Source organism: Oculina patagonica, chromosome 12, assembly GCF_052425735.1.
Source record: "Oculina patagonica isolate OP01 chromosome 12, crgOcupat, whole genome shotgun sequence".
Lineage (NCBI taxonomy): Eukaryota > Metazoa > Cnidaria > Anthozoa > Scleractinia > Oculinidae > Oculina > Oculina patagonica.
Window position 1 is genome coordinate 18,973,968 of NC_135769.1, and position 143,030 is coordinate 19,116,997.

General features: G+C 38.7%; 9 protein-coding genes and 3 pseudogenes across 14 annotated transcripts in view; 6 read left to right on the plus strand and 6 right to left on the minus strand.

The window, feature by feature from the left end:
• Positions 1–7,381, plus strand: part of LOC144631270 (uncharacterized) — a 10,551-nt gene extending 3,170 nt beyond the window's left edge. The window contains exons 4-13 of the mRNA XM_078489661.1: positions 1–559; positions 950–1,809; positions 2,319–2,435; positions 3,282–3,368; positions 3,578–3,703; positions 4,477–4,544; positions 4,831–4,914; positions 5,566–5,619; positions 6,047–6,097; positions 6,547–7,381. The exon at positions 1–559 is cut by the window's left edge and continues 33 nt beyond it. Coding sequence (XP_078345787.1) covers positions 1–559; positions 950–1,809; positions 2,319–2,435; positions 3,282–3,368; positions 3,578–3,703; positions 4,477–4,544; positions 4,831–4,914; positions 5,566–5,619; positions 6,047–6,097; positions 6,547–6,871 — 2,331 coding nt within the window. The 3' untranslated portion in view covers positions 6,872–7,381. The remainder of the gene's footprint in view (positions 560–949; positions 1,810–2,318; positions 2,436–3,281; positions 3,369–3,577; positions 3,704–4,476; positions 4,545–4,830; positions 4,915–5,565; positions 5,620–6,046; positions 6,098–6,546) is intronic.
• A 2,347-nt stretch (positions 7,382–9,728) lies between these two features.
• LOC144633814 (myosin-IIIb-like) lies at positions 9,729–31,608 on the plus strand. 2 transcript variants are annotated; one of them, XM_078492688.1, is made up of 30 exons: positions 9,729–10,306; positions 11,769–11,894; positions 14,198–14,343; positions 15,810–15,973; positions 16,479–16,575; positions 17,078–17,155; positions 17,302–17,376; positions 17,971–18,055; positions 18,160–18,272; positions 19,767–19,893; positions 20,385–20,503; positions 21,133–21,361; positions 21,905–22,011; positions 22,436–22,533; positions 22,782–22,857; positions 22,977–23,023; positions 23,485–23,541; positions 24,030–24,087; positions 24,335–24,415; positions 24,692–24,816; positions 25,437–25,488; positions 25,794–25,865; positions 25,970–26,063; positions 26,488–26,686; positions 27,118–27,288; positions 27,665–27,755; positions 27,972–28,071; positions 30,473–30,606; positions 30,774–30,837; positions 30,932–31,608. In XM_078492688.1, exons 1-29 carry the CDS (start codon positions 9,865–9,867, stop codon positions 30,798–30,800), a joined length of 3,390 nt encoding a protein of 1,129 aa, XP_078348814.1. In that variant the 5' UTR covers positions 9,729–9,864; the 3' UTR covers positions 30,801–30,837; positions 30,932–31,608. The 2 variants fall into 2 exon arrangements, with proteins under 2 accessions (XP_078348814.1, XP_078348813.1); XM_078492687.1 differs by having other exon boundaries at positions 9,730–10,306; positions 25,794–25,859; positions 25,964–26,063.
• A 2,925-nt stretch (positions 31,609–34,533) lies between these two features.
• Positions 34,534–37,506, plus strand: LOC144632018 (uncharacterized). The gene has a single exon (XM_078490602.1). It carries the CDS (start codon positions 34,723–34,725, stop codon positions 35,542–35,544), a length of 822 nt encoding a protein of 273 aa, XP_078346728.1. The 5' UTR covers positions 34,534–34,722; the 3' UTR covers positions 35,545–37,506.
• A 10,118-nt stretch (positions 37,507–47,624) lies between these two features.
• LOC144632635 (uncharacterized) lies at positions 47,625–49,586 on the minus strand (annotated as a pseudogene).
• Positions 49,587–52,564: 2,978 nt separating this feature from the next.
• Positions 52,565–56,308, plus strand: LOC144632526 (uncharacterized). Its single transcript, XM_078491193.1, has 2 exons — positions 52,565–52,945; positions 55,763–56,308. The coding sequence occupies exons 1-2, from the start codon at positions 52,860–52,862 to the stop codon at positions 56,061–56,063; spliced, it is 387 nt and encodes a 128-aa protein (XP_078347319.1). The 5' UTR covers positions 52,565–52,859; the 3' UTR covers positions 56,064–56,308.
• Positions 56,309–58,012: 1,704 nt separating this feature from the next.
• On the plus strand, positions 58,013–93,873 carry LOC144632519 (small G protein signaling modulator 3 homolog). 3 transcript variants are annotated; one of them, XM_078491182.1, is made up of 31 exons: positions 58,013–58,192; positions 64,241–64,431; positions 64,987–65,050; positions 65,185–65,318; positions 65,620–65,697; positions 66,012–66,071; positions 66,661–66,717; positions 66,971–67,105; positions 67,778–67,894; positions 68,306–68,446; positions 68,865–68,948; positions 69,324–69,419; positions 70,054–70,185; positions 70,700–70,754; positions 71,236–71,283; positions 72,683–72,753; positions 73,233–73,300; positions 73,441–73,528; positions 74,094–74,148; positions 74,924–74,973; positions 75,885–75,943; positions 76,225–76,318; positions 77,185–77,255; positions 83,735–83,783; positions 84,646–84,702; positions 85,199–85,227; positions 85,425–85,487; positions 85,944–86,003; positions 86,775–86,838; positions 87,937–87,973; positions 91,098–93,873. In XM_078491182.1, exons 1-31 carry the CDS (start codon positions 58,117–58,119, stop codon positions 91,169–91,171), a joined length of 2,457 nt encoding a protein of 818 aa, XP_078347308.1. In that variant the 5' UTR covers positions 58,013–58,116; the 3' UTR covers positions 91,172–93,873. The 3 variants fall into 3 exon arrangements, with proteins under 3 accessions (XP_078347308.1, XP_078347307.1, XP_078347309.1); XM_078491181.1 differs by lacking the exon at positions 58,013–58,192 and adding an exon at positions 63,151–63,291; XM_078491183.1 differs by lacking the exons at positions 58,013–58,192; positions 87,937–87,973 and adding an exon at positions 63,151–63,291 and having other exon boundaries at positions 86,775–86,839.
• On the minus strand, positions 77,612–79,276 carry LOC144632521 (uncharacterized). Its single transcript, XM_078491187.1, has one exon. The coding sequence runs from the start codon at positions 79,220–79,222 to the stop codon at positions 77,612–77,614; it is 1,611 nt and encodes a 536-aa protein (XP_078347313.1). The 5' UTR covers positions 79,223–79,276.
• A 6,513-nt stretch (positions 93,874–100,386) lies between the features above and the next one.
• LOC144632516 (ATP-binding cassette sub-family C member 4-like) lies at positions 100,387–111,580 on the minus strand. The gene is made up of 7 exons (XM_078491180.1): positions 111,484–111,580; positions 107,512–108,052; positions 106,610–106,992; positions 104,762–106,086; positions 102,931–103,501; positions 102,085–102,221; positions 100,387–101,832 (listed from the first exon to the last, which is right to left on the minus strand). Exons 2-7 carry the CDS (start codon positions 108,040–108,042, stop codon positions 100,925–100,927), a joined length of 3,855 nt encoding a protein of 1,284 aa, XP_078347306.1. The 5' UTR covers positions 108,043–108,052; positions 111,484–111,580; the 3' UTR covers positions 100,387–100,924.
• A 4,812-nt stretch (positions 111,581–116,392) lies between these two features.
• Positions 116,393–118,668, minus strand: LOC144632137 (uncharacterized; annotated as a pseudogene).
• A 4,346-nt stretch (positions 118,669–123,014) lies between these two features.
• Positions 123,015–131,685, minus strand: LOC144632529 (ATP-binding cassette sub-family C member 4-like). Its single transcript, XM_078491196.1, has 8 exons — positions 131,574–131,685; positions 130,155–130,699; positions 129,495–129,877; positions 127,969–128,935; positions 127,374–127,722; positions 125,802–126,372; positions 125,244–125,380; positions 123,015–124,619 (listed from the first exon to the last, which is right to left on the minus strand). The coding sequence occupies exons 2-8, from the start codon at positions 130,683–130,685 to the stop codon at positions 123,712–123,714; spliced, it is 3,846 nt and encodes a 1,281-aa protein (XP_078347322.1). The 5' UTR covers positions 130,686–130,699; positions 131,574–131,685; the 3' UTR covers positions 123,015–123,711.
• LOC144632518 (ATP-binding cassette sub-family C member 4-like) overlaps positions 129,338–143,030 on the plus strand; it is a 55,697-nt pseudogene continuing 42,004 nt past the window's right edge. Inside the window, exon 1 of the transcript XR_013566911.1 lies at positions 129,338–129,371. The product of XR_013566911.1 is annotated as an ATP-binding cassette sub-family C member 4-like (transcript). The remainder of the gene's footprint in view (positions 129,372–143,030) is intronic.
• LOC144632515 (ATP-binding cassette sub-family C member 4-like) overlaps positions 137,065–143,030 on the minus strand; it is a 21,830-nt gene continuing 15,864 nt past the window's right edge. For both annotated transcript variants that reach the window (XM_078491179.1, XM_078491178.1), the window contains exons 4-7: positions 142,434–143,030; positions 141,076–141,646; positions 139,756–139,892; positions 137,065–139,143 (exon numbers count right to left, since the gene is read on the minus strand). The exon at positions 142,434–143,030 is cut by the window's right edge and continues 731 nt beyond it. In XM_078491179.1, the coding sequence (XP_078347305.1) occupies positions 138,236–139,143; positions 139,756–139,892; positions 141,076–141,646; positions 142,434–143,030 (2,213 nt within the window). In that variant the 3' untranslated portion in view covers positions 137,065–138,235. The remainder of the gene's footprint in view (positions 139,144–139,755; positions 139,893–141,075; positions 141,647–142,433) is intronic.

The window sequence follows — 143,030 nt, forward strand, 5'->3', positions numbered from 1 at the left end:
GATACTGAAGGTGTAACAGAAAGAACACTTGCCAACGGATATGATGAAACAACTACGCCAACATTCCACAGAAATAATGTACAACCTGCATCATATGAACCTGAGTTAGACGGAAGAATTGCTTGGGATTCTACTAGTAATGGAAGAAATTCAAAACAGGAACAGTTTACAAAATCCTATGTTGATTGGACTGAAAATAATCATCATGAGCACTCTAGCAGAGTTAACAGCCAATTAAGTTATTTACCGGACTCTGTGGAATCATCCTTTGCCACTTCTGTTGACCAAAGGGGAATGGCACCAAGAAATGTTAATTCTAGGCAGCAAGTCAGAAGCGCACCAGTGGGATCTGAGGGTACAGATTTCCCTCTTAGCTCCACCATGGTAAAGGGTGCCTCAGAGTTGAACAGACCATTTTCACAACTTTCTGTTGCTTCTAATGGAATGTTTGATCCTGCAGATACTACCATGCAGAACTCTTCAGTGTCATTGCCTCTTGAAAGGAAAGTTCTGGGGTCTGATTCACTTGCATCTACTTCATTGTCCATGGCCTTTTCAGGTAAAACAATTAGTTCCTGTGTATCTTTGTCATGAAGCTGGGATGTTGAGTAGAAGACTAAGTATGTCTTAATTTTGCCCCCTTTTTTTACAAAGTAAATTTATGTAAAGGTGAATCTAATGATAATGCAGTTACTACTCAGAGATGATGCCAGAGGAATAAAATTAATAGCTGTGGCTTATCAGGCTAGCAATTAACTTTGATTTCTGTAGCATGAAACCACAACTAATTGTCTCCAATGGGGCGTGGAGCTGAAATTGTATATAGCTTCAGAATGAAAAGTTCTGGCATCCCAAATAGTTTGTGAGCAAGGTTCCTTGTAGTTGAAGTTATTTTTACATTTTTCTTTGACAATTAATGTTTATTTGAATACTGTTGTATTCCTTTTAGATTCTAGTACCTCTACTGTGCGATCAACAATAGAAGTACAGCCTAGACCTTCAACACAACAACAACAACATCACATGGATTCAGCCACTAATGACACTCATTACAGAGACTATGAAGAGAAACAAGCATTGAAATTAGCAGTTCAACCACAAAGTTCCAAGACTAGCGTAAGGCCTGCTACCACAAAGCAAAAAACTGAAAAGCCAAAAGTTCAGTCATCTACCAAGGTGTCAAAGGGTCCTTCCATTTCAGAGCAAGATAAAACACTGGCGAATTTAGAAAAACTGCGTCAAAAGTTACTTGAAGAGAAGCAGAAGCATTTGGATGCTCTCAAGCAACAAGAGTTAAAGAGGCTTCGCAAACAAAAGCAGGAACAGGCAGTGGATTCAGACCATACTTATGCATCTTTTCCTAGCAAGAACTTTAAGCATGTAAATGTAACTGAGAGACCTCGGTCTAGTTCTTTACCTTCAACAAGACAATCAGACTTTAAACAGTCACATTCTGACGAATCAGAGAGTAGCCATGTGTCCGACAGGTCATCGCCTGGTCATCGCATACCAAGGACGTCTCCACTTCGTAGACCTCTATCAATGCCTCCAGGTGAAATGTACTCTATTCTTGAGCTCAGTGGAGAGAATCTTGACCTTGATACGCACGAGGATCATAACACTGAACCTGAATCATCCTCTGATAAGGAGAACCATGTAGTTGAGGAGCTTTCAAGAGGTAACAGAAATGATGCTGTTGTAGAGGGTGCTTCCAGTAATGCTATGGGCAGAATAAACAGTGGACAGAACATTCATCCCTTCCCTCAAAGGAAGGAACCAAAACACTTTGTACCACAAGAGGATAATAAGGTTAGTTACTCACTCCCAGAAAGATTTTCTGCTTCAGTTGACAACTTAGAGACCTTTAGATAGCAGTGAGAGTACAAGATTCAATAAAAGTACAACAATGGAATTTCAATCCAGTTATGTTTCGAGGACCCTTGCTCACTCCTTTCAGTTGCTGACCAGTTGAATTTTATTGGAGACTAATGGTACAGGGTTAACAAGTCATACTCAAACTCAATCTCATACTTCTACTCCAATCTAAGGGTCTTGTTATTTTTAAACTTCTTAGATCAACATTGAAATTCTCCCGACTATTTTCATACATTTTCTGCAACTCTCCTAGGCTTGGGGTAATAATTGAGTCAAATTTAGTAATAGTTTGTTAAATTACAGGAGTGGGGTGGTGTAGGGTAATGCAAATGGCAGATCAGTATTACCTGTAAGTAAAGCATAATTCTCCTTCTGGAAATGCTCAGTCTCAACATAGTTAGTAACTATGGTCTCAAACAATTTGCATTCTCAATTTTTTTTAGTTGTTTGAAAGTAATGGATGGGACAAATTTGCCAAACTTTCTGCACACGCTAAGGGATTTCTCACAAGATGTTTGATGAAAACTGTCAAGGTACAAGGTTTGGTGAAGACAATCAAGGTAAGAGTATGACGGCAACGATGATGATGATGATGATCTGATGATGACAAGAGACAAGTTGCACAGATCAGAATGCTACATTTTATAGACCTTCTGTTGAACATCTTTCATTAGTTATCACACACATATGTACTAAACATACTTCCCTGTGGCTAGACATGTCCCTTTGAAATATTATGATGATCATAATAGTGATTTTGACAAAATCAGACAAGATTACGGTAATAATTATATATGGTAAGAATGTTTTATTTTTTATAGACTATGACAGGTACACAAATTGGCACTTTAACAACACATGCTCAATCTATGATTGGAAGAAATAATGTCAAAGAAGAATTTGATTAATGAAAGTTTTTTTACTGTCTGCTTTCAGAATATCCAACAACTCTTTAAAAAGATAAAGATGTAATTTACTGCCTATGTTATGCACATGTATTGGGAGGCGCAGTGGCCTAATGGTTAGTGTGCCAGACTCTGGATCAAGCAGTCCGAGTTTGAGCCCTGGCTGGAGTCACTGTGTTGTGTTCTTGGGCAAGACACTTTACTCTAACAATGCCTCTTTCCACCCAGGTGTATAAATGGGTTGGCTGCCGCAATAAAATGCTTGGGGGGGGGGGGGGATGCCATGCGATGGACTAGCCTCCCATTCAGGTGGGAGTATAAATATTCCTAGCCGTTAAATGCTACTGAAACTGGGATAAGCTCTAGCAGTATGGGCTGCATGGCTCAAGGTTTTCCCTTTTTATGCACATGACTGTAGTTCCTTTTATAACCTCTTACCCTTCTGCTCAAATGTATTATGCTCAAATACTCAAATGCTATTAATGTTCTTTAATTTGACAGGATACCAGACATGTCTTGGTAGATATATCTAGAGAGGAAGTACAATCTGTCCAGGAAAAAAAGCTCAAAGAAAATGTGGAGAGTCATGTATGTACACTTCACTGAACTTAAACTCATGCTAAAACATTGACATACATATTTATTAACACATGCTTTTCGGCCTTGGTACTTTCTGTCAGCTGACTGCAACTACCAGAGCTGGAAAATTAAATAGTAATACAGACATTGCAATCCAATATTTTTAAACATTTAATGTCAAAGAAACTCTGAAATAACACTTTGATTTGCCGTTTTAGCTGAGGGTAGCACAAAGTGGTCTTCATGATGTCTTCTTTAAGGTGCCTGTAAAGGAGAGAATGTCCTACATAGCTCATTCCAGAGCTTTAGCAAGAGCAAAAGAAACTAAACGGAGAGTCACCAGGGTTAGTGAATGATGCTTTGTTTGCTCTTTTCAGGAAGAGGTAACAAATCCTGTAGCTTGAATGAGCAAGTTGCAGTGCACTGGCACTGTGTGTGTGAAATGCAGTGGCTTAATGGGAAGTGTATTGGATTTTGGGTCAAGTGATCTTCGCCTGAGCTTAAGTGCTGTCCAGGGTCTCTGTTAAGTTCTTTGGCAAGACATCTCACCCTATTACCACAAGGGCAACCTTCCAAAATTCTGGGCGGTAAGCCGCAATATGGCCCAGCATCCTATCAAGTGGAAGTAGCAATACTCCTAGCTTAGTTTGTGCTATGAAAAGTAAGATTTAAACACTGGCTTGTTGAGCAGCTCTAGGCTCAAAGGGGGATTTTCTTTCAAATAGCGACAAAACAACATTACGGCAAGGTCACGCAAATGGAAAAAACACCTCACGTTGATGTTTTATGTCACCTGTGTGAACATCATAACACACAGCATAGTTGGAACATAATGACATAAGCATAACGACATAAGGAAACAACTGAACTTTTCTTTATGTCATTATGTCCATGTTGTTATGTCGTTATGTCGCTAGTGTCAACCAGGTGGAACAGGATTTCAGTATTAATTTTGTTTGTAAGCGAGTTGATCAAAAGTGTAATTAATATCGGTAAGTTTGTTTGGTGTGAAAATTTAATTTTCCAACTTCTCTTTACTTCTCTATTCTGTAAATTCACATGTGAAGCTTAATATACTAACTAGACACTTTCTTCTGATTTATTTTCTTCTCATCAGAGTTCTGCAGCTCAGTCAAAGCTATCTGCTGTTACTTTAAAAGCAATCCAGAGGCGACAGGAAGACAAGTATCCTTGAAAACTTTATTCCCACTGTTAAAATTTGATTTAAATATAGAAAAGAATAAGTAACTGGTATAGTAGACTAAAGGAACTTGTTTAGAAGCATCAGCCTTGTCACCTACTGAGTAGGTGTAAAATAGTAAATTTCTGCTTATATCAGTTAAAAAATCTGAAACTTTTTCAGGTGTCTCTAGATTTTGTAAACATTTACATTTTTTTTCATTTTTTTTTTCAAGAAAATAAAATAATCATTAATCAGGATACTTTTGCTCCTTAATTTCTGTATTCAAAGTTCTGTAACACAAACTGCCAATTCCGAGAGAAAGCCTAAACCTGAACCTCGGGAAGAGAAGAAAAAGAAAACTTGGAACATCAGGTATGTTGATTAATATTGACAAGATATCTAACACAAGGTAAGGTTTTCATGGCACTGTCTGTTTATATCAAACCATTTAGTAATAAAACAAAAGTATATTTTATTACTTATTACTGAATGGATTGATACAGTGGCACCCTGATATAATGAACCACAATGAAGCCCTGTTATAGGACATTTCCCAAGTTCCTTCAGTTTGCACTGTTTAGGGGTTCACTGTATATCAGTGTGATTTGATGCATTCATACAGTGAACCCTTTTGTGGTTTTGTATTCAATTGTTTCAACCATACAATTCTGGTAATAAAATGGATTTAGAAATGAGGCCCTGCAGGGTAAATTCCGACAAGCGATACGGCCCAGAAAGTAGCGACAGCACATAATATAAAATCGCAACAAACGACAACCCTTTTGGAAAAACTTAAATCCCCACAAGGACAAGCAATTTTTCTTCAATTTTACTACCGACAGTGATGTGAAGTTTGATAAAACAGCAACACAGCGCATTTTAAAATTTAGACAAGCGACACGGGAACTCCACCTGGCAGGGCCTCAGAATTGGGAATATATGGATGTTTTTATATCATACTTGAATGATGTTTCATTCCATTGTCATATTAGTGCTAACTGTGTTAACTTTGTCTGACTGCAGGGTACTAAAGCCACAGCAGGGACATACATCTCCACCTCTGCCAGAAAGAACAAGGTGTACATTTATTATTAATGCAATTTTTTTTACAAATAAATAGCATTTATGCATGTCAGTGTAGAATAGTGTGCTCGAGACGAAAGAGATATGTTTTCTCAGGCTGTAGTTCACTGGCAGGCTATGAGTCAAGGTTTATCTTTGTGTTTTCCCGTACCTTTTGTATGATGTTTTTGCAAGCAGAAGCAAATAAATAATATTAAAGCAAAACATTATTTTGGGTTTTATTGAAGATTATTGCCATTTTTCATAAGTATTTGTCCTAGATTCACGTAGCTCACACACACAAAAAATTGTTACTGCATGTCAAGGCAACTTCATTGATCAGGGTCACACACTTAAACTCACCAAAATAAAAAAGGCAAATTTTGGAATTCACCAGCATTGGCTTATTTAAAATTTTCTTGCTTGTTTTGTTTTTAAAAAGGTCGAAGTCTAAGCAAAACACCAGACCAACTACAGCTCCAGAGAAACCATTGTAAGTCACATATTATTGGATCAACTAACAGTGATCAACATTTAATTTCTGCTTACAAAATAATAATAATAATAATAATAATAATAATAATAATAATAATAATAATAATAATAATAGTTGAGTTGAGTTGACAGATGGCAAAAAATTTTTGACTAAATTTTTGTATAATTTCTAATCATTTAATTTTGGTCTGGAACAGAATTGGGGAGCAAAAATCAGCATTGAATGTAAACCTGGCATTATGGGCAAGCAATGCGTGCACAGGGATATTTAGCTGTTGTCCTTTGCATGCTTTGCGGACCTATGATATGAGTTAATAGGTAATGTTTATGAAACCAGGATATACTGTCTTGATGTTGTCTCAGAACTATAGTGTACGATTAAAAGAATTGTCGAATTAAACCCTGGTCGGAATGGGTCAAATATAAATTGCTTTGCCCTTCATTTAGGAATTCCAGGTTACAAAAGGAGGATGCACTCAAACGGCCTAAAACAACAGACACTGCACGTGGAAACCCTGACAGACCATCAAGGTTGAGCTTAGGGGGTGGTATTAAACAACCAGCCAAGAGACCAGGAAGGCAAAGTCTTGGAGAAGCTCAACAGCCCATGGTGACAGCTAAACCCAGAGCACAGAAACGGTTGAGTCTGCCAGCTAATGCTCAGCCTAGGATAAGAGGTCATACTGCAACAAGGGAGGTGGCACAAAGGCCAAAAACAGCTTCTGAAGTGAAAAGGAGTTCAAGGACATTGGCTGCTAACTTTTCTAACTAACTTGTGTAGTTTGAGTGTGTACATACAAGGTGCGTTTTCACGACAGAGAAATTTGGGTATGGACTCGTCACAAAATCAGTCCGGAGCTGACCACTTTTGTAGTGTAACAGTCAACTTAAAGCAGGGCCATTGGCGTCTATGGCCCCGTTTTAAGTTGACTGTTTCTCTATAAAAGTGTTCAGGTTGTGACTAATTTTTGGATGTTTCCTTATCCAATTTTCTCCGTCCTGTAAACGCTTACAGTGTGACCTACACCTTGAGAATTGAGTGATGTACATTATAGCTGTAACATACTGACTGACATTAACAGACAATATATTATAATATAATAATATTTAACTTAAGATAAGTATTTAAAGAAAATAACTTGATGCAACTATTTTCTAAGCTGCAACAATTAAAATTATTGCAGCTTAAATCTGCTATAAAGCTAACTTCCTTGGCTTGCTTAAACACTGTCCTGTCATGCTTCTGCAATTTGAGATTTATTAAAATAATGCAGGAGTCCTTAAATTTATAATTCTGTAGATGGAACCTTTGTATGTGACAATTCAAATGAAAGTTATAACAAAGTATTTATATATATGTATAGTGCTATTTGTAGTGGGATTTGTAAGGCACTCTTGTGAACGTTAACTGAAGGGGTAAGATTTATAACTTACATACCTTTTAGGTAGTAATTCTGTTTCTACAAATTAATTGGGCTCACACTTTTAATGGGAGGTTTTTGAAGTGATAAAGTTTTAGTACACTTTTGGAAATGAAAGCCTGCCGGTGCTTGTTCACTGAATTCTCTGGCCATGCAACCGGTTAACATTAATGAAAATAATATATTTTTCTGTGACTGAACAAATTATAAATGTCCAATTACTGTAAAAGCTCTATTAGCTCCCCCCTCCTCCTCCCCCTTACCTAGATGGTAAATCATAACAAACATCCACCACTTGCCTCCCTCTCTTTTAAGTCCTGCTCCCCCCCCCCCCCCATCAGGCATAGGCTCACCCTAGAGGGAGGTTTATGGAGCATTTATGGTAAATATAAATAGCCTACAATGGCTTTATTCATGCACTTGGTTACACTTAAAAAGACTGTACAGTATGAACTTAAACTTATTGGTAACTGAAAAAAAAGACTGTATTTGTTACTGCCCGGCTGTACTGACTGATTACAAGCTGCCTGTGCTCGACTTAGCTACCAAATAAAGCATTCTAAGAGGCTTTTGCTGTGTTTAGAAAGGGCTATACAAAGTGTAACTTTAAAACTGTACTTAGTCTTTGCCTAGACATTTTGGGAAATCTAGGAAATGTTCTGTTTTATATAAGACGTTTTCTCAGTTGACCTGTTGTTTGTGGCATTTTGATCCTACTTAACAGAACTTCCCGCCATTTAAGAAAAAAACAAAAAGGTCACAAGATTGAAGTTTGAGTTGATTGGGTTTTGTTGGCAAATTGAGCAAACGTTCCTAGCCCCCAAGGGTCTGAAAGGTAGCTACCTAGCTACTCAGATGCTCGGTGGGCTTGCCATGCAATTTTTCCACATGAGATATTCAAATTGGGTGCTATTTTTGATTGTGTCTGTTGTATTGTTATAATATTGAACAATATTTAATAATTTTGATGTTATGACTGGTTAATTCACTTGCTACCTGTCAAAACCATTTGCAGTTCGAAGAAATATTCATACCCAACTTAAGGAAGGTCACTGGGAATTCCAAAGGGGGGGGGGGGGGTGTTCAAACTGGAATTTTTTTGGAGGGTTGGGGTGGGGTGGTCTGAGCCCTCACTCTCTCCCCACCCCCCCCCCCCCAAAAAAAAAAAAAAAAAAAAAAAAAAAACTTTCTGTGGGTATGGATACTCACTGGAGCAACACCCCGGCCCCTGCTGAGCACTTTTCAGAAATATGTGTTTACCATTTTTCAGAAATAAGCAGTTTATTCTTGTGACATACTTTGTCTTATTTGGTCTGTAATTATGTGGAGCAGATGATGTTTTGTTCAGTTTGTGTATTGCACACACATAATTAAAACTTTTTAATTAATCTCTTTTTTATCCCATGTCTTGACAAATAGATCCAATCAGATCGCTGGAAAGCCAAAGCATATCCTGCAATACCCCATGAGTCATATTTCACATTTGATTTCCACAGATTGGTTTGGCCAATTACTTGAAACTTCTTTAGATCTTTTCTTGAAATCTTCAGAAAATGATTGGAAATATTGATGTCAGTGAAACTACCTTTTAACAATTTTAAACGGAGTCTTTAGAAAATAGATAAAAATCTTTGGAAAATAATTGGAAATCTGTTTCTAATCTTTGTGTGTCTTGTTCTGGTGTGAGTTATGTGCCAACCAAGTAATATCGAAGCAGGCATACTTTAGTGGGGGGGGGGGGGGGGGGGGGGGTATGGTTTGTGATTTCCAGTCACAGTGACCAAAAGCCTATTTTCCCAGTGAAAAAAGGCCTTTTTATTGGGAAAATGGGCTTTGGGTCACTGAGACTGGGAATCAAAAACAAAAAAATGGGACTTGGATTTGGGCAAAACATAGATGGAGAAATGGGATTTGAACAAAATTTAGGATGGAAAATGGGATCCCCTATCCTTTTCAGGGCCCTTGATAAATTAGCAGTTATTCTTTGTGGGGTCACATATTATTGTCTTCCACTTTTTTCCGACCCCTGACCAGCTTGAGCTATACCCCAGCATGCTACATCCTCCGGTACTAAATATAGATTTTATGTTTAGCATAGTTAATACTGACTTGAAAGAAGGATGAAAGTGATGAAAAGTACACAGTAAAATGTCGGTTTCATTGATCCCGGGAACAAATCCCGCGCTCTGATTGGTCAGCGTGATATCGTTTTTGTAGTGAACAAATCTTTCAAACTGTGATCAGTGTGTGCGGTTTGGTTTCGGCGGGATGGCGGCTAAAATCCCCTGTTTTTTCCTATTTATGGATTAATTTTTCACGCTGAAGGCTTAACAGAGCATATTAAATGGCTACAAAGCACACAAACTCTCTGGAATTAAGTGATTTTGATCGCCTGCGGAAGGAAAACTCGGTACTCCGCGAGGAGCTCGTCAACTTGCGGGAAGAAATATCCGGTGAGAGACACACTCACGAACAGTTGTTGAAAAGTTTTCAAGTTTGTCACAATGAAGACTCGAGGAAGCTGCGAGAGGAGAAGAAACTTACGTCGAAATTAGCGGAGGAAAACGGCGAACTTCGCTTAGAGCTGAAATCTCTGAGAGAACGTGCTTCGGCGAGCTCGAGCCCTTCAGCGAAAAATCGCGATCTACCCATGCACGAGGCAGACGTGAGCGTTCGATTACTCAAGGAACTCACTGGTTTGGGAAAAAGGCTTGAAGTGCTGCATAACGATTTACTTTCAAGTCCTGCGGTGAAAAGCTTCGATGGAAGGCATCCTGCGAAGCGCGGTGAGATTGGAATTTCCTTGCCTACAATGGAAGTTTAGATTTGGTCGCACTTATGAGCTCTTATATACTTTCACTGTTAATATCCCATATCGATGTTTTGAATTACCAAATTTAAAGGTTATCCTGGACAATTACGTTGAGATTAGAGTAGATAAAGATAATGTAAGCAGTAGTTCAATGAAACATGTTGATGATGTCTTGGGATAGCATTTATACACGGGGCTTTTAATTCGCTCAGAATCCTGACCTAGCCCGGCAAGTTTGTTGACACCTTCGAATGGAATGGTTCGAATCGCATGTTATTACGTCCTCCCCAAAACAATCAATTAAAATTTATAGACTCCGTAGAATTTGAGTTCTTTGCTCCCCGGGTCTTTGCTCGTACATAAAGTAAATGACCGATAGGTCGTTGCCACGAAGAGTAAGAGGTGCGAATTTATATTCATCAAAGGCTTTTAATTTGTTTCAAGTATTTTCCTTGTGCTTGTTTGTTGACTTTCTGTATTGCCTGCAATTTTGAATTCTGATGTGGTCTATTTAAAAGTTCCAGACAGTTTAAAGAATTTTAATCCAACATTTCTTGTGTTCGATGTTTGAACCTGCCAGTTTCATATTTGGTAGTGTTTTAAATTTAGATTAAAGTTTAGTGTTTCAACAAACGATATGTACTTAGCCCAGATGCGATAAATTAAAATTAAGTCTGGAATGCGATGTATTTCTTTAATTGTTTGTTTTCATTTAGGGAAGAATTTTATTACCAAAACTTGAACCAAACACAATATTTTGAGTTTTTATAGCAGGAAATTGCGATAATTTTTAATATAATTTTATTTTATTATTAACTGGCGGGTGTTAATAGCCTTGAGATTTTAAGCTGTGAAATAATTGTAACCTAATTAATTGCCAAATTGAAAAGGAGCATTTTTCCAAAGATTAGAATTGTCTTTTATATTTGAAGATGATTCTATGCACAACTGCAAAGGTTTTACAAATTTCAAAATATACTCGACATAAAGATCATTAATGCTGCTGAAAGAAATGAAATCTATTATAGAATTTCTAAATGTGACATTGCATATACCAAAGGAAAGGCCTCATAATTTGTTAACTTTTACAGAAATTGTATTGGGGCAATGAAATTTTTTTCGTATATCAGTGGTTTGTAGGAAGTTTCTTGGTGTAAGAAACTAAAGTTTCACTGAAACTGAAAACTATAATTTTATTTCACTTATAATTAGTACAAGATGAATCTGTCCAATCCTGGAATTCTACTTATTTTAATGGTTTTAAGTGGCTTTTCGATGCAAGTCAAAAATCAATATTTGAAAAGAGCTCTGAGGAGGTATATGCCAGACATATCTGTGGATATGTAGGCCTGGTTAGGATCTAGAACAAATTTTATTTTTTTTCAGGGTAATTGTCAATTGATTAATATTTTTTTTTATTGTTATTGAAAATTCAGAAGATGGTTCTGCTGCCAGGGACCCCTTTAAGAAACTCAGTGCTGAGTTGGTAAACTTAAGATCCCTGCTGACTGCAAAATCAAGCATTGGGTTAAATGGAGTTATACTTACAGATCACAGGCAAGGTAATTGGTTGTAGTTGTAATGTAACAGACAAGTGTAGTTGTAATGTAAGAAACAGGGGTAATACTTCCACAACTGTACTATTTTCCAGTGCCCAGGGTAATTGTTTATTATTTGTTCCCAGAGAGGGGAGAGAAAGATGAATGTTCCTGAGAAAATGCTTGAAAGGTTCTTATTAGGATCTTTATTATCCCAAGATCTTCGTGATCATGTAAAAAAAATTAGGGTTCCTCCAAAGGTATTACTGGGTGCGTTTCTTTGGGAAAAATCCAAATCCGGATTCTTGATCCAAAAACGGATTTTGCGTTTCTTTACCTATATCCGAAAATGGATTAATCTTGGATCAATGATCTGAAGAATCCACACTCCGAGTGGATACATCAGATCAGATCTGAATCCGGATTTTTAGGATTCATGATCCGTGCGTTTCTTTGGGAAAGGATTCGAAAATAGTATCATGGCCAAGCGGTCTTTGCTGTGAAAATACAGGTTCGCTCTTTGTAAACACTGTCATACGGTAAGTTTTCAGGCGTTATTTCGATCAAAATACAAAAATATTTCACGATAAAAGGAATCGGTAGCTTGATAGGTATGAAGTGTCATTTTAAACTGGATACAGGTTTTCTAGAACAGCCACTGTGTGCCTACGGAAGTTGTATCCTTTTGAAATTGTCACGAGTGAAGTTTGCATTGATCATTTCGCAAACATTCTTCGCTCTGAGATGCTTTCTCGCCACATTGTGCTTGAGGCTAAAGAAGAACTATTTCGACATGTGATTTTTGTAAAAGATTTTGTATGCTGAAATTATTTTAGCTAGGATACATTCGATGAAAAATAAATTTGTGCTGATATTTTATGTTCTGTGCGAAATTTGTTTACGGGGTTGTCATGGCAAAAAATCCATTTTCGGATTCTTCGTTTCTTTGGGAGCAAAGTATCCGTGTGATCTGAGATCAATGATCCAATTTTGGATTTTTCCAAAGAAACACACCCACTAACAATGATCTTACAAGATCCTTTAACCTGTGAAGTCATTCTCATTCCCAGAGCCTTCCGTTTCTTTTGGTCACGTGGTCGGCGAAACGAAGGGCTCTGGTAACACTGACTACCGGATGTCGTAAAATCCACGACATCCGGTAGCGCATGCCCACTGCATAAATGTTCGTCTGCGCCTGCTCAGTAAAAGAAAGGGGAAGGCTGGGGCTGACTGAGACGAGAAGAAAGCAAATTTGAAAGAAGATACGACATTTGAGTTTGGCGTTCGAAAGAGCTGTACAGCAATCCTTGCTACAATTGTCGGAGGACATCAAGAAACAAGGAATGGAACAGGAAGACGGCAGATAGAAAAGTTAGAATCCAGAGGAATTGGAGTCATAGTGTTTAAACACGGAGTCGAGGATGTCATCAGCTGATAACATTCCGACGGTTGATGATACTGTGAAATTTATTTATGGCCATGCGGAGGTACTGTAGAAAATTCAGAGCTAAAAAAGCGACTGAGCGATGAGGTATCATTCTATTGAGCGGCGGTAAGAAATATCACATTGAATTTCAAAGTCTTCATGTATTCATGAACTCCATTTAGTGTGTATATCTTGTAAAGCTAAGTTGATAGTGCAAATGTTTGCAATATTTTTAATGCAATAAAAAGTACAACCGAGTTACACCTTACAAAAGATGTACTTGTCATTTGTTCATAATCAAAGGTCTGCTTCGTGAATACGTTATTCCAACAAACTCCCAGTGTTATTCGGTCTTTTTCCGGTAACATTTTCAAACTTGCCCGCTACATCTTCAATTGTTTCGATGACCGGAAGTATAACGAAAATTGCGTAGAAGCGTTTCATTTTTTTACCCAATTACGCATGCAGTTTTTATCAGCCAATCAAAAAAATCGTATTTTTTACCGTTACCAGGGCCACTACGTCATGTCATTTAAAAAAAATACGCGTGGCCCTGGGGAAGAGGATGCCTGTGAAGTATGTTTTTAAAATCGCAGTAAAATCCTCCAAAAATCTTAAAGGATCTCAAAGGATGTCATATTAAGGATCTTAAAATATCCTACAAAGATCCTTCAAAAATCGCTATCTTAAGGGATCTTTGGCAGGTAAAGATGTCTAAAGATCTTGTAAGGGTTTTCACCAGGGTAAATAATAGGGAAATAACACTGGAATTGTCTCAACCGTAGTTGAAAAGTTCTTAATACCAATAATTATCATTAATCATCTAGTAACCTTTTTCACACTATACCGGTAGTTGTCTGTTTACCAGAATGTGTTCAATAATTTCGTTGTTTTCTTTCAGTGAAAACAAGAGGCCTGGCATCAAATTCACTGAATGGTAATACAACAAGTCTGCCACCAGATGACTTGGTTCATCTTAATGGACCAATCACAGAGGACGCAGTTGTAGGAATATTACAACAGAGAAGTGCAGCAGGGGAAAACTATGTATGTGTGATGATTTCTTCTTACAGTTGTATGTAGGATGTTTGTTGTATTTTAACATAGTAATAAAGTGTTGCAATCTAGTGAAAATCAAGCTGATGGAGTCATAAGCAGAGTTTCCAATTATGCTTATGACTCAGTCGCTTATGATCCAGTGAATACTTAAGATTGATGGGTGGTGAGTAGAAGTGGAAGAATGAACCAATCACAATGCTAGTTCTCAGGTCCTCTGAGTAATTTCTTTCTGCTTGCAACTTAATTTACAATTTGTAACATTCTGCACTTCTGATTACAACTCTGCTGCTACTAAGTTAAAACTGGCCTCAAATCATGTCAAATAAACAACTTCTCAGAGCGTAATCAAGAAAATTTGTATCTTCTATCCTTTACCCTTATAAATTCTTACCCTTAGGCCAGACAACAAACTATCTTCTCATTACACTTGCATCCTCCTTAAAGGAACATGGCGTCACGATATTTTAAGTCATTTTTCTGATTACTTTCAAATTGAAGGAAACCTCAAAATTATAGTTGTGTAATGTAGGAAAACAACAAAGGAGTAAACGAAACACGAAAATAACCAAGGATGGTTTCGACTGACGAAGATTAAGACAGATTACGAACGACAAACTTGAAAAAACTTGCCAGTTTTTTCAAGATGAGTTGACTGATCTCCTTTTATCTGATATCAAAGTCAAATCATTTGACAGAACAATTAAGGGACACTTCACTGTCCAGTCTCTGCACTCCCCTAACCTCTTTCTCTACATCTACATTGTGTGTGTCTTGCAAAGAGAGGTATGCTCCCATCTCTGCAAGACATTACATAAAAATAAAAAAGCAGGGGGTGGGGTGGGGGTAAAAGACCTTAAAAATATATAATAAAATATGTAACTATATAATTTAAAGAGATTACTAAGAAAAGAAAATTAAAAAATAGGACTAACATAAAGGACTAAATTAAAAAATAGGACTAAATTAAAAAATAGGACTCCTAAGCTCTTCGTGTATACATAAATTATGTCTATGTCTATGTCTAACATATATACATAATTCTCTCTTTGGGAGTGGGGGGTGGAGGGGCAGGGCAGCAAATAACAGTCGGACATCAGACATTGGCCGACCAAAATTTGTTCATGCCTGACAAATCCCAAGTGTGGTGGGACATGATGTCTGGACAATTTTTTGACGGTAAATCATTTTACGGCAACAATGAAAAAAATTAAACCTTTTGTTTTTAGTGATGTCCGACCAAAATGTTGTTTTGTCCGACCAAGATGGTGTCTTAGTAGGACATTTGTCCTTTCAAGTGAAAAAAATTATTTGCAGCCCTGGCCGGGTCAGGTGGTTGGGACTTGAGAGTGAGTACACAAGAAAATGGGGAGAGAATTAACAGTTTAAAGGATGAGGGTCTTAACTAAAGGAAAGAGGGATGAGAGCTTTATTGTATTGTGATTTTTTTTTTTCAGACAAGTTTGGGTTCAGTATTGATTGCTGTGAATTCATTTGACCAAGTTCAGTCTAAAACAGGCCTACTGCAGAGCATCTCTGATAATCAAAAGCTACAGACAATCATCCAAACTGTGACAAGCAAGTTGGCAAATTCCAGTGCTCCACAGGTTATTGTACTGAGGTAAATATCTTTTTCTTTTTTTTTTCAATTTTTTTTTCTTAGTCTTTGCATAATTTTTTTTCTTTGAGAACTGACTGAGCTTGCATTTTTACAGAGATTGACATTGTTATTTAACATTGTTATTATTGTTACAATAATCTGTCAAACTATTGTTATGAAGCAACATGTAGAGTCCTAAATGGGGGTGGGGGCTGGAACATGGGTGCCCCTGGGATTCTGAACATGGTATAGAGTATCCTCGTGACATTATTTTAGCTATAATTTATAATTGTATGCTCAATACTCATTGTCGATTGTAATATACTTTTAAAACAACTTCTTGCAAAGTGCCAACAAGTGTTTGTGCAATTTTTAAAACTCTTTGAATAGGTGCACCTAGGCATACAAATTTGACAAAACAACACCAGCTCCCCAGGCATACAATTTTGAGGATAATAGCTCTGATATGAATTTTATTATTTGTTGCAAAATGTGATTTTTATTTATTTAATTTTCCCATTTTCAGTGGCAGTGGAGGCAGTGGTAAAACATTCACAGCACATGCCCTTGTACAACATCTGTTGGAACAGGCAGGGGGAGGGCAAGATTCTGATATCTGTAAGGTTAGTCCACAATGTTTACACAGGAAAATTTGCAGTTGTGTTAATAATTATTTGTACCTATGCACGAACACACAGATGTTCTATGGGCCAAGAGAAGCGACTCATTATTTCAAAAATTTCCTTATTAACATATATATAATAAATAAAGATTAGCTAAAGTTTTCTGTTTCGATCCTGGTCGATCAAAGTGCAAGAAGTTAGGAAGGCGGAGTTAAAAATAGTTGGAGTGGAGAGGGAATGTGAAACTTGGTAACTCCAGTGACCATTTACAGTTATTTTGATTGCCAAGTTTAAATGAAAGCAAATCAGAAAGGCATCATAGTGATGTCAAAAATCAATCAAAAACTTTGTCAAGTGGTCCAGACAGTATGACATACACCACTGTAATATATGACATGAACAGTTGAGACTTCCCCCCACCCCCTCCCCAATCCCCTTTCCCTGAAAGTCTGATTCTTGCCCTGTTGACAGTATTTAGTAACAGTTTGTTTATTCTTCACAGCATTTTCTAGCCTCCCTGGCTGTGATCCAGTCCCTGGGGAATGCCAACACAACAACAAACTCTAACTCCTCCAGAATGGTATGATTTAATTTACTTGGTGTTCCTTTTAGTCATCTACTATTACCATGTTATGAAAGATAGCATTTAATATATTAATGAAATTCTGAATGCCCTTTGAGTGTAAATGAATATTAATTTGTCATATTTGTGTTTTCTTTCTCCAGGGGAACCTTTTTGAATTCCATCTGTCTGATGGTTTGATATCAAGAACAAAGATCCAGTGCTACCTTCTTGATTCTGTAAGTTCTGTAGACTTTTGGTAAAAGCCATGTGACAGCTATGCCATTAAACCATTTAGTCCTATTTAACAGGTTTAAGTCAAAGTTCATTCCAATCCTATGGATAGAGGAGCTAGAAAGCTAATAAGTACCATCCCATTTTCAGTAGCATGAAGTGATTTTAAGGGGTATTGCTTCTGTGCTGTGAATGGCACTTACATATTTTACTAGTCCAGGCTGGTCACCACTTACATGTACCGTAATGATTTGATTTAGTGCCCTCCTCCCAATAAGCGACCCCCTCCGAATAAACACTCCCCTTTGAATGTGTTTTTGTAAATAAGCGCCCCTATTCCAATAAGCGCCCCCATTCTTATAAGCAGCCACTATTCTTACAAGCGTCCATGTTCTAATAAGCGTCCCTATTGCCGGAATAACTGCCCCTACTGAAGTCATCCACCGCCAATAGATAAACTCGTGAACATATCTTTATTCTTTTAAAAGTAACTGAACTTTCAACAGTTTGCTACTTAATATATAGTTTCTGTTATTTAACGGTATTCCATTTTAATTTTTTATTTCTTTTTTTTAATTTTTAATTTGTTTAATTTACAGACAAGAGTAGTATCTCCACCTGTCAAGGAGAGAAATTATCACATATTTTATCAGCTGTTATATGGCATCACCCAGGAGGAAAGAGGTGATTGGACAACGTGGAGTGATTCTAATGTCAATAAATTTGTCATTTTAGTCTGTTTTTGTTGTGTTTTAATCAGTATGGCTTCTCATATAAATTATTTCTAGTCAAGCTTCATCTGCAAGGATACAGTGCACACTCATTGTCATACCTAAGTGGAAGTCCCATTCCTTATAATGAAGATGAGGAAGACTTCAGAGCTAAATTTGAGCGATTTAGGGTAAGTTCACTCTGTTATTAAATTAACGAATTTTGTTGTCTGCCTTTTATTAGCATGCCACACCATGCTTACCTTGGTCCATACGTCCTAGTGTGTCTATGTCTACTTTTTAACCAAGTAGTTTGTTCTTTGCAGTATTTTTTAATGTTTGTTCATTTGTCTCCATGTCTGCTCACTTACTCACTCACTCCCTTGTTCATCAGTTTCCTTCTTTCCTCCTTTCCTTCTCCCTCCCTCCCCAGGGATGTAGCTAAGAAAACACTAAGCACGCTCATCAACAAGCACAGCTGGCTTTTCTGGTCTTGGCAACTCTAAAAGTTTACGAAGTCTTTGTTTTCAAATGAAATTTCAGCCGGATTTAAGTTCTCTTTCAGCCGGTGAAATTAGCCAGCAGCCGGCCCTAAGCGACAACCCTACCTTCCATCCATCCACCCAGAAAAGGGGGGGGGGGGAGATGGTGTTGGGAGGAGTATGGGGGTACTCAACAACGTCTTATACAGGAGTCTCCATTCTGAGGAGTGAGGAACAAACCCTTACCCTCTTAATATACCATTAATATTCTGTGACAGAAAAAAGGATCCAGCAGTTAGGACTGGAGAACCTTTCATGGAAAATGGTACCCCTTTTCACATACGTGTACCTACATTAGAAAGGCTGCATCCCTTTACTAAAGGTTTCAGTTGAATACCGTATTTATTCGATTAAGCACCCAGCCTCGAATAAGCGCCCACCTCGAATAAGCGCTCACCCTGTAGGTAGGAAAAGTTAATAAGCGCCCAGCCTCGAATAAGCGCCCACCCCCACCCCCACCCCTTAAAAATAGGAAACAAGAGGAATTTTGATTATTATTGAAGTTGAGATTGAAATTGACTAAGCACTACTAAGAGACTACACCAAAGACCGAGTTTTTTACTGAAACTCTCTGAAATGAACAGTTAAAGTTTAGCTTTGGTACATCTTCACGTTTAGTTATTATACATCGTTTTCTTGCAAAATAATTGTACTACTTGCTAAAAATAATGAAAATTTAATAAGCGCCCAACCTCGAATAAGCGCCCACTTCGAATAAGCGCCCACTCTCAAGTTCCAAAAGTTTAATAAGCGCCCAGGGTGCTTAATCGAATAAATACAGTAACCCCTTGAAGTACCTTGATGAATCAGCTATTAGGTGCATCTGTTCAAGATACATCAGTTTAGAAGGCCATTTTAAATTCCTCAATGACAGTTTTCCCATCCCTTTTCTATGCTTCAACTAATAGAATCGCTACCCTTTTACATACTCGGCACCAGCAAAAACGTTACCCCTTATGGGGAGAGCTTCCTTGTAAAGTCCACTATAGGAAGTCCCCTTTCCCCAGGGGTCCGTCCGTTCAAACATCTACCTACTAATTCCCTACATAATATCCAATCAGAAAACCTAAGTTCAAGGATCTCCCAATTCACTGCGTATACGGTATACATTTACCTATTCATGTGTTTATCTTTCCTTCTCAGGGTGCCCTGGCCACATTGGGTATCCCATTTGTTGATGTTCTGAGAATTTTGGTAGCAATCCTTTTGCTTGGTAATGTAGAATTTTGTGATGGAGAAGGCTTAGAACTTGAAGTCAAAGGAAATAATGGTAGGTAGCATTGTGACTCCATGACGGTTAAAGGTAAATACCAATAACAACATGATTTATTGAATAGTGACATTACCCAGTAAACTAGTATGGTTTGCTCTGTTGGTACTGAACTGTGCTATCCAGGCCCATTGTTGCCTGTAAGGGGGGAGGGGGAATAAGCCCAGCCCTTCAATTCCACCTTTATTCTCATTGCTTGGATTGACATTTTACTCACTAAAAGTGGATGTCAATACCTGTCAGCGCTCATACCCAGACTGCTTGGACTGGAGTCCTACCCGACATGATCAATGTTACACCACTGTGCCTCGGGACCATGCATAGACGAAGAGTTAAGCCTAAAACTTCAGTCTGGACATATTGAACACTTTCCAGTTTATTTGTTGTTGTATTATTAATTTTAGAAATCTAGTACTATGCATCCAAAAAATCATGTTGTATGATCACCTATTGATTGTTTCCGTTGTCTTAATATTTCTCTTTTGTTACAGAAATCAAAGCTGTCGCTGCACTGCTTGGTGTATCTGGTGTTTCATTGTACAGAGGCTTGACAACAAAGACCAAGAACGTCAGAGGACAGATTCTTAGATCACTGTGTGACTCAGCCACTGTAAGTGCAACGTAGAGAATGTATAAATACAAGCTGCCTATTGAGAGTTTAATGCACGCAAATTTAAAATGAAATAAAATTTTAATTGTAGTCGAATAAGTTTAGGCATGCTGACCTAATTGTTAGACATGCTGGACCCTGCATCTAGCATTCTGGGTTTTGAGCCCTAGCCACGGCCACTGCATTGTGTTCTTGGGCAAGACACTTAATTCTCACACTCTGTGCTAGTTACTCCCTGCCTCTCTACCATTACTGGTGAATTTACTGGTGGGGTAACCCTGCGATGGGCTAGCATCCCATCCAGGGGGAAAAATACTCCTAGTTGCTTCATGCTACTGAAACTGGGATAAGCTCTGGCCTGATGGGCCACTAGTCTCGAATGCATATCGTACCAACCTAGTAAATGGCCCAGCTCACAACGAGTCTCTCGTAGCTCAGTTGGTTAGAGCGCCCAACCGGTATCTGGGAGGCCATGGGTTTGATTCCCGTCGAAGACTCAGAATTTTTCTTTGTCCCATGCTCGTGTCATGTTGAAAATTTCATCTTCATAACTTTGTGTTTGTCTGGATAGTAAAGTCTTGTACACAATATATTTCAGGTTAAAATTGAAATGCATCTTTTATTTTAAGGCAAATACAAACAGAGATGCTCTTGCTAAGGCACTATACTGCAGGACAGTGGCTGCTATTGTGCGCCGAGTCAACAGCTACAAGAGACCTGCCAGCATGCTGTCGATGTCACCACAAGGGTCGTATGAGTCGTTAAGAGCAGCATCTGCTTCGCCTCACGGATCTACGTCATCTTTAGGGAAAAGCCCACTCAATTCAAGCAATGGTTTGCTTATGGCATCATTACCAGGTATCCTTAGTCACTATATAATATTATCAAAACTTCAATCATGTTGTAAGGACTTTTATTTTGTAAAGTTGAACTTCCGCTAATGGACACCTATAGATCGGCACTTAGTTATGGATCCAGCCACATGCAAGATTTAGTGTTTCCAAGCTAATTTGGCATTGGCGGGTTCTCGCTGAAGTATTTCGCCTGGCGAAAACGCTTACGGGAAAAATGCGACCCCAATAAGCAGACAGCTCTACAAAGCAGACACTTTGTCAGGTCCCAAGGGTGTCTACTTGCCAGAGGTTAGATTAAGGCAATTCACGTGAAATAGAACTGGTCATAGATTTCCAACCAAACTTTGCCAGTTGGTTGTTTACCTTAAGGGAACTTAAATTTTGAAATAAAAAAGGAGGGTCACTCTCTCGCGCGAGCCAAGCGACCATTTTGTTTGTGTGCGCTACTTAGTACACGTAAAATTCTGTGCAGTAAGGATGCGCAATGCAATACTAGGGAATCACCTTAATGTTATCATGATGATTAATTTCTTGGGTTTTCTGTCAGTGAATACTCCTCCATCCACTCCTGGGGTGAATGGAAGTTTCCAGTTGACTGGAAGAGCTTCTGGACTTATCGGCATTGTGGATATGTTTGGTTTTGAAAACAGCCAGGTATGTCATTTGAGGCAGATGCTGGGTAATGTTACCATTAGATAGTCATAGTTCAAGGTGTTTTGGGACATCAAAATTAAAACATTATTCAGCAGCTTGAAATTCAATGCTAGGAGCCTGGTAGCTTTTGGACTTTCTGCATCTGGGCCTGCAAAACCCTTGCCCTTTTTGGAGAATCATCTAGCCCTCTACATGCTTTGCAGGCCTATGACAGTATATATGTATCTCGTACTCTGCACATATGCACAAGGCTAGACGATATTCAGTGCTAGTTTTGTTAGTTAACCCTGTTCCAGACCAAATCAATAAAAGACTGATACCCTACTCAGTAAGTTTATGTATATATCTTTTTGTCCCATTGCTTTTTGGTGATTTTGAATTGCCGGTATCAATGCTTTATCTGATTTGTCATCTCTTGGTGTAGGTAAATCAACTGGAGCAGCTCTGTGTGAACCTGTGCTCTGAAACACTGCAACATTTCTACAACACACACATATTTAAAAGCAGAGAGGAGTACAGTAGGTAAAAAAAAATCAGCTGATTGAGTAAATACAGTATCCTGGAAGGCAGAACTTTTTTCTTAGAGGTGTACTCAGCCTTTCTGCACTTTCAACTTCAACTTCAACTTTATATGTTTTCTAAATTTAAAATTTACAAAAGTTAACAGACCTACTTTCGTCTCATCATGCGATCTGAGCCAAAGAGCGTCTATGTAGAAGGCTTAACTGCACTTGGATCTTAAGGATGTTTTTTATTTTTTCATTCTGCAGGGAAGAGGGTGTGCTCTCTGATTTTGAGGTGGATTATTTTGATAACGCTCCGTGTATCGAGCTACTTACTTGCCAGGTGTGTTGCAATTTATCCTTTCTGTCAGTTGAACTAGTTAATTCCCAACCATTCCATTTGGAATTAGCACTCAAACTAATTGTCCTTCCTCTGTTCATTTCTCTCTTTTTCATTTTCAGCGTGCTGGAGTTCTAACAATGTTGGACAAAGAGAGCATGTTTGCAAGGTATGTGATTATCTTTCACAATGCACCTTGTTTGAAATTTGTTTAAAAATGAACATTCGATCGCAGTTTTTTTGGTTATCTCCTGATTGACTGAAAAAAGAGGAATTTTGCTATAAGTGGATACACCAATTTTTGATTGAGTGTTGTGACACCAAAACCAAAGAAATCACTCTGGCCAATGACAAAGGACACAGACAGTACATACATGTACAATGTAGCTGGTGTGAAGCGCGGAAAATGTGTGTAAGTGAGTCACGATTGTGTTTTTTTTTTACCTTAATTGCATTTGGTCGACAAAGTTGCACAAGTCACTAAGCGTAGTAATGCAAAACCAAAGCAAATGCAAATTTCTTTCGAAACTCAAGTGAAAAGCGCATCGTACCACATTTTTTGGAACTAATTACAGATAAACTGATTTCAACGAATGCAGACCGATTGAAGGTAATATATCTTATCTCTAGGGGAAGTTATCAAAACTTCTTACAAAAAGTTAAAGGACAACACAAAGACAGTGAGTGGTAAGTCAGTTAAATTTATCATCTTTTTGAGTATTGTGTCTTGTGAAGTGAAACATATTACAAAACCTCTTTGTTACATCATCATATCATTCTTTCTATCGTAATTTGTTTAAGTGTCAAAGGTGGCTGGTGCGCTGTAAATCCTCTTTTTTGTTTTCAAGAAGTCAGTTTGAATTTTGAACATTGTTCTTTCCAATTGAAGAGCCAACATTCTTGTCCTGATATTTACACCTTGATATGAAGGTGATGGTCCCTGCCGTTTTTCAGTCATTTTATTCTAACAAAACTCCCTATAAGACGAACACCTCTCTAAGACAGACAGTTGAAAACCGGTCCCTGGCGGTGTCCAATTTAGAGAGTCTTTACTGTACTACTGAACTGGGGTATGCAGTGGTACGAGGCAAACTATTAAATTTGTAAATTTATACTGGAGAAGTTACTTAGAAAACAAAAGGGGAAATTTTCTGACATCTAATTCTTTATTACAGTTTCTTTGATCCAGATCCTGAGAGTTCTTGCTTTGGAGTGTCACACTACAGTGGAAATGTGAGTCAAACTATGAACCTTTTTCTCTCTCATCACATTACCTTTTCCTGACAGTCGGGGCAATGAGAACCAATTTTGATGTTGCTAAGTAACTTGACGTTTCCTGATGACGTCATGCTGTCCTGACAACTTTTGTAGTTTTCATTCTCTTTTCTGATTGGTCAGTAACAATCGGAAACTCTTCGGCTACTTCATCGATTTGTCAAACACAACTGAAATTTGTCTCTCGTCTTATCCCTGTTTGCAGGTTGTTTATGATGCGAGCTCTCTACTGAACATCAACCGTGATTCCATTACTGACGACATCCTCTGTGTGTTTTCAAGACAGGTACATTACCCTTGTTCTAAGAGAAAGGCGATTTTGCGGGAAAACTCAGTACGGTAAAGCATGTTACTACGATTCTTTGCAAAGGTGTAGGGTTTTCTTTTAAAAAGAAAAACGTAAACAACCAACAATAAGTGTGCTTTTCTAGAGTGATTTTCACTTGAGTGTGAAAAACTTGGCACCACATCGCAACTTGGTTTGGGGTTTACGACACTCACTGAAGACCTTTTCGACGTAATGATTATTAAATTTAACTGGTATGGTTTTCCTTTTTTTCAGAACTGCAACTTCGGTTTTGCTACACATCTTTTCACCAATGATTTAAAACCACAACAAGGACAGACAACTGCTCCTAAGGGGGTGCTACACAGGATATCACCCACCCCCACTCAGGAGGTACAAAGGTGAGAGATGTATTCAGGTTTCTAGTGAGACTGTCCACCTTTCTCTATTTTGGCGTCCAGTCTTCTCACGGTTCTTTTCTCGCTTAACGATTGAAAAAATACGAAATAGTCTAGTTTCTTTTACTTTTCCGTCCTCGCCATCTTTAGTCATTCTCACTTCCTAATGGTTCCTGTCATTTGTCGAATACTGTTCTTCAAAATCAAACCATTGTTGTTGGGTTTTCTATGATCGACCGAGAGCATTACGCCTTTCAGTACTAAAGCCAAAATCCCATCATGATCAACAAACATTCTTGCTCAGTTACTAGATGTGTTAGAGCAGTTTTCAATTGAGTGTCGTAAAACCAAAACCAAAGTAATTACTCTGGCCAATCACAAAGGACACAGACAATCCAGTGAACCAATCAAAACTCGAAGCAAATACATGTAGCTGGCACGAAGCGCGGGAAAACGTGCGCGAGCGAGTCACGATTGGTTTTGGTTTTACTCCTGATTGGCTGAGAAAGTGGCGCGAGATTTTTAAGCCAATCATTAAGCGTAGTAATGCAAAACCAAAGCAAACGCAATTTACTTTCGACACAAGTGAAAACCGCTCTAATTGTAAATTCTTATTTTCTTAGCCCTGCAGGCTCTGCCGATGTTCCTCTTCGTACATTTTCACAAGGATTTCAGGTTAGTGTTCCAAGTTAGTAAAGGTTTTGCTCGAAATCTAATTACAATGTTTTTGGACCAATAGAAATCGTTCGGTCATAAGCCCTCCCAATAAAGCAGTCATAAGGGTTATTAGCCTCAAATTAACCTAGCTGTCTGTGGAACATTATTATTTTTTTGCCGTTTCCGAGTTCCTTCTTAAGATCTTTTTTCCTTCTTTCCACTACCAACTTTGTTTTCCTCCCCGTCACTCAAGTATTTTTAAAGACAAATTCATCTGAGATCCAGAGAGACTTTAATTACCACATTTACTTTTTCTTCTTCAGGAAAAACTTGACGGTCTACTCAAGACCCTGGTACAGGCGCAGCCGACATTTGTGAGATGTATCAAGGCAAGTCTGCAAGGCAATTTTCCACGCCTCGTTTTTACAGTATCACCGTTTGACTACGTCTTAATTTCAGTTAGCGTCAACTTTGTGTTTTGGTTTGTTTACAGATCAACGCCCGTGAAGAGCCGTACGTGTTTGACCGGGGAATTGTCAGTCAGCAGATTCGAGTGTTGCAGATTTTTGAAACTCTTCAACTTCTTCAGTCGGGTAGATGACAGTTTTTCAATACATTACAGAACGGTTTAGTTTGTCTACCGTAAAACAAATTTGCCGAAATAACCTGCTAAGCCAATTAGAACGCAAAGAAAAACATGTAACCGGTGAAAAGCGCGGGAAAACACGCGTAAGCCAAGTCACGTGTGGTTTTAGCTTTGCTCCCGATTAGTTGAAATGACAGCATGCTTTCTCTGATTGGCTAGAGCAGTCTTCTTCGTCACGTAACGCTTCTTGTTGCGCGACGACCCAAATATCTGCTGCAAAGAAGACTCCCGCAAACACGTAAAACAAAAAAAGCAAACAAAGCAAAGCAACCACAAAATAAATTTCAAACCGATCTTACCCACTGTTCTTATTAAGAAGTTTTGTCGCAAACTATCCACACGGAGATAAAGTTTGTTACTGTTTCTTTCAGGCCTTGCTCATCGCACTCGACTCCAAGCATTCGCCAGAAAGTACAGCTTTGTGTCGCCGCGCAAGGTGCGGGCTCAGGAAGAGACTGGGTACGAAGATTGCAAAGCCATCTTAGAGACTCTGATGAGGAAAATTGACAGATCAAAGAGTGACGTCATGTTTGGCTCTTGGGTACTGGGCAAGAGATGTGTCTTTTACAGGTAACTGGTTTTTTTTCCGAGCTCTGCAATTCTTTATTCCTTTGTCACTATCAGAGAGCTTGAATTCAGTTTTGTTGATTTATACTTGTCTTTAATCATGAGCTGTGCACTTAAAAATGACAATGAAATATTTATATACTGAATTCCGGCTAAAATCTGCCCTGTTTGACCATCCTTGCTCCTCTGTGGTTTCCTTGTATTGCGTTTGCTGTTTGTCTGTTTCTTTTCGGTTTACACCATTATTTAGAGGTTTGATTCGATTGTAGAACATTTCAACTTTATGTAATAAGGTTTGACTTGTAGCCTGCGATCAAGAGAGCTTGCTCGCAGGCTGTAACATAGAACAGGTAGGATGCCGAGTGTTTACGCCCCACAAAAGCTTAGAATAGCCAGACCTCATAATAATGTGATTCCAACTCCGTGTTTTGCAGTGAAGCGGTAAAACAGGAGTTAGAAAACCTTTATGAAGTGCGGAAAGTGAAGGCTGTTATCACAATCCAGTGCTGGGTCAGAAGATGGATTTGTCGCAAGAGATGGCCAAACCTTAGGCGTTCACTTGAACTGCAGAAAAAAGCCCGACACGGCAACAAAGTGAATCATAGGTGAGTAGTAGAATAGTCCCATTAAAATGCTCACCGTCATTTACTCTGAGATTGGATCATAACGGTACCTGTCATCATTACGGAGTTGGCCAAAAATAAATACCCACATAATATTTTTGATCTTTCATATGGCTCACTACCTTGTACAAAATTTGCTAAAGTGAAATTTTGGACATGTTGATCGCATACTCACATTTTCTAAGTTCCTTCTGGCTCCGCTCTCCTTACTTCAACTTTGAATTTAAATTCATTCAGTTACTGAGAAGAATTTGGTAATTAACGAAAATTTTCCAGTGTCTCCTCCGAATTGTGGCTTTTTGTGTTTGGTTAATTAATTTCAGCTTCAAAATAAACAGAACTATTTTTCTATCCATAGTCATGTTCGCAGATCGGTGTCACCGTCGGATGAGCTTCGGGTGGACACGAAGGCAGCCGATCAGACGTGCTGTCTCTACGGACTGGACATGGTTAGTTGAACACTAGTACTTCGGAATAAGTCGGAAAAACAATTACCTGGTTGGAATCATTCTGAATTTCGTCTTCGAGAATTGATTTAGCCCTTGGTTTTCTCGTTTGTCGTCATGCTGAATTAATTATGGACGAATTATGATTTTAGTTTGGTTTGGTTCGAGTGCTTTTCAATAATGTCGGAAACTGTAGATTTGTGAATCCCATTTTTGCAGGAATCTCCGCCCCCTTTGCCCAGAAGCCGTCCATACACTGTGATGGGTAACATGAAGATGGGATTCCCACAGACTCGCATCATGAAAGTTGATTACCCAGGTAAGTCAGCGGTCTCTTTCGGTAGGAAAGTCCCCACACAGTGATCATGCGTCGCGCGCGTGCGCAGTTCCCGCCAAAACTGTTCCAAACTTCTCTATACAATTATCTAAAATTTCAGTAACCTTTCGCTTTAAAGCCAAAAGTTAACGTCTTCACTGCCGTTTGCACACTTTCGAGTCAAATTCTTAGAAAAGTTCGAGGCGGCGAAAACCGGAAGTGACGTCAATTTTTGCGTTTGACCGCTATGTTAGATAAACACATGGTTGTTGTTTTATCTCGTGGTAAGAAAGCTTGTAGCCTCGGACTTTCTCTCTCCAAAGTGTGAATATACGAGCATGCCATCCAAGGGGGTGTCATCATCATCATCATCTGCTTCCTTATGTCTCCTCTGGGAGAATAGGGTCTTTGATCCGTTCCCTCCACTCTACTCTGTCTTCCGCAACATTAACCGCCTCTGCCCAGGTGGCAAACCCCATCTTCCGCCTCTCCCCCTCTACCGTTCTCCTCCACGTTTCCTTCGGACGCCCCCTTCTTCTCCTTTCTTCGGGTGCCCTTGTTAGCGCAATGCGCGGATGTTGCTGATGGCCCATGCGCAATACATGGCCTATCCATCTCCACCTTCGCCTCCTTATCTGCTCACTGATGGTGCAAGTCCTTGCCTGTCTTCTAACCTCCTCATTTGACACTCTCATTGGCCAGTATATTCTTAGTATCCTCCGTAGACATTTGTGTAGAAATGTGTCTAGTTTAGCCTCGTCCCCCTTGGTCATTCTCCAGGTTTCACACCCGTAATGAAGCACTGCTATGACATTGGACTTGAAGATTCTTATCTTGGTGTTTTTGCTCAACTGCCCACTCCTCCAGATCTTAACCAGCTTGTTGAGAGCTCCTCTAGCTTTCCCTAGGCGGCTCTTGATGTCCTCCTCAGCCCCTCCTTGCCTGGTTACTCTTGCTCCTAGGTAGTCAAAGCTGTTCACATCCTCCACTTGCTGTCCATCGACTACGATTGCATTGTTGTTGTTTGCATTTATCCTCATGAGTTTGGTTTTTGTGGTGCTGATTTTCAAGCCCGTTCCTTTCCCATTCCTATTCAGGTGATCGATCTTCTTCTGAATCTGTGCGAATGTGCTTGAGATGAGAGCCAGGTCGTCTGCGAAGACTAAGTCCTCTAGCATTGTTGACAACTTCCACCTAATTCCTGTCCCTGCATGGACAACCGATCTCCTCATCACCCAGTCTATCACCAAGAGAAACAAAAACCCAGTCATGTTACATCCCTGCTTGACACCCGACTTCACCTCAAACCAATCTGTCCTTCCACCACTATCAACCACTGCACTTGTGGAGTTAGTGTACATCACTTGCACCATTCTCACGATCCTAGATGGTATTCCGTAGCACTTCATGATCTTCCAGAGAGTGCTTCTATGTATGCTATCAAAAGCCTTCTCGTAGTCGACAAAGAACAGGTAAACTGCCATTCAACTGCCTGCTCGACAATGTTCCTGAGCACAAAGATCTGTTCTATTGTGCTCCTTCCCTTTCTAAATCCAGCTTGTTCCTTCCTCAATTTTTCATCCGTCCCGGCAGCAATCCTCTTGATCAGAATTCTACCCATTACCTTGGCTATAGTGGACATGAGGGTGATACCTCTCCAGTTTCCGCAGCTCGTTAGATCCCCTTTCTTGGGGAGTTTGACGATGAGCCCTCTGCACCAGTCCTCTGGAACACTTTCCTCTTCCCATATGGTGTTAAATAAATCATGCAGGACACTTATTGTAGTATCAGTGTCAGCCCTCAGAAGGTCAGCCGTAATGTTATCTATACCTAGGGGGGTGTACACATACCTTATTTTTGTGCCTCTCAAGTGGAGAGAATCCTCTGCCCTTTTAGTTTAAACTATCTGGGTTTGCATGTTAATGGTCTCCATACATTTCTTATAGCGCTAGTTGGAAGAATGTACGTTGATTTAAATAGGCTTGTATTTCTGCCCTTTCTCTTGAAGTTCAACGTGCTGTCCTTCCTTGAATATCCGATGCATAAGGTAACAAGAAGCAAGAAATTCATCAACTACGGAAAATCGACTTGATGTACTACAATGTATGACAGCCAGTTACGAGATTATTTCTTTCTTGAGTTTGAGACTTACTTTTTCTTTTCTTCTTGCTTCAACGACGTGCTAACGCTCAAAACGTCAGCTTTCTATATTCGCTACGGCGGTTGATTTACTTCAAGTTGATAATTAGCTAGGTGTTTCACTTGCTCGCCGCAGCGCATACAGTTTCTTTAGAAACTAATCGCTTTGTTCACTGAAATAGTTGAAAGACCGGGTAGAAATATGGCATAACTTCTCATCATGATGTCATTCAACAACTATGAACCTTGATCTTGCATTTTCCAGATGATGGCAGCGAGGTACTCCTGAAGAAAGGAGAAGCGGTGAAAGTTATTCGAGCATCCGAGAAGCGAGGATATCTTGTTGTGGAACACAAAAACTCAACTGTTCACTTGCCATTTCAAGTCATGGAGCTCAAGGTACCATCTTTAACTCTCTAATCTTTACTTTGAATGTGTTGTTTAGCCTGAGTTGTAGGCGCAAAAACTTCTCTTCTCGCGCGTGCGTCTTCTTTGCGTGCTCTCGCGGTTCCCAACACCTCCTTTAAAAGGAAAGTCTTTTGACTCAAGAATTGAATTTCCTGTAGAATTCTCCAAACCCTTCGCCAAGATGACTAGAAGAAAACGACGAGCCAGACAAGCATAAGTATGGTAAGATATTTCATTTCCACCGTGCTACTTTACCACTATAACTGTGGAACTGCACTGACTTAGTTACTAATCTCAGTTTTTTTTTTCTGTACAGGAAACTTGATAACTCCTCGTAGAAGTAGTTTTGCTTCATGCTGTGGTCTCAATCAGACTCTGACTTAGTACTTTTAGTAGCTGTCAGCAGATGAAAAGTAGCCTGGGACAGAGGCAGTCACGTGCATGAAGCGCGCAGGGTTTGTGCCTTGAGTCCACGTGACTTCTGTTTCGTAGCGCGAGGCTCATGGAGAACATGCAGGGCACATGCTTACTTCATTTTCATTCGTGTCTTGTGAGACACCGCACACGTAAGACGCGAGACGAGCCACGAGTCGTGCACGTGACAGAAAGTGTTAACACCACGAACGTCGCCGCAAAGTACGTCACTTTTATTAAGTGTCACGTGACGCGCATTCAAACCATGAATGGTTGCATTGATAGTTTTGGAGTTTACATTGCCCAAAGATAAATTAATTAATAACCCATCGTTAAACATACATTGAAAATATTATAAGTCTTTATGGACATCGTGCTGTACGTTTTGTAAGATTAGTTTGAGCTAGCAACATAAGCTGTAATTATATAACGGGTGCAAATATATTTTAAAGTCTGCGAGCTTTCAATGTTGTGAAGAATTTGTAGAATGATTATGTGGAAGTGCTTTCCTTCCGAAATGGAAATAATATTGAAAATAGAAATATTTTTGTAGCAAATAAATGTAACGATTTACTTGTCTGTTTTTGCGTGTATCGATCGTTGACGCTGATTAACAGCCACAAGTTTCAAATACTGATTTTTTGCCTTTTATAGCCTGCGAGCAGGCTCACCTTGGGGCACGCGCGAATATACCTTGGGGCACACGCGACTGGCGAGCGAAGCGATACGGCGGGAAAGAGATCTAGACTGATGGAGAGGCGCCAATAAAGTGACGCCGCTCGCTGTCGCGGTTTCGCTGCTTACGTGTCTCTCTGTTGCGCTCACATGCGTGCCGCTCTCGCGCGTGCCCCAAGGTGAGCCTGCTCGCAGGCTATGCCTTTTACTGACTGTCAGACTTCTCGTGCGTGCACGAGTGCCTGCCCGCGTGCGTGCATTTCTACGTGCGTACGTGTTTTGTGTCAAGCCCCTTGCAGAGCATCTCGTTCCACCAAGAAGTAAACCGGTCGACCTATCCTCAGTGTGGATCAAACGTCTTTGCGCGCATATTCACGTAGACAACGAACATTTCCTCTTTTCCTTTAGTCGAGCCTGAGCAAAAAGTGCACTATAAAACTGAGAAGAAAAAATGGCCTGGCCTCGCAAAGGCTAAAGGGGCGAGACGTGTGTCTTTGCCGAAAAGGAAAAGAGGGACTGCTCATTGTCAAAGATGCAATGTTACTTGTATTCTAGCTGACATTAAGACATTACAAAACTTCCGTTTGATGAACAGCACAAGTAGCTGCGAGACTTGCAGAAACCCTTCGTAGAAGAACCAAAGCAACCATAATGCTAACCACCAGGTCGCAGAGAATGGATCAGCCCATTAGAAGATGGAAGAAAAACTCGTCAATTTGTGATGGCTTCCGAAAAGTCGCGCGATTGGTTTAGTGTGCTTAGTCCGATTACCGCGCTCCTGATCTACCACCCAAGCCCGTATCTTATTGCCCCACCCAACTCACGTCCCCTTCTCAAAACCCTTGTAAATGGGAACTGATTTTGCACAACATTTGTTGACTCCACGTTTAATTCCTATGCCAAATGCTATATCTACAAAGCATTCGCTTTCAAAGAATAATTGTTTCAGAATAGGTCTAAAAAGAACTTACTATTCGCCTGCTCCGTGACTTTATAGATGGGTGAATAGTAAAGTACTAGCAGTATTTACAAGGGTTATGGGTTCGAATGCGCACAGAGGCCTTTCAATGTTGTTTTTGAGCCAAGTACACAGTTTGTTTCCAAACAGTTGCGATTTGGAAAGAATGTGATTAAAAGGAGGGGGGTTTAGTGATTAAGTGATTTATAGGGGTTGGAAAGAAAAAACCGGACGCATGAAATGGCTAAAACGAGTCTGTCCCAGGCTCACAGATTGTGAGAAACGGGCGAAAAAAGCGCGGCCAAACTGGGAGAAAAAAGAGAGAACTCTGGCGTCCCCTTTTAAAATTTTGTTTCACAAACAGAGGCGCCACAGCAGATTAACAATTTCCTTCTCGCTAATGAAGTGTCAAGTATCTTGGCTGTGAAAAAGCGTCATACCCATTGCCAAGTGTGTCATCTTTCATACGGTCAAACACGTCTTGAAGGAAATTGAGAAAGCCTCAGCGCTATAAAAACAAACTCAACAATCATTGGGCGCTCTCTTAAAATAATCGTTCTTTCCCACATCCAATCAATCCTATTTATGGCGCAAAAAGGTCGTTTGAAGTTCTCCGATCTGTTAAGCCCCATAAAAGCTGTCCTCACCGAAGACAAACCAAAGTTGCCGACAGTTTATTTATTGTTTAATTAAAACACTTGACTTCGAAAAGGTCGTGTTTTTGTTGACCCCGAAAAGGTAAATCGAGTTTATGAAAATAGCTTTCTAAATTATCGGCACGAAAAAGCTGTTCACCTCGACAGAAAAGTGAAGAAATATGGCTTTTGCAAGTCGGTGTTTTTCGAGATCTGAGGCCAGATTCCATAACGTGATGACTGAAAGCGCGCACGAACGCAATGTATCAGCGTGGGCGATTTTAAGTTCAAGTGTAAAGAGTAAATATCCTGGTAAAATATCCATGTTCTCACGCTTGATCTTTTCTCGGTTTTCCCACAAACAACAGTTGAAAAAACAAGCTCTATGTTTTCATTGTGCAATTGACTAGTATTACAGGAAAAATTGTAAGGCGAGAACTATAGCAATCTGCTCTAGGGCCGCCATGTGAAGTCTTATTGACTTCCGACTTATCTGGATAATAATCAAAACCTCAATAAGATCCTAAACTCATACAAATAGCAATATTCTAATCTAATCTAACATTGTTTTGCGGCCCGGCACAAATGTTTCTCTATTCAAACCAACTTTGTGGCGCCATACGCTATCGAACAGATCACAAATATCAAATTGGTCTAATTTAATTGTCGAGTTCATTTCCTAACCTCTCATTTCTGCCAAAAGAATCGAGCGAGAGCGAAGATTAACAATCACAGGAAAAAAAGATTGTGGTATTTTCTTGCGCAATAAAAACGACTTAAACGTTCATGCACTAAGACAGAGATTTGGTGATTGCTATAAGAAGATTTACTGTAGTTTACATTTTTCGCGGCGCCAAACTAAACAAAGCAAAAGAAACGAGCCTTAAATGCTTACAAATTACTTAAAACAAACTTCCCGTGTAAATATTTATCCATGTGCAGGCGAGAGATAATGAAGCAATGCACATAAAATGGCTTTTCGATCGAACAGATGATCTTTTCGACAGTACAAGTCAACGGGGAACATTTTCTGCTCGGCGCATAGCGTTTATCGCCGAACAAAATTTGTTTGAATTGAAAGCGTCGTTTTAGAATGCAAATTTTCGTATTATCAGTAATAGAAATTTGGACAAAATAATCAAAAAATTGCTAATCCGAGCTCAAACTGTCGTGCATGCATAAAACAATAGTCATACTTACATCAACTGTTTGCTGTGTGGTCTTAAAAACACTTAAACGTGTACTGTAAACAAACAGTGAGACACTAGTCTGAAGACACTGCGAGCTTGGGTGGTCTAAGGGCGTTCCCGAGCCCATATCCGCTTTGAAGTTTGCTGAAATACCACCGAGAAAATTTGCGTTACGCCGAGTGAGTGCGCGGAACCCAGACTGACAAGAAGTGAGGCTCATTGCGCCGATATCGACATGTACAGTACGTTCGCTCCGATGAGATTTTCTCCGTACACTCCACTGTCTCTGCCTGCCCAAAGATTTCAACAGCAAGCCTCCGAGCCGCTTTGCTCGTGTTGTTATTACAATTCAAGTTGCTGTTATTCAAGTTATAGCCCGGGATTCGGGTTCTATGGCTGCGCCGAGATGCTTCCAAAACCACCTTATTCCTACGTGGCTCTCATATCCATGGCTATCAAGAGCTCCCCAGAGAAAAAGGTCACACTGAGCGGAATTTACCAATTTATTATGATGAACTTTCCGTACTACCAACAGAGCAGAAGAGGCTGGCAAAACAGCATTAGACACAATCTCTCGCTAAACAAGTGCTTCGTGAAAATTCCCCGCGACAAATCAGACCCCGGAAAAGGCTGTTACTGGGCCCTAGATTCATCCTTCGAGGAAATGTTTGAAGAAGGAAGATTTTGGAGGCGAAAGCGACGGCCAAAACACGCCGGGCAAGCGAGAGACCCAGAGGACGAAATATCCACTAACTCCGCGGGGGAAGACGATCAAATTGGAGAGAAAGATGTACAGAAAGCTGACAACACAAAATCGTGTACTGAGAGAGAAGACAGGAAGCTAAAGACTTCCGACACTGAAATTTATCGTGTACATTCTTCGGAGTTGTCAACCGTAATGACCGAACAAGGACGATGTTTTTCACAACAAAGCCAAAGACACTCTACCTACCCCGGAGAGCAGAAGACGAGTACGAGTCAGACTGGTATGGGTGCAAAACGCAATTCCCCAACTTCTGATTTAAAATTTAGCATTGTTAGTCTTCTAAAACGATGATTGTTAGCGTTAATAGCTCGTGAACTAGAACAGTTGAGTTTAAATTGAGAGACAATGACGGAAAAGAACTAAGGTAGCGAACGAACATGCAGAACGCATGTAATATACAATGTCAGGGAATAGTGATGTTTGCGAACAATAGGGTGCAATTATGTGTTCTAATTTCTTTGAAATACGATCGACACAGACAGAATCCAGAAAAAGAGTAGCCCAAAAAATCCCGCATTTTTTTAATTGAAAAAAAAGCTCTACATCGCCACGACTGTGCCCACAGTCAGACTTAAACTTCTTGTTTAGACAGCTTAATGTTATCACCGCTCCTCACTCTCCCGTTTGTGAACACTTTTGTTACGGCAACTTTTTGTGTGCGATTAAGCCTTTTGTTGACGTATTAACAGTTTCTGGTTAATATACAGCTGTAAATGTGTGGAAATTGCGGTGACCAAGGACGATTTTGGTTTTGGTTCGGGGAGTACGTTTGTCATCAAAGCACTAGTAATTTCGAGAGCCTTTATGCAATGGGATCCTATTTACTTAGAATAGCAGTTACGACAGCCTCGTATCTCAACTAGTTGACTCGAGTTAAACAAAATATTTTACAATCAAATGGTTGTTCAGGAGTTATCTATAATGTGTGGCAGATTGTAAAAGTAAACAAAATAACTTAAAACGAGAAAACCGAAATATTTGAAAGCGCGACAAAACAATAGCAGAAAACACAAAGATTCGCCGCAAAAATTTTCAAAACACACTCGTTATTTACTCTTAAATGATAAACAAGTGGAATAAATGTAAAAACACTCTGTTTTATGGTAATTTAATTACACTGCGTAGTACTTTCGGCAAGTAAAGAAAACCGAAGTAAAGCACCTTTTGCGCCAATTTTTGCTGAGTTATACAGTCCGCTTTATTTTCTAGCCTCTATTTTGTTTTGCACGTCAAGGTGTTGAATTTGCAGAGTTGCAAACTATTGAGTCAATTTTTTTTTGCCGTGCTGAACAATATATCAAGAAATATTGCTGGAACTACAAAAATCTGCAACGATGGAGTAATCCCACTATAAAAACAATTCTTAGAAGTCGAGAGGAATATACAAATATGATCTTTTCACTTTTAGACATTTGACAGAGATTTCTTTGTTTACCCTGAATACCTACGAGCAAAAATCAAACCTAAGCAATTTGCAAAGTGTCAGCAGAATTCGTAGCGGACGTAACATGTTTTTGCACCATTTTTTGATAATTTTCAGTGTCTCTCAGCGTAGATGTTTTAACATCAATTTAACAGAATGCCTGACCGAAAATGAGTACTGTTTTCATTCTTGCGCAGCTCACACGAGCCCTTGCTTATCACATACCGGCTGCGAAGAAAAATCACAACTCAGAATTTCTTAGGTTTGTTCTCAATTTATACTTGTTTTCCAACATTTTTTTATTCGAGCAAACCGAATCTGTACTGTTTTTGCGGTTTTGCGCAATATCTGATATTCAACCGTTTTAAGATGGTTAAAAGAAATTGGGCTGATAGGTTTTGAAGAAAAAATAATAAAAGCACGTAGACCTTTGTTTCTCTGTGATAGATGATCGAAAATGTAGATTGCAGGTTTTTAAGACCCTAGATAGTAACAGTTCTTTCTTTTTACCGCAAATCCTAACAAATTAACAGTAAAAGGTTAGAAAATTCGCCCTGTTATCTTGTTTTGACTGTGTGTTCCATTAAGCTTCGTTTCAAAAAGGAAGCCCGCCACAACATTAAAAGTTCGTCACATTGAAGCGTCCTTTATTAACCACTCACATTTCAAGATCAACATGAAGTTCTTTTTACTGTTTTCCATACTTTTTTTTTCAATTTTCATCGGGAGAATTCTGTTTATAGTTATTAGTGTTTTCTACTGAAATGACCGGGTACTTGAGTGTGGTCTACAAAGTTACAAGAGAGTTTAAAATAAATCACTTGCACAAATCAGTGTCGTGTCATTGGGTTATACAATTTGTTTTCCAACGAAGGAAATTGCTGTTTATGTAGTAAAACGATCAGTGACGCGCGGCTGACTGGTAAAACAGTTATCTCCACAGATGCGTCGCAAAAATTGAGCAATTTCCTTGATTCCGCGCGTTATCTCGAATCATCTGATCGCTGAAACAGTTTGGGGCGAAATCAAAACAGTCGCAATGCTATCAGTGAGAGATATAATATGTGCTTCAAATTCTTTCCGCGTTCAGACTTGCTGTCGACAGTTCGCTTGTGTTTTCACTCATTATCGGCGAACTGAATTTACTTAAAAATCGATTTTGTCTTTTTCAAACAAAAACGAATAATACAGTGCACCACTACTAAAGCGTTACTAAGCTCATTTTGTCTCTTCCAAAGCCAGCCTGCTAGACCTGCTAGGATCAAGTGACTGGGCCAAAGTAGAACGCAGGAAACGCCGACATTTCAAAGGGACAGATCCGTCACACTTGTAAATATTTTGAGAGGCTCGTGTCTCAGTTTTGGTTAAAAGATATGAAAGAGTTGTTTAATTTAGCTAATTACTTGGCAGGGCTTTCCGTAATGAATAGACTGTTAAATGAGTACAAAAAATAGCGATCAATTATCAGAGGCACGTTCGCGCCTCAAACTATTTTAAGCTCTGAGAGCAAAAGAACTTTGACACGTCTCGACACTTGGAATCTAGCCTTTGCAAAGGGGTGGTAATTTACAGCGTTGAAATGCACTTACAGGGAATTTCAATTTTCTTAACTAGAAATGATTCGATCAAATCTTGATTCCTCCTTTTTCTTAGCTTTTGTTGCTATTTGGCAATTAAATTCAACTTTTCAAGAGGATATTTTTGTGATGTGTTTATTTTATGTTATAAGAACAACTATACAATTGAAAACTGTTTATGACTACATTCTCGCGTGCCTTTATTTTATCTCTACCGAGATCTCTGAGGCGGCTGAGTTGAATCAGGCGACGTGCGACAAGAAGATATCATGTTATGAGTTAAGCATCTAAACGACTGATTTCCTTTTCCCATGTAGCACTTTGACTTTTCCAATTAGGAAGAGTCTTCCATCAGAATTATTCTTTCATTCCCAACAGCAAAGATACACGAGTAGTTTTTTCTCTTTAAAAATAACCGACGATATAAAAGCAAACACGCAGAAGTCAACTGCCAGATTCTCCCAACGGATACCATTTAGAAGAATTTGTATTTGTTGATATCAGTGTTTTTTAAACAGCCAATGAGACAAAGCAAAATTAACATATTGCCCTGTACATAAAAAGAGGCGATAGTTACATTCGCGTTTTGACATTTGGTTACTGCAGAATTTTGTTTTCTGGCAATTTTAATAAAAGTTGTTTTAGCAGTGACATTGTATTAAACGAAAAAGGTGTCTCGGAAGATTCGAAATATTTTCTGTTTGCTTTGGTTTTGTATTTTTAGCGTTTAAAAACTTGTGCCACATTCTCGACCAATCAAAAGTAAAACTAAAGTATGAATTATTTATTTTACGCGCTTTACGCCAGCTACATGCATTTTTTTAGTTTTGATGATTCGCTGGATTGTCTGTGTCCATTGTGACTGGCCAGAATGATTACTTTGGTTTTGGTTTTTCGACAAATCACCCTCTTACGCTTGTTGCTTTAAACTTCAGCCCAAGCCTCGTTTCCAAGCAATTCCTGGCAGCCTTTTGGTGCCTATTTTCTTGTTGTCAGTTTTTAAACATTCTGCAGTGTCAACAACAAAAAAAAAAAGAAAAAGAAATAAATGAGAACTTTATTGAGCACTATCGATAGATGGAATGAATGCAGCTATCATCAGGTTCAAGATTCCTTCAAAATTTTTAAGGCTTTTATAGCCTAGCCGGTTTTTTTTTTTTTTCTTTTTATAAATTTGTCTACATTGCAATTATACATTGTGGCTAGCTGTTTCTTTGTACAAAAGCCAACTTCATCCCAGGGTCTCCCGTTATGGTCTCGTCACGGAGACGAGGTTCAACACAATACGGGAATCCGGCTAAGCAGTACGGTCAACGAAAACCCAATGAAGCTATATATTAAATATATAGACCGTTTTGTTGAAACCCTGAAATAAATACTTTTTTTTAAATCGCTAGAAATGTGTTGTCACATAAATATATACCAGTAATTAGACTCCAAGCGGAGAACCAACCAGTTTTCCTTAGCATCATTTAATTTGCTATTCTTTTTTTCGTCCAAAAAAATGTCTCGATATAGACTTCTTTTGATCGACGTTTCTTTCAATAATAATTGTTTAAATCGTCAAAAAGCAATGAGAAAGCCGGAAAAGATGACGAAAGTTCAGAAACTTATTCACTGAAGTTGGAGATTCTACTACGTGCTTTATTGATTAGGCTCATCGAATTGAATACATTTACAATTTTCTTGGCTTGATGCTTTTCTCATTTTGATTTTTGTGACAGTAGCCGGTTTCACAACTAACGGTTACGTAAATAACATATGTAGCATAAAAATCCATTTCACATTACCTGTGTAATGATCTGAAATGCGTCACAAATTTTTCTCTCTTTTTTTTTTTTGAGGCTTGCAGAGAGTTCGCACTCGTCGCTCGAAATCACTACCGATCTGTTACTTTACGGTTTAGTAAGCGAACGGCTTTGTTGATTTTCTACCTTTGTAAAATATTTTTACGTTCCTTTTGGATACAAAGGTTATTTTTTTACATCGCACAAAAATCGTGAAATAACATCTAAACTCAAGTTAATTTACTGTTTACTTTATTAACTGGGCAAGAACAGGATACGAAAGTCTGTAATTTAATATCGTTTGAGTGACCAAGAGACTCTGTCAAAGGCTTATTTCACTGATCTTCATTCCTCGCCATTTTATTTGGTATAAGCTAGGTCACCTCGTCCCTAGCGGAAAACACGACAACCGCAGTGTACACAATACACCTAATACCATTCAAGGGTTCCTTTTTTTCAAGGATTTTCCAAGGGTACAAACTGTTGTTAAACACTGATTAACTACAGTAATCGTTTCCTGTACGAGAAAAGCATTCTCACGGTGTTTTATGACCATTACGGGAGATTGACACGGATTAAAAAGTGCGTGCTTTTAAACATAATTTGCGACTATGCCTTTGGGATTCACTAAGCGAAGCTGCCAGCTTTTTCACCCAAAGATCAAAGCAGTTACTTTACTCTTTCCTTCACCATGATACCAGTGATACCATATCCTTGCTTTAAGGTAGAAAACCGACATTTTTTCGGTGTAATTATTTGATTGGTTTGCCTTCAAATTTTAATAGTCTACGAAAACTATAAAGCCGACTGCAAGCTGACGATTCAGAGCGTGACTAAGGGAGTATGCCTTTCCTGAAAAGACGAAGGATGCCATGACATACGGTATAATTTCACGGATTGTCTCGCGCGAATGTCTAAGGGCTTAAGGGGTACTTGTGTTATTCTAGTACCTTCCTAAATCAATGGGGGTGAGCCAAAATGCAAATTTATTTCACTATCTGAACAACAGCTAGTTGGTAAAATTTCTGATCGTCTTGCGATGCAACACAACAAAAAATGCAGCACAGAAGCAAGGGCAGGCTGTAAACAAAAGCGAGATCTAAGTTGCCTGATGTGTGTACGTGCCGTAACGTACCGGAGTTTATACCGTCTTAAAACGATAAACGCTACATAAGTAGTAAGAACCTAACAAAAGTCAACACGACAGAACCCAATTTAAGTCGTAGAACCCAACATAAGTCAACACGACGGAACCCAACATAAGTCGTTCTCAGACGAAGGGTTAAAGGCGTGTGATGGTAGCTGCTTTTCATGTAAATTACACAACAGGAAACGAAGGCTGATTCGGTAAAACATGAGCGACATGTAAACTGTGTAACTGAAGAATGCGGATTTATTCCGCTTGCTGACGGTGTTGGCGGAATTAGGAAACGCACCAGGGATAAAAAGGGGGAAAACATTGTAAACAAACCTTTAGAGGGTTTAATTGATTAGGAAACCTTCCAACAAGGTAGAATGAGGATAACACAGTAAGTGTTGAATGGAAAAGGATTAACCCACTGAATGATCGATGCCGTTTGTTTGAAGTATCCCCTTGCCTCTTCTTCCTTCCTTCCTTCTTAACTCTTCATTTTAATGAAAAACAAAGATTCTTAATCTTTCAATAAGAGATAATCTTTCTTTTTTGATCCTATTATTTAGCACATGAAGGGCAATTTAACGGGCTTTTGATGGCAGCCAGGTTTGTTTGCCTTACGGTTTATCTGTATGTCCTTGAAAGTCCTGAAAGACCTTTAGTATTTCTACGTAAACAACATGCTTAATGCTTAAAGCTTGAAATGAAATTGGCTTTATTATCTTGGCATTGATTCAAGACCTTATTAGACTTGAGTTTGACCAAAAAAAACAGCTTTTGCGGCTTCGAAGGTGGTGAGACATTTTTATTAATCAAAGAAATTACTCTGTCTTTTTGCCAAAGAAAATACAAGCCTATTTTCTTGCTTTCTCAAATAGGTTAATTTGTTTCTGTTTTTAAAATTTGTATTGATACAACTAAACATTTTGCGCTTCAATTTAAAAAAAAATCTCTGATCATGTTTCAGATAGAAAGTTTCCTCATTCTATTACGGAGATTGAGATAACATTTGACAAGATATCTGAAAGGAAAGCATTTCCTTTTAATTAAAATTGAACAAGAGAGGCAGTTCCTAACAATTACATCACCTTGGGATGAATAATGGAATAAAAGAAAACATAAGATTTGTTAAGAAAAAGATTTTCAGCTGAATAGCCACACATGTTAAATCAGCATGAAAAAATTAAAGGAAAGGAAAATTTAACAAAATTTATTAACTCCAAATGTTTGATTAAATACTGGAGAACGCGTTTTACTGACGTTTTTTTTTATTTTTTTAACGTCTAAATGGATGGATGGTGAAAAAGTTAGCACCGATCTTTCTGTTAAAAGAGGCAACTAAAGTTAATTTAAAATTCAAGCTGCGAGAACATGAGAATTAAGTGCCGGTAGCGATGGATCTCAATCTTACTCCTGGCACCAATGTGGCAGCGATATAAAGAAGAGGAGAAATTCAGAGCGTCAAGATGGTGTCGGACTATAAAGAGCTTTTGTTCTTGAACAACAATGCGATCACATCTTCCTACTGTTTTATTACCATAATACAGACTGGCAATTGTCCATGAGCTTTATCAGAGAATAGTGGCATCATGCGGCGCGATCATTTCAGCAAGATACTCGAGATAATAGCGAGGAAGAGTTCTTGCAAAGAAGGAAGAATGACTGCGTTAATGCCCTTTCTTGTTTTTTGACTAAAAAAAGGCTTGAGACAGAATGGAGCCGTGCAGGAAGAACTCATAATAGCAACTTAGCTGTGCTGTCTTTTATTATGCTGATGAAATATAAATTATCAAAAAGATCTAGAATGTTTTTTCCCTATCACAATGATATTTTCTCCGCAAAGAAAAGATCGCGTGCAGCTCTAATACTTTGTTGGGTTCTGCCACGCGTTTTTGTCACAAAATGGCTTCAACGCATGCAAATTTATTCAATCTCTTTAATACTAACTAAGGTATTTCGGAATGATAGATCTTCCTTTATTTCAACACTACAATGTTTTTGTAGCCTTTTCATGTAATTTTGGCTTCCTTGATCTTCGATGTTACGAACACGCGAGATCTCGCGAGGCTCTCCCGCCCGTCACGCGTGGCTTGTCATTCGCAGTCGTTCAGTCCACGCTTGCCTCGCACTGCAGCTGAAGACTCCAAAATATATTATCGTGGATTTAACAAAGCCATTAGGTTCCGACATAATTGATTGCTTAATGATTCGATTAAAATCTACTTTATGCATGGGGGTAAACTAATTTCTCCGATATTCCTTTTTGAGCTCAAAAGAGACATACACAACTGCAAGAGATAATTTCGGTTTTGAACAGGGTAAAAACATGCTTAATTCTCCGTAACGTTCTTGAGGAAGATTCGTGCAACAGCCTTCACAAATATGTCATCTTAGGAGTTCTCTCTCAAATTTCATGTTTAAGTGCATATTTTGACGGATATTCCTTGCTTTTAGCTCAGTCACGACCACGCCCGTTTCTCTGTAAACATTGGGTAGTCAGGGCTTGAAGACATTCCGTCAAAACACGCAATCACTCAAGCATTTTTGAGCTTGTGTTTACTCAATTAAATAGAATAAACTTCTTTAACACATTGCTTGTCAAGCAGAACCTACTCCAGCACAAAAACGCAATGAATTCACACATTGAAAAGGCGCTTGTGAACAAGAAAACGTATTTCAATACTAAATGAAAATATATACAGACTCTTTTAAATGCAGAGGCAAACGTTAGAGAGATAAAACTTTGGAATCGAACGGAGAGGCTTCTTGATAAATTACGAGGCTATCAGTACAAAGCTCAAATCATTTTTCATTCGATCTATAAACAAAATGGTTAATGAGGGAAGGTTTCACTCAATATGGTCGCTTTAGCACGGGTGGTCTCGCTACCAACCACAAAAGGATATGAGTTAAACCCAAAAAGGAAACGAACCCAACAACATCAAACTCAAGACTGGAAGCGAGTCGATAAGCTGAAATATACGCCACAAAACCACCAGAAATTAAATACAATGAGTAAAAACTAAACATACACAAAGCGGAACAAACAGCATACAGGGCTGGTCAGCTGTATTTGAACACGATATTTGTAGAAAAAATACTGTTGCCTACACTGAATAACCATGATAAGATCACAAGTTTGTTGAACAAACTCGTTTAGTCAGTCAGCGTGAACCTCGGGTTGCAATGATTTCAAGTAAACATACACATTTGATCGACCAACTTCGCGAATTATTTTTCCATGCAGCCACGGTTTTGCTCTCAAACTGAAACTATGGCTTTAGGAGGTTTTGATACACTGATTTTCAGGCGAACAGGAATTTATATGTAGTCGAAAATACATGAGCGAAGTAAATGATTTACAAGTTGTGTGGAACGGACTGAATTGTGTCAAACCAGAAAACCAGCGAAGAATTTAAGGTAGGAAAGACAACATCGACTCGCCTTGAAATTTTTCATCTGAATGGTTAACGATGTTGGTTAATAAGGTTGTTATCACGTTACTAGTGCTCGCATTATTTTGCGATACAAATCGTTTTGTAGTGTCAACAAATCGATCGCCCTTCAGCTGAAGAAACCATTTTCAACGCACGATTTTGTTCGCGGGGAATTCACTATTTTTCTAATGGCTTTTCTATAAGAGCTTCTCATGTAAAATAATAGTTACAAGTTTTGTAGGTAGATTACGACACCTTTATGCTTTAATCGTGTTTTTGTCTGGGTGATACACGCGAGCACTGTTAAGGTTTGTTAGTTTCAGTCATGACGGCTATTTCTTTCAACTACAAATTCCTAGATGTGAATCTGAAGGGCGAGAAAGCATGAAATTACAAAACGCTTTATCGGCTGTTTTTAAATAGAACGAAGTAAATTTAAACAGTCATGTTTCTTACTGTGGTCCAACAAGCTTAGGTTCTGAGCAACTATGATTCTGCTAGACTTTGACTATCTTTATCTACCGATAATCTTGTTAAATGGAACAGCACTGAGGCAGAAATGCTTCGGCTAACATTGAACAAAATAAACATATGAAATAAACACATTGATACACATATAGCATACGAAACAGTTTCTTAATTTTGAAACATTAATTTTCAGTTTCTGGCTGTCAGTTTTGACATTCTTTGAGGGAATGTCCATGTATTGTGCTTTTAGTTTCGATTTAGTTTCAGGAAATCACTTAGAGAATTCCTGATGTAATATTTCAACAATAAGATATTTTTCCACCAAGACGGGTAAATAGATGTTTTAGAAACTCTTTTATACAGAATTTTACCTTTCGCAAGTAAAAGTCATTCATCAGTAGTGAAACAATTGAAGACTGAGGTATTCAGAACGTGCCCAAAATAACAATTCAGTTAAACATTTGTGACTTAAACATTTCAATCTCGATTCAATCCTTTAGTTGATTGTTTCAACCCATTTTCGAGCAAATCGCTAATAGCCTTCAGCAAGCATGTTAAAAAAATTCATTGGCTATAAAGTGTGTACTATTTGCAGTAGACTGCCCGAGAATATCTTGAAGGACCCTGAAGGGTAATCGTCTGTTGCAAGAAAAAAATTACTAGAAAAACGGCTAACATTACCGCAGATGAAAATTCTAAGAAAGAACTTACTCGTTCGCTAACCACCTTCCCCTAGGTCTCTGACCGAAAAAAAAAGAGCTACACAGCGTTGGTAACGTGTAAAAATTCCCAAGAATACGAAAATTTAATGGTATTATCTAAAACTAAAAGTCTTAGAGGCAAGAGAGTTGTCCTTATTTTTCCTAAATGAAGCACCTCTGCCACGGGTAGAAAACGAAAAATTAGTTGAAATAAAATGTGAAAAATGGAGAAGTAAATTTATCGCGCGACTTCAGACGATATTTTATAATCTGTAAGAAGCTTACTTGCTAAATGACTCCTCCACAAACACATTAAAAACAATACAGTATACACACAAAGGCACAGAATTATATTTGACCTCGCGGTATAGCAAAACAAATTTTGACAGCAATCTAAGCGAGCGAAATTAAACCTGACCTAAAACCATGGGCTGTACTTTCTTCTTCAGATGGCGTGCATTTTCAATAGCCGCAGAGAATCAGCAGCTTTTTTAGGAAACTGTTGCTGTTCGCTGTCACTCAGAGAAGTCAGAGAAGCTGTTTTACTGTTTTCACAAACCCCTAGATAATACACAACATATTCCTTGTTTTTACAAGGATTTTACGCCGATAAGCGGATTGTTCGAGATTTCGGCGTTTTTTCCATTAGTTGGTCGATTGTTTGAAAGACTTAATGAGGTCAAAATGACATACTTTGGCGTTTAAACGTTTTCTTTTGTCTGCAGTCGATTCTTGGTTTACATTTTTGATAAAATAGCTCTAAACAGGTGTCGTGGGCGAACAAAGACTCCAAAGGTCCAGCCGACAATCTAATTTAAACCTTTTCATTCAAGGTTTCTAGCCCTGCTGTGAATCTTTTATTTAGCACGGGAGTTCCAAAGTTTCACATAGAGTGAGTCCGAAGCCGGTAAAAGCAACCGACAGCTAAAATAACAACAAATGGAACGTTTGCAGTCTTTGCTAACCGTGCTTAAACCGCTTTGCTAAATGCTGTCTTTTTGGACAATTGTTGACTGAATCAAAATGTTTACGAAACGACGTGATAAGTCAGGACGCGTCCATCCAGGGAATGCGGGAGTCGATTGATTAAACCTGAAAAAGTTTCTTTGCGAAATCACCGAGTTATTTACTCGTGTTTAGGAAAAGCGACAGACAAACATTAGAACAGCAATTTCGTTCCTTAATTTAGTTCCTGAAATAACAATTCTGGGCACCGGAAATGGTCGAAGTAAACATCAAACTATCCCTGCATGTATAATGATTAAAATGCCTTCCCTTGGTTCACGTCTTTGTAAAACAGGAATTGTTGAAGTTTTTGCGCGTCGTGTCAAAATAAAGTCGCAAAACTCGTTGGCGTGTTTACTTAAATTGACTTTCCTTCAACAATATTTCTCGAGCTATTTGTTTATTCGTCACCATATCAATATTTACAGCACACACGAAAGGTTCACAAATAGCAAAGAAAAATGTTTATTCTGTAGCTAAATCGCGCAATACAGACGAATAGAGTTGATAGGATTTCAAGATATTATTGTAAGGAAAGCCGTAACCTACTGCGGTCGCTCGGGCTAAAGGTCTCCTGGCACGCCTCAAATAGTTTTTGAGAAAATAAAAAATAGTTTTCGTCCTCCGAAAACTTCTCGTTTTAATGAACAACTCGGCCCAAATGCAAGCCATTTTTCAACAGCCCGCCTGAAACAAATATTGGAACGAGTTAAACTACGTGCCGTTCGAATCGATGAATTAAATATTCGTGACATTTTTCATTTCCCTTGCGGTATTTTCTGTCTTAACACTCAACCCTTCTCAAGAGCGAAGTATACCTATTAAAGACCAAGATAAATCGGTTTCTTAGAGATTTTATCATTTTATTATTCTATCCACAATACATTGAACTAAAGTGATTTATTTTTTATAAACACATTTTTTCCATGCCAAACAAATCTCTCTACTCTTAGTCATACAAGATCGCTTTTTGGAACATTTTCCTTTAGAACTAAACGACAACTTTTTATATTACAACTCTTTGATCTATCCGTGTCTTAAATATCTTAACATACGGACTTGTGCAATTAGCAATAGAATAACACAAACTGTAACATTTGGTTTAGATGCAATTAGTGACATTTAGTAACCGAAGTATGATCCAGTTATTTAGTCTTCCGGCCGGTATATGTGCTATTCCTTTGTAAGAACTTCTTATAACCACAGGCCACGAAGTAAACCGTAGCTAAAACTCTTAATCTCTCTCGTTCAAAACTAGCCTGTTATCACGTACTTAAAATGCCTTGGTGTTTTAAACTGTATAACCAAGCGGACGGCAGTTTATGCAGTTACACTGAGCGCACAGCCCGGCTGAATGCGGCGAACTAGGCACAGTCCAATACGAGCCGTAAGCCGTTAGCGAAGAGTTTATTCCTGTGTTGTTACGGTTTAAAGTTGTGCAGGCATTACAGAATCCCTGCGCTGAACTGCTGAAAGCTGGCTCTGTAACACTGAATCTTGTTGCAGGAAAATTCACGGCTTCGCATGAGGCTGTTATCTTTCCCATATCTGAACCCGGCGTCTGAACGCTAGTTATGCTTACAGGTATTTTACCTATTGCATTGTTCTCGATTATAGAAGAAGCCTCCTTTACAAGTTGTGCGGTTCTGTCTCTCGCCAGCTTTTTTCCTAAAATATTGTCAATGCTAAAGGGATGAGCAACATCTAAAAGGCTTGTATCTTGAGGCACCACCTCAGCTCTCTCTGTTTTATTGTCGCTTTCACCGTCCACTAAAGATTCTTTAGGGTTGCGCTATCTACAGAGCGAGATTCCGGCAAGTCTTGAGCTACTGCATAGCTCTTCTGTTCACCGTCTTCCTCAAGTGAGCTTTTAGGGACAAGTTCAGCTTCGTTTGTCTTCGTTTTTGCGCTTATTTCCGCAGCGCTCATGTTCTCTTCATCTTCCTCGTCCTCCTCTTCATCCTTTCCGCGGTAATTTCTCTGTCTTCTTCGCCTTCTACGGAAGTTTCCCTCTTCGAACATTTCCTCGTAGGACGGATCCAGGCTCCAGTAACATCCCTTCCCAGGATCGGAGCGCTCGCGAGGGATCTTCACGAAACATTTGTTCAAAGACAAATTGTGGCGAATGCTATTCTGCCATCCGCGCTTGTTGAGGCGATAGTACGGAAAGTTTTCTGTGATAAACTGATAAATCCCACTCAAGGTTATTTTCTCGTTGGGTGCTTGCTTGATTGCCATCGAGATGAGAGCCACATAAGAGTATGGCGGTTTTGGGAGGGGCTCTTGTTCACGGAAAAATATGCCAGCGCCATGACAGTTAAGAGTGAAGCCGGTCCGACCCCATTGTGGATAAAACGCTGATGCATAGCTCGGCAGAGCGGGGTGATAGGACGGCGGACACAAATACGGCGAGGCGTAACAGCTTCGGTGTGATGGAAACATCTTGTTTGAGCTCGGAATTCGTTTGCTTACTGGAATGACAAGCTAAGAGTTTTCACCGCAGTGTGCAACTGTGCAAGACTGAAGCAACTGCGAGAAAGTCGCACGGAGCTGGGACTTTTATTTATGGACCACCAGCACTGTTTGTTTATAAGATAAGTACAGCTTTTGTGTCAAATTATTTATTTACAAACAATCTATAACCGCGTTCAGACCACACATTGGCTGATAAAAGCGGAAACGGGTTGCTTGGCACAAAAACGTATCTCACGCACTAATGACTCATCAGACAACATTTCACAATGTCACGGGACGTATGCATCGCTTCTGTAAATATTTACACAGAAAATCGAGACCAAGGCTTTCATAGCGTGCCCACACGATAATGTGATTGTTTACGCGACGTTTGAGTCGAGGAAAAATCACAAACGCACACCTCTCGATAACTGTCTGTTAGTGTATTTTAAAATATTTAGTTGCGCGCAAACTGAACCACAATTTCCGGACCATTTGCGCAATTGCTGTAGTTTGGAAAAGCAGTTTGGTTTTGTTTGTAGAATGTCAGTGAAAGGAAACTGTCATGGGTTCAAAAGGACAGTCCCACGTCAAGCTGATTGTTTTTATGCCAGTCCACGAGACTTTAGGACGCCTGGTTTTCTTTTTCGTTTATTTTGAATGTCCATGGTATAGAGTGACAAGAAAATGGCTTTCCTTTAGGACCTTGTTGAATCAAAACAACCCGCTTTGGAGTGAATTTTAAATATTTCTAAAAACAGCATTTTATGAATTGCAGCGGAAAAAATTACTGAGAAAGCCAGAAGAGCTCCAGAAGAGCTTTGAAGAGCGTTTTTAAAAGGACGATACAAACACATACAAAACGTTACGCCACCCTTGAAGGGAAACGATCATAAAAAAAATCATCTCTATTTTCTAGCAAGTGACGGCTACTTAGTTAGCCTTCGCGTTGCTGGGCAAAAAATGTAAGATGAAGGTTGAACGTTAATGCGTTTTCTCGGCAGGAATCAGCACTGATAATTTACAATAAAAGAAGTAAAAAGTTTAGAAAGGAGCCGCATCGAATGTTATAGTTTGTTGACACGGCATGAGGCTAAAGAGATGAGATGAGCAATAGATACGAGCGATAAGGCTGCGGAAAGGCTCAAGATTTATGACCAAAATCAACATTCCAATCCCGAAAAAAAAGGTGTCCCCGCACAGAGTTCAAACCAAGATAAAATCTTGGCGGCTATTTTCGGACGAATTATTTTGAATTATGAGCAAAAACGAAAACATCACTCGACGCTACATAAAGATGACAGTGTTACCTCCTGGTACGTTTGACTGCTCGGCCATTCTTTTCTTTTTAAAAACACAATTAGCGAGCGTGTCGTGAGCTGGCATGAAAATTATCGCGATTAGATGATGATTTCTTTGTTGTGGCTTAATTTACGGCCAAACAAAGACATTTTTGCGTCGAATAACTTGTGATATCAGCTGCGGCGTGTTCAAGGCCACGCTCTTCAAGAATTAATGGAAAAACTTATGAAAACTGTGTCCATTACGGCAATTTCTCTAGTTCTTTTCTTAAAGTTTTTCCCTCCCGTTGAGTGAGTGCGAAAAACGCACTTGAAAACACCAAGAATAAAGAAATTAAAAAACACCAAAAGAGAAAAAGAGATAAACTTTTCGACAGAATTCTCTTGAAAAAGAAATGTACAGTCAGCTGAAAACGAGTTCTTGTTTCATTCAATTTGTAAATGACGAAACTGAAAATTTCATTTTGGAGCCTAAAAATTCACAAAGAATTATTATTGAAAATGAAACAATGCGGCGAGCCGTTATCTTACATTAAAGGCAATTAGTTTTCAAAGAGTGAAAGATATATGACATTGAGGTTAATATTCAACACCCACTGGGAAGAAATCTGAAGACAAGAACAATCGGCAAAGAATTAACGTGGAGAGGTAGCTGTTAGGCTTTATGATAGTGAATAAACCATTTATTTAATGCTTTGGAGTGTTATACCATAACATATTCTACTTCGAGTGTTTTTTCTTCAATTTTTGTATTCATACAAACAAGCCTTTAATTTGGCGCCGAAGTTAGTGTAATACAAAATATAATCACGTCACAAGGGGGATATTCACCTATCCCACGAAGCTGCATTCAACGGGGTTCTTCATTTTTTTCCCGCCGAAACTCGGCATGAAAAAAAATTTTTATTTAATGTTTGGACGGTATCAACTCGAAAGCATTACATAACAGTTTTATTTCATGCCGAGTGTCGGCGGGAGACAAGAGACCCGTTGAATGCAGCTTCGTGGGATACCGCCGAATATTCAACGCTTTTCTAGTCCCGCCATTGGTTGATGTCATACTTGAGTGATCTTGTAGCGAGAAAGTGAGAAACTCACATAAATTACTCAACCACGAGCCACAAGTCAAAGATGAATCAAATACAACAACAGGTATTTAGAAAGATCATAAGCACCGCGGCTTTTGATTCTCAAAAAATGCCACAGGCGATCACGTGACCGCAGATTTCTCGCCTCCGTCACTAGCGTGAGTATTCTTTAATATTCGAGGAAACTGCTAAGTGATACTTTTGCTTTTGTAGATTTGCTTTCTTGCTCTATTTATTGGCACGAAAATCGATTTCGACACCGTTAGGTGATAAATCAAGATCATCATGATCCGGTCAGCCCTTTTTTATACCGTTCATTAGTGAAAATCGGATGTGAGTTATGTGAATGTTTCCATTTGCAGCGCAAGGAGTTGCATTATCGGTGAAAATATGGCCAGTAACAAAGAAACTACAGAAACACTCGAAAAGTACCCTAAGACCCCGCCCGATAAGGACTCCAAAGGCGGGGAGCGTTTTGGATCATGGAACGAGGGGGCTAAGACTCCCAAAAATCTCGGCGCGCAGGTTTCGTATTTGGAGCAACTTTATTCCGGTTCTGAGCAGAGACCGAATTCCGAAGAGATCCGATTGTTGTTTAAGGCCAACGAAGCTCATTTTCACGAAGAAGAAGAAGTTCCAGACCAAGGAAGAAGACTGGAACTCACTCACGAGACGGAATTTTTGACAAACCAAGGGTGGATAACACTGTCCACCGGATAAATCGCTATCCAGTGGATACTGTTATCAAAACATACTTTGCTACCCACTGGATAGTGATTTATCCTGTGGATGCGTTATCCACCCTGACCTTGGCCCCGTGAAATAATACGCCAATTGTCGTTGTTAGGAAAACATAACCCAACCGGATGGTAATCTTCAATTTATGATCCAGGACCAGCGTCTCATCCGGGGGGGGGGGGGGGTGAAGGGGAAGGGGATGGAGAGTAATAAAGACCTGCCAATAAATCCTACTCCTATTCTGGTTACCAGAAGTAGATACCTGGTGAAAAATTTTGGATAACAAATTTAAAAATGGTAGTTGCGCACTTGCGCTAGAAATGTTTTCAAAGTTAATCTGGAAATGTTTTCGAGATCATTTCTACCGCGTACCGGATGACTAACTAACCGCGTAGTACTGGATCTCTCCCAGAATCCTTCCCGAGCTTGTGGTAACAGTGTATGTCATATTTCATTACCCGTTACATGAAGTCCTAAACTGCTTTCCGGAACATGGCCGCTCTCAGAATATCGAAGAGCTTGCAATTGCGGACAAAATGTTGCTTGATATCAGGTTTACGAGGTTCACAGCTACCAAGGTATGTTCATGTGGTAAAACCTATCTTACAACTTCGATAGTACGTTCTTTGTTTTGCTTTAGTTTCGTCGAGGTTGTTGTTATTATCGATGTATGGCGGTTATGTAATAGATCGAAGGACTGTCAGATCGTTGTCTAGCCTTTCATAGGCAATGGATTGTCTAACAATGTACTTCTCGAAAATAGCATTTGCTGTATTCTGAGGCTTTTTAAAAGCAAATTCGGTCCGCATGGGAACTCTAGTAAATGTACAATCCCAACTACTAAATCAACCCCATGAGGATCCGACGTAAGCTTATATTTTTATAAACATCATGCGTACATGGAAGCTATTTTTTACCTTGTCAGTCCTTTATGTATAGTATACAGTGGCGGATCCAGACCTTCAGATAAGGTGGGGGGGGGGGGGGGGGGGGGGGACGATCATCCAAACCCTAGAATCCCAGGGGGTACTCTGGGATCAAAGTGACGGGGATGATCGAATGGAGGCAAAACTCAGGACCCAAAAAAATCCCTAAGTCTCCCGACATTACCCCAAAAAAATCCCTGGACCAAAAAAAAAACGCCCAAAAAAATCCCTAGTCAAATTATCCCTAAATTGCCAAGGCCGCGCCAAGGCACTTTAGTTTGATTTTAATACCCCCAAAAAATCCCCTATTTAAATCAAGTCACCCAAAAAAATACCTGCCAAATTCTCTTGACCAAAAAAATCCTGGAATCGCAAATTTCGACCCCAAAAAAATCCTTCGCACATCCCCGTCACTTGGATCCCGGAGTACCCCCCCTGGGCCTAGAATAAGGGTGGGGGGGGGGGGGGCACTCTCGAAAAAATTTTCCTGGCCCCAGGTGCCTCCCCTACATCCACCACTGGTATATATGCTCAAAGGGTAACATTTAGCCCGTGGCAAAGTTTCAGCAGTCTGGAGGTGAATACAGGTCAACAAGGAACTTAGTATATTTGTTTTGGTACTTGGCTTCAGATACAAATGCTAAGTGCATGACCACCATAAAAATATATAAACAACATTTACACTTTTTTCATGTGTACCTCCCTATTAGTTTATTTGTAGATGTTTCCTCCCCTTGACCTTTCCTAGCATTTTTTAGTGGTGGTCAGATACAGTTGAACCCCTCCTTATGGACACCTCTATAATGCAGACACGCCTATTACAGACAGTTCACCTGATCCTAAAGATTTCAAAATTCATTTCTATTTTATAATTAATTCTACCTCTGTAATACAGATACCTTCACAGGGCTCAAAATAACGGCCGGTCAACGGACAATGTCCGGCCAAAATGACGATTTGTCCGGACAAAATTTTGGTTTGGCGGTCATTTTGACCGGTCACGTACACGACTTTCAAAAAAAAAATGGTCTCCGCGTCCGTGAAATGGGATATTGGTATCGCATGATACAGGAAAGATATCTAAAAGTCGAGGACGTGAATCCTTTTTACTGGACACAGTTGACATGAAGCCGTTGACGTTTCCTTTCTTCTTACATGCCGAGCAAAGGCAAAGTTATCTCACTTTTAGCATGGGCATATGTCCTATTACTATTTAGTGTTCGATAGTAAAGACCAGTAAAGTGCTTACAACCGAGATCGCCTCGAGCCGTAAGTCTTTAACTAATGTAAAACTATGCAGAGTAACATAACATTATGGCTACTGAGCATTCGTTTGTTTTATGTAGAGTAGAACGCAGAAGAAATGGAAATTCAAAAAGCGAACATAATAAAATGACACTTTTAGCGATCAAAATTTTAAGCTTAAGCCTTATACTCTTTAACAACGAGTGTTTTAGCTTATGAGGCGAAATTTTTGGCAGAATAGGCTATTGCTTCAAAGTAAATACTCAATATTTTGACCGGTCAAAAACGAGACATGACCGAGCAAAAATTGATTTGGCCGGTCAACATGACCGGTCAGTATCCAAAAATTATTTTGAGCCCTGCTTCAAAATACAGACACTTTTCTCTGTCCATTTAGCCTGCAATTCAGGCTATTTTAGCAAGCAAACGCATTTTGATCAGACAAACGCCATCTTGGATTCTTACTCTGGATAGGATGAGGGAGAGGAAAAAACACGTCCTAGGGAGTAGGAGGGAGGCCTCCTCTTCTTGTGCTTTTCCTTTCTTCCAAACCTCTCTCCACCTTCATCCAACATGGCAGCGAATCTACTCAATCACGAGCTAATACTCTAGCATGCCCACAGAAAATGCCTGCACTGCAAGTTACTGTCGGCCCTTTGGTGTCCATATTTAAAAGGTTGAACTGTACAGAATTATAAAGCCAAAAATTAAATGGTGGATGCCCCCACCCCCCATCCCTTAAAAAAAATTCAGTCAAAACCTTGAGGTGCAGGGGGGGTACTTCGGCTTGTTAATGACAGGGATGATCGAAGGATTTTTTTGGGTTACTTGATTTAGATAGAGGATTTTTTTGGGTATTAAAAATGAACTAAAGTGCCTTGGCATGGCCTTGGCTTATTAATGGTATCATGAATAAACAAAATAAGTGTTCTTTGTGTTATGTTATTGCCCCTCCTGGCAATTTAGGGGTAATTTGATAAGGGATTTTTTGGGGGGTTATTTTTGGTCCAGCGGTTTTTTTGGGTAATGTTGGAAGACTTAGGGATCAAAGTGATAATTAAGGTTACTGTGCCAGAGTTCCCTGTATCCGAGCACAAGAAATCTTGTCTGAAAAGAAACTGGATGTCTTGGTCCAAAGTCTGACAAACCTTTGATAATTATTGTAAATCACCTTTAGATGTAAATTCTACTTTAACTAATGCATTGTTTGGTATTCCATTATAGCCTGCAAGGTGCTCTAAGGATGTATTGTAGCCCAGCTAAAGGAAATTCAGAAACACATGAGGATCCTAAAAACAAGCCTATACCTTTTTCTACATCAAAGGCACGGCATCTGACACTTAACCAAACACTGGGAGATATGAATAAGGACACATCTAAGAAACGCATGTACATAAGTTTGATAGCCATGGCTATCTTGACTTATATTATATTCTTTTTGCCGGCTACTAAAGAAGAAGAAGAAGAATGGGATCTTCTTGAAGATGCTGAGATTTCAACGAAGCAGATCATCAAAGGACAATGACAAGAGACTGATTTTGCATTGGCTTATTCTACATTGGTTGTGAAAATGAGCAGTTGCCTTGTTCATTGTGTCCAGTGAAATGTGTACCGTATCAAGGCACACTGTTTTAACATTCTGGAAAATTAAGTAACTGACCTAATCCAACCCTAAATGCTGCATCCCATTCAAAAATTATTTTATTTGAAGGTATAATTTGTATGGCTAGCGGCTTTGAACAATTGAAAATTTGTCATTCTGAAAAGAAAGTTTTCAACTTGTTTAGCTCATTCCTCTTATACTGATGCTAAAGAGTTCATGTAATATATCAAACACTAGCCCGCGAGCAGGCTCTCTTTTCAGGTGCAACGTGAATCTCTCTTTGAGCGCCAAAGGTGTGATCCCCCGAGTGCTGAGTTTTAGCGAGTGAAGTGAGCCGCTGGGTAAAGGAAGTATGCCCTCCAAACTTGTGCCTTTGGTACTCATGGGGTCGCGCCTTTGGCGCTTGAAAAGAGATTCATATTGCCCAGGAATAGAGAGTTTCTTGTTGCCCACGAATAGAGAGCCTGCTCGCAGGTTAATCAAACATGAGAGACAATGTTTCATTGGGATATCCAAACACCAAGAAGAGATTTGAAAATACATGTACGATGCGCAGGGGAGTATTTTCTGACGAAATTCGAGGTGTTTGGATAGCGTTGAAACACCGTCTCGAGCGTTTGATATATCTTCTCAATCGAACCAAAACCTATGGAGTAAACAGAGAAATAAAATCGTAAAAATCTATACTAATTAAGACAGGGTAACCAAACCTCCTTCACGGTAATGATTTTCTTCCTTTTAACTTGATAAATTATAATGAATTTTAGAAGTAATAAATCAAACAGAAGAGACCATGTTTCATCACATATCCAAACACCGAGAAGAGAGTTAAAAATATGATGCACGCCAGTCAGAGTTTTTTAGACAAGGTCTTTGGAAAGGTAATGAAGCACTGTCTTGAGTATTTGATATATCTTAGTAAATAATAAAGACTCAAAAACTTAAAACAAGAACAAAACAAAGAAATAAAAATAATCATAAAAATCTCTGCTTATAAAGATCACATATCCAAACAACCATCATGGTATGATTTCCTTTTTTTTACTTTTAATCCCTCTGTAAAAATGTGTGATCACGAGCAAACAAGCACCCACTTACATTTTGCGAGCATTCCAAGCAGAAGCCTAATTTTGCAAGCATTGCAAACTTTTGAGGGACCATTCATGACCCCTTTTGTGGAGGAGAGAAAACCTCTCCTATTTGGAACTTGGCGCAGTGCCTCCAGATATAAAATATATTTTAGTAGTCCCCCCCACTTGCCCTGAGTCATAGTCTCGTTTATCTAAAAAAAAACCAGCTGGTTGACAAATGTTATGCAATAAGTTTTCCCAAATGTGCATTTCTACAAGACTACAACTTTAGTCCTGATTTCCTTTAGGAAATAACTGAGAAAATCTTGGTTTCATAGAGTTATTGTAACATGGCTTTCAGCCAATCAGCAAAAAAACATCTTTTATACAAATTTTCTTCTACAACGGGTCTTTTTCTCTTTAATTGTCACTGGTGCATTTTTCTGTTTGATCACTTTTACCTAGCTCTTATACATTGCCTCAAAATTTTAAACCTCCCACCCCCCTAGGCCTCTAACACTTATCTCTAAAACCACAAAAATCCCACAATGAAATAAATCAAATAAATCTAGAATTTAATTCTAGATTTTATTGACAGCTGAGTGGAAGCTTTTAAATATAAAAGGAAATTTGAGATGGTATTTTAAATGTATTTTTTATCAGATTAGTGATTCCATTAAATGTTCTGAAGTTAATATCGCGAATATCGCCGGTTTTCCTTGTGTCCCAGACCGTGGCCACGTAAACACAGAGAAAATCTGTTTTCTTTCGCGGGAAAGATGATTGGCTGGAGTTGATGACGTCACGGAAGTGTTCAATCTAAGCGCCGCCATTTTGAACATGGTGGTGTTTTGGTCTCTTGTGAATTGTCATAAGCCTGTATTTTTGCAAAGGTTTGCCTGAAAATGGATTTGACCAAGCAAATGTTTAGTGGCAGCGAAAGAAAATCGTCTGAGGGATACAGCATGTATAGCATAAAAGGTAGGCTGCTGAGAATTGTTTGGAATCTTTAACGGTCATAGCGGCTTTCAAATCATTTTGTAGCAATACTTTTGTCTTCGTTGTACTCGATCATATGGAGCGATAAATAAATAATGAGTGAACTCGGCGAAGATCAGAGGATCTTTTAAGGCGTGTAGTATGAAATTACGAGGATTAAGAGAGCAATACGGACATGTAGCTATTTTTAAGGACAAATTGTAAATCACTGACTCGTATTGACAAGTTCATTTTGACAAGTTTTAGTCGGACATGAAGTGAAGCCAAGCACACGCTCTGTCATTTTGTGTTCTTTTGTATAGCGTTCTTTGCTTCTAAAACACTAGTTATTTCCCTTACGCGAATTATATTTCACTGTAATATGATATGTGTTTTAACTTTTTCTCGTACAAGGAAGTACATGTTCAATATCGATCGAGATTTATCTTGTAATTTTATCTTATAGCGTCGTATGACATTCATGATATTCTGATATACGTTCATGTAGTTAATTCATGTATTGTCCTTAGAACTGATAAACGTTATTTTGGGACTAAAGGCAATGTACTGTTGTTGGTTAAAACACAATTTTTTAACTGCACTTCTGTTCAAACCCAATTAATTTACTTGTTGTAAACCAACCATCCAAAATCAATGAAATAATTGTTATAAAGACAATCAATTGAGTGGTTGGTTTATAAATAAAAACTGTATTCACATTCCAGTAGCTCCTAATAATTGCCAATGGAGACTATATTGAGCAACAATTAGGGGGTCGAGGGTGGACAGCCCTGTAACAGTATCTGTCACCTTCTCTAAAAGCCATTGAGATAACACATCTCTGCAATTAGCAATCCAGACAACATTTTAAGGTTGTCTAAATTCTGCATAGTTTATTGGTGTAGTGTGATCACAGACCACATGAATATTTCAATAATTATACTTCCTGGCTTCCCCAGTCCTTGTGGAGAACATTGTACCCTGACTGGGCAATGATAATAATATTGTTCAAACCTAACTCATCCTGTTCTCAGTGGAACATTAGGTAGCATGACTTCAACACAAAACTTGGTCAGCTGTTCTGGTGACTGCTGCATTTCAGCCAATTCCCATATTTTGCAAATTCTCTTTGAAAAAAAAGGTAGGTATAGTTGATCTTAGACCAAACTATACTACACCACCTGAGCTTATCCTTGTTTCCATGGCGTGAAGTAACTATGAGTACTGAATTTCCTCCCGAAAAAAATTCTAGTCCAGTACAAGTTATTCCTAGCATCTTGTAGGGTTTCCCTAGCAGTTTGCCAGACCCCATTTATGTTCTTGGGTTGAGAGGAAGTACTGTCACTTTAAACTGTGGAGATTCATGTACCCATAATTCAGGGCTGTTTTTAAGTATTTAAACAGTTGCTATATTGAAGTTATCACCCATAGCATTTTGCTCTGCATCCAAGTGTAACATAACACCAGTCACATCTTAACCCTTAACATAAAGTGAGCTCAGGCTCAGCTACCCCAGACTGTCAAGGAGCCCCTCAGAAAACCGTGGCCCTCCAGGTTTGGGGATGAGTGGTGGACAGGCTAACTGATGATCCTCATAAATATTCATGTGTTAAAAATTACAGATGATTTAACCTTTCTGAGGGTTGGAATAAGAGCTGACCAATATGGTGTTCATTTTTCTATATAATAAATCCTTTATTGACTGAGCTTGTTCAATCAAGATGACTGGATATTGGCCTTGTTTAATATTCAGTCATTTTGACCTCACACCTGGTCAATAACCCATATGTACAAGTCATATGTACTGTATGTATTTTTTTTAATTGAAAAAAGAACTGTTGTCTATTCATGAGTTAAATTGCCGCCTTAGTTCTAGGTTGGTAGATTTAAAAATATTTCTAACTTTTTATTTCTAAACTCAAAATTATCCCCATTCTGCTCATAACATGTACTAAATGTTTTTATGAATTTAATCTTTTAATATTCTGAGCATCAAAACAGTCATGTCTTATACCAGTGTCTTGATGATCATGATGATTCTGTTTAAGTCCATGCTTAAAAAATAGGAAAGGGGAAATAGGTGTTAATACTTTGTCAAATGAAAATCTTAATCTTACCTTACCTCAGCGATACAGTACCTGACATTTTGGCCATTACCTCATCAAAAATTATTCATGCTGTGATTCCTCATAGATTCACATGTAAATTGCATGTCATTAGGAGGAAATTTAATAGCTATGATTGATTTTTTGCATTTTATATTATGGACAACTAGATTTTAGCATATGTCTGAAAGGGCTGATAATTAGCATACTGTCATTGTATCAGGATAAGCTGCCTACAGCTTCATATTTAGCAAAACATTTGAGGGCTTATAGAGATCAATTCAACAATGACTGCATATTATTTTGGCCATTGTTAAAAAAGTTAAGGTTTTAACCAGACCCACTCTCTCTGTAGAATGTTGTGGCTTTAAAAGCCACAAAGTCATGAGATTTACCCTGAAATTGTTAATTGCCAAAAGTTTGTTTTCATGTTACCCATGTTATTCCGTTCCTGCTGTCTTGAGGATTTTCTACTGCTTGATGCCAATGTAAAAACTCTTGTTAAAAGACAGCGTAAGTACATGTTTCATTTATAACAATATTAGTATATTATTTATATTCCGCCAATTTCTCAAATCCACAACAAAGAAATTAATGGTAATATTTCAGAGTCACTGTGCTATCGCTGTTGGTAATTTTATTTTTATCAGCAATAGAGGTAAACAGTCTGGCATGAAAAAACAACATTTCTACTGGACTCATTTAAACAAGTGTCAGATATTTCTTAGTTGTTCTGCAAGTTAAAATATATATTTTTTTCAAAGCTGAACCACAAAATGTAAAATAGTACCCGATAGTATACTTTAGTTATTTTATTATACTGAGAGACCAATTGTGTGACATGGGGATTTGGTTAAATGAAATTATCATAAAAACCTGAGAGTTGCGCAGGCAGCTGTATGTACCAATACTAAGATGAACTGAAAACCTTGTCACTGACTTTCCTTTTCTCTTACTTAAAATATAACTCCAGTATTCTTCCAAATTTGCCTTGAATTTTAATCATGAAATTGATCGTTATAATTATGCAATAACGATCATAAACAAGTTACAATGTAGTTGAGGGGAGGCTAAGTAAATTTATGAAATGCTGATCTTCTAGGTAACCAAAATTGTTTCCTAGAATGCCTTTGATGTTGATGATAATTAAGGCACAGCAGTTTTCTGCCCTCAAACATCTATTTTAAGCTGGCGAAAAATCAGACGGGAAAATTCAATAGGTTTAAATTCAATCAAATTATTAAAAGCATTTAAGGCTATGTACAAGACTAATTTCTAGCACAAAATTTTCATCAAAGTCCAAAAATTGGTATATAAAATCCTAAATCACAACCCCACTTTTAAATTATTTTTTCATGAGCTTGTGACCATATAAAATGAGTCCAACTCGCAGTAGAAATATTAATAAAAAGTAGAGTTGTGACATAGAGTAAGAGTTAACAACTTCCCAAATCACCTGTACATGTACTTACTAGCCCAGTTCCAGCCCTCCCTCTGTCACACAATGCTACTGTACATTCGGGTGAAAGGGGCCAGGGACTCACTGTTGTTAGATGTTGTTTGATAAATCACGCAATTAAAACTTTAATAAATGAAATGGTAAATGACAATTATTATAATAATAGTAATTGGGGATCCTCTTTGAAAAGCTCAGTAGAGCTTGCTAGGATCTCCTGCCATATGATTGTAAACTACTGAATGAGAGATTGTACTTTTATTATGGACAAATAAAGTTGGTTGTTGTTAGTGCATAGCCACATGTAGGATTAGCAGCAATTTTTAGCTAATTGCCATTGCACATAGACTTTTGAGGTGGCTGTCAATCCATCTTAGTCTCCTGTTCTGGAGCTACTGGTTTTAGCACTTGGTTGTATCAAATCATGTTAAATCTCAAGCATATTTCAAAATCTTGCATTTGAAACTTCTGGCTTAGGTAACAAGTATGTTCAACATTTTGTTTTTGTAGCCTCAAATTTAAGGTACATACAAAACAATTTTGTGTGCATGAATTTTTTATGCCATCCATGCATGCAAATGGCTGCAGATGAACCAGGCAAAATTGACTTCATAACAAACTTGAAGGAAGGAATTTATTGAATCCTGTTGCAATTACCAGTCCTTGTGTCATACCATTAACCCTTCCAAAGGAGGTGTTGTGCACTACTATGGTTACCGTGTTTGACTTGTTAGAAAGTTGAAAGATGGAGTTTCCACTGTCCTTGTGAGCTCATTGTGTTGTTCCAGAAAATATCCACTCTCCCCCTGCCCACAGAGGGTTTCTTGGTTTGAACCCCTTCACCCCTCAGAAAATTCCAGTTTAGGCTCACACTTTCCTTTTTTTGATCTAATAAGACCACCTCCCCACCAGAATGTCTAAAACATTTGGGGAAATTAAAATTGTTGTACCCAAAAGCAGTTTTTTGTTTTACTTAAAGGGGCTGTGAAATGTACCTTGGCTGTGTCTTAGAACTAATCTCACAAAACAGTCTTATTATTTTATAATAATATTTTATTAGTAAATTTGAAATTTTTTTGGCAGGTTTGTGATGGTGTATTGTTACTGTTTAACTGTTATTTTGAATCTACTGAAAAGAATAGCAAAATAGATCCTTCTCTTTGATTTCCTTGCTATTTTATGTATTTTATTATAATAGTATTATTATTTTCTTAGTCTGAACATGCATCAACAGAGCATATAGTATTTGCTACATTCCTTCGTGGCTATTTCTGTATCCATAGTTTCAAAATATATTTTCCATACATTAATGAAATTAAAATTGAAATTAATGACCTTTTGTGGTAACACTTGAATGTGTTGCTGGGCTCTTTCCCAGAGGAGCCATTTTGGAAAATATTGCAGTGTTAACTTGAAAATTGTGTCTACAAAGTGTTTGTAAATGACTGTGAAAAAACTCAAGAAACAAAAGCTTGCCTTGCTTAGCAGCAGACAGCTGCTGAGAAATGTTGTGTTCTGTTTAAACAAAGCTACTCTTTCAGGTATTGCCACATCACAGATTTTATATAAACTGCAATTTAATTTTTCCCCAGTTAAAATTAATTAACCAAATCATGGCACAGTTTTGTTTATCTCCCAGTGCAAGGGAAATCAAATTTGGTGTGACATTTTTGATGTTGTTGCAAGTTTTGTAAAAGCATTGGTTTTTAGATTTATGTCGGTACATTTTTATTGCAAAATTTAAATGTTAACCTCGGAAAAAATGGTCATATTGTTCAGCTATGGCTGGTCAATGTATATTCAGTGTTTGTCCGAGTTGGCTAGGAGTCATTATTTGGAGATCTGCGATTAAAGCTGAGATCTGCGTAGCACAGTGCAAAGGGAATTGTAAAATATGCATGAACAATTTGTTTTGTATGTATTTTAATATCCTCTAAATGTATTGTGTATCTGTGACAAGGAAACCCCCTTCAGGGGTTTTCAATGATAATGATTAATTTTATAAAATAATATTTATGCAGTAGGGATAACGAAAAAGATGTGAAGACCATAACAAATATTCCTTGGGACGAAAAATCAAACTAAATGGCTTATTATTTGCTCAGCTTACAATTGTAGTGGTTTAACATGAAGTAAATTTAAACTGCTTTTTTAGTAATAAACAAAAGTTTTAAATTTTATTTTAAAAAATTCTTTGCAAATTTTTTAATGAGTGAAAACTTTGTTGGATGTTTTAAATGATTTCAGACAAATTATGGATCTAAACAAGCTACACACTAGAGAAACAATGATGTTTTGAGAATTTTTAGTGTTTTATAAATGCACAAAATTACATGCTTCTAATCAATTTTCAAAGAATTTGTTTGAGTGGTTTAATTTTTAAAATCTCTTAAATTTACATGTAGGTTACTAACATGTATGATTTGGTTTTTGAAGTTACCTAGTAATTTAAACTATATTATATTAATTTTTTTATCCTACGGCATCTAGCTCCCACCCTCAGTGAAGATGAAGATGAGGATGGTGGACATGATAACACCCTTGCATGGGATGATTCCTCTATCCATGTTACCAGTGGGGGTACTCCAGTTACAGGCTCCTTTGTACCAGCTATTGGTGGTCCCTTCTCTGCTCTCACACCCAGCATGTGGCCTCAGGATATCCTTTCAAGAATTCAGCAGGTGCATATTAAATTTTTTAGAGTAATATACTATCTACATGTAGTAAGCAGTCTTCTCCAAGTTTCAAATTGTTTATCCCGAGCATCAGTGGCAAGTGGTTCTTATCCACTCCTGGGATGGAAAGAAGTAATAATTTTGTTAATCCATTTCAAGGAAATGGACACACAACACAACTGTGACCTTCCTATCACTCCCCGGGTAAATTGGCTGTGCACACCTGTTAAGGACATCTGGCCAAACTGTGGAGGTCTATGATTGTGTTTTGTGACCAGGGTTAACAGTGACTACGGTGTGACTACTTGAACTGGGCCACTTTGGCATTTAGTACAAGAAGTTGCGCTGTAACTGTTACTAGAGAAGAACTTAAACATTATAATTATTAATTTTTATTAATTTTTCTCAATGGATCTTTATTTATTCAATTTTATTTTAAGGTCAGTTTATACCCAATGTATCACCGAATCATCAGTCCCTTCCCCCAACCCCAAGAGCAATATTCTACAGTGTACTAGCCCTTCTGGTAGCAAATAAAATTTCTGTATTTCAACTCCACAGACAGAAGATGCAGGAGATCGTCCAACGGGACATTATGATGAATTTGGATTTATGGTTGATGGAGGTAACACTGTTACATTTACTTTCACATCTACACTATATGTTAATTTTGTAGGTTAATCATTAAACCTATTAACACAGCTTTTGAAACTACTCTTCATGACATACCGGTAATTAATCTATCAATCTTTATTGAAGATTCAGAGTTTGAGCACAAAGATCCTGACCCTGGTAATTTTGTGACCAGTGAAGATGAAGGGTTGAGATTAAAATGGACGGCTTTCTTAGAGTTTACACAGAATCAAGATGTTGGTGATATGACTTGGGACAAGGTCTGTAAATTTTTGCAGTCATCTAGCTAGTTACACTACACTGTAGATACCAGGAAGTGTTAGTTTGTAAATCTGATACAACACCATGACAGTAATAATAATTCTGTGTGACAAATTTATGGCAGTATCATGATAAAAAAATTGTCAACTGAAATATGTTCATAATTAATTTGTGTGTGAAGTATAGAAGGAATAAACTTACAGAAATGTTTGATTTAGTGCAGCATAATATGAGAAACACCACATGCTTTTAAATATAATATTTTTTCCTGATTTTAAAATTGGGTTATAACTTCATCAGGTATCTCCAAGCTTTCCTCATTCAGACAAGTTACGAGAGCTTGTTTATCTTGGAATTCCTCACAGCATGAGAGCACCAGTAAGTGTACTGATTCAATCTCAGATTTAATGCACTGTTCTCTTCAAGTAATTAGACAAATTCAATAAGTTTTAAGGTAAACCTTGGGTTTTTGTTGCAATAATTTTATGTTGTTTGAAATGGGCATCCTGCAAAAATACAGTATTTTTATTTATTATTTTATTATTACTATGTGTAAGTTGATTCAAAATCTGTTTTCCCCTGTTTATTGTCAGTTACTCTTTTAGGAATGCTATGACAGTTTTCATTGGTATGGATAATTTTGGAAAGTAAAAGAATTTTAAGTTTTGATTGTCTCTTCCTCTTTCCTGTAGATCTGGATGCGAATTTCAGGAGCCCTACAAAAGAAAATCAGCAGTGATTTCACTTACAAGGTAAAGGATCAATAAATTATTGTGCATGTATTTAATAATAAGCTGGTTTTACATAATACCTTAAAATTCCGGTTATAAGCCCCCCCGCTTATAAGCCCCCCCGGTTATAGGCCCATCATCCTGGAAACAAAAAAATACATCCGGTTATAAGCCCCCCTGTACCGGATGACAGTACAGATCAGGGCTAAATGTTGCTTTTTTGTGCGTTTTTAACTTAAAAACGTATTTCGATCAACACTCCCGAGGCTCGTTTCGAAACATTTTTTTCCTTCTGCTTATAAGCCCTCCCGAATATAAGCCCCTCCGCTTATAAGCCCACCCAAAAGCCCCTACGAAGTTGTATAAGCCCAGGGCTTATAACCAGAATTCTACAGTATACCATTAAGAAAAGCCCTTTACTCAATATCCCAAAATTATGCAGATTGAAGTGTTTCATTACATCCATGTGTAGAAGTGTCTTGATCATGTCTGTTATGAGTTTTGTTTTTGTCTTGTAAATTCTGCAATAGTTTTTAAGCTTGACAAGTATGTGCATAAATTTCACTGTATTAACATTAACTTTACTGTATTCCTTCTCGTGATGTATTAGCAAATTGTCCGGGCAAGTGCTGATGAGAATTCTCTGACTGCCAAGCAAATTGAAAAGGTAAAAAGAGGTGTTTGTTTTTCTACCATTGCTGTCATCATGTATGTTCAAAGCTGAAAGAAAATAATTGTTTTAATTGAATATGGAATAAACCTTCATGCAATCAGCCAAATAAATGTGTGTAGTAAAGCATAATTAATTTGAAGTGGCTATGAATACTACATGTATATGCTAATAAAAGAAGACTTGATTTTATTTGCTTGAATTTTATTGAGGTGACAATTAACTTACATGTATTATTATATCTTTGAAGGATCTGTTGCGAACCATGCCCAACAATGCTTGCTTTTCATCACAAACAAGCACAGGATTGTTACGACTCAGGAGGATCCTAAGGTCACTAGCTTGGCTGTACACTGATATTGGTTACTGTCAAGGAATGGGCATGGTAAGGAGAGGAAATTTCCAACTTTTACATTATGAAAAAACCACTGCATGCAGATTTTCAACTCAAGAGGTAAATACTTATAAGTGGGATGCAGTAAAAAAAAGCCAGAGCTGTGCTTTTGCAGAGCCCGGGTGCTACGGGAGATTTACTTTTGTCCTTGGGCAACTTATATAACTTTGCGTTTATGAAAGCTTTTAAGAGCTGGGCACCTACGATTTCATACAAGAGATCCTTTGGGCGCCCTGCAATTATTCTAAGAGCACAGCTTTGATAGCATTAGATAATTGGAATCTCTTGAACTAGTCATGCAAGCAGAGTCGTTGCAAGGACACTGACAACACTCCCTGAGTGGTCACACTGTTGCAGGGAGATATGGGAAGTCCAGATCACCCAAGGGGACAATTTGTGTTGAACAATATTTTATATTACAGTGTACATTACATGAACAGTGTATTATGACCATGTAACTTGTTTTCTCAATTTGTTTCCTCATTTCAAACCAGTATCATATTTCAGGGACATACATAACTTTGCACCCATATTTTTGCGAATTGATCACAAACTATTTCTGCACCATTAACAGTTTCTGATCATAATTTAATTTTTTTGCATGTTAACAGATTGTACATGTGTATAATAATAAAGCTATTTTATTCTTATTTTTGTCCCTAGATTGTGGCATCCTTGTTGCTCTTTGTAGAGGAGGAAGATGCCTTTTGGTTGATGTGTACCATTGTAGAGGACCTTGTTCCTACATCTTATTACTCAAGCACATTGATTGGTGTACAGGTTGGAAAAGCTAAATTATTCTGGATATCATAACAACTTTATTCTTTAAACCACTTTTCTAAGCAGAATTACCTAATTTGCTGTTATGACCTACTAATAAATACAGTTACCTCTATTCTCATTGGCTGTGAGAAGTCAGAAAATAATATTATTGTTAAAATCAACATGCACAGTAAAAATTAATATCAATGCTAATATCACCTATAGGTACATATTTTCTGGTGTTTACTCATAAATGTGTTTTCGGTGGAGGTGGTCTGCAGTACATTAATTTTATTTAACAATTACTTTTTACTAGAATTATAGGCCTGCAGTGCGTGCAGATTCGGATACTATTTTGAGGATCAAACAATTGTGAGGGTAATTTTGATTCTTCACTCAACAGTATCATTTTTATTAACATTTGTTTAGGCTGATCAGAGAGTCCTGCGGCAGCTGATTGTCAGTTATCTTCCACCAATGGATGACAAGTTAAAAGAACATGACATAGAGTTGTCGCTGATAACACTTCACTGGTTCTTGACAGCATTTGCTAGTGTTGTACATACAAAGGTACAGTGAGGGTAATCAGTTTGAGTATAAAGTAGACAAAGTGATGCTTGTTTTGAAGGCATGCAAAAAAGCTACTTACAGTTCAAAAAACAATAATTTTTGAACTCATGCACATGCATTCTGTTCAGTGCTTTTTCTGTTTTTTATTTCTTTTCTTTATGCTCTTTGTTAAGTGCTGGACTTCCACTGCAATTACATTTTAAGCATCTTTTGGGAACAAGAAGGGTTAGGAGGAAAAGTGGCTTAATGAGTTATTAGCTAGTAAGAAATAAAATATCTGGTGAATAGTTCTGACAGCACCTATATAAATGAAGTTTACCAACTTGAAGAGAGCTAAATAAATGTTCAAAGAGCTCCCTTCCAAGGGATCTCTTCAACAATATTTGATATAAATAATATTGTTCCTTCAATTTTATAGATCCTTTTAAGAATTTGGGATATCTTCTTTTATGAGGGTTCGGTGACTTTGTTCAGAATAACACTTGGTATGCTGAAAATGAAGGTAAAACATTTCAGTTGTTCACTTACTTGTAATTGTTTATTAATTAAGTACTTGTTGCATGGATCCTACACTTTACCTGCAATTACCATCCTATTAAAGCCTGAGTTTTTTTCAGGTTGTCCTTGTTTAGTTTGCTTGAGTTGCGACATAATTGGAAGATATTAATATTTTCAGTTTAATTTGAAACCATTATCCTTCAATAGTTCGCTGGAAATTACCTACCATAATAATCTGTTATGATTCAGTTTAGCCATTCAGGACTTGGGGGGTGAAACACCTCTTAATTATAACAAAAAAGGCCCCATAAATATTCAAAGATCCCATTAGCATAACAATACTATATATATATAGGTGCACTTGCTTTTCTGTTTGCAGGAAGATGTGATTTTAAAATTGGATAATTCAGCGCAGATTTTTAACACCCTGTCAGATATACCTGGCGATGTCACTGATGCAGAGCAGCTGTTAGAGGTATGTAACTATAATACAGTAGTTGTGTTCGGGGATGCAACTAAAAAACGCAGCGTCAAACATTTACTGAGATGTCCTGGGTTCATTTATCCATAGCTATAGACATCATCGATTCTGTGCTTTTATTTACAGGTTAGGCCTCTCCTTGTCCCTTCTGACTGAGAGTTTGAACCCAGCGGAACCTATACAAGGCATAGGCCTTTAGGACTAGTTGGGCACTTGAACACCCAGATGCGACCACTCAGTAAAGCTGACAAACTTTCCCCTTAGACAGCACCATTCTCACTGATGCTGTTTTTCTCTGTTTTGTAAATCATGCAGTGGAATCCTTTAAGAAAATGGATGTCTCTCTTTTAATATATTTGCATCCTTACCTTTAGAAAAGATATCTGAGATACTGTTATGTAGACCATGCAGTGTCTTCGGTTTGGTAAATTATAATAGCAACCAATCAAACACTGTACAAATCTCTGTAAAGCTACATGTATGTCATCAGTGTGCCATTAAGATAAAACTTCCCAGGATACCCTAACAATTGTTCCGCTGCTACTGTTTTCTTACACTCCCTTCCTTGGGTATACTACAGGCTTTACATACATTGTAAATAAAATACAGGTTTCACTTACATTTTCAGGCTGCAAACAAGGCATCTTCCTCGCTGACTGATGTGATACTGGAGACACATAGAAAGAAGCACATGGCTTTCCTTATGGCCGACCTTGGAGTTCTGGTGGATAAGGAGTCTGAAAAACAGATAACAAGAGATGTAAGAAAAAAGGGACAATTTCTTTGTGTTGCAATCATCACGATGTACATGTAAAATAAAATAATAAAATAAAAAAACATGACAGACAGGCAAAACACAATAATAGTCAAGCAACAGTGGTTAACGAAAAGTTATTTGATGCCGTGAAGTGCTTACTTACAAAGGCATGATTGGTTTTTACTTTTCTCTTGTCTGGAAGAATGAAAAAAGAAATTCTAGCATGTTGCATTCATTGTTAGAACTTGCTGACACTGACATTTTACTCCCAATATCACAAACTCTTTAGTTCTCGCACCAATTTTCGTTTGCCTTGGAGGTTCGAGAAACCAGGATTCCCCTGTAGTTTTGAACTACTTTGGCTGAGAACACCTTTTTTCATTTTCCTTTTCTTGATTTTATTCAACTAATTGGGTTAATGTAACACTAAATTTCTATTGTGATCAAGTGCTTCTAAACTTACATGTATATAAGAGTGGATTAAACACTGAAACATTGTTTTCTGTTTACTATGCAGCGACTTCAAAAGAGAACAATAGCTCCACCAAGAACATTCTTCAGTTTACTCTTCGGTGAGTATAACTTTTAGAGCAGTTTTCAATTGAGTGTCGTAAAACCAAAGCCAAAGTTATCACTCTTGCCAATCACAACAACACAGACAATCTAGTGAACAAATCAAAACTCGAAGAAAAGACATGTTGTCGTCACGAGGCGCATGGTTTTGGTTTTACTTCTGATTGGCTGAAAAAGTGGCGCAAGTTTTATAAACCAATCACAAAGCATGGTAATGCGAAACCAAAGCAAACGTGAATTAGTTTCAACAGTCAAGTGAAAACCGCTCTATATCGTAGATGAAATGCTTATTTAGGCCTCTGTGCCATTGACTAGGGTGGTTTTTCAATAATCGTGGAAGGAAATGCACACGGTCAATCACAACAAACACAAATAATTTAACTTAACTACCGGTAACCAGAAATCAATATACAGGAAAATGCGTGTTAACCAAGTTGTAATTAACCAATGAATTTCGACATGTCCTGTTTTTGTCTTCAGGAAAAGGTGGTGTTTCATTGCACAAGGCTAAAAACATTAGACAGACAGGTTAGTAACAACATATAAAAACGTACTGACTGAACTAAGTCATCAAAGAGCCATTAAGTCACTGGCAAAAAGAGGTAGCCACCTATCTTTAAAAGGTCCTGTAGAAACGTAGCATACAAATTTGCATTTCAGGTGTTTGATCACAGGCAGCCCAAGCTAATAATAAGAGCCACAGTACTCTAAGACTCAATTTATAAGGATTTGTATGGGAATGAAACAGTTTTCTTTTACGACATAGAAATTCGAACATTTTATGAATAAAATTGACTTACACTGTTGCAGTTTCGTGTTCTTTCTTGTTTGCCAGCTCCTCGAGCCAATTTGAAGCGATTTGGACGAGTTATTGCTTTGCGAAATTTTGAACACGTGTACTTTATTAAATATTCCCAAGGCTGGAAACTATTTTCGACAGCATCTCACTCGAAGCGAAATATCTTCCGTGAAATTGGTCAAATCGCTACAGAATTTCCAGCACCGTAATCTCCGGTAATTTCTCTTTCCTATCGTTGTCAATTTAGTTCCGAGTGCCCAGTGAAGCGTAGAAAATTCTTCCAAAGTGCGAGTTTTGCTTTTCTTGTTATGCGCGGCCCATCAAACCACACACAAAATGGCATCAGGTCGACAAAATCGACTTCAGCGGCGGGGGGCATGGAGTTATTGTTACTTACTCCAAAATACGCTGTGAGACCCCGAGAGGGCGATTTTATACCGGAAATAGAAGCCGGCGTTTAAGGAATCACGTGCCGGTGATTTTCTATTTCCTGTAGAAAATCGCCCTCTCCGGGTCCCACAGCGTATTTAAGAGTTAATGACAATATCGCCGTGCCCTCCGCCACTGAGGTCAATTTTGTCGACCTGACGCCATTTTGTGTGTGGTTTGATGGGCCGCGCATAACAAGAAAAGCAAAACTCGCACTTTGGAAGAATTTTCTACGCTTCACTGGGGCACTCGGAACTAAATGGACAACGATAGGAAAGAGAAATTACCGGAGATTACGGTGCTGGAAATTCTGTAGCGATTTGACCAATTTCACGGAAGATATTTCGCTTCGAGTGAGATGCTGTCGAAAATAGTTTCCAGCCTTGGGAATATTTAATAAAGTACACGTGTTCAAAATTTCGCAAAGCAATAACTCGTCCAAATCGCTTCAAATTGGCTCGAGGAGCTGGCAAACAAGAAAGAACACGAAACTGCAACAGTGTAAGTCAATTTTATTCATAAAATGTTCGAATTTCTATGTCGTAAAAGAAAACTGTTTCATTCCCATACAAATCCTTATAAATTGAGTCTTAGAGTACTGTGGCTCTTATTATTAGCTTGGGCTGCCTGTGGTTTGATAAACAGTATCGCACAACCATTTAATTCAGGAGTACATCTTTTGTTTTTTGTTTTTTGCAGAACTAGTGGCCGATTTAAGGGAAGCTATTCTTCAAATAGCCAGACATTTTGACGCTGTGGATCCTAAAAAGGTGAGACTAAACATTAACCTTTTAAGAAAATACTTGTATGAGGAATTGTGTGGTAAAGAATTTCTTCCAGAGCTGGGTGCCAGTTCATCTACATCTGCATCTGCATCTGCTCTTTCTTACGTCCGTGAAATGGAATGATATCACACCAACTGTAAACCTGAAATCTAGTATTAAATGATGTTCAAACATGGCTATCATTTAATTTGTTTACCGTTGTTTGGCAAGACACTTAACTCTTACAGTCCTCTCTCGACAAGGTGTAGAATGGGCACCAGTGAATTTTGATTACATGCTGGGGAAGGAAGCCCAGAGGGAGACAGTCGTGAGGGAATAGCGACTTAATATTCCAGTCCGCACTTTATGAAACTGGGATAAGCTCTGGTCTGATGGGCCAAACGCAGGCTTTTTACTGATGGATTACCCGACTTCAGCTTTGCTCCACGGTCTTCTGAACTGGTATTGTTTCTGATTGCTTTCAGGGTCTGGAAATTGATTATTCAATGGAGAGCCATGCAAAAGACCATGAAAGATTTATCAACGTAGCCAGGTAAGCTGTACAACTCTTGACCACTCTTTGCCTGGTGTAACCATGTGTTAAATGTCGAGTGATCACTAATTATTTATGTGAATCAAGTCAGGTTTTGCCCTGTTGTAACACTTGACACCTCTGTTTTGTGTTTGGCACAGAAATCGGCGGAGAAGAGCTAAGGCTTTGTTAGACTTTGAAAGACACGATGACGATGAGCTGGGATTTCGGAAAAATGACATTGTCACGGTATGATGTACTGAATCTTTTGTTCTCATAGTGATGTTATTATTGCAACAAGCAAGCTTGCGCTTGTCAGTTGTCACACAACCTTCAGAGGAAATGTTTAGGTACAAAGTCAAAGAACGTTCTACGTATGGTCAGGAATTTTAGCCTCTTATGCATATATTGTCACTTCACATCACAAATCTCTAGAGGAAAACCGTGACAAGCGAAAGAACGTGTGTGTAGGAGGCATACAGACGGTGCCCTTGACATGGCGTGTAAATGACCCATTTGTTTGAAAAACTCACACTTTTTAAAAAGAAACCCAGAGAAGGCATAGAAGAATGCGGATGTTGAAAATTGCCCAACTTGACTTCTGTCGGTTTAACAGAAACCATGGTCTTCCAATGATCATGGGTGCTGGTAATCAAAGCGGTAACGCAGAAAACGCCAAAAATAGCGCAAAACACGAGTTAATACATGACGTACATGTACTGCATCGTCACGCAATGTCCCATACCATACTTTTTCTCACTTTGACCATCAACGGCCAGGGCAATACATTAGAGTTGTCACATTTTTATTGCAGATAATTTCACAGAAGGACGAACACTGCTGGGTGGGTGAACTCAACGGTTTAAGAGGTAAGTTTGACCATTGTAAGGCTGACAGCAAATTAAGCGTTTCAGTTAGGTTTCTGGGAAATCACTCCAGGTTTGACGGGAAATTATTGAGTAAACATAGACAATGTTTGTTGTCTGTGTCATGATAATGTGCATGAAATCCTTAAAGTAAAGTCAGGAAGAAATATTGATCACTTAGAGAAGTTTTCTAACAACGCTTCTATTATTGTGATACCAAACCAGAAGAATTGCATCTGGCCAATCAAATAACTGCAAATATTACCGCAATATACCAATCAGAGCTCATGGTAAAAACCTTGCAACCATTAGCAAGTGCAGAATAAGTCGTAAATCGAGTTCAAGATTGGTTTTGGTTTTGCACTGGCTGAGGTGACGAACTATCTTCTTATTACGGAAAATATAGACGGCAAACTGATCCTGATGGCTAAAGCGGTCAAAAATAAACAAAGTGGATAAAAAACTAAAATATATTGAAAAAACTTTGCCCTATATTTCGGTTTGCAATTCAAACCTTCCTTAGTTTGTTATCCACTTTGTCAATTTTTGGCCGCTTTAGTCGTCAGGAGCAGTTTGCCGTCTATATTTTCCGTTTTAACTAAGTTACTGATCCAGGTCTTCAAGAGATCCGGCACTACTCATCGGTTTGTCGCTGTGATATTGCAGATTTTTATTATAATCTTCTTATTGGTCACCTTTTGCAGTTTCAAAGTCAAGTGGTTGTCAAATTGCGTTGGTGATGTAGACGTCTTTTTAACCTCAACTTGTTTTATTTCAGGTTGGTTTCCTGCCAAATTTGTAGAGATTCTAGATGAAAGAAGTAAAGAGGTAGGTCTCTCACACGAAGACTTTTTCATTAAAAAATTCATTCGTGACACGACAACACATGCATCGGTTTAAAAATCGGTAAATCTATCTTTGTAGATTTGCCCGAACAGTTTCCGATTGTTATTGTCCAATCAAACTTAGGGACCTTCAGATTGGAGTACGAGATCGAGTACGAGTACGACTTTCGAATTTCAATCCAGTTACGTGCACAGATCCCTCACTCCTTCCTGTTGCCGACCAGTTGAAAAGGAGAGTTTCGATACAAGATTGGCGTGAAATGTGATAATAGAAAGCATAAGCACTAGGTTTGAAAAGTCGTACTCAATCTCGTACTCCAATCTGAAAGTCCTTAAACAAGAAGTTCCGCTATAAAAGGGATGGCACCTCTTACATTTCACACTTCTCGGGCGCGAAATGCAAATTTGTACTATTTGCATTCGTGGCATGTGGTGCCGAGCATCCTTCAAGCTGAACATGCTTTGAAATCTCATGAAACCAAGATATATCATTGACAGAAATAAGAAAAATAGCTTCCTAACGTTTAACAGAATATTCCTAGCGAAAATGAATATCAGTTGTGGAAAATACGCAGGTTGTTTGCCAGTTGTTTACGCTTTGATGATTGACTGACAACTGGGCGTGAGAATGGCCAGACCAGGCCCCTATTTATACCGGAACTTCTTGTTTAATAGCACGATCGCTCTGACAGTTGTTCCGTTAGCTTGTCGGTATCCCTGCCGAACACCACGATCCCAGTCAATAATCTAAATGGGACTCTGGCCAAACATACTCGTTTTCCCTACTGAACAAACTAGAAGGTTTCGCATGTCCTATCGTTTTATTTTACAACATATAATCAATTTTTTAGCTTAGCTAATGGCTGCAATTGCTTCTTTCTATGTTGCCATCAGTATTCCACGGCAGGAGATGATTCTGTGTCTGAGACTGTGACGGATCTCGTCAGAGGCGGGTAAGTCAGGCCCAGTTCAATAGTGCGGTGTTCTTAATTAAAGAAGCAACAAATGCATAGAACGTAGTAAACCAATTGGAACTCAAAGAATCTACTGCGCGGAGTATTTTTACCTCTCTTCTCTGTGTTTGGATATCCCGATGAAACACTGTCTCTCGCGTTTGATATATTACTTGTACCACGCACTTCGAGAGAATTTCGTGTTAAATCAAAACGTAATTCTGAGATGATCTGCTCCTTCATATTATCGCCCTTTCACGTTATATTTATGCACATTCTAGGTTATGCCCAGCCCTGAAGTCAATATTCCTGCACGGCATGAGAAAGCCGTCCATTTTAGGCGGACCTTGTCATCCCTGGCTCTTTATGGAAGAGGTGAGTTAGTAGTGTGATGAGTAACAAGTGTTGTTCAGGCAAATCCTTTCAAACAAAAACCATATTTCGAGCACGAGAATACGTGTTGTGGGGTACTTGGGTCGGGTACTGGCGAAATGTTGGGGTACTGAACTTGACAGTAATGCTACATGTATATAGAGTAAATGGCGATAGGGTAGCATTCACGGAAAGTAGTAATGTTATGTCCCTAGTCGCTTCATGCTTTAGAAATTCGGGTTATTGGCCAAGCTTGTTCGGTCAAAATGGCGGGATAGTGGCTAAGATCTTTTTTTTTTGCGTGTTTTATGGACCAAAACGAAGGCGTGAATCGGAATAAAACTCATTTAACTATACACCAGAGTGAAAAGAGGCACTGTGAGCCGGAGTAAAGTGTTTTGCCCAAGAACACAATACAGTGACTCTGTCCAGGGCTCGAAACTGGACCGCTTGAACCGGAAACCAGTGCACTAACCATCAGGCCACCGTGCCTCTTTTTTCTCACCGAGAGTTTTTTTTTCAATTCTGGGAAAGTCAAGACTCGAGACTTCAAATTCAAGAATTTATTACTATAAAAGCTTTTAAAAATATGTTACAATAACTACGCTGTCCGCCGATAGCAAAGGCTAATCGAGACGGGAAGTGTAGAGTAATTAATGAAATAAGTGGATAAGAAAAAAATTTATATTAATTTTACTATACATGATTACTCACTGCAAATACACATCAGTACTAATGTCTTTTTTGTTACCAATTTACAAGCTTTACTTGTTACAATTTTCTTTTTTTTCGGCTGTAATAATGAGAAAACCTGATAATATCAGTTCTTCTGAATGTTCGATTCTAATTTTGTCTTCTTTTCTGTTCAGGCAAGCCAACGTGAAGTAGACAGGGATTTTCAGTCAGTGTACTCTCGGCTGGTGCTGTGTAAGACGTTTAGGTAAGTGTATAGGTCTAATGCCTTGAACATAGCCTTACAGTTTGGACAAGAAGTGATATTTCGGAACTTACGTGAGAGCATTGGCGTATGGCCTCGATTACCAGTGGCGAAAAGAGCAGCGGAATGGCGCGAACACTTGTAAATTGTGAAGATCTTATGAGGATAATTCATGTTGCCTAGCAACATAGCCGCCAAAATCCGCGGGCTCAGTAATGTCAGTATCACTTTTGAAGGTCCCGGATATTAGCTATAAACTGAAACCACTTCAGCGGTCACTTCTATTGTTTATACAAAGGTAAGAAAATTCGACATGACAAAACACTATATTATTATACAGGACAATTTGGCCTTTATTTTCAAGAAAACGGCATTTTGCAAGGCTGGCTTGGCGACTGGTTAAAACGCTCATGTACAATTTGCATAAGATGTCCGCTAGTCCATACAGCTATAGGAACTGTAGTGACTATTGCCACTAGCAAGTGTCTTTTCCATTGTCTTCCCCAAACAGCCATTACAGCCATATTTTGATAGCGAGTCTCTATTGCTAGAGATATGCTGGTGAAAAACCACTCAATCACCAGCTGAACTGAAGTTGTGATGGCAAAAGACTGCAATAAATTTAAAAGGGAATCGTTTTGTAAGTAAATAAATTGATACAAATACAAAAATCCGTTAACAGACATTATAGCAGTTGATTCAGACAACATGCTTAGGATAGAGATATCAGCCATTAGTCTCTCACGGCGAGGAGTACGAAAACTTCCCCAAGGAGCTGTTGTTCTTTTCCAAATCACGTGACAAACGTGATCAATCGCAACCATGGTGCTTCGTTCTATGACTTCTGCAGCGCCGTGAATTACTCCAAGAATAGCGATGGATTCCAAACTTTCAAGATCTGCCTGTAAAATTCGGAACATAACCGCTAATCCAAAATACGTCGGCGCTAATAAGACGTACGAATATCCCGGATGAGTGATGTTCCATAACCGCTGAACACAAATTCGCGAGATTACTTTGACTACGACTCCAATGAGCGGAGCCAAGAGTGCGATTAGCAGTTTACCTTCTTTGTTTTGTTTGTTGTACGCTGGGTAAACAAAACTCGTCATAAGAAAAGCGACGGGGAAAATAAGACACGTTGGAATCGTCATTTTACAAATCAGAATTGCCACCTTTGCCGGTCGCAGGTTAAAAGACCTTGTGACAATATAGAACTTCAAAGTGATATTAACAATAAAAAAAATATACAGTGGAACAGAATATGAAATAGGCAACATGCCATAAGGTTTTCCTATGGCCTGCAAAATTACACGATAAAGTGCATCCAAACAGAACACAACGCAACAAACAAAAATGAGTTTTCCTTTTAGTCCATATAACTGATAAGGGCGAAAAAGTAATAACAGATCTATGAACGACCAGGCGTAAAACATAGCGCAAGCAATTAAATCCGAAATTGTTTCCATCCATTGTACTCGTACTGGAATTAATTTCTCTGGAAAATACCTACAGGCAAATATACTTTTATAAGACAGATATATGGTCAGCATGTATACTGAACCTATGATGGTAGCAGTGAGTAGTGAAATCAAAGCTCCAATGTACATTGATTTACAAACTGTACGGAGAAGGGATGGTCTGAATCGCTTCCAAGCCATTGCTCTATCTTGGTCTTCTGTCTCCTGTGTTTCTTCATTTTCTTCTGGTAAGCACGCGTTTATAATTTTTATATTAAGACGGCTAGACGGCAGATAGTGGAAATTTGTGGCTTCTCTGTCGCTGTATTCTTGATAAATAAGCTCATCAATAGGACGATAATACCATTCTCGACCTGTGCTTTGTATAGGATCGTAGCCAAAAGACTCTGCCGTGAATTCAGGTTCTTCTGGGTTGTAGTGCTCTGTCACGTCTCTCGTAAAACTGAACACGATATGACCAAAAACCTCTATCAGTGTGCTACTGCTCATTTCACAAGGTAAATCAGTGCAAATTGTTAAGATCCAGCGGCTCTAGCACTTGGCTTTGTGGAAGAAACAACCGAAAGCTCGGTGATGATTTTGTCTTTGTTAGAACTTCCTGTGTGGTTTATTTAATTTTATATTTCTGTGAGGCATTGTTTTGTTCGATTCTTTTTGCACAAGGAAGTAAAGAACTACTTGCTATAGTTTATACAAATAAGAGTCAGTGCCGCGTGGTTTGTTTGTAAAAGTGAGGTCCGATTCCGATGTTGAACGACAGGAGACTCAGGCTCAAATTATATGATCACCCTGCGGCAAAAAAAGTATAAGGATTTGTATGAATCTTTGTAGCTACTATTAAAGTCGTGCGAAATTGATAATAAACTGCAATTGGAGTTGAAATTTCACATTATATGTTGTCTATGCATCGTTTGTTGACTGTTCTGGAGCCTTTAAGCCGCATTACAACCGGGTTATGATTTGAAGTTAACTCTTACTTAAAATGTTACAAGGTTGAACAGAAGCTTCGTTCGATACACACGATAGACGGACGAACAAAAGCCCAAAATCACTTTAATCGCTCTCACTCCAGTCTAAACTTCGCATGGGTGTTGTTCGAAGAGTAAACTTTGCAGATAACGAATTAACAACCCGCAGGTTATTTCTGTGCTTAAAGAATACGGAAAATATAAGCATGAACTGCAAACTTTGAGATTTCTCCAGCACCTTCAGCCTTCAGGTGGCCTGTAGAGAGTGTTAATTTATTCTACCGTCCTGGAGGGCGGAAATAAGACTTCTTCTAGTAATCCATTCCTTTGAGGGCCTTGACGTTTCTAAGTTTATACTGCAGTATAAAATAGAAACATTTCTAATTTTATCACTTGAAGCTTTTTAAGTTTGAATGATGAATATATAAATAGCTGTAGCAACTCTTTAGCACAAGTCGCCGGAAGAATCTAGGAAAATGCACAGGAAACGACCAGAGAGTCACCAGACAACGCGACACCATATTTTTTTTTTTTTTTTTTGCCACAAAAGCTGAATTTACCAATGTATTTGTGTATGTTTTATCATTATACGAATTACCATTATACGTCTACAAATGTAAAAAAGTTGAATTAGTAATGAAAACACTAAAGGATAGCACCCAAGTTTTTGTTAAAAAGCGATCGTTTGACTGTTTGCTTTTATTGTGTTCTCATGTCACAACTGTTGTCAAAATTTCACAGTAAATTTAAACAGATCGGGGAAACTTCTGTGCAGTAAAATCAAGATTAACCCTCCTTATTTAACTCTTTGTTATTAATATATCTCTTTTCTACTTACCGTTTTGAATGGTATCTAACCAGATATCCATGCATGACAAAAGAACGCTTCTTTCTAGTTTCTGTGTATTTTAATATCAGTGCCATTTCTGAATTACAATAATTCTGGATGTTTACAACACCTTGCACAGTTTCTGTAGCGAGAGAACCCTTCTAGTTCATTACAACTGGCGAGTTTGGCAGCCTTAAAATGAAGGACAAATATTTCTTCAGAGTTTGGTGTTTCAGAAAGTACTCCAACCAATGTCGATGGTGATTCTCCTCGACAGCTCTGATTAACAAATACCTTAAGGTTACTATTGTTATCGGCTACTAATTTTAGCTTATTAGCGAGTTGGGCAAAAATCACTAAATTTATTACTTGCTAAAATTTGCCTCGGTAAAATTTAGTACCCCCCTCCCACCCCAAAGTGAAACAAAATTAAACAAAGTCGACTTGAAAAATTCTTTACAGAATGGATGCCGGAAACTTTCTTCTTTCTGGCAATGTAAATAATGTTCGTTCAATTTCAAGTAACTTTGTTCTTTACTAAACATTTATTTCCATCTTAATAGCTATATGTTCATTAAAAACTGGTTTACATGATATATCACTTATTTTTAAAAAAATGAAATGAAAATTCGCTTTACTAAATAGTCTCTACATGTTGCTCAGAAAATATCGCTAAAATTAATAGCTGCTAACAATAGTAACCTTAAGGTAAGCAAAGACGAAAATGAAATAGTCGAACTTCGATCAAGAGCTCCCCAGCAAAATAGAACGTATGCTTTGTGTAAAACTGAACAAGATATGACTAAACACCTCTAGTAATGTACTGCTACTCATTTTTAATGGAGATAAGTTCGGTTGTGTAAAGTTTAACGATCTTGAACTCTTCTCGGTAGACGTTTAGGCTTATACTCTAAGCTCCTACGCAGAAATCTTGCTGACACATGCCTATGCTTCTCCACCGCATCTGAGGGCAACATGCGCGCGCTTGTTTCCTTTAAAGAAACTGTGTGATGGATTTTAGCCAAATTAAGGCATCGGAAAACAGCAGCCAAATTATGTGAAATATAAAAATAGCCACGTAGAAAAGTGAAAGAACATTTAAATAACACAGCAAATACAAAAGAAGGTACGGATGGACAGCAATTAAAGAGGATTGAAACGGATTGTGATATGGGTTTTTGAAATACTGTTACGCTGAACAGTTTTCAAAGTTGGTCTTGGCTGTTTGTAACTTTAAATTATAACGCCCGAGAGACATATTTGGTTGTTACGAAGATATGTTTTTTTTTATTTAGATCCATAGAAGTAATTTCTTCGCAAACATTAAGTTTCATAGCGAGTATTTGGCAAAATTTAATAAAATAGACGAAACACCTGACTAAATTCAGCCTTTACACCGATTTTGTGCGTGTTTGTTTGAAATATTTGTGAGATCAAATTTTTTTGAGTTATAACGTTCCTTAGTTTCGTCTTTATGCACTGTTGTGCGCCCTTTCTATCGGAGCATACTGCACTCATTTTGATGTACTGAAGTGGTGTGGATTTCATTAAGTTTAGTTTTCAGTTTCATTCCTCACCGGAAATGTTGCAGACCACAGTTAGCTTTATAGAGGCGAACGTGTTCTATTTATAAAATTAAAAAATAATAAAATGTCAGATTATAGTTTCGAAAATGGTTGTTGATATCGGGACATACTGCGCTCTCCTTCTTTTCTCCCTTTGCGTTCTTATCCCTTTTCCTTCAGTAAAAAATAAATTGGTGATTGATCTTGATTTTTCTTGCTGCCTTTCAGCTTTATACTCTTGCGGCTTCCTAAAAGTGTTTCGATTTCGTCTTCGCAGACGCAAGTTAGCTCTTCATGTGAATATGCGCTGTAACTTATGAGGGTTTACAAGTTTTAAACACAGGAACAAACATGACTGTGTACGTTCATCTTGACCTTAGTTGTAAATAAACGAATAATTCATCAAAAGGTCTGAAAAATTTCTAAGCGACGCTTTTGACTGTATCGCAGTCTTAATCTCTGATGAAATTTCGTTTAGAAATTGTTCAGACCTTGTGACAAGAATTATTTCTTGTCACAAGGTCTGAAAAATGTCTAAGCGTTTCGTTCAGGAACAAACAGTGTAAAGTTCCTGTACATGTATGTCATACGCATCACTTAATGTTGTTACTGGTCTATCAGGCCAATTTTATGTACTTATTGACTGAGTGCGAGGGCCGGACGGGAAAATATTTTTGGCTTGAGGTCAGGAAATACCGACCAAGCATAGCAAGAAAGTTCTTTCCAAGGAAATAGCGCGCGGGGTTGTTCGGGTCACATGATAAAACTCCTTCGTTATGAAGTGTGTGGGATGTAAGCCGAATCTTAGTTGTTTTTTCTGTTAGTATTCGCACAAAAAACCCAAGCTTAAACTGTGGAAAGTTTTTCTGATATCACGTTAGTGTAAGAGCTGTAAATTTTTAATACCGTATTTATTCGATTAAGCGCCCAACCTCGAATAAGCGCCCACCCTGAAGGTAAGAAAAGTTAATAAGCGCTCACCCCCACCTCCCAAAAAACTGAGGTGCACAAGAGGAGTATTGATTATTATTACTTCTCTGGCTTAGAATCTCTAAAATTCATTGTAGTGCTAGTATTTTACAGAAACTTTCAATGAACAGTAAAAATTGTGCTTTGGTACGTCTTTACGTTATGTTATTATTAATAGTTTTGTTGCAATGTAAACTTACTACTTGCTGAAAATCGTGAAAATTTAATAAGCGCGCACCTCGAATAAGCGCCCACTCTCAAGGTCCAAAAATTTAATAAGCGCCCAGGGTGCTTAATCGAATAAATACGGTATTTAAGCAAGTCAAAGGTGTAAAACTTTGATCCTGAGTATGGGATAGTGTTTTCCATATCTTGAGATGACTTACGGTGATAGGCTGAGTTTAACCCCCCTCCCCCTACCTTCCCCCAATTCTTTGTCATCATTAATGCCTATAGGATTTTTGCTCGGTTCTGTGATCTGAACTGATCATAGGAAGTCAGTGAAGGGTAGCTAATGTTACGAGATCCAGGAAGCAGGACGTTTTTAGTAAGAAACGTTCATTACGAACGAGTTTTGTTTCCTGATTGCGTGATGAACAACAAAGGTGTGTAGTGGTTTTTAATGTGTCTTTGTGAAAAATAGTTTTTTTTTTTTTAAATTTTATGGCAGATTGGACGAAGATGGGAAAGTTCTCTCACCGGAGGAAATTCTTTACAGAGTAAGTAAAAATATTCTATTTTGTTTTTAGAGTTTGGCAGAGGCTAACCGACGTTTAGATTGCCTATTTATAATCATTTGCAATTTTGAGTAACGATTTTTTAGATGACAGCGATAATAATCGAAAGTTGACACAAAGTTTTCGAAACTCATCCCAGTTCTATTCTCAGTGTGGAGACGCGTTTTGATTACGAAGCTAATTCATAACCTTGCTAGCTGTCGCCAACTGGTTGCTCTGGTCGCGGTTCACAGATGGATGATTCTGCCAAATGTGTAACTCCTCTCGCCTATCCTGATCAATGATGCCAACATTCTCCCAATCGATGTAATGGCTGGTTTGTTCAGAAATGGAGGTCTTTTGTTCGGACTCAGATAATTACTTGCGATGTTCGTCAAGTTTCCATTCTATTTCTCCGATGTATTCCTCGTCGAAGCTTTTGCATTTGATCACCTAGACCACTCTTCGTGCCGGGACAAATCAGTGAATTAACTACCAGTGCAATCACTAACTAGAGGCAGTGGCGGGTCTAGGGAGGCCCCCCACCCTCCTTATTTTTGGTAAAAGACAGTTCTTTTAATGACTTCCCCCTACTTAAACTTTTTTGGGTGTACACCCAAAAAAGGGCCCCCTTCTTAGTTCAAGGTCTGGATCTCCCACTGAGAGGTTCTGTGTTGATGTGCCACGGATTTCTGTTATTTAAGAAAAGTATTGCAGTTAGTAAGGAGAATTAGCATTTCACGCTCAGGACTAAAATGGGTCTGAAGGAGCAAGTCTAAAGGTTTTACTTAATTTATAACTTGTTTGAAGAAGGTTACTTTCCAATAGCAAATTCGTTCAATTTTTTGTATCGATATATTTTTAGGCGGTGCAGTCAATAAATATGAGCCACGATGCAGCAAATTCACAGATGGATATCAAGGTAAGCCCGAGTTATACCTGGTTTTTATGGTACCTGTTGGCAGCTATTGCTCTGTTGGCTTTTGGTAAGAAGAGAGTAAGTTAGAATCCTTTCATAAGCGTCTCCAGCTGTTGGTTGGCGAACATTTCTAATGGCACTTCATATGAGATTAAACAAGCATGTAGATTCCAACGAGTTCCCTTGAAGATGGTTTACCACTGCCATAATCCTACCTGTAAGATTTCAGTCGCGACGCGTCAAAAGAACATCTGAGTTCTTGGGAGGCCTTGGGTCTCCCTGGGGATACTACTGCTGGGGGGTAACCCTGCGATGGACTTGCATCTCATCCAGGGGGGAATAGAAATGCTCCTAGCCGCTTCATGCTACGGAAACCGGGGCGTTAAGGTTTGGTAGCAAACGTGAGATTCCGGTCATCACATAATAATGACGATAACAATAATAAGAAGAAAGAACTCTCTAACTTTCCAACCCTGTTTATTTTCTTTCTTTCTTTCAGTTCCGCTCTCTAATCTGCTACGGCCTCAAGTAAGTGTTTCGATCATTGTTTTCCACTGCTTGTATTGTCTTCCGGTTCTGCAGCCGTTATTCGAGTCGACACGCAGCGTTGCGTGACACCCAAATAACGGCTGCGAATGACATAATTACCTTTTCATAAGAAACGATTTATATTTCATAAGAAGTGTAGATGGCTTTTAAATTACACACCTTTACCGTTTTAACAGCGAACAATGTCTTCATCTGTGGCTGGAAACGTTGTGTGCGTGTGAAGATATCGTCGGCAAGTGGTAAGTGGCAACAACTACCTTGTTGTTACTCATTTTCGCGAGATTTAATTTTCGCGATTTTCAAAAAATCGCGAAATTAAAGACCCGTGAAAATTTATCTTAAACATTTTACTATTGTATTTTTTTTATGTTTTAAACGTATTTTTGGCCAAATCGCGAAAATTAAGTCCCGCGAAATATGCCTGTTCCATTTTTGCGAAATTACGTTTCTGCGAAAATAAACGACCTTTATTCTGGTGTTAGCGTGACTGTTATTAGTGTCACGGGTTACAAATCATGACGGAAAACTTCGTATCAGCTAAGGTATTTACCATTGTAATACTAGTATTCATTGTTGCATGTGGTATCGCACGAATCATCATCATCATTATCTAAACAACACGGCGTTATGACATTAATAGTGCGAGAAGAAATCGCACAAATGGCATTAAAAAATGTTCTATTGTTCTGTTCCAGGTACCATCCTTGGTCGTTTCTTCGGAGTCCAGGTTGGGTACAAATCAAGTGCGAACTCAGGTATCACGACTCTCCTACTTAGGACCTGTTTATAGGGAAAAATATTTGTCCCTGGTAGAAGGGTTACTCTCTCCTTCGAGCCATTGTTTGTCGAGTGATTATATATATAAAAAAATGTTCCTGCTGACCGAGCCATAAATTGGCCCTCCTGGTTTCGCCAATGCTCTATACGCCACGACTTGTTCCTGGTAGGCAAGTTAAATATATGCAAAGTGATTACATAGAAAAAAGTAGGCTCGCCACCAAGGTCACCCTAGACACCCTACGGTCAAAGCAAGTGACCCTACACCCAGGCTCGCGCTGGCCCCAAAGGCTATCAGTATGGAATTTATGGGCTCGAATCTTAGATGTCTCCGAGCGGGAATCGGAAATGATTCACGTCAAAGAGTCGTCTGTTTACGTCGGTGAAGGTGAACTCGCTTGAACTTAAAGTGGTATTTTAAAACTTCTTTCCATTCGCGCTTTTAAAGGACCCTAGTCAGCCACGATTTGAAAATCGACATTATGAAATTGCATCGCCGAAATTTATGTTACTGAAGTCCTTTAAATTACCTTAAGCAGTTTCACAGCAATATCTTTCAGTTCGTTTAAAGACATCCCGCGTGAAGTAAATCCCGAAATTCCCGTATTTCAACAAAAACAAAGGCGTTGCTGACTAGGGTCCTTTAAGATTTAGTTGAGCACAAATGTGTTAGATCTTGGAGAAATTATTTACAAGGTTTTAGTACCTTGTGATTTGTGTAACTCAGCAATTCTTTGTTCTCTCTTCAGGACGCTTGCATCTTTCGCATTCAATCTGAATATCGACTGGGAGCTTACTGGTGAACGTAAGACTGTAAGTAAACTGTTACTCTCCCCTCACATTTTTGCAGTTTTCTAATACTTTTGAATAAAAAATCCCAAGTACCGTTTGCCAAATGTCAAAAAACAGACAGCACTGCACAAAAGTACTACTCAGTAACTTTCATTTGAATGGTCACACACTAGAGTTTTATGCACAGACTTTTATAATAGTTTTCATTTGTCCTTTACTTGCCATACGCAACTCAATGAGCCTATTCTTACCGTACCGTAGTGTATTTTTAGAGTGACACGTTTAGCTTTTAGTCCTTCGCGGTGATGACTGTAGCTGTTGTTTCTGTTTCCTTCATTTCTAACTGGGACCCGATATCTTTGCTGATGTCCCTGTCTGCATGCCAGTGTTCACTTCAGTGTGGTATAAAACACGACGGGATTTGCCTTGTTGTGTGCTTCTACATAAAGAAAGGTTGTGAAAATATTTCTCTTCAGCACTCACTGTGAGAAGTTTTGTGAGAATTTATTTTTTTCAGAATAGATTCTTGATCTTCGCTCACGGGCAGCCGTTTCGCACGTCTCGTAAATTAAACTAGCTGCACTTGAAAGAAAATGAAATATGCAGGTTAAATGTCACACGATTTTATTTTTCCTTTGCGATATCAAATTGACGCCTCGAGGGTCACTAAAGGGGTTTTGTCACGGTTTTTAACAGATTTTTGAACAGCCAAAATTTATATTTGTGTCGTAGGAAAACTTAAAAAATAATAGTCTTGATTCTGATTAATATTGCTATATAAGAGCACTGAAACTGTTAACTTTGGCTGCGGATGGCCAGGATGGAAACGGATTGTAACTTGGAAAACAAAGGCGGAACGTTTCAAGTTTGTTCCGTGCGTCTTCAAAAAGTCGTTATTTACAGCTGAAGTTTGACTTCTATCCGCAAATTATGATTATATCTTCATTTAGATGTTCAAAGATAATATTTTTCTTGGGTTAAAATTGCCTTCCACTAATATCAGAACAGTTTAGACCAAAAATCTACGAAATGCCCGTGACGTAGCTCCTTTAAATCTCGTATCGGCCCTGGGCTGCCATGTGATATCGCTTGTGTATTAAACTGTGTGTTTCATAGCAGGTTATAGACGGGTACGGCGATCAAAAGAAGATACAGGTTAGATATTTGGTTTTTATTGATTACGTCCTGGCGTTTTACTGTATAACACCAATTCAGACAACATTAACCAGTGAAGAGCCGTCTCGCAGCGGAGTTGAGCTTGTTGTTCGTTTTCTAACAAGATATTACGCTTTTTTCTCTATGTTAGAGAACACTGGCCCGTCTTGCATGCAGACATTTTCTCCTTTCTTTGCTAGGACCATACTGGGTCCATTTCGGGTCCACGCCGCGTTTTTATCGTGGCATTTGCATCCCGTAACCTTGCCCTTGTTTGTTCACCTTGGACTTAATAACGTAAACTTTGTTTCTACACTTAATATTTATCGCCTTTGTTCACTGTGTCGATTGAGTTGTCCTTCAAAAAATAGCTTGTTTCATTAATGTACTTATTGCCACCGATTGCTAATAGTTTCGTGTAATTACCCTTAGTTGTTTTAAAAGTGTAAAAAAAAAGTGTTCTCTGGTTTAAAAAGTTAATAAAAATATGAGCTTTCGGCTATTTTACTATAGCCTTTAAGGTGGTACATATGGCTGAAGCGCAAAAAAAAATTTTTCTCGCAGTTTAGCTTATATTGTACCTTTTGTGTAGTTATGTTGTTATTTTCGGAGTAGAGGCTCGCTGTCCGCTTTTTTTTTGGAGAAAGCGAAGATTAAAATTCGTTGTCAGGTCCGCCATTTTGAGCCGCCATTTTGAAATTTTGCGTGTTTACTCGCTTCCGGTCTCGCGAACTGCAGGATGCCATCAAAGCTACAGCAAAGCAACAGGCATTGAAAGCTCAGTTAAATCTAAAACAACCAGCTATAACAACAGCGAATACCAATATATTCTCTCATAATACTTTAATATCTCAAATGGTGAAGCTAAATGTATAAACAACCCGTTCCGGGACATCGGACATGGACACAATCACACAACGAAAAGCGTACCGCGACCAGCAAATAAAAGCTGACAAGTCAATTGAGAAATGTAAGTTTAGACCAGTTTATCTTGCAACTACTTACATGGCCATTTCGGCGAAAATAATTCCACCTTTATTAGAGTATCTTCATACGTATTTTAAAACCGCCAGATCGATCTTGGTTCATTATGAATATATCCCCGGCCAATCCACAACTGAATGTCTTCGTGGGATGTTTTCTCGACGTGGGCTTTTAAGCTAAAATCGAATGTTAATTAGGCCACAACAGCAAAGAATAAACTTCACGTACTACACGAAAAAACGGTTCGGAAACATCTTTGAACTCTTTCCAGCTAATGAAGCATTCGAACCAGCCAGAATACCGTCTTGTCGCGATCGATCATACGAAAATTTTACGCGCGTCCAACTCCTTTTGTGTGTGCTGTAAACACAAGAGAACGCCACTGTTGTCGCAGGATATTTCGCTTATCCTTCACAGACTATTTCCACCGAAAAAATTACAAGATTATAGGCAGAAAAACAGCAGAACTTGAATCGCCACGGCGAAGCATCTAAATACCCTTGCGTGTGCACTCGATATGTTTACTCGAACACGCGCGATGCTTATGCGTAATGGCAAGTGCGCATTGTTACCGCTGACAAAAGGATCGCAGTGCCATTGTTTATGGCGGTTGCTAGGGACTCTCCTTTTGTTTCTCTCGAGGACACGTAGCACGCTCGAAATACGTCATTTTCTTCGTTTCTTCCACGAAATACGTGACCCAGAAGCCAATGCAGCATGGACAACCGAAAACAAACATGGCGGACAAGAATTGTGCGAACGAAGCCACAAAAACAGGCAAAATTCGACGGATTCTCAGCATGTGTGAGACGAAAATAGAAATATTTTCCATGCGTTTTATTGAATTCTTGTGAAATTTGGCAGAGTTAATACACACAAATGGAGCTAAGTTCCCTGACTTAGCCGACATTTTTCGAAGCATCGGATCGATATTATGCCCGATTATGATATGACACGTGACTGGTTTAGAGATGGTCGATTATTTTCCGTAGGAATAACAACTGGATGTCGGCTAAGTCACAGAAGAATTGTTTTTATACAGGTATTTGATAGTACAAAGAAGAAAGCTATTCAAAGAAAAGAAATGGAGAAAATAAAGTAATTATTATTTTGAGTGACATTTTAAGGTGTCAATTTTCACACCTTTATGACCGGAAATCGAAAAATTTGAATTCAAATTTGGATTCTACGGTAAAAATTGCTATAGAATAGTGAATTTAGGGATTTAAACAAAGTTAATAAAATATCTTAAAATGGGCTCTTTTTAGACGCATTTTAGCCATATGTACCACCTTAATAGCCGAAAGCTCATATTTTTATTAACTTTTTAAACCAGAGAACGCTTTTTTTACACTTTTAATATGTCTTATCCTGGTTACAGTTCAATTTTTAATCTTAGTTGTTTTGTTTATATTGAGACTTTTGGATGAGATACGTTTGTCAGTTTCTGTCTTGTCGATTTTTTCTATTGTTTAAGGCATTTTGATTTGGTCAAGCGCTTTGTTTTTCGGTATCTGCCGCTAGTTATTACAATGTTTCTCACAAAGTTCTTTTCTCTATTTTTCTCTTTAATGTTATTGTTCCTGGGATCTTTAGGAGGTGAGTACGTTGTCATTTTTTAGCTGTTTTATTAAGTGCCCAAGAGTGACCGACATCTAATTCCTCCTCACCATATCGTAAATGCTACGAATAATTGTGAGTTGAGATGGTTTTTTTAAATACAATGCTACGCAATAATTGATGAGATTGAAGAAAACCAATTACAGTATAGTGGATATTGTTTTAAAGTACCACCAAATTCTTAAATAAACCAAAGTAAGTATTTTCCAGGCGTTCGGTTAGTTGGGAAAAATTTAGGCCCCGTCCACACTGACCCGGGTAAATTTGAAAACGGACAAATTTGAAAACGCCGCCTAAAGTGTTTTCCGTCCACATTAACCTGGTAAATTTGAAAACGATACCCACTTTGGAGAGCGTTTTTGAAAAGAACCGTTTTCGGTGACCGAAAACGCCGGTTCAGTGTGGACGGTTGGCCTAACCGGAGAAAAAAAGAGATGCGTTTTCAAATTTTCCCGGGTCAGTGTGGACGGGGCGCTAAAACGCGGGAACACAAATGTGACTCATTGTTTAATGTTGCCCACAGGTTACCCAACCTATGAAGGATGGAGTGCGTGACATGCTGGTGAAACATCACTTGTTCAGCTGGGATCTCTAATGAAGTTCATAATGAATCAGCAAAAAATAAGTTTGCTCTGCGTCGCTTCACCTCGAGAGCGCCAAGAGAGCACATTGAAGCAAAGTTTTTTCCACTCTTTGCCAGTCGGATCTTAGCCTCCCACGCAGTCGTTTTTAGAGGAAATTGTGTTTCACTCCTTAATTAATCAATCAATCAATCAATCAATCAATCAATCAATCAATCAATCAATCAATCAATGATGATCGATGAGAGTTATTATTTAAGTCGTGGCGGGGGATGAGGTTGCCCTCTCTATCCAAGCCAGAGAGGGTCATGTAAAAAGCACATTAGAATAATTAAAACAAATTATAAAAACAATGGGAACTAGTAGAGGTAAAAAATGATAAAAAATAATTAAAAATTTAAGAATAGCTAGATTACAATATCTTATGAGTATAAATATTTAAATGTAAAAATGCTTTAACCCACCCACACTAATTGTTACACCCAGGGTTAAAATCTAGAAAAATGAAAAATATGCTAAAAATAAGTCGCTAAAATCTATGAGATACAATTGTTACATTTCCTCCCCACAAGGAGTGAAACACGATTGCCCGTAAAAACGACTGTAATAATGTAGTAACGTCTTTTTACTTGCCAGGCAAGTCACTTATTATTTAGGTTTTTATGAAAGAAATTATAGCTTTGTTCGTTAAAAAAAATGTTGCTTCGTTTGGTTTCGAATTTAGATCCTGGTGGATTTAGGCTTTTCATTAGTTTACTTTGTGTTCTAATCCAAAAAAAGAACAACGGAATGTTCGCCTACTTCGTGCTCTCTTTGTTAAACCGTGATGCAACTGAATATACAAAACACTACGTCAGGAGAACTATAAAATAAGTTAATACTCAAGACCTAATAATGTAAACGATGCTACCAAATCAGGTGTATATAAAATACTTCGTTGTCTCTACTTAAAAGACATCATTCAACGCCCCCTCCCCCCACCCCCACGTGACGAGAACCGTTGGGTGACGTCTTTAAGAAAGGCTGTATAGATTACATATTTAGACGTAATATAATTTATTAGAGTGATATGCTCTTTGTCAAAATTTAAGTGGAATTATGGAATAAGTATAAAGATGCGTTTTTCCTGTTAGTAAGTTATCTGAGAAAATAGTGTTTGATGTGCAACAATGGGATGACTTCATTACCCTTCAAATTTTATTCCCCTCAATAAATAGGAAATTCTTGGAAAGTCTGAATTGTTCGGGGACACTCGAGAATGACGCCCAAAGACTCTTCCAAGTGTTATTTTTTCCCAAGAAAAAATTAATCCAATTAAGTGTGTTAATCAGATGAAATAAAATATTTAACAACTACTCGGTAATGGTGCAAATTTCACGTCAAATTCTTCAGTCGGTATTGGTAATTAAATTTGAAAGAATTCTTTACGGTTTAGTCCTGTAGATTAAAATTTTAATTGTACAAATAGTTCTTAACAAACAGCATACAATTGTCAGTTTTTGATTACAAGTGCAGTCTTTGGCGGCCGTCGGTATACTCGAATGGTGTCCAACTTGATGTTCGAAGACACTCGTACGTAAATCAGAGTGGGTCGTGTATACTCGAACGGTGTCCAAAGTGTTGTTCAAAAACACTCGTACAGTTTTCGGAGACGTTCGGTATACTCGAATGGCGACCAAAGGTTTGTGCGAGAAAACTCTTAGTCTTCGCCTTACTGGTGTCAAACGACACGTCAAGCATTGTTGAATCCACAATTAACTCAAAGCCAAGGAAACGAAAAGATTTCTAAAACGTATTTTACGTAAACTGGTGAAATTTAGCATTTACCGGTCATGAGAATTGTAAGAAAACAGAATTGTAAACGTTGGGCAGCATTGGGGTTGTAAGTATTCTAACATCAATATGCTTGAATTTATTTTTCATACAATATCGATAACCTGTGTCCTGCCTTAATTGAATTAGTGTGTTACGTGTCATGTTGTTAAGGTTTGTAAGAATATAAAATCTTAAACGGTTGATCAGTTTAAAATATTTGAAGATATGTCCCTAAACAAGGTATTTAATATTTTTACTTTAAGTAATTAAGGCCAGTTGATAATGTAATTTCCCAGTTTAGAAGTTTCTTTAGTATAATGTGATCAAGACTCTAGTTTGTTCCTTGTTTTACAATTCATGATTACGGAGTAGTCCAGTCGGGGGAATAAGTGCCAGTTTTTGCAAATCTTCGTTGAAGCACTCGAAAAAATTTCGACTTATTTCGTCCAATCAAAAACTAACGCGAGCACTCACGAGTACGCCGAAAGCAATCGCGCGTACAAATACGTCGTGTTGCTTGGCAACTTCTGGGACGAAAACCGCAGGTTCTGTTACTTTTTGGAGAAGTGACGTCGCCATTATCAACTGGCGCTTGTTTCCCCAACTGAAATAGGCGAGTAGAAAGTACGTAACTAAAGGTTGAACTGGAATAACGAGCCAGATTATTGTCCGACAAGAGTCTAATTACAGGTATAGGTATTCGAAATGCTAATATCTTTGAAAACAATATACCTTGGGTATTTGGTAGAATGAAAAGGCGAAACAAAAAGCGAGATATTCTTTAAGTTTTAAAAAAATATATTTAACTTCCACACGCAACAATTGAAACTACGAAGGTAGTCTTGCGTTAAAATGTGACGGGATTGCTAATAAAAATTAAAATGTCAAACAAGTAGTACTACGATCGTGTTCTATCGTTGATTTATAATAGTTACCATGAGATTATCAATGAGATGACCAATCACGCAGTTTTCTATTAAACCACGATTAGTGCCTACTAAGGGCCTTTACATGCGGAGGAAAGTTGTCCCTGGCAGGAGGGTCACCCTCCATACTTTAATACCACCCAGGACAAGAGAATATTTAAAACATTAAAAGCTGAATGACCGCTTCCTCCCCTCCCCGGGAGGGGGGGCGGGGTTACCCAACGTAGTTTTACAAGGCTAGAAGGTTCCGCCCCGAATTATAAACCCTTACCCTTTTCTATTCCATTTTTAATGGAAAGGGTAACCCTTTCATGTACCTTTCATAAAAAAATAATACCCCTTAAGCCGCGTGCCTACAGAAAATGTTGCATCCCGTTTTCTAAGCTTTCACTTGAGTAAACCCTTTTTGAAAAATTTAAGATGAGTCAGTCGTAAGGCGCGTCTGTTTCGGGTATTTTGAAGGGCCCTTTTAATACCTTTAGGATACTTCTCTGACTTTCCCGTACTTCAACGCGTGGAATCCCTACTCTTTTACAAACACCAGCCTGAACAAGATACCCTTGAGGGTGAAGCCTCCTCATATAGTCCACTATAGTGAGCCCCCCCCACCCCCCCCCCCCCCAGAGATGACAGCGCTCATAAATGGTTTTCTGATGGATTACCACATTGATACATGAAATTGGGAGTCGTACCCCTTTTGGGTGGAGAATTTTAAGTCACATGGCCAAACTTGGGAACAAACAATTTGTCTAAAATCTGCGTCTCTTGACAGTTTTCGGCCGCACACGTTAGTTTGCGCGCCTCTTGTTTCCAGGTTAGTTTTTGTACAAACTAACTCACTTTTATCGACTTCTATCAAGGCCGTCTTGGACTTGAAGACCCCCAACGAGGCTATGTAGATGAAAAGAACGAACGGAACAGATCAGAGCAGAACAGAGCAGCGCAGAACAGAACAAAACACGCCTGATGGTACACCAGAACAGAACAGATTAGATAATTACCCGTCAACTTGGCCCATTTCTCTTACTTATTTGTTTTATAGACGAATTATGTTCACTAATTTTGTCTGAAAAGCATATAAAAAGCTTTTTTAAAAGCAGAATGTAATGACCCGTCGAAAAGCCCTGGGAACGAGGATGGACCCACTCGTACTCGTCCCTTCTCTGTCCCGTTCTGTTTTTCGACCTCCACTCCCCTGCCACCCCTCCCGTGTTACGGAGTAAGCCATTTTTCGCGCCAAAACCACGGCTGCAGCACCAGGCGCGTCGAGTCTTCGCAGTTGTCTCATCAACAAGTCCCCCTCAAATACGTCTCAAACAGTCACCGAATTAACCGAACTTCAACGTTTTTTGCAATATTCATCCAGTGGGAAAGGAAGGAAAACACTTAAGGTAAGATTTAAATAGGTCTAGGCAGAAATTGCAACAGCAAAAACAACATCATATCGACCGCCATCGGCGCGGAATGCCCCAAACTTCTCGCTCGACGCTTGAATGAAAAACAAAAAAATAAATTAGAAAGCTTAATAATTCGGTTTATTAAATCTTACTTGTAAAAATTAATGAACTACAAGTAAGCTAGTAGTACAACTTTGGGAACAACTGCAGAATACAGCGCAAAGGAGATTCCCGAGTCGGAACTCTTTGAGCACAAGGCAGAAAACAATAGGAGCTATTGTTATTCGATAAGATGCAAATGAGTTGCTTTGTTGACGCTTTGACAACGTTAGTGTCGTTTGGCCTGAGCATGAGTACTGTTGCGGGTGCATCTGCCACTCTTTAACATAGTTCACGAACTATGGTTCCAATTAACTCGCCTAAAATCAGTTGTACAGCCCCTGAAATGATCCCGAACCCAAACGAATCCCCCCGGGCTGATCCCCAAATCGACCCTAAAATGATCCCGACCCCGAAATGATGTACGGAAAATGATCCCCATAGATTTTTTTTATTTTTTTATTTTTTTTTTTTATTGCAACACACACACACACACACAAAATACATCACAAAAAAGTAAACAATACAGCTACTTACAGACCAATTGCATACAAAACTTAAGATAAAATAACTTACACTTATTTTGCACTTGTCATGTAATATATACAAAGTAATACAAAGACAAATAACGGGAAATATACGCAGGAAATAAAGTAATACGAGGGCTATGCATTAGATTAATATTTGAACATATTACAACTATGTTATTATTCTTATTTTTTTATTTATTTTTTTTATTTTTTTATTTTTTAGTGCGAGCAAAGTTATCTAATCCCCATAGATGACTTTATTTATCCACGGTAGTTCCTCTCAGCAAAAATCTATTAAGTAATTCACCGAATTAACCGAACTTCAACGTTTTGTCCAAGTAATTTTTGGAATGCCGTTTTAGCAAGAAAATTTGGATTGCTCAATTATACTGAAGGGATACTGCATCTCTTTTCTAAACTTTTCACTTGAATTACCCCTTATTAAAAACACTTAGATGAATCAACCATCTGGTGGCTCTATTCAAGATAACTTATGTTACTGGTAATTTTTATTTCAGATGTATTTTTCACCCTTCAACACATGTTATTAGCATCTAGCTACATCTTAAACACTTTCAAGAATTTTAATCTTTAATTTTAGCTCATTGTATTTAGCGCAACCAAGTATTTATATAAAAGTTTGCGCTATGAAAATGTTAATATTATTATTATTATTATTATTATTATTATTATCATCATTTGACATGGTAAATAATGCTGGTGACTAAACTTAGAGTCTGTAGCATGTCGAGACCTGTTCACGAGTGCTGTGACATCAACTTTCTTAAACATACTAATTTCAACCCACGTATTTTACCACAGTTACTAGGATCTTTCCTTTTACAATCATGTGATGTTGATAAATTGCGATGGAATAATTTAGCTAAATATAGAATCAGCTGAGCCATAATTTTCACTTGGTGATCAGCCAAAAACTCAGCTACATGACAGTTGGGGACTTCCAACTGGCGATTGCTTTTTAAGCGATGACATGTAACTGATAGTCATCGCTTTATGCAGGCAGCCGACTGGCCGGATCTGTTATTCTGTTGACTGTTGTCTGTTTAGCACAATTGAATAAATCTAGTTAAAATTTACAAGAAATCACCGCATAGAACACAAAAGCAAAATAATCCCATGCAGTTAGAATGGAACACTACAATGTATAAACGAAAGAATCTAAATTTTATATGATGGGATCTATTAGATTTAATAGACAATTATACAATATTGAGCAAACTACTACTAACTTTGCTTCCTTGGCCTGTGAAATTATTCAATAAACTACTGCATTGATTTGAATTCCATCAGACCCTAACTATGCTATTTTTTTACAATCACTAACATTGGCTCTTAGGTGTAAAAATTGTAAGCTGCAGTTGGATAATAGTCTTAATCACGCACAAGGTGTCAGCTACTTTTATTTACGTTAAGTTTTTGACAAATTTCCTCAAAATTATGTAATACCCCTTGTGAAATGTCTTCGCTTCTGCATGTATTGCATGCCATTTATTTATTGTTATTATTGATTGCTCACACATTTACAAATATTACCTATGTATTACCGTTATTAGTACACTACTTACAGAGGTTATTTGCACAAAACCTTACAATACATTAGGAATTATAATTACCATTACAATCTAGATTAAACTTATAAGAAATGAAAAAAACTCACAAACACTGGCCTATCTTATACATATGGAAAATAATATCCACAAAGCATTTAACAATTTTTTTTTTGGAGAGTTGTTGGTAATCAATCTCTTTTTCCTAAAGACACAAAGGAAATTGCTTAAACCAAAGCAGCTGTTTTATGTCCTTTGTTAATTAATCATTTTCTGCTGCTTCAAATTTTTCATCTACATAGCTATTTTCCATACCTGGTATTTTACTAATACTTACCACAATATTAGATGTTCACATTAAATTACAATTATGTTGATATTGCATGCTGGAATAGTTTAGGCAATATTTGTTACACAAGGTGTTTTTAACAATGATTTTTTTTAAAAAGTAAAAAAAAATAATGCAAATATTTGATTTTAATAGATTGAATTGTTGTGAGCTGCATGACCAATATTTGGCATCTACCAATAATTTTTTTATTATAATTTGACAACAAATAATACTATTATTATAATTTTATTAATATTATTAGTATTCTTAGGGCAGTTTTCATTATATTAAATACTTGCTCTCTTAGTATTTGGGTAGAGCATATAATGTTGCATTCAGTCAAATCAATGGAATTCAAAATCTGTCAGCAAGTGCCTGCAGTCACAAACTAAAGTGATTGTTCTCTCATACCCTTTGAGGAGTGGGTCCTCAACCTCCCCCCTAGGCCTGAAAGAGCAGAAAAAAATTCAATTCTCTCTAAGTTTCATCAACATTTTCCCTTCTGGTATTATGAGACAAGAATTGTTCAGTCAATGATTCCGCCTCCTCTAGATTTTAAGCAGTCCTTGTTTTGCTTGTTCATAGTCTAGTGCGAGTCTTTTACTCCTTCTTTTATTGAAAAAGTTGTTGCTAAAATGGTGTATGGTTCCAAAATATCAATGTTCAGTTCCAGAAAATATCCATACCCACCCCAAGGAAGGTCATTAGAAGTTCCAAGGGGGTGGGGGTTCTCAACAGCCAAAGTTTTTAAAGGAAAGAATGCGGCTTAACTTGAATTCAAACCAAAAATCTTCTGTGGGAGGGGTTTGGATAATTTCTGGAACAATACAATTTATTATTCCAGGAAAATTCACACTCCCGCAACTGATGGCATTTGCAAAATTCCCATGATGCAGGAGAGGTGGGGGAGGGGAGAGGGGATTGATGACTTTAGAATTCTGGCTGAGAAGATGTAGCCTGCGTAGCAGGCGTCTGTGTAGTTTTCAGCGCGTTTAAAAGAGTGCGTGAGAAGGCCGCGCGATTCTTCTCGATTTTTTCCTCGCGTGGCCCTCTTGCGCCTTTCGCGTTTCTCCCATACGCGCGCTACAAAAACTACTCAGACGCCTGCTATGCAGGCTAAGAAGATGGGAGGCAGTCAGCCTAAAAATCCTTCCTCTGGGGTTATTTTCGACCATAATATCAATGTTTTCTCTTCAAAAACCTTTCTGTTTAAACAAGGTAATATTCCTTCAAGCTATACATTAATTACCAGGGACTGGTAGTGAGGTGGCGGAGCTGGCCAAAAAAACATGGCTTCAAAGGAAGGGCCGGCCAGCATTAAATATTTATGGCCTGTTGTGTGTGTGGTGGGGCAGCACTTTAATTAATCCTACCATTAGGTGTTGACTTAATGGGTCAAAAATCCTGTGAGAAAGCCCCAAATATAACATTCCTGAGGTTCTTGAAGTTAAACTTTTTCCAGGCCGGGAAGCATGCCCCCCCCCCCCCCCCTCCAGGTGAGACCTACTTTATTGTGTTTTTAAAACCCAACACGAACTCAACCCCACCAACTATTTGGTTGCATACAGAAAAATCACCATTAAAAACTACCTCTCTTTGTTAAAACTGAGACAGTTTTGGCTCTGTTTGTCTACTTTTAAATATTGGATGAGGTTTTTGTGATATCCGGAATAATCAAGGTCAAGGTAAGTGTTATCAGCCAAAGCCAAAGGCTGAAGCTGATAACACTTACAGAGACCTTGATTATTCCAAATATCACATAAACCGAATCTAATAATTGTTTTATTATACATTGTTTTTCTGGAAAACGAAGTAATGACAAACGATTTCAACCTGTTCAACTTGTGCTAATTCCGGCTGGTCGTCCTACTAAATCGTGGAATAGTTCCTTCACAATTTTTGTTAGTCATTTTGTGTTTTCCGAAACTTTATTGTCAGCAATTTTTGAACTTTGGTCAAACTATTTCTTGTTTGAAGAAGTGAATTGACGAACTATGAATTTCCTTCGCCGCCAGATGCCTGACACATTGCTCTTGGAAATCAACCTACAGATTAGTGAATAATCTGCTAGCAGATTAGGTTGCGCGGATTCCCAGAATTAGCTGTAGGCTCTTAGCCAATATAATAATATTTATTAAGTGTTGTAGTGACAACATCTATAATATGCAAAAAAAATTACTAGAATGCCTTACAAAGCATTCCTGATCATGAGGTTCTGGAAATTCAGCTATTCCCAGAGAGCATGCTGCTAGACCCTCCTACCCTGTTATGTACCTTGCAGCATCAACTCAAACTCACCAACTACCTGGTTGCAACTACAGTTGCCCCTCACTTACAACTACATCCATGATAAAAATTTAAGGCAGTATCACCTATTTTGTTATCTAGTTTGTGATGAACTTGTGATGAATGAGACTATCTATGAAATCACATGAGTCCCCCCGGTTTACCCCATAAAAAATGAACAATCCCTCACATACTCTCAGGTTCCTAAAGATTTGTGGAGAATAAGCCCGATAATAAGATGACATTTTTATTTACGGATTTACAAAAATTATGGAAATCTGGGCGGGAGGTGGGCTTATTGCTAAGGAAATCCGGGTGGCAGTAATGGTAAGTGAGGAGGTTGGGGAGGGCGGGGGGAGCTGCTTTGTTTAAAACAAAATTGCCATCCGCCGGCGTGGTAGGTGAGATAGAAAATAGAGTATGCCGGGTTCACTTTCCTTTACCAGCCCAGCAGCCGTAATCGGGGAGGAAAGTGGAGAAAAGTTGGATAAAAAGGGTAATAAATGTATGAACTTCAGCCGCGGGCAAGGGCTTACACACGAAGCTCGAATTCTGATAAAACCTTCCTCGTATCACTGCTAACTACCGATTATCTGCACATCTACGCCTGATAAACATTAAACTAATAATGCAGAATGACTTGATATATATTTTAGAAGAAACTACCGCTATCGTATTGTTTTTTAATATTGCAAGCTTGTGTTGGTTAACGCGGATAAGCCGACAAGTAAACCGCCATCAACAATCAGTGAACATCTCGTAATTAGATAGTGAATGTTAAGCACCGTTTCATTAACGAGGACGATTATTGTTTATCAAACATCTGCAACTTGGGCCATTTCTCTCAAGGCACTTCCTTCCCTATTCACTAGTGAATCAAATCTGTCAAATTCATCAACCTCCCCATTTTTTAAAACCAAAACCATGTCACAGTCTTTAATGGTGTTCAAACGATGAGCTATAGTGATAACTGTGGAGTCCCTCAGTTTCTCGCGCACTACGTTCCAGATTGTTTGTTCTGTGTCTGGATCCACGTGTGCAGTGGGCTCATCCAAGATGATAATCTTGCTTTGCTGCAACAGCACACGAGCCAAACAAATTAACTGCCGTTCTCCTACACTGACATTTGCACCATGTTCCAACAACTCGTGATCCAGCTTTCCGTCTAGACTTTCTACAAACTCTTTAAGTTGCACATCCTTTAAAGCTCGCCACAAATCTGCATCTTGAAACTGCTCTACAAGATCGAGATTTTTTCTCAGCGATCCACTGAACAGGACAGGGCTTTGGCCAAGAACAGATATACATCGTCGAGCTTCTTGGAGGTTGATCTGTTTGATTGGAATATCATCGACCATTATCTCTCCATCAGCATCTGGCATGCGCATCAGAGCTGCCACGAAAGATGACTTGCCTGCACCCGTGCGGCCTGCAACACCAATCTTTGCTCCTCCTTTGATGTTGAGATTGATTTTCTTCAGTGCTTGAGGTCCCCCTGGATAGTATGTCAGTGATACATCTTGGAATGTGATATTTCCTTCTTGTGGCCAGTTTTCCGGAGGAAGTCGTTCCACTTTGTGTCCTGGCTCAGAATCAAGCTTGGTGTATGTCATAACTCGTTCAACTGACGTCATGAAATTCTCAACATCTGAAGTTTTTCTGACAGTGTATTGAGTAAATTCGGAAGTCTGGATGACATAAACAAGTGCAAGTCCGGCAAAAGCTGATTAAAACAGAGGACAAAAATAAAAAACATCAATTAACGGAAAGTTGCCCTATGGTGCAGCTGGGTATATTTGTTTCAAAGAAATGACAAGTAAAAATAACCTACCGTATCAAACAACTTCCGTAAAATTATTTGTTTCTTCAACATTATTATTTCACTTATATTAAAAATAAGGTTAAAAGCTGTTAAAAAATGACACTAAACGTTAAAATGTCGTTATGGAATGATTTGCCTTACAAATACACCTACCGGCATCTTGAGACACCAACACCGCCGCTAGAGACACTGCACCAATTAATAGGGAAGCCAAAACATCCAGGCGAACACCGAGCCATCTCCCACTGGCCATCACCATAATATACGACTGATTATGAACATCTTGATGTCTACCGGAATGAAACCAAAGTATATAAATAAATTTAGCCCTATCCCCTAAATACTTTACTTTACCTTCAGCCACGTCAGCCGATAATAAAAGCAATGAAACATCTTTTGAGCAATAAAACATCTGCCTCATATGTAACTTTTGTTATGGCGTTTGGAAGTATTTAATGAGCTGGCGGTTTTTCCGGGATGTGCTAAGCTTTTTTCACATACTCGCAGTTCGATTCAAGTTGACAAAGGTGATGTGGTATTAATGTTTGAAAATACATGAAGCCGTATTCGCGTTTCTTACACAAGTCATGCACTTTCATGGAAGAAGGTGTTAGAAAGAGTTGCCAGTGCCAGTTAAATTTTTATTTTAGTATTGGTATCTCTTAGGGGTGAAAAATGAGTTTGGTGCACGCCCATAAAACGAGATTCTGGTCATTTAAGTGTTCACTTTTCTAATGAGCAACACCGTCATTTTGATAGGGGGGTTCCCTACCTGAGCATGGATCGTGTTTCGCTCTTCGTTGCGGGACGCGAATGAGAGGCGGCTGTATTCGCAGGCTAGTGCCCTTCAGGAAAACTTCCTGGTGGAAAGGATTGCCATTCGATAACACAACAGAGCTGGCCCTACGCATGGGACTGTGTTAGCCATACCCCGTTAGGTAGCACAATATCCCTTTTGTAACAACACAATATTTGCATTAAAAAGATAAACTAACATACCTGTAAAATAGATCAACGAAATCCCTTTGTCTGCCTCTTGTCCGAATCGTGTCCAGCCCATGCAGGGTCTCCGAAATGTGTGAGAAGACGGGACTACGGCATATGGACTCTAACCTTTTCAATTCTCTGGAGGTCTTCAAGTAATACCTGGAGATGTACATGACTACCACAATCAACGGAACAAAAAGAAACAGAAGCCAAGGATTTGTAACAGTTGGTAAGATTATTGATGTAAACGCCACCAAGACATACTGGATTGAACGTAGAAAAGTCTTGGGCAACAGCTCGTCCAGGCAACCTACATCTTTGGAAAGTCGATTGAGAATTCTTCCCACAGGATTTGAATCAAAAAACAAAACCGGTGCTTGTAAAATAGCCACAACCATTTTGTCATGAAGACGCTCAGAACATCTCAGAGAAACCAAAAAGAATCCGAATGCTCGAATGATGGCAAAGGTGAGGGACGCTGCGACTAAGCAACCATAGATAGTTAGGTTTGCCTTGTCTTTCTGATCTTCTGGAAGTTTCTTTGTTAGGAACGAAAGCCACACGGCAGGAGCAACTATCATTGCTGAGAAAAAAGAGGCGAAATCAAGGACGGACCATCAAAAAGAGATTTATCTCCTAGCATGAATATTTTTTTATTTTGCTACCTCGCGTTTCTCATTTCTCATCCTACAAAAGGGGGAACAAATGATAGTTTTGACAAATCTTCGACACATTTCTCGAATGCTTCAACGATTCGTTGAAGCATTCGAGGAATGTCCGAAATATTTCATCCAATCAAAAAACCAGCGAGAGCGCTCACGAGTACTCATCGATACTCAGAAAGCAATCGCCCGTATAAGTACGTCATGTTGCTTATAACCGCAGACTCAGTCACTTCTCTGAGAAGTGTTGTCGCCATCAACTGGCAATTGTTCCCCCGACTGTAGTACACCAGTGTCAGTTTTTCATACATTTGCCTGAAATATCCGCCTCTTATTCTACTGTACGGTTTAGAAGTTTGGGGTATCTGCAATAAAGATGATTTCAACACTTACAGGAGAAAGACGATATCATAAAGACACCTATTTTTGCAAACAATTTCTAGGAGTAAATAAGCAATTTGCAAATGTTGCTACCAGAAATGAACTTGGAAGACTATCTATAAAATTGGCCGTAAAATTGCCCAAAAAAATGTTTGGATTCATCTTCAGAGCTTGCCAGAGAAATTATATCGTTAAGCAATGTCGTACAGCTCTCTCTGATACCGACTCATCCACAGTCGTCTTTTGAATGAAAACGGAGGGAATCACAGGCGAGACCGAGAGACGACTGGGACGAGTCAGGGTCTGATACATAAAGTAGTTAATCCATTATGCAGCAAGTACAATTCGAGCTCTATCACACCAAACAAAAAGAAAGCAAAACTCTTAACTTCTTACATAAAGGCAGAACATTAACCAAGAGTTAACAGCCCATCGGTTAAAATTAATTGGTACAAGCAGAAATTCAACCAAAAATCTGGTTTCCTGAATGTAATACACGATTCTCGTCACAGAACTGCTTAAATAAATTTCGACTTGCGAATCGTTAACTACGTATTGAAACAAGTAAATCAATAATTATTATTACAAAAATAATAAAAATAATTACAATAATGATAATAATACCCGTGAAATAAAACAATTAGCTGATCAATGACCAGCTAATAAAATATTTGGTAAAGAATGGACTGAACTGGTCAGGGCTAAATTTCGCGAACGATTTGTACATATAAACAGACGTATTGCAACATCCGCTTCATACAACTAAATCGAATTCGACTGGTTACAATACATTATCTTACCTTGAGTTATGAAACACCAAACAATTACTGCAAAGATCACTGACGAATGTATTCCACTTCTGAAGTATTCCCAGTAAAGCTTGGATGACACCACTCCGATTGTACGATCTTCTTGCGATATTTCCAGACCCTTTGCTTCGTTGGCTGGTGGCACCATTTGTTCAAAACTATCACCAACTTCACTTTTCTTTTCATTCTCGTGAATGAAGTTCTTAGTAACCTTGCTGTCGTTTTTAGCTGTCTTATACAACGGGTCAACAGTTGTATTTAGAATCCTTTTTCCTTGTAGCTCAGTGAAACTTCCCTTTGCCAACACTCGCCCTTTGTACAACACAATAACTTCATCAGCTTCTTTCATGTGCTGTTCTTGATGTGATGTTAACACTCGTATTTTATCACCCAGTAGGTCCTTGATGCATTTTTCAAAGATATGTTGGGCAACTTTTAAGTCTACAGCACTCAGAGGGTCGTCCAACAAATAAAGGTCTGCATCAGCGTAAACTGCGCGTGCTAAACTTACTCTTGCCTGCTGACCTCCACTCAGAACTTCACCACGTTCTCCAACAACTGTTTGGTCACAGTTAGGAAACCGCTTTATGTCTTCTGTCAGGGCGCATGCTCCGATTATTCTTGCGTACTTTGGTTCATCGTATGGTTGACCAAACAAAATGTTTTCTCTTATGGTTCCAGAAAAGACCCAAGCTGTCTGGGGGACATAAACAAGAGTCCCTTGGCAGGTTATTGTTCCGCTTATGTCTGAGACTTCGCCAGCGATCGCTGAGAGAAGAGTAGATTTCCCACTTCCCACTGGTCCGGTAATGACTGTTAAACTTTGTGACCCTGTTGAAAATTCGATATCCTGCAAAATAAATTCATCTTCACGCTCGATTTGTTTGTACGTCAGATTTGACACGCGCAAACTGCTGGGTTTGTTCTGATATTTTACGTGATCAGCATTGAAAACTTCTTGTATTATCTCCTGTTGAACTAAACCATTCGCAACTTTGGTTGAGCTGCTCTCTTCTGTGGACTGATCTCGTGAGTTGACAGGCAAGTTTTCTAAAAGAAGAAAATCTTCTATTCTTCGCAGCGAGGCATAGGCATCGTATGTTTGTAACAAAGCATTGGAGATGACTGCGCATGTTCCGAATCCTATGACTTCGATGAAACCGAGCAGCATAAAAACATTAACAGGTGTGATAGTTTGACCAGTCAGCACAAGGGTAATGACAGATACCAGGGTCGCCAGTGGTGTTGAGGTGAGCATCAAGGCAGCAAGACCTGACTGAATGGCACTCTTTTTACGGATGATACTAATTTCATGTCTGAAAACAATGAAGAAATTACGAGGGATATTTTCCTAAACGACGGTATAAGTAATACGAGTTTAGTGTTATTTATCACAAGATTTTATCGAATTTTTGTTACATGCCCGTCTTGCCTTACGAACACATGTTAAATATCACTTTAGTTTAGTGTTTTACTTTAGAAACTATTGATTATAGGTAAGTCTGAGACACCTACTAGTCAGGTAATGATTTATGACGTTTACTACTGATGGTTCTGTAACAATTAAACTTGGAGTCCGATTTGTCCATGAGCGAAGCAGTCCAATTGTTTAGCAATGTCTAGTAAATATTACAAAAGCCGGATAGTAGTTAAAAAGCTAAGTTTCAAGGGTTTGTGCCAAAAACCATGATGTTAGTGCAACGCGTCACACTATGTGAGAAAAGTGAACGATGAAGTAAGCAATCAAATTCACGAGTTTGCAAAAGAAGACGATAAATCATTAGATTACGTTTACGGCTGTAGTGTATGAAATTACTTGCAGAAACAGACTTTTCCTACCTTCGTATATGTTTGATTTTTTCTCGGTATTCATCTTCCCACGCATGCGTCTTGATAGCGCGTATCCCAGAAACCACTTGGTTCATCAAGGAGATGCGCTGGTCGGACACCGCGGCTGTACGCAGGCGCAGTGCAGCACTAAGATAGGACAACCCGGCGAAATATGGGACAAGAAGACACATAAACAGTACTCCCATAAGAGCCTGCCAGCCAATCAAATACGGAAGTAAAACCGCTATCGCCACGAGTTCGAGGAACGAAAAAGTCACAAGGCACATCTTCTGGACGGTGTCTTCCTCCAACCTTTGAACATCGTTTGATATGAGGTCAATTACGTGACCTGTTGTAAATCTCAACAATGCATGCTTGCTGAGAAGTAACGTCTGCAAAGCAAGAAATTTAAATTTCATTTTCTGTCACAAAGTTACTTGTCTTGTAACCTTTGTGTGAGCAATAAATAATTAAAAAAAGGCTTAAGTAGGGCTAAATTAATAGCTGCAGTGTTTTTAAAAATATTGACACAAATGGAAAAAAATAATCGGATTCCTTGATCATGAACGTACGTTGTTTAAACGTTATGGAACTGAAGCTGTGTTCTATTAAAAAGTAGTCGACCCTATCTGAGGCAATTTTGATTTATTTGGATGAAGTATCAAAATAAAGCATTCGGTATCTTTTTTTGTCAACAGACAAGTGTAACCGTGAAACGTCAATGTTTTATTTTTATTTTTGATTATTTTACTGTCGACGTCAAGGGAGAACATTAAACGTAAAGTCAACAATGGATGAAAGCGAACACGATGCTATCAATTGGAAAGCCACCTCCTGGTAGCTATGTCACGAGGAAACAGGATCTATAATACAGTATTTGTCTGGTTATCTTGTAGTCTATTGGTACTTACCTTCATGTAAACTAAACCTTTTAGGGCGCAGCTAATTCTGATACCCAACAGCTCACATCTGTAGTCATGGTGATGAACGCTATTGTATCCGATCAAAGTAGTAACACACAAAGCCAATGCACAACCGTACGGATAATAATTTTGTCCTGGCTCAGCTGATATCAATGTGGAAACAAGATATCCAAGAAACAATGGTTGAAGAACGCGAGTAAGGGAATACAAAAAATTAGTGAATATAATTATCGTGACGTCCTTAACATGGATCATCTTTATGACGCTTTTCCAAAGTTTAGGCCTTTTTCCATTCTTTCTGCTCTCCGTCTTTTCCTTGTTCCAGTTTGCTTGAAGCTGCTCAGTTAAAACAGAAGCAGAGTTTTCTTCTGAAAGCGGTAAAAAATCATTTTGATCTAAAGGTCGTTTACTGCCTATCTTGAAGACACTGTTCATCCATTGGAAGAAAAGAAGAGACACAAAGCCGACTTCTTCTCTGTCCTCACTGGTAGGGATCTTCTTGTATCCATTTCTTGCCATGACAGTAGATCTTAAAACCAACAAAAAAACAAACAAATACAGATCATACACGGTTTAATGACGTTAATTCCAGGAAATGTTATGAGTGGAAATCTCCTTTACACTACATTGGGTCCCACCCACATTTCTGCTGACTTTGATCGACTGTAAAGGCACGTCAATTGTTATGTTAGCTGCTGTAAAATATATTTTCTATATAGTATAATGATTTTTTTTAACCATTTTAACAACGTTTTCATTCCTTCCTTCCTTCCTTCCTTCCTTCCTTCCCCTTCCTTCCTGCCTTCCTTCCCTCCGTTGTTCACTCCCTCCCTCCCTCCTTGCTTTTTCCTTTTTTCCTTTTTCCTTTTTCTATAGAGTATTATGATTTTTTTAGCCATTTTTAACAACGTTTTTCATTCAATTCTTCCTTCCTTCCTTCTTCCTTCCTTCCCTCTCTCCTTCCTTCCTTCCTTCCTTCCTTCATACATACTGTAAAGTTGATGTCGTTAATGTACTAAACGGAACGTGTCTCGCTACTTTTGGATAAACAGCCTATTTTTTGTCGTTACTTTAATTTCGGAAGTCGTCGCTTTCGTAAGAACGTTACTTTCGTGAAGCTAGAATTTATACCGTATATAGAATATCCAGCTAAAGTAAACATGTAATCCTAACTATCAGAAAGGAGTATCAGCAGTCCTTTGATTATTGCTGCATTTAAGTCAAGAATGTTATTACAACTGATTTGCATTTGACTCTAGTTATAGCGGTTTTATAAGCAACAGAGTCGCAAAACGTGGCAGCAATTATCTGAATTGTATTCAGAAAGCAGCCGAATTTAAACCTTTTGCGTAAACAAAACAGATGCGTTCCAATAGCAACTTTCACTATAAACAGCTTCGTCGCGCAACACTGCTTGCAGGTCTTGAGGGATGTTCCGTGAACATGCCAGAATGTCGGTCCCGCTTTGGCATTACCTGCGCGCAGAAGTCTCTTATACGAAGGAAATGGGAGACCAGCTTTGCCATAAAAGCTCTTGGAGCGAGTAGTGATGTACTTGGCCTCGGATTTCACGGCCAAGTATATCGTATTCATCAATTCAGTAGAACTAACTGTGAGTTTGAATTGCTAATTTTTTTCAGTGTTCGCTATTTAAACATCACAACAACGTGATGGGATTCTCTGGATAATAAAAATGCTCGTCGATACAGTTCATGACTGATAAATGCCTTAATGACTACAATTGAAACAGGGATGATTACGATTTTTTTGAATACCAACACCAAACTAGCAATTCTTACAAGAAGACAATTTCTCTCTGTTATGGTTCAGTTAGGATGCCGGGGGCGATGGAATGGATGTTTTGAACTCTACCAATTCGCTTTTCTTGTTTCAAGGTTTCATCAATACATGAACAAACCTTTTAAAGAAAGATATCATTTTGCAAAAGATTTTAAAACAATTCATGCCCGACCATTGAAAGAAAGCATCAGATGTAAGCAAAACACAGTTAAGATATTCACATTACGCATGATCACCAACCAACCGTAGTGCCGTGTTCCGATAGAATGACCATGCACTCTAAGAGATTTCACTGTGAAGTTTATTGTGCAATTATAAGAAAAATAAAGCTTTCAAATGCACTTTCTGCGACAAACTGTCTGTTTTCACTGTTCGAGTCCCTCACGTTGTGTATGTTATCTGGCAGGGATTTGAGATGTTCTGTTACCCTCGGCAGTGAGGGAGAGTTACTACTACGTTACTACGAATAGTTGTCTTAAGAATCGCCATTCAAGTGTACTGGAGCGATAAACAAGTGATAGATCTCAACTTGAAAAAGTCTGGCAGGCTAATCCTTTCAAGTTTTGTCAGTGTGGACTAGAAAAACACGTAAGATTATTATGGCTCCCTTCCTCCGTCAACAAAAATTTACTTTATATCTCCATCTTGATGTACAAGGACTACAAGGTGCATTTCATGTACGAGAGAACGTGTTCAACACTTTTAGGACTTTTTACCGAAAAAGCATTAAAATCCCCGTGACAGTGTCCCAAAACCTTTTTGATTAAACAAAACTTTTGCGTTTCAATACAAACTTTCATTATAAACAGCTTTGCCACGCAACACTGCTTATACAAGTAGGTCTTGAGGGCTATTCTTTAACACGGCAGAATGTCGGTCCCGCTTTGGCATTACCTGCGCGCAGAAGTCTCTTATAGGAAGGAAATGGGAGACCAGCTTTGCCATAAAGGCTCTTGGAGCGAGTAGTGATGTACGTGCACGAGAAAACAGAAAACCTTGGGGGCCTTAGATTTCACGTCCAAATAATAATATATCGTATTCATCAGAAATAACTGTGAGTTTGAATTGCTAATTTTTTCAGTGTTCGCCATTTAAACATCACGACAACATATTGGGACTCTCTTGATGATAAAATGCTCGTCGATACAATTCATGACTGATAAATACCTCAATGACGACGATTAAAACAGGGATGATTATGATTTTTTTTAATACCAACACCAAACTAGTAATTCTAACACGAAGACAATTCTCTCTGTTATGGTTCAGTGAGGATGCCGTGGGCGATGGAATGAATGTTTTGAACTATACCAATTCGCTTGTCTTGTTTCAAGGTTTCATTGACGATATCATTTTGCGAAAGAGTTTAAAACAATTCACGATTGACATTGAAAGAAAGCATTAGATGTAAGCAAAACGCAGTTAAGATATTCACATTACGCTTGATCACCATCCAACCGTAGTGCCGTGTTCCGGTAGAATGACCTCTTAGAGACCTCAGTGTGAAGTTTATTGTGCAATCATTAGAGAAATAAAACTTTGAAATGCACTCACTGCGACAAACTCACTGCTTTGGAGTGTTCACAACGACGCTTACTTTTCGAGTTCCTCACGTTATGTATCTTATCTAGCAGGGATTCGAGATGTTCGGTTACTCTCGGTAGTAATGGAGAGTTACTACTGGAAAACCTTTACAAAATATTGCGCTTGCTAAAGTGAACCCGTATACTAACAAACTAATTTAGCATTAGAATAACTTGCTTTACGACAATGGGAGCGGGATATTGTATAGGTCTGTAGGAGATGTCAACGTATAAAGTACACTTGGATGGTACTTCTCGTGTCTAAGTTTGTAAATTGGCCATGGGTCAGGGTGATGGGTGGCTGAGCTCAGCGTTTTACAAAAGAAGCCTCCGATGCTGTTCCGAAAGTGCCCCGGCTTCTAAAATGGAATTCTCTTCGGAGCTCAAAGCTGTCTACTTAATGGGTGGGATTATTTGCCTCCTTTTTTCTGTCAAGTTGAAACCCCGGCCTTCAAGCTTTTATTTTGTGCACGAAAGCGGTGTCTCAATTGTTCCGTCGATATTGAATATTGTTTGTAATGGAGTCGGTTTTACGTATATATCGATCTTCATGATTTACCAAGAAATTAAAAGTTACCTTATAACAAAATGGTCAGTTTTCCAGGCTTTATCTGATTTTGGCAAATATCATCCGTAGAGCTTGCATGACCACAGTTCAAAGAGAGAGCTTCAAGGCATTTAGCGCCGTGAATATAAACAAGGTTGTAGGCAAATAATCCATAAAGGAATTGGATGAGCGCCCTTCCAATTGTTTTCCGAACAAAGCCTGGTTCAGGAGACAAATTGACAAGTTCACGGTCATGGTTTTGGTCAATGACAAGTACGATCAAGTTTGCTTGCGCGTGTTACAGAATCGACTGTATGAGGATCTCAACAGACCATTCAGTTCGCGCTTCTCTGCCGCCAGGTTTATTTTAAGACCAGAAGCATGGTGCGAGACACAACGTTTGTGAATTTCCGTGAAACATTTACAGACTGCAAATCCGCTTGAGATACCTTTATTGACAAACGGTTTTGCTGACACTAGTTTTGGAGATGCAGATTACTGTTAGGTAAGACTGAGTAAGGAGAACATTCAAGCAGTGTATTTCGGGAGACCCGCCCATCCATTCTCACCCATCCTCTCAGAGACACAAAGCTGACTATTTCCTTATTTTCACTGGTAGAGATCTTCTTGTATCTATTTCTTGCCATGACAACTAACAAAGTTCAACAAATACAGGTCATACACGAGTTGACCACATTTTTGAACCTTAAATTCCAGGAAATGCACTGAGTGAAAGTCTACTTTACTCATACTGACACAATTGATCAAGACATTAACACGCAGTCAAAAGAGAACGACAGCTTCAGTTTTGATTGAACTTTGCAGTCAAGCCTTTTATAAATGAAATCGGCATTTGACGAAACATCTGCACTAATATTATTGACTGTAAAGGCAGGTCGATGTTTGAACCAACTTCTGCAAAGTATGTGTGCCTAAACCGGTGTATTTACAAATAAGAGAAAGTATTCAAAGACGAAGGTTTTCGATGGTTAATTGATTAGCAATGGCGGATCCAGACCCTCAGGTAAGTGGGGGGCCGATCATCCAGACCCTGAAATAAAAGGAGGGGGCGCTCTAGAAAATATTTTTTCTCGGCCCTTCGGACCTTAGTTTGGCCTAAGAAAAAGGTGGGGGCCCGCCACCTCAAACCCTCCCCCCCCCCCTCCCCTAGATCCGCCACTGATTAGTGTTTTTTTCACAAAACTTGGGCGGCTTCTCCGCTGGAGTTTTAGTCAAGTTTGTTGACAAGCCGTTATTTGCGTTATTAAACGTTTACTGAAACAGTAGCTTACTATTTGGCCGGTCTTCTTGGTTTGAATTTCTTGGTAACCGACTTATGTATGGCGACCTTGCTGCTAACACTTTCTTAGGTTTATGCAAAGGGCTGGCCAAGGGACCGTGCAGGGGCCGGGGCTCGGGGATGGAGGCTGGGGTCTGAGCCCCCTCCCCCTGTCCATTTCGAATGGCGAAAAGCGTATTAATTAGTTAATCAGGCGTCTATGCCCCGATGAACGTCGTCGTTAAAGTTGACAAAAACATCGATTGAGTTTGGCAAATTGAATATTTTTATTTGATAAAAATTGTCTTACCGAATAATAACGACGAATAATGCGATAAAAACGAAGAATAAGACATTTTAGAATTAGGGCACTCTACTGGACCGATATCTGTAGACCGATATCTTTACTCAGCATGCTAAGTAAGATCATTATCGAGAGTGAAATAAATGATGCCATTGTCGCCCACGCGTTTACTCGCAGTAACTTAATTAGCGATCACCACTGGCCTTATCAGGAACTCTTACTAGTTCACCTTGAACTGAATCATTGAGGAAGACTTTGGACTCCGGCCTCATGGTCGCCGTCGTTTTCGTGGACTTAAAAAACATTTCGACAGCGTTTCCCACACAATTTTAGAACGAAAGCTCAGGCATAACTTCGGTATTGAAGGTCCCACTACTAGCCTGGCTTAAAAGTTACCTGAAAAACAGAAGGCGGTTTACATATGTCGACGGTACAGAATCAACCAGACCCAACCAGCTTACCCTAAGTAATGCATACCGCAAGGATCAGTACTCGGCCTAACCTTATTCGCACTCTGTACTAGCAAACTACCAGCAGCGATAACATTAGCCATCACGTTCATGTATGCAGACGACACCACCGTTTACTGCAAGGGCGAGTCTGTAGACCAGGTCTCCTTAGCTATCAACAGTGTCCTAAATAAGCTTTTCAGGTGGTGCCATTGAGAATCATCTTACACCCCACCCACAGAAATGCGAAGTCATGCTCCATTCCAGAAAACCTGCAATTGGCCCCTTGCCGCTTGTGAAGCTAAGCGGTGAACCCATCAACTGGGTTAGTTGGAGCAGACTTTTAGGGATAACAAATGACTCAAGGCTTGGCTGGGCTCAACGCATTCCCGACGTCAAGAAAAGCTTTGTTAATGAACTGAATCTCCTCAAAGCTTCAAGATTTCATTTCTACCGAAGGACTTGCTGACAGCCTTATTGCGGGCGAGCAAAAGCGAGCCCGCAGACTATTGTTGGAGTCAGCGGCACTTTCTTAGCCGACTTGAAGCAAAATGTGGGCACATTTTTGTCATTCCTTTGTTCCTCCAACTGGAATGAATGGTATGTGGGCAAACGGCGGAGCAAAGGCCCTAGTGTTGCGTTCAAGGTCCGTGGCCATTGTTCACGTGAATTCCATGTTGATAGCACAGGAATATTGAGGAATGTAATTTTCCGAAGCACGTACATGTCACGTTCGGCGTTTACTTGTACAAGCAACGGGATGCTAAACTGCAAATTTTCGGTAAAATACAGCTGTGAAATGGAAATCATCGAGTACAGAGTGCTAAAACCTTGCTGATGAAGGATTCATCTTCCTTCCACGGCCGCGAGGACATGGTGTTATAGCACTTCCAAAATGCGTTTTGAATGCACATCACAGACTTGAACACAGACTTAATGCGGCTTCTAAAGACTTCTGAGAACAAAATGGTAATGTTTGGATGGAATTTTCAGAAGGATCGATAACGCCGTTGAGTGAATAATTGACTGCAGAAGCCGTTGGCTGAAATCAAAACTTTCGCTTTAGCGTGAACAAGTGAAAAATTAATTCTTGTTTGCCGAATTGCACGGCTTTGGAATTTTCGATATTTTGACGCTTTTGAATACATTTCTTGACGTCCTCTTAACCGAAAATTTATATGAAATAGAGTTTATTTTAAGTTTCTTCCATTTTCCAGCCGACCAGATTTGACACACACGTGTTGTTATCTGACACCCATCTTTTATCGTGACTTGCTTCAGTTGTTTATTTAGCCGCTTTGTTTTGAGTTGTGTTTATAGATTTAGAAAGTTACTACAATGCTTCAGAAAATACAAAGGAGTATGTTTATTAACATTAAAAGTAAAGGAAAGCGTTGAAGGCGTTGCTAGTGTTCATTTTGTCCTAGGAATTCTGCAGTATTGTAAGCGATTTTGCGCTGTTTCACGCCACCGTGATTTGTACAATATTTTCAATCTTTTCTCTAATCTTCTCTACACACTTTGTGTAATCCGCACAAAAATCATAGTAAGAGTAATAATATTATCAACAAAAACAACTAATAATAATAATGCATTTCATAATCATATTTTTTATAAGATTTATGCCCCTTATAATAGTAATAATTAAAATTTCTAGGGCGCAAATTCGCATAAGAATACCATCAAATAGATCTTAGAAGGAACTGAATTAAGCAACTGCATAAATCAACAGCAGGAAACTGCAGCCTCGCGCGTCTCCCTCGCTTCTCCCACGCTATCCTCAATCTCGCAACAAACATGGCCGCCCGCACTTCCTAACTATTGGTCACTGCTAGTATTTCAAAGTAGTCCTACCATCCATAACCTACTCCCTCGTGGTTTGGGGAGGTTGTAACTGTCAGGATTCGTTCCTATCACTATTCTTATATGCACGGACATTTTGCTCATTTCTCGTTATTTGAAAATGCATGTAAAATTCCATAATTTCAGATAACGTTTGTTGTTATTGAACAAGAACACAACACAGTGACCCTGGCGATAACTCGAACCCAGAATGGTTAGTTCAGTGCACTAACCATTAAGCCACCGTGCCTTTCTTTTCTAACAGAGTCTTCTTTCCATTCTGACAAAGTCAAGACTCAAGACTTCAAACTCAAGAATTTATTACTATAAAAAATATGTTACAGAAATAACGCTGCCCGCCGATAGCAAAGGCCTAATCGAGGCGAGTAGTGTAAAGTAATTAAGAAAAAAAAGAAAACGTCTATTTTACTATACATGATTACTTTGTGCTAATACACATTAACTTTTTGTTACCAATTTACAAGCTACACGTGTTACAAGTTTCTTTCCTTAGCTTTTGGCTGTAACAACGAGAAAAACAGATTAGTTTTGTCTTCCGAAAGTCGATTCTAATTCAGTCTTCCTTCCTATTTTACGAAAAGACCATGTCGTCCCTTAGCTTTTGGCTGTAACAACGAGAAAAACAGATTAGTTTTGTCTTCCGAAAGTTCGATTCTAATTCAGTCTTCCTTCCTATTTTAGCAACAACCAAAGCAAACGCGAATTAATTTCGATGCTAAGTGAAAACCGCTCTAGGTGCCTCGAACGTAGCTCTACAGTTTGGACAAGAAGTGACATTTTAAAACAAAAGTGAGCATTGGCGTATAGGCTCGATTACCAGTAGAGAAAACCCTGGACTCGAAAGAGCGACGGAAATCGAGCCTGGCATTTATTAATGCGAACACTTACAAATTATTATGGTCCGATGAAAATTTGCTTGGTTGCTTAGTTCCAGTTATTATGACTTACTTACTATAAACTGAAACCTTTAGTTCATCGGTCACTTCTATTGTTTATACAAGTGTCAAGAAAACGGCATTTTGCAAGGCTGACTTAGTGACATCATTAAAACGCCCATGTACAATTTCCCAAAGGTTTGTGCTGACGAGACCATACAGCTATAGGCACTGTAGTTACAGCTGCCACTAGGAAGCGTCTTTTCCACTGTCTTCCCCAAACGGCCATTACTGCCATATTTTGATAGCGAGTCTCGATTGCTAGAGACATGCTGGTGAAAAACCACTCAATCACCAGCTGAACTGAAATGTGAACGACAAAAGACTGAAGTAAATGTATGAGGGAATCATTTTGTAAGTAAATACCTTATTCTCACTTAATTTCGCGAGTACTAATCTCCCACTCTATCAGTGGCACTGTTCGAACTGTTCTCTGTCGCCAAGTTCCTCAAAATCTCGCTCTTGCAGTCGTGGATGAACCTATTAGGGATTTAGACTGTTAAATACGCTATGTTTTGTTATGTGTAGATTGTTTTGTTTGCTGTTTTTACGATGACTTTCATATTAATTATGTTGTTACAGTTTGAGGTCAAAGCTTCATATTGAAGAATAGGTAAAAATCGCGAAATTTAATACACTCCAATTGTACCTTCCTCTCAAAATCGCGAAATTAAGTACTCGCGAAATATGGCTCTTGATTTTTCGCGAAATTAAGTACTCGCGAAATTTAGTGAGAATAAGGTAAATTGATACAAGTATAAGAATCCGTTAACAGACACTATAGCAGTTGATTCAGTCAACATGCTCATGATAGCGATATCAGCCATTAGTCTCTCACGGCGAGGAGTACGAAAACTTCCCCAAGGAGCTGATGTTCTTTTCCAAATCACGTGACAAATGTGATCAATCACAACCATGGTGCTTTGTTCTATGACTTCTGCAGCGCCGTGAATTACTCCAAGAATAGCGATGGATTGCAAAGTGTCAAGTTCCGCCTGCAAAACTCGAAACATGACCGCTAAGCCAAAATACGACGGCGCTAATAAGACGTACGAATATCCCGGATGAGTGATGTTCCATAACCGCTGAACACAAATTCACGAGATTACTTTGATTACGACTCCAATGAGAGGAGCGAAGAGTGCGATAAGCAGTTTACCTTCTTTGTTTTGTTTGTTGTACGCTGGGTAAACAAAAGTCGTGATAAAGAAAGCGGCAGGGACAAAAAGACATATTGGAGTTGTCATTTTACAAATCAGAATTGCTACCTTTACCGGTCGCAGGTTAAAAGACCTTGTGACGACATAGAACTTTAAAGTGATATTAACAATAAAAAAAATATACATTGGAACAGTATATGAAATAGGTAACCTGTAATAAGGTTTTCCTACGGCCTGAAGAATGATACGATAAAGTGCGTCCAAACAGAACACAACGCAAGAAACAAGGATGAGTTTTCCTTTTAGCCCATATAACTGATAAGGGCGAAAAAGTAATAACAGATCTATGAAAGACCAGCAGTAAAACATGGCGCAAGCAATTAAATCCGAAGTTGTTCTCATCCATTGTACTCGAACTGGAATTAATTTCTTTGGAAGATATGCACAGGCTAATAAAGTTTTATAAGACAGATATATGGTCAGCATGTATACTGAACCTATGATGATAGTTGTTAGCAGTGAGATCAAAGCTCCCATGTACATTGATTTACAAACTGTACGGAGAGCGGATGGTCTGAATCGCTTCCAAGCCATTGCTGTATCTCCATCTTCTGTCTCCTGTGTTTCTTCGTTTTCCTCTGGTGAGCACGCGTTTATAAGCCTTACATTAAGACGGCTAGACGGCAGATAATGGAAGCTCGTGATTTCTCTGTTGCTGTATTCTTGATAAATAAGCTCATCAACAGGAAGATAATACCATTCTCGACCTGTGCTTTGTAGAGGATCGTAGCCAAAAGACTCTGCCGTGAATTCAGGTTCTTCTGGGTTATAGTGCTCTGTCACGTCTCTTGTAAAACTGAACACGATTTGACCAAACACCTCTAACAGCGTACTGCTACTCATCTCACTTGGTACACCACTGGAAATGGTTAAAATCCAGCATAGCAGCCCTGTTATGCAGTTTTTTAATTGAATGGCACTTGGCTTAGTGGAAGAAACAACTGAAAGCAACTGAAAGCTCGGTGATGGTCTTCGATATGTCTGAACTTCCTGTGTTGTTTCATTTGATTGTTTTTTCTTTTAGGCAACGTTTTGTTCGATTATTTTTGTACACGGAAGTGCAGATCTACTTTCTAATTTCCGCGAGGTTTGTTAGTAAAAGTGAGGTCCGATTCCGATGTTAAACCACAGGGGTCTCAGGCTCAAAATATATGACCCGCCTGTTATGTCGGCGGCAAAATATTATAAGGATTTGTTTGAAGCTTTGTTGCTACTAGTAATGTCGTACAAAATTGAAAATAAACTGCAATTTCAGTCACATTATGTTTTCTATGCATTGTTTCTTGACTGTTCTATGATTTTAAGTTAGCTCTTACCTAAAATATTACAAGGGTGAACACAAGCTTCGTTCGATACACACGACAGCCGGTCGAAACTAAGCCTGAAATTCGCTATAATCGGTCTCACTCGCTGCAAAACTTTGCATGGGTGTTGTTGAAGACATAGCTTTCCAGGCAACATATAACCATGAATTCCAAACTTTCGGCTTTCTCCAGAACAATGGCTGGTAGAGAGCCAAGGGCACCCAACGAGAAAATTTTATTATTGTAGTCGGAATGTGTCCTTTCTGTGTGATTTAATGACTTATTTTTAAACACTAGGAAAAATATATCTGTTCGGAAACACTAGCTGAACTTTCAAACCTCATAAAAAATTTACGGAACGAAATACTGAATTTATGAGCCGCGGTTGCCTTTTCGAAAATCGTAGCTGGCCTTTTTTCGTACCAAAAACGACATTTTAACTCTCCAAAAACAACAGGCATTACTTTTCCCATCTAACGAATGTTTGAGATAAAGAAAACTCCAGTTTTTCATCACACTTTAAACCAAAAAAATCGTAGGCGATTATAGGTCTTCCGAACAGATATTCACCGAAACGGTCTGTTGGGTGCCCTGGAGAGTGGACACGTTGTAATATATTCTTCCGTCGGAGAGGGCGGCAAGTTAGACTGATGGCCTTGACGTTAATATTTAAAAAAAAAAATGCAGAAAAACTCATGAGAGCTCTTTGTGAGCCTTCTGGATCTCGTTCGCTTAGGTTAAAATACCGTAGCCATCTTTGAAGCTTTCTTCAAGCTTGAAAGTTTAAACGGAACTGGCGATGAGTATATAAATATTATTGCCGGCAGCCGCGGCTCATTAGCTTGCACAGGAAATATCCAGGAAAGACTTAGGAACTGACGACCAAAAACGTCACGAGATAGCGCGACTCCATATCTTTGCCAAAACCGATAAATTTACCATGTATGTTTACATGGTAAAATCGTTCGAATTACCATTATGCGTCCACAAATAAAAAAAGGTTAAATTAGTAATATAAAACTTCAGAGCAATACTCATGTTTTTATTTTAAAAAAGCGATCGTTCGACTGTTTGCCTTTGTTGTGGTTTCATCTCTCCCCGGGGGGACTCTCATCTATTCTTAAAATCAAATCCTGTTATGACTTCCACAGTAAATATAAACAGATCAAGGAAACAGATCATGTTTTTCTGTGCGATGTAAAATCAAGAAATAATGACTCGCAAAGCTATAGAGTTCGCTCTTTCTTTGTTGACGTTTTCCTCTAATTTTGAGGGATTTCAAGTTGAATACATGTAATAATTGCCTTGTAGCATAATTCAAAAGGTTGTCAATTTATTTAGTATGCGCCTAATTTTAACCCGGTTTTAGACACACTATAAAATCACTAAGGATTGAAAATACACTGGAGACATGTACCGGTCTAATCGAAACTTCAGCACCCTCCCTCCAGGGGCATACCCTGAGAATTTGACTCATCAATGTGCCCAGGAAGTGGATGGGGGGATTTCACATCGGTGGTTTTTTAGGGGGGGGGACTATGGGGGATCAGGGGTGAGGGATTTGTGTTTAATTCGCGGTTACGTTTACGGCTTCTGATCGAAATCAAGGTGGAGCTCGAGTAGCAATTGGGCTAAAAGGATAAATCGTGTTCTTTTGTGACATTATTTGTGGCTGCAAAAGAAGGGCCTGCAAAAGGTTTGCTCTGTGTTTTAACGTGAATAAATTGTTAAATTATGATATTTCATCAAATATGAAAACGTGGAAGTCAAAGCGGCTGATCAAGGTTAAATATTTTGCATATAGTCCGTACTCCGAAAAGAAATACACTTCTGTTCTATTGCTCATTTTTCCCATTTATGTCCCGGGGGTAGAGGAATGCGACCATTAGTGGGGCATTTAAACAACATTTTTATCCCGGGGGCCAGATAGGAATTTGAACAACGAAAACTTCAAAAATTCGATTTCAATGGGCAACTATCAGTCCATAGACCCACTACAGAAACACTATATTATTATATCTTTGTTCTACTTCCCTTTTTGAATGGTATCTAACCGAATATCAGTGCATGACAAAAGAACGCTTCTACTTTCTAGTTTCTGTGTATTTTTATATCAGTGCTATTTTTGAACTGGTCAGTTGTTTACAATACCTTGCACAGTTTCTGTAGTGGGATAACCCTCCTATATATAGCTAGTTCGTCACAACTGGCGAGTTTGGCAGCGTTAAAATGAAGAACAAATATTTCTTCAGAGTTTGGTGTTGTCAGAAAGTCCTCCAAACAATGTTGATTCCCCCGATAGCTCTGATTTTGGAATTAGCAAAGGTGGATTGTTTCTTTAAATACACTTGATACTATTTGCAAACTGAAATACTTTTAGCAATTATTGAATGAGGCTGAGTATGATTTCGGCTTCGGCGGATAACACCTCCGAGATCGGCATAATTCTTCTTATCATTCGAAAGCCGAATTCAATAATTGTTTTATTATTATTCAAAATATATATTTCCAGAGCTCTAACTCTAGTTCTCACTTCGGCGTAGAATTTTCGCAAAACCGTGGCCAATTCCTCCGCTGTTGCTGTATTTTGGATGTTTTTCTCCTGAAGATAAGCTTAAAAAATCAGTTGACTTTCCTTCGAAGCTTTTTTTGTGTTTTCGCTATCTTTATTGCGGGCCCAAGAGAGGCCCGCAACCCTAATCTTGACAGTGACCAGCGGATTGCGTTTTACGCGTGCGCGGCACGTTTATAAACCGAATAGAGAAGCGGAAGTTGATAATTTTTGTTCTTCCACTAAGCACGATCGGAATGCGAAAATGTGTCAATCACGACAGTTTGTCGTAACACCGGAAGAAAAATCTGTGCCCAAGAACGAATGCGAAAAATAAGTTAATCTCTCAACAGCTTGTCACATAAGATCTAAACATTCTGTCACATGGAAGGCGTTGTGTTGCTTATTGTCGAGAAATTCGTTATTACACTGACAACATAGCGAGTTTACCGACTGAGAAAAATTCACATCCCGATCAGTTCCCACCGCGTGCTCGATTACAATCTAAACGACAATCAAAAGATAACTTGATCGGTTCGCGGCAATAAGCAAAATTATAAACATGCATTCCCGTTACTCGGAATAATTTGTCTTTTGTCCATTTTATCATTTATTTATCGACACAGATAATTACGGGAAAGCGATGATTCCAACAACGGTTATTGTCGAGAAATTCGTTATAACACTTTCAACATAGCGAGTTTACCGACTGAGAAAAATCACATCTCAATTCACACTGCACCGAAAAAATCCTTGCGTGACGCGTTACTCAGAATAATTGTCTTTTGTCCATCTTATCTTTTGCAGTCATTAATTTATCGGCACTGTGCGTCAAGGCCCGCACTTTTTAACCTGTGGTTACCACTAGTAATATTGACTCCAAGTTTCCACTTTGCACTAAACACATGTTCGCAGTGCGGACTTATTTTTCCAAGCAACCGGGGAAAAGGTCAGAAATATTGGTCACGCTATTCAAAGTCATTTGTATAGTACTTTATTCCTGGTTTATTATGCATGCAAGTCATAAGTGCCATGGAAATGGCTAATTAACCCCATGGCTCTCTAACTCTCTCATTGGTGTAGCGGTGCAATATTAACCATTCCCTTCAACGTACACCACATTTCTAGGTCTTTCGACGGTAAAACACTACGACTACAGTTCAAATGTTGCGCCCCGTCCTCCCTCCCTTAGTGATCTGTGTTCGGTGCATTAACTTCCAGCGGAGCGTTTATTTTGTCTTTGGGCGTAATTACCTTGTTTTTGTATCCTTCCCGTTTGCCGTTGACCGCTTTGTTTCCCAGGACGCCCGAAGAAAAAAATCTCCCGCTCCGCCGGTGACACTCTATGGCGCCTATGGCTTCACCGGAGTGTCGCTCTCCGTATCTTAACCATATAACCGAATGACAGCAAAAATAATATAGTACTATTCGTAACAGGACTCCTTCAGGACTTTCAAAACGTCATTCCATACCCTCGAGTCAATGTCGCAATGAAACACAATGTATCTATTCATCGCACTGCACAAACTGCTGATACTACTGCAGACAAACCAATTCTTCAAAATATTAATTTAAAGTAAATATAAGGTCAGAAAAGAGGCATTTTACATTTTTTTGTATACAACATTTATTGGAACGGTATTTGGAATATAATAAGACGTATTCCATGGGAACCAGTTTTATACGGACATTCTGTATATAACTTCAATAAAAACTCGTGCAATTTTTAAAAACTTTCAAAACAACATTCGTACCTAATTATCATGAATTGTTCTCGAGGTCGTGTGATTTTATATACTGATATTGCGTATTTTATGCGAATCTGTTTAAAACGGACACCCTGTACTTCACCCTGGGTACCAGAGGATTTTTCTTGAGCTGTGGGTTACATGGCTGACACCGGTAACCGCGCAAGAAAAACCTCTGACACCTAGGGTACCTGTACTTAAGTTTCATTGACGTTAATGGGTGTTTGCCTCTATGCAAAAACTCGATGAAACTATAAAAATTGTCATGATTGTTTTTTGACCAACTTGATCACACTTCTGTGTTAATGAACTTTTCATTTATGATAATAAAAAAATTATGTTGCGTTCTTGACGGGCAAGAAGTGTAATTCTGAGATGCGAAATTCAACGACATGTGGTTACTTCAACGACATGTAAATAACTTAACTAATAATGCAGAATGACTTAACACGTGTTTTTTTTTTTAACCCTGTCGTTAACGTACCGTTCTTGTTGCGATATTGTGTTCGGAAAGTCACAAGTAAATGGCCAACAATGAGCATCTCTGAACTGGACAGTGAATGCTTAGCGTGTTTCTTCATCGATGAGGACGATTATTGCTAGTATCAGATATCTGCACCTTGGGCCATTGCATTCAAAACACTTCCTTTCCTATTTACAAGTGAATCAAATCTGTCAAATTCATTCACTTCCCCATTTTTTAAAATTATAATCATGTCACAGTCTTTAATGGTCTTTAAGCGATGGGCTATAGTGATAACTGTGGAGTCCCTCAGTTTCTCACGCACTACGTTCCAGATTGTTTGTTCTGTGTCTGGATCCACGTGTGCAGTGGGCTCATCCAAGATGATGATCTTGCTTTGCTGCAACAGCACACGAGCCAAACAAATTAACTGCCGTTCTCCTACACTGACATTTGCACCATGTTCCAACAACTTATGATCCAGCTTTCCATCTAGACTTTCTACCCATTCTTTCAGTTGCACATCCTCTAAAGCTTGCCATAAATTTGCATCTTGAAATTGCTCCACGAGATCGAGATTTTTTCTCAGCGATCCACTGAAAAGAACAGGGCTTTGGCCAAGAACGGATATACATCGTCGAGCTTCTTGGAGGTTGATCTGTTTGATTGGAATATCATGGACCATTATCTTGCCATCACCATCTGGCATGCGCATCAGAGCGGCCACAAAAGATGTCTTGCCTGCACCCGTGCGGCCTGCAACACCGATCTTTGCTCCTCCTTTGATGTTGAGATTGATTTTCTTCAGTGCTTGAGGTCCCCCTGGATAATATGTCAGTGATACATCTTGTAATGTGATATTTCCTTCTCGTGGCCAGTTTTCCGGAGGAAGTCTTTCCAATTTGTATCCAGGCTCAGAGTCAAGCTTGGTGTACGTCATAACTCGCTCAACTGACGTCATGAAATTCTCGACATCTGAGGTTTTTCTTACAGCGTACTGAGTCATTTCGGCAGTCTGGATGACATAAACAAGTGCAAGTCCGGCAAAAGCTGATTAAAACAAAGGACAACAACAATGATAATAAAAATAATTCAGCGGAAGGTTGTATGATACAGCTGGGTACTTTCTTTTAAATCTGACGAGTAAAAAACCTGCCGTATCAGACAAGTTTACAAAAAATTATTTTTTCGTACGATGTTATCAATTCACTTATTTTTGTCTTTCTTTGGATTGGTTTAGAGACCTCTATGTCACTTGCAAACATGCCTTTAAATAACACTCCGCTAATGCACATTGTCGTGTCCCGTGTAATTGCGGAAAATAATTAACATTCGATCGAAGCCAGAGGTAAAACAAAGGCAGCGCGCTCTTTCCATTTCATCTAAACGTACGGAAAAAGTGTAAAAATACAAGGTCACTGATTGAATGATAATTTTTTTTTAAAAATAAAAATTATGTAAATTATCAAGTGCCTCAAGGTTTGACCAAATGGTAATCGGTTTAAATTTCTGTCGTATACAATCGTAAACCATGAAATAACCAGCGAATTGATACAGAAACTTATAGCTGTTACGGAGCGAGATGCGAGTTTCATAATGGCAGATGGTCATGAACAGTTGTAGCAATGTCTCTGGTGCTGATTGTGAAACGATTTACCTTATAAATGAACCTACCGGCATCTTGAGAGACCAACACTGCCGCCAGAGACACTGCACCAATTAAAAGGGAAGCGAGAAGGTCCAAGCGTACACCGAGCCATCTGCCACTTGCCATCACCATAATAAATGACTGATTATGAACATCTTGATGTCTACCGGGAGGAAACCAAAGCAGGTAAATAAATTTAGCTCATTCCCCCCAAAATGTACCTTCAGTCGCGTGAGATGATAATCAGAAATGTAATGAACAATTTTTTGAGCAATAATCTATCTGCTCCTTATGTAACGTTTATAAGTGCGTTTGGGAAAATTGAATGAGCTCGCGTTTTTTGGTGGGATGAGCGAAGCTATATGTCCTCGTGGCTCAAGTTGAGAGGGTGAAATAATGATGTGGTATTAATGATTGGCCGTTTTGTAAAGGACTCGAAGGCGCACTTCAAGAAAACGTCCAGGCGATTAGACAACAATATAAAGTTAGCCCTATGCATCGGAGTTAACCCTACTCCGTTGAATAGAACAACATCCCTTTGGTAACACTACAACATTTGCATTACAAAGGATTAACTAACATACCTGTAAAACTGATCAACGAAATCCCTTTGTCTGCCTCTTGTCCGAATCGTGTACAGTCCATTTAGTGTCTCCGAGAAGTGGGAGAAGACGGGACTACGGCATATGGACTCTAACCTTTTCAGCTCTCTGGACGTCTTCAAGTAATACCTGGAGATGTACACGACTACCACAGTCAACGGAACAACAAGAAACAGAAGCCAAGGATTTGTAACAGTTGGTACGGTTATGGATACAAACACCAACAAGACATGCTGGATTGAAGCTAGAAAAGTCTTGGGCAACTGCTCGTCCAGGCAGCCTACATCTTTGGAAAATCGATTGAGTATTCTTCCCACGGGATTTGAATCAAAGAACAGAACCGGTGCTTGTAAAATAGCCACAACCATTTTGTCATGAAGACGCTCAGAACATCTCAGAGAAACCAAAAAGAATCCGTATGCTCGAATGAGGGCAAAGGTAAGGGACCCTGCGACTAAACTACTATAGATAGTTAGGTTTGTCTTGTCTTTCTGATCTTCTGGAAGTTTCTTTGTTAGGAACGACAGCCACACGTCAGGAGCAACTATCATCGCTGAGGAAAAAAGGCGAAATAAAGAACGGACTATCAGAAAGAGATTTATTAACTCGCATGAATATTTTTTATTTTTTTTATTTTCCTACTACAACGTTTCTAGTTTTCCATACTACGCCAGTGACCGTTTTCTACACCTTTGCTGAGAAAAAAGGACGGACCATTAGAGAGAGATTTGAATACTTCTTACCTTTTTACTTTTTACTTATACTGTGCATGAATACTTTTTACCCTTTTTTATTTTCTTAACTCTTTTTATTTTTTTACTTCACGTTCTTAGTTTATTATACTACGCCAGTGACAGTTTTCCATGCATTTGGGTGAGAAGTCCGCTGTAAAATTTATACTGAAGTGTATGAAAAACCGAAAACAACCCGTAAATCCTTTACGTTTACAGTTCAGAACTACAGAATTCATATTTAACAGAACTTATTTGACATAAGTGTCCACAGGCACATCTTTTCACGCCATGTTTTAACTTGTTCACAATTAAGGAGAAAAGGGGTTGCCAAAGCCTGACAGATTTAAGCGCGGCTGTGCAAAAGTAGAGTGCACGAGAAAAGCAAAACCAGCTACGTGATCGAAACAACCTAGGGGATCCGACAGTCCGGGGCTATGCTCTCCTAGGAAATTTTCATAATACAGTGTTCTAAAATGGGTGACAATGGATCTGAAATTTACTCATTTAAACCGACTTATTTCCAATTTTGCAAAATAGGAGTATCGCAGGTGATCTCGATTCACTCCTTCTACCCATCACTCCAGCCTTCAGATCCTGTAACAATTTGTGAATCCGCTAACCATCCTCAATGTAACGCAATCAAATTACTTGCGTTTGGTTGCTTTTGCGTGACCGACATGGGTTCAAAAATGTTGACTAAAAAATTCTCCCTTTTCACACGTCAAGGAAGGTTTAAGTTATTAATTAACACAGTAAACAGTTGCTGTCATCAAGATTTAGAAAGCGGTATAAAATAAGTTTATCTGACTATAAATCTTACCTTGAGCTAAGAAACACAAACAAATTACTGCAAAGATAACTGACAAATGTATTCCACTTCTGAAGTATTCCCAGTAAAACTTGGACGACACCACTCCGATTGTACGATCTTCTTGTGATATTTCCAGACCCTTAGCTTCATTGGGTAGTGGCATCATTCTTTCACAACTATCACCAACTTTACTTTTCTGTTCCGCCTTCTCCTGATTTAGCTTACTGTCATTCCAAACTGCCTTATAGAGCGGGTTAACAGTTGTATTTAGAATACCTTTTCCTTGTAGCTCTGTGAAGCTTCCCTTTTCCAACACGCGGCCTTTGTACAACACAATCACTTCATCAGCTTCTTTCATGTGCAGGGGGGTGTGCTTGGCCGGGGGGTTTTTTTTTTTTTTTTTTTATGTAAGTAAAAAAATTTGGGTTTTTAAAAAAAAAAAAATTTTTTTTTTTTTTTTTTTTTTTTTTTGGGGGGGCAAAATTAAAAATTTGGAAGAATTTTTTTAAAAAAATATAAAAAATAAAAAAAAAAAGAAAAAATTTAAAAACCCCCCCCCCCCCCCCCCCCCCCCCCAAAAAAAAAAAAAAAAAAAAAAAAAAATGTGCTGTTCTTGATGAGAGACTAACACACGGGATTTCTTTCCCAGTAGATCTTTGATGCATTTTTCAAAGATATGTTGTCCAACTTTAAAGTCCACAGCACTCAGAGGGTCGTCCAACAAGTAAAGGTCTGCATCAGCGTAAACTGCGCGTGCTAAACTTACTCTTGCCTGCTGACCTCCACTCAGAACTTCACCGCGTTCTCCAACAACTGTTTGGTCACAGTCAGGAAACCGCTGGATGTCTTCCGTAAGGGCACATGCTTCGATAAGTCTTGTGTACTTTTGTTCATCGTAAGGTTGACCAAACAAAATGTTTTCTCTTATTGTTCCAAAGAAGACCCAAGCTGTCTGGGGAACATAAACAAGAGTCCCTTGGCAGGTGATTGTTCCACTCACATCTAAGAGTTCGCCAGCAATCGCTGAAAGAAGAGTAGATTTCCCACTGCCCACTGGACCGGTAATGACTGTTAAACTTTGTGACTCTGTGGAAAATTCAATATCCTGCAAAATGAATTCATCTTCTCGCTCGACTTGTTTGTACGTCAGATTTGACACACGCAAACTGCTGGGTTTGCCCTGATATTTGACGCGATCACCATTGAAACCTTCTATATTCTCCTGTTGATCCAAGAGACCACTCGCAACTTTGGTTAAGCTGCTCTCTTTTCTAGACTGATCTCGTGAGTTTACAGGCAAGTTTTCTAAAATAAGAAAATCTTCTATTCTTCGCAGCGACGCAAAAGCGTCGTATGTTTGTAACAAAGCATTGGGCGTGTAGTTGCATGTGCCTATTCTTACGATGTCAATAAAAGCGAGCAGCATAAAAACACTAACAGGTGTGATAGGTTGACCAGTTAGCACAAGAGTAATGACAGATACCAGGGTCGCCATTGGTGTTGAAGTGTTCAGCAGGCTAGCAACAGCTGACAGAATGGCACTCTTCTTACGAATGATATTTATTTCGTGTCTGAAAACAATATAGAAATTACGAGGGATATTTAACGACGATATAAGTAATACGAGTTTAGTGTTATTTATCACAGGATTTTAGTTATATGCAAGTGTTGTCTTACTAAACACGTGTTAAATGTCACTTCAGTTTAGTGTTTAACTTTAGAAAATCTTGATTATAGGCAAGTCTGAGACACCAACTGGTTTATTACTGATGGTTCTGTAACAATTGAATAGACGTGGAGTCCGATTTGTCCATGAGCGAAAAGCTAACGAGGTTTTCACTGATGGAAAATAATTAAGGGCAAGCAGTCCAACTGTTCAGCAGCGTCAAGTACAAATTACAAAAGATAGGAGTTGAAAGGATAAAATCTCAGGGGTTTGTGCCAAAAACCATGATGTAAGGCAACACGTGCGCGATCATGGTTTATGAGCGAAAAGTGAACGATGAGGTAAGTTAACCGTGAATCAAATTCACGAGGTTACAGCTGTAGTGTATCGAATTACTTGCAAAAGGTTTAGTTTACGGTTGTAGTGTATGGAATTACTTGCAGAAAGAAACTTTTCCCGCCTACCTTCGTGTATGTTTGATTTTTTCTCGGTATTCATCTTCCCACGCATGCGTCTTGATGGCGCGAATCCCAGAAACCACTTGGTTCATCAATGAGATGCGTCGGTCGGACACCGCTGCTGTACGCAGGCGCAGTGCAGCACCAGCGTATGACAACCCGGCAAAATATGGCACAAGAAGACACAGGAAAAGGACTCCCATAAGAGCCTGCCAGCCAATAAAATACGGAAGTAAAACCGCTACCACCACGAGTTCAAGGAACGAAAGAGCCGACGAGGAGATCCACATGACAGTGTCTTCCTCCAACCGCTGAACATCATTTGATATAAGATCGATAACCTGACCTGTTGTAAATTTTGACAATGCATGCTTGCTGAGAAGTAGCGTCTGCAAAACAAGAAATGCTAAATTTAACTTTCTGATGAAGTGACACAATAGCTTTCGTGTGTTTGCTAAACATTAGCACAAATTTGTAAAATTCTCCTTGAACTTACTGTCAGCGTCAAAGGAGAATATAAAACGTCAAGGAACCAATGGATGGAAACAAACACCATGTCATCAATTGGAAAGCTATCCCCTATAAAGGTAAAGTAACTATGTCTCATGGAAACAGGATCTATGCTACTGTAATTGTCTTGTAATCTTGTATTCTATCGGTGCTTACCTTCATGTAAACTAAACCTTTTAGAGCGCAACTTATTCTGATTCCCAACAGCTCACATCTGTAGTCATGGTGATGCATACTAATGCACCCGATCAAAGCATTAACACACAAAGCCACTGCACAACCGTACAGAAGATGATTCTTTGCTGGCTCAGCTGTTATCAGTGTGGAAACAAAATATCCAATAAACAATGGTCGAAGAAGGGAAGAAATTGAATACAAAGCACCCGTGATTACAATAATCATGGTGTCCTTAACAGAGAGCATCTTTATGACGCTTTTCCAAAGTTTAGGTCTTTTACCAATTTTTTCGCACTTTGTTTTTTCCTTGTTCCAGTTTGCTTGAAGCTTCTCAGTCAGAACAAAGGAAGAGTTTTCTTCTGAAAGCGGTATAAAATCATTTTGGTCGAAAGATCGCTCACTGCCTGTCTTGAAGACATTGTTCATCCATTGGAACAAAAGAAGAAACACAAAGCCGACTATTTCTCTATCCTCACTGGTAGAGATCTTCTTGTATCCATCTCTTGCCATGACAATAAATAGATCTGGAAACCAAGAAGGAAAATACAGATCATACACGAGTTGGATCGCATCAATAAACCTAAATTCCAGGAAATGCGCTGAGTGAAAATCTACTTTACTCCTTCTAACACGATTTATCAGGGCATTGACTGACGCAGTCAAAAGAGCAGGACAGTTTTTGTTTTGATTGAGCTTGACAGCCAAGCCTTTCACAAATGAAATCAGCATTTGACACACACTTGTGCTTACTTTAATTGACTGAAAAGCTAAAAGAAAAAAGCTTTTGGAAAGTTAATTAAATTGTTGCTTTAGTGGGAATGTTACTTTCGTGTAGCTAGAATGTATACCGTATATAGAATATCCAGCTAAAGTTTGTCCCTATCAACATTTACATGTAATCCTCACTGTCAGAAAGGTATATTAGCAATCCTTTGATTATTGCTGCATTTAAGTCATGCAAGAATATTACAACAACTAATTTACTCTTTTACAACATGTCAACATTTCCCTTACTATTGAATTGCATCAACTTGATACAGCTTCGGTACAAGTCGCCGTTTGAACATTAATGAATTCATTAATTCACCCTTAATAGGAACGCTTGAGCTGTTTTGACTGTAAACTCGATGGATTTTCTGCCTGTCATTCCGACGACAAATGGATCAGGCTGAAGTAACAACAACCATAAATGCCGTTCGTTAATTTTTTCATTCTCTGGTTTAGTTCTATGCAACTCGACGATCTTGATGGATTTCTATTCGCGCATTAAGCTTATTTGCTCCCTGAACGAGCGTTTGTAGTTACGATTGTCATTTAATAAGGTAACATTTTCAAATGGAAACCCTGTTACACCCTCGTCGGCGTAATTTGGCGCACAAAAGTTCTATTATTACTTACCAGCTCAATTCGACAATGGAGATAGACTGTCTGATGAAAACATGGCTTGTAAACTGCGCGTAACGCTGGCAATATATCAGCCTGTCTCGAGTCAGTGCAATGTGTGACAGAATATCAGGAATATTGTTTTGTGCATTGTTTGTATGAGGCAGTTCCGTTATATTTCCCGCCAGAAAGTAAATTACATTCAGGATACCAAAGAATCTTTAGTCTTAAGTACATCCCCTGGTAAAATAAGGCAAATGGCTAGGCTATGATGTATAGTCGATATTTTGCCTGTTGAAGGCACAGTGAGGAAAGAAATTTGCCATTTTCGTCGTTTTCGTCGAATTTGCAGTGGCAAATGTAGTTTACGCGCTGGACCTTTTAACATGTCGATTCATGCATTCATATTACGTGTTTAATCATGCGCACTAATCCATGAAGTTTGCGCGCCCTTGTCGCAAAAGGAAGGGTAAAAAAAATACCAGCCATTTAAACGTCAAATTAAAAAGGGAACCAGAAAATGAGAGGCTATTAAGAAATATTTTATTTTACATTAATGAGAAAATTTCAGTACCGTAGTCATTCAACATGAGCTGATGAGAATAAGGTAAGTTTGGTGTCTTAATATAAGTTAGTAAAGCGTAACCGAATTATAAATAATTATTGAAAACGCATATATTTAAGCAATGAGCATTCGCTTTGTGGTGCTAAATAGTATTGCAGGATTGAAAATATTTTAAAACTGCTGTTCTTTACAATAGGTTAGAAGTCGTTTTTTTCTTTAAATGGCCGTAGCCGCCAATATTAAAACGAGAGGTTTGTTGCTTTTATTCATGTTAATTAGATACCCGGCGAGTGTCATAGGATTTATTGGAACAATAATTAATAGCTATTGACGTACAATAACATGCTCAACAAGCCGCAAATTGAAGTCAACTATAAAGCGTAGCTGGGATATATTATATGCGCACTCAACAGTATAATGTCAATTTTAATTGATGCACTATGTTAACCATATTTCTTCGCTTTTAAAATATTCACGGAGCGATATGTTTTATTGTTTGCTCCAAAAGGGGATCAAAAGAGGTCAAATAATTAATACCCCTTGTTTTACAACTTAAAGCCTTCTTTAATCCTTTGTATGATACATAGTACTCAAGCGCATGCCAGCTGATAAAATTCTTTTTCTTTATAAAAGGCAGATTTAAAAAATCTAGGCAACCAATCAGAGCGCATATTTTATGAAAATGATGTTTAAAAAGTGTCATTTTTAAGACAATTTATTACGCTCATGAATACTGTTAAGAATTAAATAAATATACGCGTTCTCAACTTTCTCTTGCTATACTTCAGTAATTAACGCTTGATTAACTAACTGACACTAATTAAGTCTAACTTACTCCTGACAGTCAAGTGTTATATTTAACAAAACCCAGCAACTAAATGATTACACAGTAAGTTCAAATTTATCAACCAAAATATTTCTTGTAACTTTTCTTTGTTCGGATCATTGTGATGGTTTAAATTGCTAGTTCTGTATTTTTTCCACTTTTCTCTTCACAACAAGGGCGCGCAAACTTCATGGATTAGTGCGCATGAGTAAACACACAACATACATGCGTAGTCACGATCATCCTAGTACCCAGGGTCTTTGTTCCCTTTGACCAGCGGTCAAGCCTGCGCAAAAGGAACGAAGACTCGAGGTACTAAAAATGAGTCACGATATATTTGGATAAACTATTTTGTTTAAATAGTTTTTTGAGTTCTCCCAAAGTTTCATTTGTTTTTCCATAACCCGAATAGAACACAAACAAGAGCCGTTTTCTCGACCAAAACTTCACGGATTTATTGTGCGCATGATTAAACACATAATTACTAGCAAGCTCAACCGTCCACTGCATGTTAAGGCTGCGCGCGTAAACAACATTTTCTTCAAATCGAGTAAACTCTACCACTGTGGCTCAAATAAGAAGCATATTGGCTGTTCTTAACAGCCTAGCTATTTGCCTTATTTTTCCAGGGCGTTTTCTTGAGACTAAAGATTCTTTTGTATCCTGAATGTAAATTAAATTCTGGCGGGAAATATAACGGCATTGGTTCATATAAACAATGCACAAATTCCGTATATATGTGGAGAGGAAAACAGAGAACCTATACTAAAACCAACTGAAATCGCTTTTAAACGCCTCCAAATGGCATAGAAACACACGATATATACAGAAGAAGGCAGGTAAGTCGATTTTATTAGACCTTTTCCCCCTATTTTTTATTGTTTTTTTACGTTAAATTCCCATACAAACTCTTATAATAACGTTATTAAGCAATGTCATATGTTGACGGATCCCTTAGGAGCTTGGGCCACCTGTGGATTTTCATGTGCATTATCTACGAATAATGGCGCGTGAGACCTGTTCAGTTATTTTACAAACCGTAAACTGAACTGAAGTGACCTTTTACAGGGTAATGAGATTTCTACATCGACAAACTATTTTGCTGACATTAGAAGTAGAGATGCAGACTCCCACATAGCAAGACATAGTCCGTAGAATATTCAGTCAAATGAATGTATTTCGGGAGACCCATTCATCCTTTCTCACTGCTGTTCTCTCCTCGCCCTTCCCACCCCTCTTGAGTGTTCGGCGTAAGCCATTTCTTCGCGCCAAAACCACGGCTGCAGATCACGCACGCCACTTCTCGTACAGTTGTCTCGTCTAATAATATACATGAAAAAATTTCTCAAATCTGATCGGCTTAGAGAAATGCAGTTTTTAGTAAATTCGATGCAGAATTCAGTTAATATAGTGCAGAAAAAAGGAAGTTCTGTGCAAAAAAAGAGAAACAAATAGAGCGATTTGATTGGTTAATAAACAAAGGCACCCATGGAGGGCCACTCAAAGGCTTCCACGCGATCTGAATGGCGCGAAGATTTGGATCTGCCTTTGGATGTGCTTCGAGATGCAAGTAAAAAATGGCTGGCGTTTTGAGCACAGTAGAAGACCAGAAGACAGCTCTAAATACCATAGCACTGAAAAGCACTGGTTTTTGGTTCTCTTTTTGGAATAACTGGTTTCTAAAGAAGGAAATTGCCGACGAAATCGAAACTACAAGCCGACTAAGCTTCCCGCTTTGCTTGAGCGAATTTATTTACGCCGAATTCAAAAACAAACACATATATTGGCGAAGATTATGGACCAGAAAGCCTCAATGTAATGACTACATCGCTTGAAAAACACTTTACTTAGAGAACAGAACTGATACTACGGTTTTCTCTTGTACGAGACAGTGTTGAAATGGAAAGCGAAACATCTTCACTTGGCTGGCCGTCGAGTCGAAAGCGCCCAAGCAAAGCTCGACAGGTATTAGAAGAAGAAGAAAATCTCTTGAAGAGGTAAAACCCAGAATCTTTTATTCAGTCAATTTGTTGTACTGTTTAGCCTAATTTTTCGGTTAAAAATCTTTTAAAACATTGAGAAACCAGTACGTTGTTTGGGCTTTGACCTTGTTTTGAATGAACGCTTGATTATATTTGCCGAGTTTGAATAAATTGTTTTTGTACGAGATTTGCGCATGCTATTTTCTCGCAATTTTTCATGAATATTATTAATAAGTAATCACTTGATTTTTCTCGTGCAATTTGGGATAAATAAGCACGAGTAAATTTTTCAAAGACTACAAATTGCACTCGCCGTACGGGCTTGTGCAATTTTGTTAGCCTTTGAAAAATTTACTCGTACTTATTTATCCCAAACTGCACTCGAAATCATGTGATAACCTGCCCTTAAAATAAAATAGAGTATCCAGTCAAAACCGATCAAGTTCGACAAGCTTGCATGACCACAGTTCAAAGAGAGAGCTTCAAGGCATTTAGCGCCATGAATATAAACAAGGTTGTAGGCAAATGATCCATAAAGGAATTGCATGAACGCCCTTCCAATTGTTTTCCGAACAAAGCCTGGTTCAGGAGACAAATTGACAAGTTCACGTTCATGATTTTGGTCAATTACAAGGACGATCAAGTTTGGTTGTTACAGAATCGCATGTATGAGGATCTCAACAGACTACTTCTGTCCCCAGTTTTATTTTAAGACCACAAGCATGGCGCGAGATGCCACGTTTGTATAACAGTAAAATATTCTCAGCCTGCAAACTACACTTGAGATTCCTACATCGACAACGATTTTGCTGATACTAGTAGTAGAGAGATGCAGACCCCCACATAGCAAGACATAGTCAGAAGAACATTCAGTCAATGTATTTTGGGAGACCCATTCATCCCTTTAACTGCTGTTATCTCTTCGCCCTTCCCACCCCTCCCGAGTGTTCTAAGTAAGTCCGCATTTCTTCGCGCCAAAACCACGGCTGCAGTAGCACGCGCGCCACTTCTAGTGCAGTTGTCTCATCAAACTGCCCTCACAATGGAGTATCCAGTCAAAACTGATCAAGTTCGACAATCATTTTCAAAAAAATCTCCCCAGGAGAAAGAAAGAAACATTAAAAGTAAGAAAGGAGGGCTACTCAGAAACAGTTCATTTTATAACTATAAACAGAAAACCACGGTCGTATTAAGAAAATCTTTGTACTTGTATTGTAGTTGAGTGAAAGTTCTTATTTCCAAGCACCGTTCATATACAATGCAATTACTTCATCAGCTTCTTTCATGCGCTGTTCTTGATGATGTTATCACAGGTTCCATAAAATCCATGGAGAATAAGCCCGATAAAAAGGGGAAATAAACTTAACGGAGGCTTTCGGTAAACAATTAAGAAAAAAAATCAGCGATAACAAATGACGTTTCGATGAATCGCGGTTCATCATTATTAAATTCTAAAAAGTCAGATTCTGATGAGTTCTATATATATTGAGAATGCGTGTGAAAGTCTCGTTGCATATGATTTAAGACTCTACAATGAGAAATGTAGAGAGTGTTAATTACGTACTAAATAGTTTTGCTTTAATTGAGTCAGATTGAGTGTTCAGTTTAGGTTTCATTTCTTGAATGAAGAGCATTTCGAAGATTAAGCATTCGAATTCTGATTGTGGGCGTCACGCAGGTGGTTTCCAATAGCTGAGTGCTTATGTTCATCAATGCGTTGGAAACACGCATTCTCAATATATATAGAACTCATCAGAATCTGACTTTTTAGAATTTGATAATGATGAACCGCGATTCATCGAAACGTCATTTATTATCGCTGATTTTTATTCTTAATTGAAATTAATTTACAGGCTTTAAAAAATTCTTGAAATCTGGGCAGGAGATGGGACCATTGCTATGGAAATCCGGACAGTAGGGAGAAGGGTTGCTGCTCTGCTAATAAAAACCTTGCCATCCGTCGGGGGGTAGGGGAGGTGAGGAAAAAATAAATAGTAAATAGAACGTGGTTTTATTTCAGTAACCATGCATGCAGCCTGGCAGACGTAATCGGGAAGGGAAGTGGAGAAAAAAGTTTAACCGTCTACAGAAAGGTAAGAAAGAGGTAACACAATGACTTCAATACAGTTTCTATTTTTCATGCAAGCAGTTTATTTATTGAGGCTACACAATTACAGTTATGTTTTCTCGTCATCGGACTCGGGTGAAAATCGTTTAAAATTAGCGACCTCTAGATTAGACTACAAGTATGAGATTGAGTACGAGTACGAGTTTTCAAACCAAATTCGTGTGCCTTTTATAATCACTTTTCACACCAATCGTATCCCTAACGTTTATTTATTTGTTAGTCAGCAACAGGAAAGAGTTATAGTTCGGGGGATACAATTGTCTTGAAATTCCAAAGTCATTCTCGTACTCTATCTCTTACTCGTAGTCAAATCTAAAGGTCGCTATTGTATGAACCTCAGCTGTGGGCAAGGGTTTACATATGAACTTTAAGTTCTGAAAAAACTTCTTCGCAAAACTGCTGGCTAAAAACCATTTTCACATCTATATTAATTTTTCTAAATTTGAAACGAAAAAGTCAACATTGAAACACGAGGAAAATTATAATTATAGTGCCATTTCCCAAAGGTTCAAATGCGCTTAACAAAAAATAAAATTATAAAAATATGTTAAAAAAAACCTATCTTGACTATTTTAGAGTGTCCAAAAAAGGTTTGGAGGGATACGGGATGGGGCTTAAAATCAAGGCAGGATGCGGGCTATGAAAAATTTAAGTGACCGGATACGGGATGAAACTAGTACGGTCTTGGCGGGAACGCGATGTGTTACTTTTTGTAGGCGGAATGTGGGATCAAACACATAAAAAACAGCAAGTAAATCCGCCCTTGGTTAACGCAATCTCAGTTGTTGATTGCTGGTTTTCACTATCACGCTAGTCAACGTGTCCAATTCTCAGGTCTGTACGGTATTCCGTACTTGCGTTATCCGTCAAAATACTTTACACAAATTTCGAGGGCTCAGTATGGAAACTCCATGCTGGAGTCCATGTGAAGGGCTCCAAGATGGCCGCCGGAAATCAATAAAAACATATGGCGTTTACTTCTGCTATAAAAAGCGGTCAGTTCACGGAAATCAATAAAAACATATGGCGTTTACTTCTGCTATAAAAAGTGGTCAGTTCACCTTCATGAACACGTAATAAACCTCAACTGTAATAATCCATCAATGAGTGAACATGTTTTAACTGGACAGTGAATGATTATCTCGTTGTTTCATCAAACAGGACGGTTATTGTTTATCACATATCTGCAACTCGGGCCATTTCTCTCAAGGCACTTCCTTCCCTATTTACTAGTGAATCAAATCTGTCAAATTCGTCAACCTCCCCATTTTTTAAAACCAAAATCATGTCACAGTCTTTAATGGTGTTCAAACGATGAGCTATAGTAATAACTGTTGAGTCCCTCAGTTTCTCACGCACTACGTTCCAGATTGTTTGTTCGGTGTCTGGATCCACGTGTGCAGTTGGCTCATCTAAGATGATGATCTTGCTTTTCTGCAACAGCACACGAGCCAAACAAATTAACTGCCGTTCTCCTACACTGACATTTGCACCATGTTCCAACAACTCGTGATCCAGTTTTCCATCTAGACTTTTAACCCATTCTTTCAGTTGTACATCCTCTAAAGCTTGCCATAAATCTGCATCTTGAGATTGGTCCACGAGATCGAGATTTTTTCTCAGCGATCCACTGAAAAGAACAGGACTTTGGCCAAGAACGGATATACATCGTCGAGCTTCTTGGAGGTTGATCTGTTTGATTGGAATATTATCGACCATTATCTTGCCATCACCATCTGGCATGCGCATCAGAGCGGCCACAAAAGATGACTTGCCTGCACCCGTGCGGCCTGCAACACCGATCTTTGTTCCTCCTCTGATGTTGAGATTGATTTTCTTCAGTGCTTGAGGTCCCCCTGGATAATATGTCAGTGATACATCTTGGAATGTGATATTTCCTTCGCGTGGCCAGTGTTCTGGGGCAAGTCGTTGCACTTTGTATCCAGGCTCAGACTCAATGTTGGTGTACGTCATAACTCGTTCAACTGACGTCATGAAGTTCTCGACATTCGAGGTTTGTCTGACAGTGTATTGAGTGGTTTCGGCAGTCTGGATGACATAAACAAGTGCAAGTCCGGCAAATGCTGATTAAAATAAAGGACAAAAATAAAAGAGATCATTGGGCGAAAAGTTGTATGATACAACTGGATATTTGTTTAAAAATCTGACGAGTAAAAATAACCCGCAATATAAAACAACTTTCAGCAAAATTATTTATTTATTATTCGACATTATTGTTTCACTTATTTTCCTCTGTCTTTTGGTTTGTTAAGAGACCTCTTTGTCACTTGTAAATAACTGCCTCAAATTATGAAAATTATCGTGATTTGGTAGTGTCTCAAGGTTTGACCAAATGGTAATCTTCTTAAATTTCTTTCGTATACAATCGTAACCCATGAAATACCCAGCAAATGATATAGAATTTATCAAGGCAAGCGGCGTTATTAGATGCCAAAGAACATAAAAGTAATATGTCAGTATATGTCAGTGATACATATCTAATTTATGCATAGGTACATATTTTGTATTTATTTTGGCTTTTATTTATAGTTGATGTGATGTCTTTCAAGATTTTATCAACTTAATAAATGTAGATGTAGATCAGTACTAGCAGACACTCAGATGTAGCATTGTCTCTGGTGCTACACATGCTTTAAAATATGACTTTGGAATGATTTACCTTACAATACACCTACCGGCATCTTGAGACACCAAAACTGCCGCCAGTGACACTGCACCAATTAATAGGGAAGCGAGAAGATCCAGGCGTACACCGAGCCATCTCCCACTAGCCATCACCAAAATATACGACTGATTATGAACATCTTGATGTCTACCGGAAGAAAACCAAAGTAAGTGAATAAATTTAAGCCCAGTATTCCCCCCCCCCCCCAAACATTACCTCCAACAATACGTCAAGTTCCATATTTGCCAAGCTCGGTAGTGTTGGTAAAAGCGCTCTACAGCCCTAAAACGTATCGTTACACCTGGATGGGATGCTACTCCTTCGCAGGGTTACCCCCAGCATTAATTTCGCCGGTATCATTTATACTCCTGGTTGGAGAGAGCGAGGCACTATATGAAAGTTAATTGTTGTGAAATACAAGCCCTAGTCCCAGTCACCATTTAGAGCACGTGTTCGTCGGTCTATGTATTGCCTCGATTTCATGTAACAAAATCAGGGTTGTAGTTTGTACAGCCATGTTGAATGTGTTCATTCACATTTCATAGAATACTAAAGCTAACCATTAGGCCACCGCGCCTCCATTCGGGGACATGCAGCAGCGAAAAAATCACAATATGTACACACATGAAAACTGTAGCCCGGATATGTCCCAAGTACATGTTACAGCGAAACTTCCCGCGTGTGAACGAGTACATCGCCTACAAAGAGTTTCCTTTTAAGAATAATCAGAATGCTTTGGACGACAGCTGTCTTCTGCACAACAACAACATGAATTAACTAAATTCTGCATGTTTTCTTGACTACGAAGATTAGATTTTCGTGTTGTTTTTTAATATTTCTATTTGGAACGCTTTTTTGACATACTGATCATGAGAAAGTTCTTAAAACCTTAATTAGATCAAATAGATCATTGCGGAATCCTTTTAGGAATCCCGCAAACAGTAAAGTAAATTTTAAGTTTGCCTTAATTACAATTTTATTTTACATTTAAGTGAAATAAAATTTCATTTTTCCTGGGCTTTACCCTCAGCGTTGCTGTCTGTATTGCTTGAGCTCGCTATTAATTCTGCTGCAGGGACATATTGCACAACCGTCCACACAAGGGAACATCGCATCCCTGCAAAATTTTGTCCCTGCGACATGCCCCTTCAAGTTCAACGAGTTAAACGCCGTGCAACATGTCGCAGGGGCTCAATTGCTGAAAAATTTGTGTTACACGGCTTTTAAGCACACAGGAAGGGACGGTCGCTGCAACATGTCCCTGCGATATGTTCCGGTCCTACGACATGTCCATTCATGTGAATGCACCTTAAAAGAGTAACCGTCGTACCTGTAAAACTGATCAACGAAATTCCTTTGTCTGCCTCTTGTCCGTATCGTGTCCAGTCCATTCAGGGTCTCCGAGAAGTGGGAGAAGACGGGACTACGGCATATGGACTCTAACCTTTTCAGCTCTCTGGACGTCTTCAAGTAATACTTGGATATATATACGACTACCACAGTTAACGGAACAACAAGAAACAGAAGCCAAGGATTTGTAACAGTTGGTACGATTATTGATGCAAACAGCAACAAGATACGCTGGATTGAACTAAGAAAAGTCGTGGGCAACTGCTCGTCGAGACAGCCTACATCTTTGGAAAATCGATTGAGTATTCTTCCCACGGGATTTGAATCAAAGAACAGAACCGGTGCTTGTAAAATAGCCACAACCATTTTGTCATGAAGACGCTCAGAACATCTCAGCGAAACCAAAAAGAAGCTATATGCTCGAATGACGGCGAACGCGAGGGACATTCCAACTAAACAACCATAGATAGTTAGATTAGTCTTGTCTTTCTGATCTTCTGGAAGTTTCTTTGTTAGGAACGAGAGCCACACGTCAGGAGCAACCATCATTGCTGAGAGAAAAGAGGGGAAGTAAGGGACGGACCATAAGCGGTCAACTTCAAAAAAACACGTGACCTTGATGAAATTGAAATGCATGGTTCTCCTATTTCTGTGCATGCATGATTCTCCTATTTCTATGGTAATGGGGCTCCTTCGGGTCGCTGGAGCTCCGCTATATTCAAAATGGCTAGCAATGCATCCAAAACTGCATTGTGTAATAAAGTCAAGTCAGTCAAGCTTGTGGTTTTAGCTCACAGGTACACTTTCCTTCAGGAAGATTTTCAGTTTAAATTTGTTCTTGCATAATTTTTTCCGGGCATCTTCACTTCAATGATTTCTTCAGTATTCTCTGCAACCCATCCCCTATTGACTTTTTGAATGGACCGTCCCTAATAGTACTGTGATCAGGAATAAATCAATAAAAATATATTATACACCCGTGAAATAAACTGATCAGCTGATCATTGATCAGGTAATATGAATAAGTAGGAAATAGAGTAGAAAAGAACAATTTTACAAATGAACTGCATGGTCAAGATCAAATTTCGCGAGCTTCCCGATGGGTTTCATACAAAAATACAGGCTTATTTTCATAAATTTGTATAGGAAGTACAGTTATATATTATTTATAAAATTGTTTAACATGTATTACAAAATATAAATTTTATACATGAAATGGTCAAAGTTAAATTGCGCGACCTTCCCGACGATTTATATACAAACAGGCATATTACAACATTCATTGCATCCACTGCTACGCACCGACTTTTTTCGACAGGTAGCAATACTGTGACTTACCTTGAGTTATGAGGCACAAACAAATTACTGCAATGATCACTAACGTATGTTGCCCGCTTCTGAAGTATTCCCAGTAAAGCTTGGATGACACCACTCCGATAGTACGATCTTCTTGCGATATTTCCAGACCCTTCTCTTTATCGGGTAGTGACATCATTCTTTCACAACTATCACCAACTTCACATTTCTGTTTCTTCTCATGATTAAAAATAAGCTTACTGTCGTTCCTAACTTCCTTATAGAACGGGTCTACAGTTGTATTGAGAACACCTTTTTCTTGTAGCTCAGTGAAGCTTCCCTTTTCCAACACACGGCCTTTGTACAACACAATCACTTCATCAGCTTCTTTCAAGTGCTGTTCTTGATGAGAGGTCAACACTCGTGTTTTGTTGCCCAGTAGGTCTTTAATGCATTTTGCAAAAATTTCTTGGCCGACTTTTACGTCCACAGCACTCAGAGGGTCGTCCAACAAGTAAACGTCTGCATCAGCGTAAACTGCGCGTGCTAAACTTACTCTTGCCTGCTGACCTCCACTCAGAACTTCACCGCGTTCTCCAACAACTGTTTGGTCATAGTTAGGAAACCGCTGGATGTCTT

Coding starts and splice junctions, on each gene's coding strand:
- LOC144633814 (XM_078492688.1), top strand. CDS start 9,865: ATGGCTACAAAGCACACAAACTCTCTGGAATTAAGTGATTTTGATCGC. Junction 20,504..21,132: donor CACTGTGTGACTCAGCCACT/GTAAGTGCAACG, acceptor TTTTATTTTAAG/GCAAATACAAACAGAGATGC. Junction 27,289..27,664: donor GGCAACAAAGTGAATCATAG/GTGAGTAGTAGA, acceptor TTCTATCCATAG/TCATGTTCGCAGATCGGTGT.
- LOC144632018 (XM_078490602.1), top strand. CDS start 34,723: ATGTACAGTACGTTCGCTCCGATGAGATTTTCTCCGTACACTCCACTG.
- LOC144632526 (XM_078491193.1), top strand. CDS start 52,860: ATGGCCGCTCTCAGAATATCGAAGAGCTTGCAATTGCGGACAAAATGT. Junction 52,946..55,762: donor CGAGGTTCACAGCTACCAAG/GTATGTTCATGT, acceptor ATTCCATTATAG/CCTGCAAGGTGCTCTAAGGA.
- LOC144632519 (XM_078491181.1), top strand. CDS start 63,192: ATGACTGTGAAAAAACTCAAGAAACAAAAGCTTGCCTTGCTTAGCAGC. Junction 74,149..74,923: donor TGAACTCAACGGTTTAAGAG/GTAAGTTTGACC, acceptor GTTTTATTTCAG/GTTGGTTTCCTGCCAAATTT. Junction 84,703..85,198: donor ATTCACAGATGGATATCAAG/GTAAGCCCGAGT, acceptor TCTTTCTTTCAG/TTCCGCTCTCTAATCTGCTA.
- LOC144632521 (XM_078491187.1), bottom strand. CDS start 79,222: ATGAGCAGTAGCACACTGATAGAGGTTTTTGGTCATATCGTGTTCAGT.
- LOC144632516 (XM_078491180.1), bottom strand. CDS start 108,042: ATGGCAAGAAATGGATACAAGAAGATCCCTACCAGTGAGGACAGAGAA. Junction 106,993..107,511: donor AAGGTTTAGTTTACATGAAG/GTAAGTACCAAT, acceptor CTTGCTTTGCAG/ACGTTACTTCTCAGCAAGCA. Junction 103,502..104,761: donor TTGGTGTTTCATAACTCAAG/GTAAGATAATGT, acceptor CTTTTTTCTCAG/CAATGATAGTTGCTCCTGCC.
- LOC144632529 (XM_078491196.1), bottom strand. CDS start 130,685: ATGGCAAGAGATGGATACAAGAAGATCTCTACCAGTGAGGATAGAGAA. Junction 127,723..127,968: donor TCTCTCATCAAGAACAGCAC/ATTTTTTTTTTT, acceptor ACCCCCCTGCAC/ATGAAAGAAGCTGATGAAGT. Junction 124,620..125,243: donor GTTGGTCTCTCAAGATGCCG/GTAGGTTCATTT, acceptor TGTTTTAATCAG/CTTTTGCCGGACTTGCACTT.